Raw genomic sequence first — 144,179 nt, 5'->3', positions numbered from 1 at the left:
TGTGATATCTCAAAGAATTAAAAAATATTTTTAAAAGATTTATTCAATTACCCTACATAAAACTACTCAGTCTGTCTATATGTTAATAAAATACATTTTTAAACAAGCATAACAGAAATTTCATAATAGGAAAAGGAAACTAAAATTTCATGCTGAACTCCTCCCTGCTGTAATTGTAAGGGCCTAAAGCCATTTCTGTATACCTGTTTTGATCACAAATACTTTTAAATCTCTTCATTATTTTGCAGTGATGGGCATTTGATACCAGGAGACCTCTTTCTACTTAAAAGTGTTTCTTTTGGTCGAGGGAGAATGACATCACTTCTCATTCCTTAGATATTTTCTCATGTTTCTTCTTTTCCTTATGAACTAGGCTGTCCTAGGCTTTCAGTATTTTTCTTTTTTTATTCTCCTACTGAAAGAGAAAAAGAAAGTTTTTTTTTTCCTTTTATTTCCAGGATGAAAGACAAGAGAAAAATAGAGTATATTTAAATTGATCCATCAAGAGACTAGAAAATATTTTTTTAAGATTATTTATTTATTTATTTATTTGAGACAGAGAGAGAATGTGAGTGCACACGAGGTGGGAGGAAGGGGCAGAGGCAGAGGAGAAATAGACTCCCAGCTGAGCAGGGAGCTCCATGTGGGGTTCGATCCCAGGACCCTGAGATCATGACCTAAGCCGAAGGCAGATGCTCAACTGACTGAGCCACCCAGGTGCCCCAGACTAGAAAATGTTATGTGATGGCAGATTAGTGTCAGCAGTGCCAGGAAGGAAGAAAAGAGTACTTTTGGTGTTGTTGGGAACATCGAAGGAATACATGAATCTTGAAGATATTCAACATTTGATTTGAACATTTTTTGCCTTAGATTTAAATGACTCACAATGACATTTTGATCTCCCAAAGACATCTGGTAACTTTCCCTACCTTAGACATTTATTTTCAAAATATCTAACTGAATTCTGGGGATTTGTCCACCCAGATTCCCATGCAATCCCATAATTGGTGGTCCTTCTCTATTCTGGCAGCTACTACACTTGACGAGCATGGCTGACCACAGTGGAGACCAGATGGCAAAAAAGGACACAGAGTACAGAAGTGTCTCCAAAAAGAAGAGGGCAGGTTGTAGCAGATGGGAACTGGGGAATCACTGAGCTGCACTCAGCACCGAGAAAGAAATGGTTGAAAATATTGAGGGAATTTGTGCATGATTCCGGAAACTATCTCAACTCAACTGTTGGAGAAACATGTGGTTGTGTTGCGGGGAAGAGGCTGTGAAAAGTTGTACAGCTTAGAAGCTAACAGCAAAAGGCCTGCAGACAGGTGGCTTGGTTGCAGATTCCAGTTCAGCACCTATTAACTGTGTACCTTGAGCAAATCACTTACACCTGCGTGCTTCAATTTGTACAGTGGAAGCAGAGGTACTACCTGTCTCATATGCTGTGACAAATATTAAATATGATATATTAAGTTAAGGCGTGTTAGTATTTGTCAACTAATAAATACAAAGGACTGTAGCAATTCAGCGTCAGTGAAGCTTTGTTCTTAGTCTTTGCAACCCCTCAACCTTTTGGCTGAGCATTACACAAAATAAAGCATTCTCCCTGTTATTTCAAAGTGATTTCTGAGGAGACCTATCAACAGGAAGAGGAAAGACACATGGGCATCTGAGAATCTCCTACACGGATAGGAAGGCAACAGCCACACCTGCCTGCCTTGCAACTTGGAAGGAGAGTTTCAAACAGGGTTCTGCACACAGGACATTTCTCCCAAGTCAGCATCAACCACGCCCAAACATCACCATGTCAATGCCTGGAGTTTTCAAAATTATTTGGGTAAAAAATATCTCCATGAAAAACAGGCCACCTTGATACAGAACCAAAAGGGGTCATTCATTCTGTCACTGTTTAAGCCACTACCTCCTTGTTTTATGCTCGTAAAAACCATGACATGCTATGTAGACAAAGCAAGGTTTTTTCTTGAGGTTTATTTACTTATTTTAGAGATGGGGGAGGGGCAGAGGGAGGGAGAGAGAGAGAGAGAATCCCAAGCATATTCCCTGCTGCAGGAGCCCTCCCCCCTTCCCCCCCCCACAGGGCTCAATCTCACTACTCTGAGATCATGACCTGAGCAGGAAAACTAAGAGTCAGATCCTTAACCAACTGCGCCTCCTGGTGCCCCTGACAAACAAAGCAAGTTTTACTTGAAAACTATTCAGATATATCAGAATAGAAAATAGGAAAATTTCCTGTTGAGGGAAAAACATTCAGGTACGGTTAAAAATAAAAGGTGGTTGGGCTGTGGGGGAAGCAATTCAGCAATTAAGGCTGCACTGTCTAAAAAAAAAAAAAAAAGGCTGCACTGTCTGTAAACAAGTTTGTTAAAAAGTCACATTAATAGCAATTAAAAGTTGGACTTTTTTATCATCGCAGTGCACTGGCAATTTTAAACTAGGCCGGTGATAAAATAGACTTCTTCCACAAAAGTCTTGTGTTGGTCTAAATTCTAAATACTTTAATGCACACACACAATCAGCTACATGTATTTGCTTTGAGAGCGAACTAATGTTTTGAACCCATTGAACTATTTTTGGCTGTGGCTTCTTTCTCCAATCCCTGTGCCATTAAACATTCCTGTATTTAAATAGTAGGTTTGAAATAAATAATAGCACCGTGATCCTAAAGAAGAAGAAACAGAACTTCACTTCAATTCTGGCGGTCTTTGTGCAAAAAATTCTCTGAACCATACAGAATTCTCTTTTTCTGGAAGCATTTTTGCATGTACCTCTCCCTCCTTCTTTTCAAAATACACATTAACGTGGTAATTAATTTGCTGTTTTCTAAATTTTTTTTAAAAAAAAATGTTGTCTACTGAAATACATACACACATTTCTTTTTTTTAGCAAATATTGTTTTATTTATTTATTATTGTTTTAAATAATAAATTTATTTTTATTGGTGTTCAATTTGCCAACATGCAGAATAACACCCAGTGCTCATCCCCTCAAGTGCCCCCCTCAGTGCCCGCCACCCAGTCACCCCCACCTCCCGCCCTCCTCCCCTTCCACCACCCCTAGTTCGTTTCCCAGATTTAGGAGTCTTCCATGTTCTGTCTCCCTTTCTGATATTTCCTACCCATTTCTTCTCCCTTCCCCTCTATTCCCTTTCACTATTATTTCCAAGTAAGAAAACTTTCTCTCTGCATTTCTTTTCTGAGTAAAATTATGATTATTTCATGATAGCTTGCTAGGTTGCCATTATAAAATGCTATAGACAATGTGGCTTAAACAATAGATTTTTTTCTCCTAGTTTTGGATGCTGGAAGTCCAAGTTCAATGTATCAACAGATTTGGTTTCTCTTAAGGACTCTCTCTTTGGCTTGCAGACAGCTGCCTCCTCACTGTGTCCTCACTCAGCCACCCCTCATTCTGTGTGTCAGTTGCAAAATATGGTTTTTTTTTTAAATAAACTTAGTCAGAATTGATTTTCCTCAAAGGCAGCACTCATTCTTGTAGTTAGTCTGCTCTTAATATTGTGCCATGACTATGCAAAATTGAGTTTACCTCACTGGGGAGTTGGTGCAGGGGAACTCCAGGCTGCTTAAGCTAGTGAATGCTATCTTCACAAGTAAAGTCCTGTAAGTGCTGAGATTTTGGAATCCGGTAGCCTCTTCCCAGTTGTACAACCCTGGGTAAATGAGCCAGCCTTTCTCGACCTCAGCTTTCTCAAAAGGAAGAGTCAACAAAACCTAATGACAATCGAATATATTGCCAGGCACTGTTCTAGATGCTGGGATTCATCAAGGTACTAGAGAGAGCTTTGCTCCAATGGGATATCAGAATGTTGGTGAGTGCTAGGGCAAAAAGAAAAAGAAAAACAAAGTGCAGGGAATGGACTGGGAGAGTGGCAACTCTAAATATTAAGTGACCAGGAGAAGCATCATTTCAGAGAGTGAAGTTAGTGAATGGATGAGTAAAAGGTACTTAAAATGTGAGCCAAGTGACATAGTGGTCTGCCCAGCTCTACCATAAAATAATAAGCCATGCATATCCTCTATGTTTTAGTTTTTGTTTTTTCATGCTCCAAATTATTCCAATGGTGGAGAGCATGTGCCAGTGATTATTAGTTAATTAATTGTATGGTCATATCAAAGAAGTCCTGGAACCAAATGTGACCAAACAGTTGGAGAATTACAAGCCTACCTATAGGTTATTGTTAGTTATATTTTCTAAAACGTTTTGTTTACTACATTTAGGCATATGTAGAAGTGAAATAAAAGAGGGCAAGTGAGTTACTGCAGGAAGCACACATTTGCATGTGCTTATATTTCTTTATAAAGTGCATCTGTTCATGTATTCAGGTGAGGAAAGCGTGCTAGCTGAGAGAGAATGTGCACGTATTCCAGAGACTATAGATGTGTATGCAAAATATCAAGTATTTTTAGTTCTGGAAGTTTGTGATTAGAAACAGATGAGAAAGGTGCTAAATTGTTTTTGGACTAATTCTTAGGTTCACTGAACTAAAGAGAAAAATATCACTTTGAACCAACAAATCTGTGAATTTTTAAAATAAATCTCTGCCTTTTGATATGAATTATACATTGCCTGGAGGACTTCATTTGATATGTTATGCCTTTGTTCCTTCTGGACATTTTCCTAAGACCTTATCCAAATGAAAGATTGTGGGCTTTTCAAAGAAGAAAGTGAATAAGACATAATCTACTAAATATTTCACAAAAGAAGGAGGTTAAGCATAAAGTATATTAGTTATGAGAAATCATATATTGTATTTTGAACTCTGAGTTTTTTATCCAGTAAGACTCTGAAATGGTTTTTATCACATAGTTTGTGTAAGTGTACCCAATCTTCAGAGATACGTATGACACATTTAATCAGTAAAAGAACTCTTTTTATTATGATTCTATGGGCTATATTCCCCATAACATACTTTTCTTCCTTGTGACTTAGTTATTTTATAACTGGAAGTTTGTTCCTCTTAATCCCCTTCACTTATTTCTCCTGGTCCCCAACCCCTCTCCTCTCTGGCAATTACCAGTTTGCTTTCTGTATTTGGGTCCATTTCGGTTGTTACAATTATTATTGGTTGAAGTTTTTTTTTTATTGTTCCTTTATCTTGTTTTTTTTATATTCCACATATAAGTGAAATCATATAATATTTGTCTTTCTCTGTCTAACTTATTTCACTTAGCAAAATGCCATCCATGTTGCTGTGAATAGCAAGATTTCATTCTTTAAAAAAAAAAGATTTTATTTATTTATTCATGACAGATACAGAGAGAAAGAGAGAGAGAGGCGGAGACACAAGCAGAGGAAGAAAGAGGCTCCATTCAGGGAGCCCGACGTGGGACTCAATCCCAGATCCCCAAGATCAGGCCCTGGGCTGAAGGCAGCGCTAAACCACTGAGCCACCCGGGCTGCCCCAATTTCATTCTTTTTATGGCTGAATAATATTCCACTGTTTATAAACACCACATCTTCTTTAACCATTAATCTGTCGAGGGACACTTAGATTACTTTCGGAATTTGGCTATTGTAAGTAATCCTTCAATAAACATAGGGGTGCTTATATACATATATATTTTTTTCAAACTACTGTTTTTATTTTCTTTGAGTAATTACCCAGAAGTGGAATTACTGGATTGTATTGTATTTCCATTTTTAGTTTTTGGAGGAACTCCTATACTATTTTCTATAGTGGTTGTATCAATTTACATTCCTACCAACAGTGCATGAGGGTTCCTATTTCTCTACATCCTCTCCAAGACTTGGGTCTTATCTTTTTGTCACTAGCCATTGTGACAGATGTGAGGTGACATCCCATTGTGGTTTTAATTTGCATTTCCCTGATGATTAATGATGTTGAGCCTCTTTTCATGTGGCCGGTGCCATCTGTATGTATTCTTTGGAAAAATGTCTATTCAGGTCCCCAGCACATTTTTAATCAGATTATTTGAGGTTTTATTGGTGTTGAGTTGTAGGAGTTATTTATATATTTTGCATATTAATCTCCTATCAAATATATAATTTGCAAATATCTTCTTCCATTCAGTAGCTTGCCTTTTCATTTAATTGATGTTGAAAAGGTTTATAGTTTGGTGTAGTCCCAATTATTTATTTTTGCTTTTGTTTTCCTTGCCTGGGGAGACATAGATAGAAAAATATTTTTAGGGCCCATATCCATGAGTTTACTGTCTCTTTTCTTTTAGGAGCTTTATGGTTTCAGGTCTTTATTTTGAGGTCTTTAATGCATTTTGAGTTAATTTTTGTGTATGGTGTGAAACAGTGGTCAAGTTTCTTTGTTTTGCATGTAGCTGTTCACTTTTCCAAACACCGTTTATTGAATAAACCGTCTTTTCCCCATTGCATATTCTTGGCTCCTTTGTCACAGATTAATTGACCATATAAATGTGGATTTATTTCTGGGCTCTCTATTTTGTTCCATTGATCTATGTGTGTATTGTTGTGCCAGTACCATACTGTTTTGATTACCACAGCTAAGATAACTCTTACTGTTTTCTGTCAGCGGCAAATAATTGTGAAGTAAAAATGATAATGATGATAACTCAAAGTTTTTATTAATCACATAAGTAGTGTTTCTAAGTATTCTGGTATCTTATTGAATTTTATTTATAAAATGTAAATTATTTGGAGTGTCTAATAATTCTTGAAACTATGTAAGACAACATTGTGTGAGTATATTTTAGATATGTTTAAATTATCTTTAAATTCATATTGTATATCACATTTTTCTGGAATATTCTTTTCTTCTGACTTTCTTGTTTCCATCCTGTATCCCTTGCTGTCAGGACCATTAATGTATGTATTAGGTGGAAGAAACATCTTTGATTAAATTAATGGAAGTGTATATTTTTAAGTCAACTGTCCTAAATATTCATGTTTGTCCTTTTTCTTAGTAGTGTGAAAATCTCATTTTCACAAAATCTGGAACATTAATGAAACCATACAGATAGGCTCACACATGATAAATGGCTGTTTCATTGAGAAACATAGAGGAGCTAATCAAATGGTGATGTGTTCTGCTTGTTAATAGATTTGAAGGCCATGTGAAAGGGACTCTGGAACTATAAACTTGCAAAAGACAGGATTTTCCCTTATTAGCTGTACGCTGTAGGCTCAAGCTCGGTGAGAGAGATCCAGTTTCTATCTCTAAAAGATTAGCTACTGCCTTTCATTAAGGAATATCTCTATACCAAGACAGTGCAAGGAATGGCTTGAATGCTGGTCTGCTAGACCAGAAAAGGGCCAGAAAAAGATTGACCAGAAGGAGATCATGAATGTGAATGATCAGAATTATGACTGGAAACATGCTAAAATCAGCTTGTTTTTTGCCTTCTTAAGAAAGTACCCGGTAGTACTTATTAACAACTGCAACTGAAAGTTTCTTTCTGGGGCCCCTGGATGGCTCAGTGGTTGAGCATCTGCACTGGGCTCAGGTCATGATCCTGGAATCCTGAGATGGAGTCCAAAATTGGGCTCCCTGCAGGGAGCCTGCTTCTCCCTCTGCCTGTGTCTCTGTTCCTCTCATGAATGAATAAATATAATCTTTAAAAAAAAAGTTTCTCCCCAGACTAAATACTCAAAACTCTGAAAATACCAAAATACTGAAATAATGAGGATTTGAATTTATCTTCTACACTCACCCTACAATAATATACCATAGTCAAGTGCGTCACCTATTGTGCCAAAAATTATTCATAAATATAGATATTATCTAATTTGTTTGTACTAGATGAATCTTGACATATTTAAAAGAAAACTCTTCCCTTAGAGATTGTTTTAATGGATATCCTCAAGAAGTAATTATGGTTATTTATCTTTATCTCTGTAAAGATATAATTTTAATTTTCTATGTGTGTGCTTACAGATGTAAGTGTATATAAGTATGCAAGTATATAGCATGTGTGTGTGTGTGTATACATGTGTATCCAGAAGAAGCTGCCTGTTATCAAACAAACAAACAAACAAACAAACATCAATGACTCTGAAGCAAAAGACACTGAGAAGTAGCATCGTGTCATAGCTAAGTGTGAAGTATTAGAATAAAATAGAATTTGGTTTAATTCCAGCTCTACATTTTGCTAATATTGTACCTTGAGGATGTCTCCTAGCCTGAATTTCATTTGACTCTTGTGGTTACTGAGAATAATAATATGTGCCTCACAGGGCTGTCATGAGGATTCAATTAATTAATGTGTATAAAGCTGTTTTGTATTCCCTTTTATCTTCAATCTTTCCTAAGGTTTTCTTTTTTTCCATAAAGTTCTTACATCCTCTTATTTCTGTGAAGTGAGAATTCTGTACTCAACACCAGCACAGACAGGCATCATAAATGTGTGGCTACAGTCCAGAAGGAAGCATTCAAAGCTGTGTTTTATAATTACCTTTCAAAGGACCATCATGACACCTAACATGGATGGGGGATGAATACAAAAGTTTGGTGCAGATGTGGGTTCATATTGTACCTCCCATATTTGATTTTATTCTAGAAAAAGCATCCATTCATATATTATTTGGTCAATTTTAAATTAAGATTTGGGACAAAAATAAGATTAACTTAAAAATTACTTAAACTAAAAAAAAATTACTTGACCTATTTTTTTAAACAATGTGTATAGGGAAAAGTGTCACTAACAGAAAAATAAGAAAATATTCTGCATATATTTTTTTCAAATTAGGTATAACATTCTGTTTTCTGGCACACACACACACACACACACACACATATAAAATACATATACATGTAGTCTTCTTATTCAGTCATTAAGATGATTGGGTGGAAAGAGTAAAACTACTTGTGGTTGTAGCAATCCTTCTGTGGTGAGTGAGATTTGCATTAATGCCTGAGGGGTCTTTTTAGGGAGTGCGGTTAGTAGAGAACACTTCAGCAGATGAAGGGGGATCACAAAAGGAAAGTGATGCACCCCCGTCTGTGTGTAGCAGTAATAGGCTAGCAGGGCTGAAGCATACCATATATGTTAAGGAATGTTGAGATGTATGTTTTAAAATGTGGTTTGTAACCAAATGACCCGAGAACTCTTTTCAGAAACATGTTTTTAAGTGTATTGTTATTAAGTGTATAGTTTAGTAGAATGCTATGCTGGAAGTTAAGAACAAGCTAATTTAGTAATGGTCTTCGATCAATGGCTCTGTTGTTTTACTCAAATTACATTAGGCTCCTAAAATTGGATGCTTAAACTTACTTTCCAAATTGACACTTAGGAAAGCCCTGAATTAGACATTATTTAGTGTCATGGCTAGAATCATTTACTCTAACTTTTCCTTACATTTTGACGTTTGCTTATTACATTCTTACCTCAAAAATTTAGAGACACTGAAGAGATTGTAGAGATTATCAATTTCGGATCATTAATTTTACATGTATGATAAGTGGATTTAAAGGAGAGAAAATAAACTGCCCAAAATAACAGAGCTGATTAATAAAAGAGGCAACAAAACAACAAACAGGTCTCCAGAGTTCCCGTTTAGCACTCCCTTCCAGATGGATGTTATGAAAAAAATAAGAGAATGATGAACAAACCTGCAATTCTTGGCTTTAGACAAACTTTGGACAAATAAATATTTGAAGACAACGTGAAGCAGGGAATAGACTATGAGTGGTGATACTGTGATGCATCTCTTGCTTATTCCATGGAGCTTTCTGATCTAATGAGGTTCTTAATTATATCTTTTGAAACAAATGACTAAAAGGGGAACCCTGGCAGTCAATTTGTTCTCTGAGAAGGGTTATTGATGGTCTTTCTGGACACTTAGATCCCAGGGCCAATGCCCAGCTTGTGAGACTAAGTCTACATTTGGTCCTGAAACTGGGAGAATTGATGTAGTTGGTGGGCTGGTGTCTCCACTTACTTCTCTGAAATTGACTTCACAGTGTGTACTTTAATCTTCAATTTGGTTGGCCCCTATGGGTAGATAGAGAGAATTTGTTGTCTATAAACTATTTTCTTTATTTAGATGTACAAGCCAATTTTGGAAAGCCATCTACAAGTTCTCTGAACCTTATATGTCTTCATATATTATACCTATGTTTTTATGTGTATTTTAAGGTCTTTTGATTATTAAGAGTGCTAATTCACATAAAAGGATTTGGACATTAGGAAAAAAATCACAGATATAAAAAGATTTTATATCTACTTCAAGTACTATATAACACTAAAAATTAAGAGTTATTATACTTTTCTACTTTTTAAAACATGTAAAACGGTATGCTTTTGCCTATTAAACATACTTCTAATAATTGATAAACTTACACGAAAGGGGTCCATGAGGACCAATTTAAAGTATTTATTATAAAAATCTGGAATTCACTGTGAGATTTCCGAAGCTCATTGGGAATAATAGTTCATTAAATAGATAAATAAATAATAAATAAATAAATAAATAAATAAATAAATAAATAAATTTACTACTTAAATTTACATATCTTAACCTCACATGCCCAGAGTGACACTTTGCTAGGCACCATAATGTTTATAGATAGCTGGGAACCGGGTGCATTTCTTCAGGAAGCATTTGGAGGCAGAAGAACCAGTACATAGTGGCTTTGCCCGAAGCACCTTCAATATGCTTGAAAGATCAAGCAAGGGAGAACATATTTTCAAAAAGAGTAATTCAGTAAACTGTGGCATTTGAGATATGGTCTAAAGAACAAGCAGACTTGTATAGAAAGCTAGGAATTCAGTGAGATTAGAAATAAAGGTAATCTTCAAATGCAGCTGATTAAGCAAAGACCTTTTCTTACCATTGTCCTTCACAATGAATCTCCATTCAGCCTTTCTGTAATAATTCTTCTGTAATACACTCTTCTTTTTCCCAATCATACATTGCTTCTCAGCTAAGCCAGCTGCTTGTAAAGGCACAGCTTAAATATAGACTCTTCAGTACTAAATATTGCCTACTTTAGTGGCATTACATTAGACAGATTTCAGAAAAAGGGTGTTATACTTTTAAATACATTCTTTTGCTTAAATTGAATTTTCCTTTTAGCAAATCAATGGGATAGCTTTAGTGGCAAAATTTCTTTTCTACTATCAGCCATAGAAGGTTTAAAGATAAACTATTATTTAATAGGTGCTATTTGAGAACAGTTGGTAATTGACATAAAACAGCAACACTAACCTCTATATATTCTCTTACTTTGTTGTAAGAGTGCAGCATTTTTCCATATTAAATTTGATTTGGGTATTAATGTGATATATTATTTAGATGGTATAATTACCCAAAATAAAGCATGGAGATAATTCTTTTAGAGTATTTGAAAGGGTTGCTTCTATAAAAATTATTTCTTTGTCAGGAAGTTCTATCTTTCTAAAGAAGTGACATAGAACATGTGGTAGATGGTGATTCCCAAAACGATTCCTTTCTTTGGCAGAAGAAATTATGGTAACATTCTGCCTCTTTGAAATGATTACATCATCTTTTTAGTAAACTTATCTGAATGAAGAAAATGAAAGTATTCTGTAGCTGTATTTTGATTGGCTTACCACAAAGCACTAATCTATTAAAGTAAAACCTTCATTTGTGTAAGTGGCTGATAAATTGTCAGTGGGGGGTATTGTTATAAACTCCTGCTGCACTGTACAGGAATCTGGAGACTTACCCTTGTTACCTCCCCACCCCCTCACCCTCACCCCCACTCCTACTTAGTGGCATCTACAGGAGCTTAACTTCTATGCATATTGCCATGAAACAAACAAAAAATACAGAAAGAAAAAAAAAAAAAGAAATCCAAAAAAGACTTGAAAACAAATAAAGAGACCTTAATCTCCTATTTGTGATTTAAGAAAATAGTAAACATGTCAATCAAAGCCAGAAATCCCATGTAGAATATGACTTTCTTCTATAGAATACTTATCATCCAGATAATAAAGTACTCTTTCTTCTTGTTACCATCAGAAAGATAGCAGTTCTTTCTAATGGTGGTGATTTTTTTTTTTTTTTAAGCCATGCCTAATTTCTTGTCAGTGTGCCAAAGTCCCAGAAGCACAATGTCTGGCCAAGGTTAATAACCAGTTTACAATCTCTGGGAGGATATTTCATGTAGGCCCTATAATCATAGGCATTTTCTATAACCTTATCTGCTTGAAACACTATCAAAGACTCTCAGAAAGTACAATTTATTTCAATCTACCTACCAGGTTCTGGGTACTTCTAATGCAGAGGGGAAAGGTACAGATATAAAGAAAAGATAAAAGAAGAAAGCAACTGCAGACAGACAGAAGTGGGGTGAGCTCCATGATTGGTAAGAAAAATAAAGGCAGCTGATATCTCAGGAGTAAAACTGGGCCTAAAAGTACAAAGTGTTTTATGACTGCTGTTCATATGTAAATGGGTCTTCACTGAACTTGAATTGTGTGGAATTGACTCAAAACTCCAAATCCAAATGACTAGAGAAAGTCCAACCTCTCAAAATTGTCTATTTATTCCTGGGGCTTAAGTTCTGGTGGCCCCTAGTGTTGTCTCATTTTTATTTTGTATTTTCTAGGAAAGAAGGTAGGAAGGCAGAAGAAAGGTGAGAAGAAAGGGGAGTGGGGGGGGGAGGAAGGGTCTAAGCAAATGGCAGAATGGAGTTGTTTTATGCTGAGATGCCAAAAGCCAAGAGACAACTTACTTTATAAGGGAGGGGGTATCAAACCAATAAATTGACTTTATATATCTCTCATTTGAAATTAAAAAAAATTCATAGATATTAGATATTCATTGGTATTGTAAGAAGTTTATGTCTTGAGTTTTAGGTAGAAGTTCAGGCTGTTGATTTATTTTTAGTCCTCAGAAATAGATGGAATATAAAATCATGGACATAAGAGATGGTGTTTAGGATGATTTTACTAAGGTAGAGATCAAAGACTAAGCCCCGGTCTTCTCTGATGTATAAAGTTGAAGAAAATGAGGCTAACAAGGTAAAGAGGAGAGTTCAGATGGAGTGATATTCTAGAGGAAATATGAAGAAAGTGTTAAACAAATAAAGTGTAATAAACTGTTAAATGCTGCTTAATATATAGAGAGTAGGGAGGATAAAAATTCCATCACATTTGGTAATAGATAGACGGATGACCATGCATAAGAAAACTATCAGTGGAGGTGAAGTATTATTGCATTTCATTAGAGAATAAAAGGAAGTAAAAAGAAGACAGGAAACCTCAACAATTCTTAAAAGACATTTTTCTGTAAATGGAATAATGAAATTAGGCAATGCCTTGAGAAGTCATCTATGGTAATGGATGGATATTAAAGATGCGGATACAGCATACTTGAATAATGACCGAAATGATAGAATTAAAGAGTGAAAAAAAAAAAAAAGGTGTGGAGAGTGTCAAAAGACAAGGCAAATGTGATAAAATTGAATGTAGTACTCTTGGACCCCTTGAAGGTAACAGTAGTGAAAAATTTAGATCTATCCGCAGGGGTGTGTACATTTTTTCAAACATGTCAGAATATAGCATAGAGGAAGGCTTGTAATTGAATCACAGAATTTGCAATAGGTTTGTTTACTCTCTTATTTATGGACATGGAGGAATGGTCCCGGGGGAAAAATGTCTTAAAAATTTAGATTTTCTTTGTTTACTGGAATTTTCTGAAGCTTGTAAAATAGCAAGAATTCTCAGGGGCAAATGTGAAAGGATACTGCTATGACCAGAAATTAACATTCCACCTACAGACAGGTTTATTCTTAGTGTTATGTGCCCTTTACCCTCTGCCTGTCTTTGGAAGTTATTTTATGTTGGAGGGAGGATGATACTGACAACAAAATGAGAACATTTGGCTAATTAATATTTTAGTAAAATCTGCACTTTGAGTAAAGCTTGAATCAAGATATTGTTTGACATCCGTGGTAAAATTGTATATATAAAGTCTCCTGAAATTTTGCTGGCAAAGGTCTTAGTCCCCATGATAGAGTCTATGACTATGGAGAGAATTACTTCACACATTTCAGAATTGTTGACTTAAGGAGATTTTTATGTTTATAAACTCAACATTTTTGCTTGAATACTAGAAGATTGTGATTCCAATACACTTCTCGGAAATAATTTACTTAGCATACCTGTTGTTTCCCAGCTCAGATATTTTATCTTGACCCATTTACTCTTAAACTTTATTTTTTCCACTGCGAGCTTTCCGGTTCATATGGCATGCCTATTCTAATGTATTCCTCATTTTAAAAGAGGAAAATCCCCATGACTAACCATGTCTAATATGGCAAATCTAGAAGTAAGTAATCTTCTTTGTCTTTTCTTCATGTTCATGGCAGACAGAACCCACTTACACTCATATATGCAGAAATAATGCCACGGGGCCAAATGATTCACTGCTTTCCCTCAGTTCAAATCCCCCAAAATACCACTTTCTATCACTTCCTACTCCTCATCACTACCTACCCTTTCCAGAATGCTTGGCCATCTGGAGTTTCCAGCTCATGGAGAACACAACAGCCTGTTACCTTCAGGATGATACTTTCTGAGGGAGTGTTTTCTTTTATAATTCACTCAAAATTTGCATTTTCTTCATATCTGCATCTTTACAATATTACAGATCTTTCATAATTTATGGAATCATTTAAATACAAACCTTGGGATAATTTAAATTCCTAATAAAAAATCCCAGTTTTTCTGTAGAATATGAAGATTTGAAGGAGGAAATGTCTATTCACAAACAGAATCTAATCCCTTTGAATGGTGGCTAAAAGCAGGTAGCAAGTTCAACAGGAACACTGATTTACAAAAAAATGGGATGTGTCAATGATTGTTCTTTGAATTCTTGATTCTCTGTCATCTATTCATTCAGGTTTTGATTCTTGATGTGGTACCACTGATCTCTATTACTTTTGGAGGATGCATTTTAAAGTTTTGAATAGGTCATAAACACAAATTTCACACATCAAACACTATTAAAGAGTGTACAGTGACAATTCCCTTCCAGTAATGGAAAAATTGTGTCCCCCAGAATCCATATGTTAAGGTCCTAATCCCCAATATGGTGGTGTTTGGAATTGGAGCATTTGGGGCATTATTGGGTTTAGATGAGGTAATGGAGGTAGAGCCCCCCGTCATGGTACTGGTGCCTTTATAAGGGGAAAAAGAAACCAGAGCTTTCCAGAACTATGAGAAATAAGTGGTTGTTTTTTAAGCCACCAGTCTGTGATATGTTGATATTTTGATATTTGGTATTTTGTTATAACAACCCTAATTGACACCTTTCCCACCTTGATCCCAATTTGCTTGGCTAGCACCTCCAGTCAACAGGTCAACCAGTATTATTTACCTCTTCCTTTCTGTCCATGAGTGACTTTTCTATGTGTATGTATGTATGAGCCAGTACAGATTATATATTCTCCTTCCCCTTTTTTTACATAAATGGTAGCATACTACATTCACTTTTTTTTTTTGCTTTTTTTTCTCACTTAATAACATATAGGGACATCTTTTCCTCTATCAAGAAAAAGAGAAGTTTCTACTCCTTTATATTTGTAGCTGATTAGTATGTCTTCGTAGGAAATCTGATATATTACTTAAATAACATTTACCTTTTGCTATTAGAAATAATGCTACAATAAAAAACTTGTACATAAGCTGTTTTGCAAATTCTCTAGTATGTATGAACAAGGAAGTCCAGAAGAATTGCTAGTACAAAGACGCATGCATATTGCATCTTTCTGGAAACTGTAAAGTTGCCTTCTGTAGTTGTGCACCACTTTACACTTCCATAATAACGTATGAGAATGCCAATCCCCACTCCCATAGCCACTCCAGCCCTCAAAGACCTTCCTGTTGCACAACTGGAGTTATATAGTAAACAATCATTCACATGGGCTATAATATCAGTCAACATCTTGCAGCAGGGCAGTCCATTGGCTCTGCACATAATGTTGCCATACTGTGGATTATTGAGCTTTCAGGTTTTTGTCAGTCTGATAAGGATTAAAAATGGAATAGTATTATAATTTCAGTTTTTATTTCTCTTACAAATGAGATTTTGTATCTTTTCTTGTGCTAAGGAGCACATTTCTTTTCCTTTTCTGTGACTGGCCTCTTACTTTGCCTATGCTATTTTATTAGCTTTCTTACTTCCATGTAAGTTTAAGTTTTCTTTATATGTTTTGGAGTACTTCAATGTGATATTGGTCATGATATTTTCCCCTTATTCTCTTAGTACATACATTAGTACAATGTCAAATAATAGAAGAAATAGGTTTATTTCTTGTTTCTGACTGTGGAAATAATGTTACAAATGTATTACTATTCAGTACAATACTAGTCCTAGTAAGATGTTTTTAATCACATTTAGTTTCTATCATCCTCTAAAATTGAATATTTTAAAATCAAGAATGAATGTCAAATTTTTAAATTAACAAATTTTTGAAGAAATGATATTTTCCCTAAACTTATTATAAATATTTTGTGTTTCACTTACTTATGATCCCATTCATTTACCTAGTTAGGAACTAACTATTTTGAAAATCTCCTTAATTTATAGCTGTCTTATTTTAAAACCTCTTATCTTTTGTTTCCCTTTTGAGGAAGACAAATTAAAAGCATGGTTAGAGAGTAATGCCATAATGGGAATGAAAGATAAGTACTTCTGAGTATGTATATGATTTTATTTATGTGTTTCTTTGTTTATTAATCTTGCTTCAAGCTCTGGTAAGTATGTGCTGGATTCTATCTTGCTTTTCTACCTTCTACCCCTACATCCTCACCTCATTTTTAAGAACTTAATTACTTCACAAGTTCTCACTAAATACTCACTGACTAGAATTGGACTGAATAAACCTTACCTGCAGATACTAAGGCTGTTACTAGAGATGCCTTTTTGTTTGTCTCTTTGTCAAGTTTGGCGGGAAATAGATGACACACTCTAATATAGATACTTTGAGAATAATTTAACAAATTAACTATATATAAAGATATAAGTAGGGCATAAGGAAACCACAAAGGATATTATATGCCCATGGTACTAGGAACAGCGGAGCAGTTGCCGCTCAGGGTGAAAATGACAACAGCGAAGAGTGGTCATCACACTTTGAAAGACCGAATCCCACAGAAAGGCCCAATTGAAATGAAGCAACCCCATTTGATTAACACAACTGCCTGTGTATGATGGGACCTAGAGAATAAGTGCCCCAAATCACTCTGCGACTTAAGTCTCCAGCTAGGCCATGCCATTGGCTAAATGCACCTAGAATTATCAGGGAGGTCAAAAGAGCCCCTCTTTTGGTCCACAGATCAGCTCCAAAGGCAGAGAGGACAGTGGGGGAACAGTGGAAAATAGATCTGAGAGGTAAACAGAACATATCCTGCACATCCTATGTACCTTAACTTTGTTCTCACACTAGGTAAATAAACTAAGAATATAACTTGAAAAACTTAAACATAAGAGGAAAAAAGGCACAGTACAATTATCAACAAAATGTTCTTTTTTGGAAGACAAAAACAGAAAATTATTATAGTGCCCTGAGTTATATGTAATCTTATTTAGTATTTGTAAAGAAGTTGTTGGTAAAATAAAGCATGTTACTTTTAAGAATGTATTTTCTCTTATTTTGTTCAAATGTGAAAAGTTGCTTTATAACTTCTTCATGTTTTAGAAAAGATCTATGAATTAGTTATGATAATGTGATTTAAGATGTTTGAGTAACTGTAAATGAAATATTCAGAAGTTGTCTACTGTTAAAGGTTTCATTGCAGAGTTTGTTTTCTTTTTTTAATTTTATTTATTCATGAAAGACACAGAGAAGGGGGCAGAGACATAAGCAGAGGGAGAGTAGGCTCCCTGCAGGGAGCCTGATGCAGGACTTGATTTCAGGACCCCGGGATCATGACCTGAGCTGCAGGCAGATGCTCAACCACTGAGCCACCCAGGTGCCCCACAGTGTTTGTTTGTTTTCTTAAAGTTTTATTCTTTCCTATAAAATCACTGGTTCACATCAGACTTTTACTAGTCTGAACATGCAGCCACAAATAGAAAAATTAAACTCTTTGTACCACCCCCAACTCTATTTCCACACATACAATGCAGCCAGAATGTGTAATTGAAAATAAACTCTGAAAAACATTGTCCTCAGCATTTTTTCATACCTGGTATTAGAAGTAATTCCTCCAATTGCTAGCAAGTACCATATACCTTAAGAGGAAAAATAGAGAGATAAACTAATGATATGTTTGGTTATCCTTTTGGATATTGTGATACACAAAAAAGATTTAAATTTCTCCTTTGAAGTTTGTTTCTAGTCCCTCCAAAAATGTTATGTAAATGGAACCAGTTTTAAATGTCAACTTTGTGCTCTTACAGTATTTAAATGTGCTTCCTGGGGAAAAATAAAAACCAGAAATATCTTTTAAAAGTATTCAAAGTATTCAAATTGTTCAAGCATAGAAAAGTATTCAAATTGTTCAAGCATAGAAAATAATAATTCGAAAAATACTCTGTACTTATTTACAAAATTTCATAGAAAGGGAGGGAAGTCCTAGAGAAACATAGAACCATTAGAGTTGAAGTTCTTTTCCCACTTGGATATACTCCGGGAACCAAGAGAAGATGTGTTCACACAGTTCATTGGTTGCTCTTCTCCAGCAACACACTTGACTGGGTTCCTTTAAGTGAGTCCATTTGAACATCTCAGTGGGGTCTCCAAAACTGCTCCAGATTGATTTTCAAAAAGGTAAAATTATAAGTGTTATTCAAATATAAAATGACAACTTGTCAGAGGTTTTGTTTAACTCATTAATTAGTGAGGAACTCAATCAGATGTCAAAACCAGTTCTAGTGAGAATTTGAGTTATAGGAGTTTATATGCTCTGCCAAATTTCATTTGCATTGCCAAGAACAGGAATCATTTGCCTTGCTGTGGACAGGTAGCATTTGCATTGTAATCAGTTTTCTACAACTTGAATTCTTTCTCTCCAAAATCGTTAAATAGCATGGTCATGCCAAGACGTTCAAAAGTGTCAGCCTGGAGGATTAGCAAATTCCCTTCAGGCCCATTAGACGCTCACAACATTCTACTGACAGGCTATCTGATAACTTTTTTTTTTCTCCACACATTTTCAAGTCATGGGTGAGTTTTCCTGCAAAGGCAATATGATGGGGTCAAATCCATCTAAGACTCAATTGTCGAGTCAAATTCATATTCTTTAGAATAAAAATGATTTTTCCCCATATCCTGGTATCATTAAAATATTTCAGGGGCTTCTGCAACTTTACACTTCTAAAACCATTGACCCCATCTCCTGTAGCTTGTATCAATATGAGTCTTGAAAATTTATGCAAATAGAAAGTTCTATATTCTTTTATTTTAGATAGTGTTTGCTGGCAGCAACCAAAAGAGAAGGGGAAGTTTCACATCACAGTGTGGTCTGGAGTTCCATGGCTCAGAGTCTAGATGCTTATTCAATACCCACTGTCTTCTTTTTCAATGAGGTAACTTCTGCATTTATTCAAGTGGAATCCTCAGAGCTAATAAACTGCCCACACCCTCTGCCCCCTTTTTTCAACTATTTGGAGATTAGGTTGGCCAGAAAAATGGAAATAAGAAATGATTGCCAGGAACCTCAAGAAAATTTCATAAACCTTGGTCTGATAAACTGAGAAAGCTTTCTGCTATTAAATATTCCTCCTTCTTCCTGCTGTGTGTGGACTTGATGGTTGGGTCAGAAAGATCAAGGAGTTTGGGACTTTAATAATAATATGGAGAAACCATACCATCTTTAGCCTGTCCACCTTTGAATTTCATGAGAGAAAAATAAATCGTTGTATTATTTCAGGCAACGATATTTTGGCCTTTTGTTAGTATCAGCTAATATAATTACTAACTAATCCAGGCCACCATTTCTACAAGCTACTCTAAGTCATCCACACTGAGTCACTTTATAATCATGTATCAACCACTTTTTACAGTAGGAAAAAGTGCCTTATTCTAATGTGAAGAATACTGGATGTAAAAACTAAACAGATGGATAGGGTAAATGACAGATATTTGGAACTGATGCTGAATACAACTTGGCTATGTTACATTTGTAAATAAGTCTTTTCACCCCCTCACAGGCATGTTGGCCAGTTTTCTTTTTGTTGTTGATTCCACCCTCAGTCCAAAATAAAATTATATGTTCTATAGAGACATCAAGCAAAATGTTGACCGTTTCTTCAATAAGTTCCTATCTATAGGGTCCCCAGCTTGACTTAATTTCTTCCTATTCTCTCTCTCTCTTTTTTTAAAGATTTTATTTATTCATTTGAGAGAGACAATAAGCATGAGAGAGAAAGATCACAAACAGGGCAGAGGGGTAGAAGGAGAAGCAGACTCCCCGCTGAGCAGGGAGCCCAAGGCAAGACTTGCTCCCTGGGCGGATGGCAAACGCTTAGCCAACTGAGCCAACCAAGTGCCCTATTCTCTTTTTTTAAACTTTGAATTGTAGAAAATTTCAAATGGAGAAAATAATATAAAAAAATCATCAAGTAAATGTAATTATCCCACCCCAACAAGCATCAATATTGCTTTATTAATGCCTCTTTCCTTTTTATCTCTTCCCTGAGTCATTTTGAAGCAAATAGAAGACATCATCTTCTTTTATCCATGCATATTTTAGCATGTATCTTCAAAACAATACAAAAACAAAAAAATTCTCTTTTTTTAACACAGCCAGTTTCATGTTCCCATCCTGTATTACACCCTAGTTGTTTTAGAGTAGATTCTTTTTCTACAGTTTTCCATACTCTCAATATCACTGATTGAGTTCAGTTGGTGTGGCTTCAAATGTTTCAAATGTTCCTTTTCTAACAGGCTTTTCTTGTAAGTTGGCAGTTATATTTAGAATTTTGATCAAATTTAAGGTTGTTGTTGTTGTTGTTGTTTTGTAAAACTACAACATAGATAATACTTTACATTCTATTGGAAAGCTCAAATGTCTGGTTGCCTCTTTTCCATAGTGTTAGCCCTGACTCATTATTTTATTAGAAGTAGAAAAATGGTGACATTTTGATTTTATTCATTTTTATTTGTAAGCTAGAATACATCTCTAAAGCATATATCCCCTCACCAACATTTGCTGAGTTTGAGTTGCTATTTAGAAATGAAAGGCAGAAAAAATAATTCTTTCCTCTTATTTATTAGTCTTCAAAATAATGACTTGACTACTTGCAAAATGGATCTACAAACCTACCTTGCAAAGGACCAGATAGTAAATATTTTAGGCTTTGCAATCTGTATGTTTTCTGTCACAAGTACTCAATTCTGCTGTTATAAAGAGAATGTAGCCCTGGACAATATGTAAACAAATGAGTGCTGTTTCAATATGATTTTATTTACAAAATTAGACTTTGGTACAGTTTAGATCCAGGGGTCATGGTTCTCAACTTCTGACTTAAAGTTCTGTGAAAATGACCAATTTTGGTTTTTTAGTTTCCTTTTATGTTTAGTATGTTAATGATTCATAGATTTAATCTGCTTTATTCCACTGCAGTTACTATTTTTTTAAAAGTTTTTCTTAGTGAGTAGTTTTATATTCATAGGAAAATTAACAGGACGGGACACATATTTCCCATATACCCTTAGCTGCTACGTGTGCATAGCCACTCCCATTGTCAACCACAATAGTAGTACATTTGTTACAATTGATGAACTGATGCTGACATGACATTATCATCTAGAGTCCCTAGTTCACAGCAGAGCTCACTGTTGGTGTTATATATTGTAGACATTTGGACAAATGTATAATACCTGTATTCACCATTATTCTACCAAATACAGTATTTTCACTGCCCTAAGTATCTTCTGTATTCCTCCTATTTGATTTTTAAATTGTAAAATTTTACTTAACTTTATCCAATGAGAGGCTTTTCAGTTAACTAATAAGTCTTTTTGAAACATCCTCAGTAATCTTTTTGTAGTTTCCTATGACAACTGATCCCAGGGTCATCTTGTGTATTTGCTGCCCTAGACCTACAATCAGGTGCTTCTTGTAGAACCTCTGGTTTCCTTTTGTGTATAACGATAATTAGATACCATGATCTGAGGACTAAAATGCTTATTATTATTGAATGGTCTTTATTTCTAGACTTTTTCAGTGAACAATTAGGATATCTGTATTTTTTCAAGATAAAACCATCATGAGTTCATGTACACCCTGTACCTGTATTTCCCATTCAAATTCGGTCCTACCAGGTTATTACATAATGTCAGCTGTCTTATACCTATTTCTCTTTTTCTCCACCACAAAAACCCCAGTTGCCTGACATATTAATATTACCATCAACAATATTATCATAGAAAACAATTCATAGTTCTTTTCACACTTTAGTATCTTACAGATACACAGACTACTGTCTAACATTCTTTAGTTTTAATTCTGGTGTAAACTTACAGTGACAGAAATGTTAAACATTCAATAAATACCTTGTCCTTTCTCTTAACTAATAGAACCTCAGTTTTGTTCAATATCCACGTTATGTTTCTGAGTGTAATTAAGACCCAAATAAAATTGAGTTTCTAATAGTAAAAAAGAACATATTCTTTCTTAATAGGTATTGGGTAAATGGATATTGGGTAGTTAATAACTATGATATTGGATAGGTAATAACTAGGTTCAGCCACACTTACTATGAATTATAGCTCTGCCTGTTTCTCCAGCCTAGCAAATAGTTAGCATCATCAATGACTGTCCTCTGGCTTCCCATTTAAACTATTAATTAATTCTTATTCTTCTCTTTTGCTTTAGTAAATATGTTGTTCTGTTATAAACCACAAACCTTTCATTTATTCCTCCTCCTACCAACACACTCACATGCATCTATGCATAAAATTTGCTGTTAATCATTATTACATTGAAATATCCCCAATTTATAATCATTGTCTATGGTAGAAATGGAAACAAATGAGTAGACTTCTAAAAGTTTCTTTCATTATACATTCTTTTAGAGACAAATATTTCCACTTCTATCCATTTTATCTGAATTATATTTTCTTTTACTTGACTATTGCAAATGAGAGAAAAAAATGAGAAGCTATAGGGCAAATACTTAAACATCATGAAGCAAGGATCCAATATAATTGCCTTCTCAAAAGATCTGCAATAAAGTGTTGGAAATGGACAAGATTTAGAGCTTATTCTATGTGCAACCATTTAAAAGAAAAACATTCTAAGATTATAGGAACCCATAAAGCATTGAATTTTGAAGTGTCAAAACGAAGCTAGAGCCTCTGGTTTTAACACTGTATCTATCACTTTCTCGGCATGTTACCTGGGTTGAATTATAGCTTTAAAGTGAGTATAATAATTTTATGTATATGGATACATATATATGTACATATACAGCTGTTAAGAGGATTAAATATATATATTATACATACATATAACGTGTATGATATATACATAATGTCGCTTTCATATTTGATATATGTCGTTTCCTTAGTTATCAAAACACAAGTTTACTAATATTTATTGAGTATTTCCAATATGCCAGGTGTTTTTTTCTAGTGATATAATTGGATAGGCATATTAGAAAAATAGTCACAAACATTGAGTTTATTAATAATTTAAGAAAATGATGTATATCAATTATGAGTAATATTGATTTTTTTGTGATTATGAAACTAATGAAATAAAGTGAACATTTCCTTCTACATATTAGACTAGAACTTAAAATATGTCAGATTCTTCCAACACCACTAATTACTAATAATGCCTTTTTAAATCTATGAATTATTTATTATTGAGAGTGCATAGATTTTAGTCATCTAACTAACAAAGTATCTTGCATGGGTTAAGTCTATAAGTTACATTTCAAGGAACTATTTTTTGCAGGAACAATAAACTTGTAATATTCTTTATCACATGTAAGTAACATATAATCTATTAAAGTCTGAAAAAATGTTTTATGGTCAGACTGTAGAAGTAATAATATTAGCAAACACTCTAATATCCCTCTTCCCTTTTAAAAGTAAACTTTATGTCCAATGTGGGACTTGAACTCACAATGGATTGCATACTCTACTAACTGAGCCAAACAGTCGCCCCTCTAACAGCCCTATTACCTGATCCCTTTGGTGCTATATCATGCATGGTAAACTAGTTTCATTTGTTCTCTGATATCTTAGAAATTCCTATCAATTATATATAACACACCGTATATTACAAGTATTCACTCCCTACTAGTAACAACACCAATCCTAGCATATAATGGCTAGCTTTTGAACCATATTCTACAAACTTGGTTGAAAATATCCAATTTAGAAATAGAAATTTGACCACCATAGAATCATCATATTGCTCTGTTAGAAATTTAAATTGGGATTAGGAAAAACTGAGCTGATAACTGAATAAAAAATTAAATAGACTCTGGGCTAAGTATTGTTAAGTAAGCTTAATAATAATGCAAGGAGACACGCAGGGAGAAGACATATCTCTATTTGTTAGCAACTATTGCATTCTTACTTTACACGTGTAGCATATTTTGTTGATCGACCTAATCAACACTATCTGAACACCACTTACTTATTTGTCTTTTTCTCTCATAGAAACTATGAATCTAAAATATTTATTACCCAGCCTCTGTGTGCTAAACTATACACTTCAATCTGTTCTTACTGATGAAATATAGACTTCTGTCCCTTATAGATTTCTCTTTGTTGCTTGGCTTTCTCTATTCATTCAGTGTATAAAGCAAAATATGAACACATGCATATCCATGAGAAATGTTCATGTTACAATAATAATAACAGAAGTCACATGCAAAGAATGGTGGAGCAAAAAAGTTAAAAGAAGAATGGTGCTTTGATAGCATCATTATCTGCTTCTAGCTAATTATTGAGCAAAAATAAATCAATCAGGTTTTCTATTACCTTTAATTTTAGTTTATATGGATCTAAGTGCTATGAGTTTATATTTTAATTTATATGGATCTGTGTGAATTCTATGAACTTATTGAATCCTTCCAACTAGCATTACTTGATGGAATAGTTTCCTCCATTTGACAGATATAGAAATCTGTATGTAGATTCCATATTAATATATGTAATACTTACATTACTGTATTAAAGTTACAATTCTAATATGTAGAAAGACAACGTTTGAAATTCATTTAATCTTATTCTAGAGCATCCAATTTAACCTTTGTAACATGCTTCCATTTACCATGAAAATCAAGAAGAATAGAGAAATTATGGGATATCTAGGAACTTCTGTGATCCAAAACAGTAGAGTTAATTTTGTATTTCATGAAGCACTTTGGAGTTTGCTTGTTTTGGTGTGTATGGTCTATGATGTAAATACCTCAAGTCATTAAATACATTTTATTAATCTACAAAGTAGAGATATGAATAGATACAACCCACTTTGTTAAATGAGATAACATGTATAATAGCTAAAATAGTATGTGTCAAATACAATGTAGTCCAGTGGAATTCCATTTTATTCCCAATGGAATTGGAATTCTTTTTTTTTTTTAATTTTATTTATTTATTCATGTGACACAGAGAGAGAAAGAGAGAGAGAGAGAGAGAGAGAGAGAGGCAGAGACACAGGCAGAGGGAGAAGCAGGCCCCACGCAGGGAGCCCGATGTGGGACTTGATCCTGGGTCTCCAGGATCAGGCCCTGGGCTGAAGGCGGCGCTAAACAGCTGAGCCACCCAGGCTGCCCTGGAATTGGAATTCTTATGATAAATTATAAAACAGACTATTTTTGCTCTATTAAATCTTTGCTAGTTTCATAGTATTAGGGATCACAAATTTGGATATCACTGTTATATAACTACCAGCCATATTAAGACACTTTAAATCTCTGGTTTATCCTCTAACCCAGACTTTAAATGAGAAGATTCACTATATTAGTCTTGAGTTAGTATTTTACAACCTAAAGTCCTAACAAATATCATCCTAACTAAAGGAATATGATTTTTTAACTTGTCTCTCGGCCAGCCAGTTCAGAGCATGATGAAGTGACTTAAGCTATGTTGGTGTAAACAGAGATGACCAAAATATTTTAGAGACATTGACAGTCTCTGATGTGAAGAATTTTAAAGAATTATTTGCTTACCTGGTGTGGGTTGATTGAGAGCAGCAATCAAGTAATTTTTCAGTGGTGTATGTGCTGTTTTGTTCTCTTGAGTGGGAGTCTGCCATTTTGAAATCTCTTCAGCAAGTTGTAAAGTAGACCAACTTACTAATTTATGACACTCATATAGCACATATAAATAAGTCTGAGAGTTAGGTCCCTGAACAAAATCTGACAAAATTTATAGCTTATACTCTTGCCTTAAATTTTCCATTATAGAATATTCATCACTGACTAAGGATGCACATAATACAAAGAACTCATCAACATACAATGAATGGGCCTTATGTTGACTTTCTGGACTAATAGGACTACTTCAAATTGACTATGATATTAAATAAAAAGCCTATGCATAAGTTATGATTCCTCAATTTGGGGGGTTCATAATTGTTTGTAAGTGATGATCTTAAGAGTAAAATGTAATATAAAATAGAAAGTATATTATCTTCAAATTAAAGTATAATGCTCAATAGTAATTCAGTAATATTATGATATAGTTCTTAATGTCTTATATAATTCTTAGTAATATGTTTACCACATAATAGCTAAGTCATAAAGGTAGCAGTCCCTTGTAAAAGATATTTTCCAAAGGAATCAACAATAAAGGCTAGCATTTAATAAGCAGATGTTCAAAGCACTGATATCTGTGATGTTAACAACCCCAATGGCTAAGCCTGATTTATAAATTGAATGCTTCTCACACCTGGTTGCCTGCCCTTATTCCCTGTAGAACTATATTGCAAGCACTTTCCACATGGAAAGCACATCGCTTTTTGAATATCAATTTCTTATTATTGTTACCAAAAATCCAAGATTATTGACTCCAGAGTCTATAAGTAAATGCTACAGCTATAACAATTATACAATTATTTTTAGAGATCCTATATACTAAGAAATATTCTTTTTTATTTTTTTTTAATTTATTTATTATAGTCACAGAGAGAGAGAGAGAGGCAGAGACATAGGCAGAGGGAGAGAAGCAGGCTCCATGCACCGGGAGCCCGACGTGGGATTCGATCCCGGGTCTCCAGGATCGCGCCCTGGGCCAAAGGCAGGTGCCAAACCGCTGCGCCACCCAGAGATCCCACTAAGAAATATTCTATGTGTAATAAATAATAGGTAAAAAGTCTTAGTTATTATGATGCCTTCTGCCTATGACTTCTAAAGTTGGGGACTTTCAAAAAAATCAGAGCCTGACAATAGCTAAACTGGTGTCTATAGGTTTTATACAGGAGCTTTTGCAGTAGGAGAGAAAAGATAAAACTGGGCTCAATTCTAAATGTATCATGAACAAGTGGAAGTTTATAGCCAGGGAGCAGGGTGGGAGTCAATGGATGGAGAGTTACTAAGAGGAAATTTTGAGGAGTAAGGAAGATTTTGGCTAACCTGACTTGATAGGATTCTTGCTGAAAGCAGTTCGGAGAGATTATATTCCAAGCATGGTACCTTGGGAAATGAGGAATTTCATTAGATGTCAAAGAGTGGTGAGATATAGAGGATGGGAGAACACTCACTGAACTGACTTAGTAGGACTTTTGCTAAAGTTGAGTGATGTAAAGAGAAACAAAGAAGTAAAAAGGTCAAGGCCTAATTGGGAAGAGGGTTCAGAGGAGTCTGACTAAAATTTGGTCAAGGAGAGAGTATGTCAGGATAGATAGATGATAGATGATAGGTAGATAGATAGATAGATAGATAGATAGATAGATAGATGATAGATAGATGATAGAAAATATAACTAGATGAACCTAGATAAAAATATATAACTATATATATAAAACTAGATAAATATATATGTAACTACATATATATCTAGATAAACTAGATATATATGTGTAACTAGATATATGTGTATAACTAGATAAAAACAGATAACTAGATATATAACTAGATAAAAGACTGAACTAGAGAATATGACTACACATTTTAGCTCCTCGCACTCCATGGTAATCTCTGAGATCCATATGTAGAATTCTAGAGGCACACCTATATGAGAAGTTTGACATATTGATAATGCTGGTTTTGGAGTTAGTCAGATTTAGTTTTGAATTGCTTCATCAGCTCTTACTAGATGTCGACTTAAAATTATTTATAGTCCAAAGCCTCAATTTCCTCATCTGTAAAATATGAATAATAAAACTTAACTACATATGATTTGTAACATTCTCAAATCTGACAATTCATCAACATATTGACATATGTTCAATATGATAATTCCAGTGAATGAATTTTCTATTGATACAATAACTTTTAAATATTAAGGAAGGAATCGATTGTAAATATGGGCCAACAATTTACTGTATGGAATGCTTATTTTGCCCTTTAAGCTTGAATATATAAAGAAGAAAATTAGTTTGAGAATTGTGGTAAGAGAATGAATACAGTTAGTGTTTGAAAGCCAATGAGTAAAATACAAGGGATGAAGAAAGAAGCCGAATGGAGGTAATGGGACTGAACCAGGATCTTGTACTACAGTGAGATTTTTTACCTGTTTATTTTAAACTATTTTTCTGATAGGAATCTGAAATGCAGTATGTTTTTAAGGAGTGTAGAATCAAATGTGGGAAACATTTGAAAAAGAAATAGAAGGAAATAACAGACTACAGAAACAACAAGCAAAGGTATTGGGATATAGAATACTGTGGACTATGCAAAAAAAAATATATATATATTAATATTATGGCATTAACTGCAACACAGAGAGGATGACTAGAAAATGGGGTAGCTAGACAGAAGCTACAATGTAGATGGTCTTTACTGCAAAACCAAAATATATTGTTTCATGACTGATGAAAATGTTCTCCTTAAGAATAGGTGGCATATGAAAAGTCTCTAAATGCATCATCCTAAGATTAGAAAAAATATTTTCCCCATCCTTTAATCTATTTTTCACACACTTTTCTTAAAGATATTTTCTACTTCCTTATAATTGATATATTCTTATGTAAGTTCTTAAAATATGTATTGTGATTCATTTTTTAAGGCAATTTAGAGTTCATTTGCCTTTAATAGATTCCTGCTTTCATTTACTATTTAAGCTCTGAGTTGAATTTTTTTGCAGGTAGAAGAAAGCATGCGATACCTTTTTAGTAGATATTGCCAATAGATTTTTCAGAATATATTTTCTGAAATAAGAGGTAATTTAAAACATAATTAAGGGAAAAGGGGCCTAACAATGAAGTTTTGAAAATAAACTAAATTGAACCTGTAGAAATGAAGAGTGTATTAATTAAAATAAAACATTTCACATCCAGCTAAGAGGTAGTAGGTATCAGCAGATATTTTTCTCGGTGCAAAAACTGGAAAACATAGATCTACTACAAAAATAAGTTGAAGAAGCCACAAAGACTAGATGAATTAAAGTTATAAAAAGTAAAGAAACCTGAGATAAGTTGACAATTGCTAACTACTTCTCTGAAGACATTTACTTATGCTGTTTTCAAGTTAAAAACCAAGATTGGCAGCCACAAAGATGGTCTTCAGTCAACTGCAACACCTGGTATTCATGACTTTCTGCAGTTACCTCTCCCTAAGTGTGGGCTGGATTCATTGATTTACTTCTTTATAGAAGTTCCGTTTTATAACAGAACATGTTAGAGTAATGAGATGTGCCTTCTGTGATTAGAATTAAAAAAAAAAAAAACAGTTGTTTATGTTTCAGATTCTTGCTTGCTCATCCATGGGGAGATCAGAGGCTCCCTCATGAGTAATTTCCATGGAAAGGCTAATCTAATAAGTGGTCAAGGACTGTCAGTAAGCTTGGAAGTGGATCCCCCTCCATTGCCAAGCCTTCACATGAGATCATTGCCATAATTATATTAAGGTTTGGCTAAAAATGCATGAGAGACCTTGAGGCAGAAGCACCCAATTAAAATATGCCTAGATTTCTAACATACTTATGAGATAATTAACTTTTGATTTTTTAAGCTGCTAAATTCTGGAATTATTTGTTATGCAGCAGCAAGCAATAATACAGGGATCAATTCATTGAGGGACATAATTCTATGATTTATACAATTTATAGCAGTGTCAAAATAAATGAAGCAAATGTTATAGAACTGAAAAAATAGACAAAGGCACAATTATAATCTGAGATTTCAACACCCTGCTTTTAGTAGTTTAATAGCAACTATTTAGAAATTCAGTAATGATATAAAAGATTTGACACATCTAATCAAACAAACTTGGCTTGATTGACATTTACGGAATGATCTACTCCAAAACAGAAGAATGCACATCCTTTTAAAATGAAGAAAAATATTTAACAAGATAGACCATAGCTTGGCCATAAGACAACTTTAAAGGATTCAAATTGTATAAAGAATCTTTTCTGGTCGAAATAATTGATATAAAATTAACAGAAAGATAATTTAAAAATTCAAATATTTAGAAACTCAAAAACTTCTACATGACCTATATAGGTCAAAGAAAATTTAAAAGTGGGACACCTGGGTGATTTAGTGGTTGAGCATCTGCCTTTGGCTCATGGCACGATCTCAGGTCTGGGGATGGAGTCCCACATCGGGCTCCCTGCATGGAGCCTGCTTCTCCCTCTGCTTATGTCTCTGCCTCTCTCTCTCTCTCATGAATAAATAAATAAATCTTTAAAAAAAAGAAAATTTAAAGGAAAATTTAGATAGTATTTTGAATGGAATAAAAATGAAAACACAATAAAGCAAAATTTGTGCTATGCAGTTAAAATACTTATCAGAGGGAAGTTTAGAGCACCAAAGGATTGTAATAGAAAACAAAAAAAGAAAGATCTAGAATCCGTGAATGAACTTACCCCTTTAGAACCTAAGAAACAATGAACAAATTATACATTATATAAGCAGAAGAAAGGATGTAATAAATGCATGAATAGAATTCATGAACTATGAAATCAATTGGTAAGACATATACAAAATATTGCCTGCAGCAATTTAAGAATACCCATTCTTTTTAAGCTGAGAGTTTCTTCTAGATGGATTTAATAACATTTAGTAAATCCAACCAAATTTCCAGACTAATATCCTTCAGACGATGTATACTGGCAATAATAATTAAACTGATTAAGTAATAAAAGAGAGTGAAAGCAAATCACACTTAATTTTAAAAATAAAATGCACTAGGAAATAGTTTCTTATTCAATTTAAAATCATAATAGAAGGGTGCCTCAGAGCCTCAAGGCATGATCTCAGGGTGGTGAAATCTAGCTCTGTGTCAGTAAGGAATCTGCTTGTCCTTCTCCCTCTGCTCCTCCTCCTGTTCTATCTCTGTCTTTCCCTCAAATAAATAAATAAATACTAATCAGTAATAAAAAATAAAATAAAATCATAATGGATATTAGGACATATGGAGAGCTGACAAATAGCAGAAGTACTTCACATCAATATTTGTGAGATGCAGCTAAGGCAATGCTAAAAGGAAATATGTAAGTTTAATATGAAAGGGCAAAAGATGAAGATTGATGATAAAACTAGGAAAATAAAAGGAAAGAAAAATGAAAGTGCAGAAAATAATAGATTATGAAACAAACATTTAATAATCAGACTATTAACCAAAGTTTATTCTTTTTTTAAAAAAGATGGATTGATTGATTGATCAGAGAGTAAGCACAAGCAGGGGGAGCAGCAGAAGGAGACAGAGGAGGAGGTTCCATTCACTCAGCAGCAGGAGAAGTAGGCTCCCTCCCCACAAGATCATGACCTAAGCTGAAAGCAAATGCTTAACTGACTGAGCTACCCAGACACCCCATCAAAGTTTATTGTCAAATGTAAAATAAAATAAACTGGATCAACATCTAGCAGGGTTCACCAAGGGAAAATAGTGATAGTATAAATAAACTCCATTAGAAATGAAAAAAAAAAGACATAATGCCAGATGCTGCAGAGTTAAATGTGATAGGATGGTATTATTAACCTGATATCAATGCATTTTGAAATTTAGGTAAAATGTACAATTCCATTACCAAAATTAACTGAGACGAAATATGAAGCCTAAAGTAGATAAAAATTAGAATAATTGATTCACTAGTTTAAAAATGTTCGCACAAATGAAAAACAACCCATAATGGTGTACCAGTGGATTCTAAAGACATTCAAAGAATAAATCAATTGTGATAACATACACATTTTCAAAGAGAAAAGTGAACAATCTGCCTATTTTATGAAACTATTATAACATTGATATCGAAATAAGTAAAAAAGATTGAGATAAAAGCACCAAAGATGAAGCTAAATCATAAACACGAGTGGAAAAATCATAACATTAAATAACAAACACCACAATTCATTGAAAAATAATAATATGTCATGGCCAAGTTAAGTTTAATTACAGAATGAACTTCCTATTAAAATATTTGAAAATAAATTATCATTTGGGGAACCATGGCCCATTATGGCAAGAAGCTTCCTTCAGAGATAATAGGATATGCATTTTCCTTTGAAATGAAAGAGAGGTTTTCTGAATTTCACATCTATAAGTACTTCCTTTAAATTTAATTAGCTGGAAAAATCTTAAGGTAGTTTTAACGTCTTTTACTCAAAGTGTTATGTTGATATTTAACCCTCTTACTTCGGTTTCTCCAAGTTTTACAAACACAGAAACTGCAGAGAAATTGGCATGATTGTTATAACTAGCTGAAGCCAGAGCTAAGAGTTAGATTTCTTTCTTTCTTTTCTTTCTTTTTCTTTCTTCTTTCTTTTTTTTTTTTAATAATCCTTTTTTTTTTTTTTTTTTTTAATTTATGATAGTCACACAGAGAGAGAGAGAGAGGCAGAGACACAGGCAGAGGGAGAAGCAGGCTCCATGCACCGGGAGCCCGATGTGGGAATTCGATCCCGGGTCTCCAGGATCACACCCTGGGCCGAAGGCAGGCGCTAAACCACTGCACCACCCAGGGATCCCCTTTCTTTCTTTCTTTCTTTCTTTCTTTCTTTCTTTCTTTCTTTCTTTCTTTCTTCTTTCTTTCTTTCTTTCTTTCTTTCTTTCTTTCTTTTCTTTTGTTCTTTTTCTTTCTTCTTTCTTTCTTTCTTTCTTTCTTTCTTTCTTTCTTTCTTTCTCTTTCTTTTGATTTTATTTACTTATTAGAGAGAGAGAGAGAAAGAGAGAGAGAGAGCATGAGCAAGGGAAGGGGCAGAGGGAGAGGGAAAAACAAACTCCCCACTCATCAGGGAGCCCCACTCTAGGCTCCATCCCAGGACCCTGAGGTCATGACAGAGCCCAAGGCAGGTGCTTAACTGACTGAGCCACCCAGATGCCCAAGAGTGAGATTTCCTGATCTCAAGTTAAGAATTCAGTTCATAACACCATGCGGATGTAAATGACTTGATGGGAAAAAATAATAGTAATTTTCTGATTTACAGCTATTTTGGGCTTCTACATTGTTCAAATATTTCAGTTAAACTATTGTTGATTTTCTACTTATTTTCTTTATTCTTAAATAAGTAATAATTGGCTGCTTAAAAATCAGTTTTTTGAGGAAGTATTTGTCATTGTTTGGTGTTCATAGTTAACATGATATTCAAAAATTGAGAATATAAGTGGGATATTACCTATTAATGTGCATTTTTGGAAATTTTTATTTTAAATTCTCACAACTTAGATTTTTATTTTGAGAAGATTTTATGGCTTATAATTTTAATATTTTTACTTTGCTTTGTTTTTGTGTTTTATAATTTTTGTCAATTCCTTCAATATAATTTCCAAATATTTATTATTATTTTTATCCAACAAATGTCTCTTATAAACAGTATGTATATATATATTTTGAAGCCATTATATTTATTTTCTTTCAAGAAGATCAGTTACTTGATATCTTATTTTTGATACTTCCTTTCATTTGTTTTTATTTCTGACATAATCATTCAGTTTTCAATGATTTTTTTATTTTATAGGTTTCTTAATATTTTTGAACTTTTAAAAAGATTTCTTTATTTATACTAATCTAGAATTAAACAATTTATCAAACACTTTATTAATTCTCAATTTTCATTTTTAATATCTGATAAAGTTCCAACAATATGCCTTTTTTCTTAGGAGAGAGACTATCCCTGCTTTTGAAATTCCTTTTTCATTGGTTCACACCACTGTCTTACTCTCACTCTAGTTCATGTTCTAATTTCTCTCTTTCAGAGATAATTATCTCTATATTCAAAGTTGTTCTCCTTAAGTAGAATTCCACATATTTTTTTTTATCTGATTAAAGACTTAAAAGAGCTTCTGATTACTTCTGGGATAAAGTATAGTCTTCATTTCAGAGTTCAAAGGTACTTGTGATCTGGGCATAAATTAATTTTTCAAAGATCTATCATTTAACTTCTCTTCATGTATCTTATATCCAATTAGAGAAAAACACATTATTATACACAATATCCCTCAAAATTTCTGATTTCACCTTCGCTCATGCTCTTCTTGAACTGGAAATTCCCTCTTTTTTTCCCATTCTCCATATTTAATTTTCACTCTTTCAAAATCAGTTCAAATGATAACGTCTCCATAAACTTTAAGAGGTGAAAGAACATGGCATTTGAAATGTGACAACTATTTTGGAGTTCCACATATCCTATTTATTGTCTAAGAAAACTAGGACTAAGAACTGCTTTTAAAAAATACCGGGATCCCTGGGTGGCGCAGCGGTTTGGCGCCTGCCTTTGGCCCGGGGCGCGATCCTGGAGACCCGGGATCGAATCCCACGTCGGGCTCCCGGTGCATGGAGCCTGCTTCTCCCTCTGCCTATGTCTCTGCTTCTCTCTCTCTCACTGTGTGCCTATCATAAATAAATAAAATTAAAAAAAATATCTTATCAACAAAATAGGTCTACCATCTACATTTCCTTACAAAATGCTCTTATATTAAATAAGAAGGTGTATGTTTAACATATCTTTGGAATACCATAGGTATATAATATGTATGACTCCTGTCCTCTGAATTCTTTAGCTGGAAGAGCATCCTTCTCCAGATGACATCCATAGGAAATAATACCTCCTGTTTAGCACATATACAGATAATCTCTTTATTTTAATATATAATATATGTATTTTATGTCCTCTACAAAACTGAGTTCAATGCTCTTTATTATCAGGCCTTTCATATTCCAAACAGTACTCAAAATAATGCCCTACAAATAATAGGTGCTCAATAAATGTGCTGAATGGAAGTATATTGATCTTTACTATGGTTATTAAAGAAAAATTTTATTCAAAATATAAGTTAATTTAGCTAGCTTTTATTTATTTTAAATATATTTATATTTAATTTATTATATGCTATAAAAACAATATTAAGAAATAATTGGTTTTGGGTAAAATAATTTAGCCAGAGTAATAGGAAGATATAAGTTATATATACCAAATAGAAATGAAAAGACTAGCTTATATCTCTTAAAATTGTTTTAATATAAACTTGTTTAGTTAAAGTTGTATCTAGCAGTTAGAAATAAGTTTACTGTTCTATAAAGGTCATCTAAACATATAAAATAATATATATATGAAAATGTAAGAACAGTAGCATTGCATAGATTTATTGATGAGAAAAGGTCAAAGCTATCTGTTAAAATTTATGTTGTGTTTCTTTACAGAGGTCTGATTTCTTCGCTAACATAAAACGTGAATTGGGAACGGTGCAGTTTGAGCTATAGAGTTTCTCATCCCTCTCCTTTCTTTACTATTCCCTATATTTTCTGAGCTTAGACTGTAGATTCTAGGCATGCCCATCATCTCTCATCTTCCTAAACTCTTGGCAGTGGTTTTATTTTTAGAGAAATAATTGACAGAAAGAAGGGGCTTTCCTTTGATTTGTAATATTTCCAACTGGCAAACATTTTAATTTTTATATATTTTAATAAACATTCAAATTTATTACTTTAAAATTTAATAAGTGTTCAAATTTACTCATGTATTTTAAATTAGAGTTAACTTTGACACATTTCTTAATGTTATATATATACAATGCAGAGAATGTTCACTCCTCTTTTAAATGTTTCTATTTAGACCTCAGTACTGCAGCCAAATATTTATATGCATTCTTTCATTTTCCTTTAGAAATAATGTACCAGAAACTGTTCTTGATTTGGCTCAACCATTACCAAAAATCATTCCAAAATATCTAGAAATATTTTCAGGTTTGTATTTCAATAGAAAAGACTTAGTTTGACTTCTATGAAATATTTTTGTCATATTATTTTATATGGAAATCCTGTTTACCTTAAATCTGTCCATTTATTGAAGTAGTGATTTTTGAGCGATTGCCAAATGCTAAGGTTTCTGTTGTTGTTGTTATAAGTACTTAGGATACATCAGTAAACAGTAAGAAAAACAAAACAAAAACTGTTCTTAAGGCTTATGTTCTAAGGAGAGAAGAAGAAGAAGCTAACCAATAGCATAAATGCAATAAATAAGTAGTGTGTTACAAGGTCATATATACTTTGGAAAATAAAATATCCAATGAAGAAAAAAGGGAATCAGGAGTACTGGTTAGGAGTAGGAGGTACAATTTTAATAAGGATTGTTAGGTTAAGCCTCAGTGATACTGTGATATTTAAACAAACTCTTTAGAACCATTAGGGAGGTGGCCATGCAGGATCTGTGGGAAGAACAACCAGGTAAAGAGAACAGCTATTGCACAGACTCATATGGGAGAAGATGCAATATGTTCCACAAACAGCAAGAAGGCCAATGCACACAAGAATATTAGGCAACATAAGGACTATTAATAAATTAAGTAATTAAGGGGAAAATGGTGTAGGGTACTGTAGGTCATGCTAAGAGCTGTGTTGTTTACTCAAAGGAACTTATCACAGAGCTTTGAAGAGGAGAGATATGATCCTGACTTAGATTTGAAATCCTCCAGCTATAGAGTAGTGAGGTGGCTCTAGGAGATGAGGGTGAAAACAAAGAGATGATTTAAGAAATAGTTGTATTAATTCAGGCAAATTATTTTGGAGACTGGAATTAAGCTGGAGAACTTCAGGTGACAAATTTAGTGGGAAGGAGATGAGGAGTTCCAGGGATTGCAGGTTGAGTTTGGGATGACTTTCAAACATCTGCCAGTTATAAATACAAATCTAACAGAGCATGGTGCTAAGTGGGCCTCATTAACGAAAAGATATTAGTTAAAGCCATGAGCTTTGATGAGATCTTGAGGCCTTGGTTATTTCAACATTAAGAGGAAGGGGAGAATGAAGAGATTATCAAATATCAATGGAAAGAAATTTCTGGTTAGGTAGTATTAGAAGTCAGCAGCATTTTCCTTTTTTTTTTTTTTCTTACATTGCTTACAAACAATGTAAAAAAGTTATAGCACAGAAAAGGAAGTGATTAACCCAAATTGATGATCAATAAGATATAATTTGTCATTCAAACACTGACAGTGAAAGGTAGGTCAGACAACACTTTTGGTGGAGGAAAAAGAACAAAAGTCTGAAGTGAGTTGGAGAGGAAATAAAAGAGGAAGAATTAGGGAGAGTTAAGTATAGGTGCATTTATTTTCAAGGTTGTGTTTAGTTAGTTTTGTTGGTAAAGGGGACAGGAGGCAGGAGAAGTTGGTTCAAGAGAAACAACAAAACTAAATATGGGAGAAATTATAGCAAGTTTGTGGAGCTTGTCCAGGATGGTGAGGTTAATTTATGATGTAGGAATGATAGGAGAAATTTGATGCAGCATTGATCATGTAAGATCATTATAAGAGGGGATGGAGGAGTAGATAATTTTTTATGTTCTAGGACCCAACTTCCAACATGTGGGAAAGAGGACCCCCACCCCCACCCCCAATTGCAACAAGCAATTCTCTGTACACTGGCTAAGTGTCCTACAATTTGACACAATCCAACTCCATTCTGATACTATCTACCCAGAGATAGCATCAGATTCCCATAGGTAAAGGGTTCAATTATACAAGAACCGCTGCCCACCTTTTCATCCCTACTTCACCTGTCACTTGTGCTCTTGACTAACAGGCTACAGATTAAAGCTTCCCATGACCTCTTCTCAGGTTACATTAATTAGCTAGAGCAATTCACAGAACTCAAACTTTACGTAGTGGATTACCAGTTTATTAGAAAATAATATAATTCAAGATGGACAGATGAAGAGATGCATAGGGCGAATAATGTGTCAACTCCATGCCTTTCCAGGCATACCACTCGCTCAGCATCTCCACAAGTTCACCAACCTGGGAGCTCTCTGAGTTAATTTCTTTCTCTCTCTCTTCCGTCTTCCCTCTCTCTCTCTTTTGCTATACCTTATATGCCTATGACTTAACTTGTGGCTTTTCGTGGAGGCTTCATTATATATTTAAACTTTTAGGATTTTATGGAGGGTTCATTACATGGCATGATTGATTTACTCATTGGCCATAGGCAGTTGATCCAACCTTCCGCCCCTCTTCCCTTTTTGGAGTTGGTGAGGATGGGGGTTGAAGTTCTAACCCTTTAATTATATGACTGGTTCTCTCAGCAGCCAGTTCCCATCTTTTGGTGTTTCCAAAAGTCACCTCAATCACATAACAAGAGAAACATTTATTGTCCTCATCATTTATTGTCCTCAACTTAGGAAACTTTAAGCTCTGGGCCAGACGCAGGGATGAAGACTAAATATATATTTCATATAAATCACAATATTACAATTATGTATAGTTGGGGAAATAAAGTGTGAAGGCAGTATATAGACAGACAGATACAGATTTGGAAGTTTATAGAAGTTCTCTTCCGACTGCTTCAATTTTCTCAGATTTGGAAGTTTATAGAAGTTCTCTTCTGACTGCTTCAATTTTCTCAGATTTGGAAGTTTATAGAAGTTCTCTTCTGACTGCTTCAATTTTCTCAGTGAAATAGAAAGCAAGATAATTTATTTGAGAATGAGGATAGAAAGGAGGTGTTAGAGGTTTGAGGGAACAGGAATAGATGTGAACTGGACATCTGATTATGAAGGTAAATGGGTTAAGGAAATGTAGTGTGGTTATTATCCATCATTAAGAGAAATCACCATGTTAGGATCATGATTTCAAAATGAGGAGAGTAAGCATGACTATGTTTCTCCTAATATGCACTCAGATATAGCAGGAACTAGATGGAAATTAGGATTTATATTTGAGATTTTTGCCAAGAAAATATTAACAAATGAAGAGAAGGTCAGGATATTTGAGGATGAATACAAAAGACTGACTTGAATTATTGGTAATAGATTTAAGCTAAGTAAGCAGGAAAGAAGAGGTGAATTGAATGAGTGACATGCAAGATAATAAAATCTGTAGGTTGGATGCTTTGGTGGGTGCTCTACTGGAATTGATATATAATACTGAATGAGATGTGTGGACTCAGGTTTGTGAAATTGAGATTATGAAGTATTGAAGTTATTAGTCTTGACTAGTAATGGTTGGTAATAGGAAGGAATGATAATGTGAAGGGCAGAAGAATACACTGGACAAAGAATGAGGCTTTTTGAAACATCATCTACAGGGTGTTGAAATCTCCAAGATTCTTGAGGGAGTGACAGAGAGCCAGAAGCCCAAAAATTATGAAGAAAATGAGGATCAGCAGATGAGTGCAACCAAAGGGGGGAAAAAGTATTATTTTAGGATAATAAACTCTGGTGAATGACGTAAGCTTCAAAGCTGAGGCAGTGCTTAATGGTGAAAGAAAAAAACGATAGTCTGGAAGTGACTATGAAGGCTATAGGAGAAAAAAAATAGCAGTCAAGAAGACAGAAGGGGAAGCAATATCTTGAAGGGAACCCATGTTCTTATTAGAATAAGTCAGCGAAAGGGACAATCAGGGTAGAGCTGGAACCTAAGAGCTTTTACTGATGATGGAACATGAATTCTCTACAGCATCATGAATAATTTCAGCAGCTGGGAGTTCAGTAGAAAGAAACCACATAGGCAATGTTCAGAGTCTTAAGGAACTCAGGAACATAAGGTCCACAGTGAGCTGGGTGTTGAGTATTCTTTGAGTGACTAACATAAAAAGACCCATGAAGGGCATAATGATTTTGGTCCTGGTTGACTCAAGGAGGATGGGGATGGCTATGATGTGTGGTTGAGGGGTAGGGTGGATGCGTGTCTGGGACTCTCTTTTGATCCTGCTGATGAATGAGGAAGCAAAGGAGATATCATTTTAGTCTCAGTGCTTGGAACTTTCTTTTGATCACTCTTAAGGGGAGGGAGGCCTTACTCTGTGAGATGGCGCTTGACACCTGTCGAGGAAGGTGATAAGGTATCTGGGGTAGCCCAGTACTCCAAAATGTACTTTAGTACTTGTTCTTCCTCCTGTGTTATCAACTAGGATTGTTATCTTTATCATCAACTCATTTTCACACTCCTCTCTCATCCACAATTGGAATATGATAATGGCTGGATTGACAGCCCCAGTAATTCCTGGTGCATCACTTTCCCCCCTACTTCCAAACCCTCATCCTTCATTGGAATTTTGCAGCCACCTCTTGACTGTGATGCTAGTCCAGTCTTCCAAATGCTCTCTTCAAGTTCTTCCAAATGCTCTCTGAAATATTTTTCTAAAAAACCGCCTCTCTCTCCTCTTCGGTTATCTTTACTGGCTCCCCATTTGCCATGAAAAAAAGCCCTCAATAAGTTACGTAAAGTCCATTCTTTGTCTTTAGTCACTTCTTCAAACGAAATCCAAACATACCTTGTGAACAAATTACAAAAAAACCTTACATTTCTTTTCAAAACATAGTATCATTTATATCCCTATACATTAACCATGCTTTTCCTTCTGCCTAGAATGTCCTGTTGATAGCCTCAATTTCTACCCATCTGTCAAGATCCAAGATATCTATCTTGGATCTATCTTGGATCCAAGATGTCTATCACCTTTTCTAAGAAATCTTCCATGATTATTTTTCCTAGCTGGTGCTTGTGCTGGGCTGGAGCATTTATAATTGTATACCACTCATGCGATAGTATACTATTTGTGTCATCTGTCCTTTGAACAATGAACTCTTCAAGGATAGGGAAACTGATTATTGAATCTTTGTTTTCTTCATGGTGAAGAAGGAGAGCAGTGAATATTATGTCTCTAATTCAAAATACCCTTGAAAAATGAGAATATGAAAATGATACATTTATAAGTCATAAGTATCATTTATAGTCCAATACTGAATTACATAGATTTAAATTAAAATAGATATCAAATTAGTAAGTTTGTGTCTTCTAATATTTATAAAATAGCAAACTGACATTATTTTATCATATCAACTTCCCAAATACATTAGATTTTCAAAAAATATACTAATATATTGATATACTTGATTGTACTTTTACAAGGAAAGGATTCTTAAAATGGGGAGATCCTTTGAATCGTTAAACAGCAAGTCTGATGTGTAATAATAGGTATTTGGATATAGTGAAGAGAAATTTAAAAAGATTTTAAAATATTTTATGAAGAAAAGGGCACAGAGTGACTGTTAATACCTTTTAAAGGTTACTAACATTTTAGCTATGCAGGGATATAATGTAGTGTTTAGAAAAAGCTCACTTATTAAATGCTATTTGATAACCTTATAAAATAATGACATCCTCTTAAAATGAGTTTAGTGCATTTTCATCAGTTGATGAAATCTCTAGCTTCATTGGCTGTTAATTTTTCTTATTATACCACATTTCTAGCTATCCCTCCATAGGATTAAGTCCACATTTTAGAAGTCAAAGAATGGGTTAAGCTTTAAGGAGGGAGAACCTATTGATTCTCCACAGTTTACATGTTTACATTTCCCTACTGAGGTTGTAGACATTTATCTTTGACTGAAAGTAAAGAAGGTGGGAGGAAGGTTCCAATGGCAGGGTGAGACTGGTACCGACCAGGAAGTGTAAAAGGAGCTAGGAGATGACTGTGGGAAGAAATAGGACATGTGATTTTGGGGGAGAGCTGGTCATGCATGAAAAGAGGAAAGGGATGTGGGCCAGGGATGTCTGGAGAAAGACAAAGGGAACGTAGCAAAGGAAAGGAATTCTTAACTCTTAGGTCCCGCCTCTTGCTTCCAGGCTTGTTATTTATGTCTCACTCTGCTAGCAACATTTTTAGTAACCTACATTAGAGTACAAGTTGACCTAGAATCTAAGTTATTCTGCTTCTTCTTCTTCTTCTTCTTCTTTTTTTTTTTTAATAGAAATACGATTCCTCTCTTTCTACCAGGGGGGCCCTACAGTGTTCCATGCATTGCTGGTTCTTAAGGCACAGAATTTCACTAGAGAAATCACCAGTTCCTTTAAAAAAATCAAAGGAGATGGGATGGAAAGCATTCACATCTGAATTTTAGGATGTCTGCAGCTGAAGACAGATCAGTCCCTTCGCCCATTATTTAGATGTATTGTTGTTATGATATCTGATATTTATGTTATATTGGACATTAAATAGTCTCTTCTCATTCCCAATATCCTCACATCATTCATGTCTTCTTCTTTCCCTTATATGGATTTTACTATCTTCACTTTCCCTTTGAAAAACTGACAAAAGAGCCCAAATAAAAGTGTTTTAATTGAGAAACAATGTACTATGATATTAATTCTGATATTAGCAGAATTTTCTAATTTACATTATAAAATACTTGTAATAATTTAATATAATATATGGAGCCCTTAGAAGTTAAGCTTTATTCATCTGAATTCTCTAAGGTAAACTACTTACAGGCTTTTTTTCCTTTTGGATACCTGCAAACTTGATGGTAATGAGATAAGGATTATTAAATATTTAAATATAGGGACACTTGGCAACTGTAACCCAGGACTTGGTAATTATCACAACTAGATTCCAAAAGGCTACCAGAACTATGCAATTTTATACCCATACACAATTGAGATAATAATGTTCAGTCTTCTCTATTAAGGAACTGTAATAACTCTTACTCCCTAGAAATACAAGATCATCTGTGCAGGACCTTGGCCTTGTATTAGCTCTTTGCTTATACATTTTTTAAGATATTATAAAGAGTTGTTAGAAAAAAAGGGGAGAAAAGCACTGCTTCTTATTAATGTCTCTGCAAGTGCTGGGTGTACATTCTGTTATTTGCTTTTCCATGTCCCTTGACTGAGGACTTTTTTTATTTTCTTTTTTCCGCCTCTGGCTATCTATTGCTTTTAGACTTGTCACTCTTCTGAATGATTTCTCTACATCTGGTGTTCATAAGAGGTATTTTAAAGACTCGTTGGTGGATAGCTTCTCCAGATATAGATATAGATATAGATATAGATATAGATATAGATAGATTGTATTTATTCATGAGAGACATAGAGACACAGAGAGAGAAAGAGAGAGAGGCAGAGACACAGGCAGAGGGAGAAGCAAGCCCCATGCAGGAAGCCCGATGTGGGCCTCAATCCTGGGACTCCGGGATCACGCCCTGGGCCGAAGGCAGGTGCTCAACCACTGAACCACCCAGGCGTCCCGGCTTCTACAATATTTAAAGACTGAGAAAAAGAAAAATCTGAAAAGTAGTTTGCAACAACAACTTGCAAAGTTTATATTATTAAGAGCACTTCTTATATCTTTTATTATGATTACCTATTTTAGAGAATTGAAGGGAAAAGCATCAATCCAGTTTAAGGCTTTTTATGTAAATCTTCCTTTGCAGATAACAATTTTCATGCCCCATCTACTGAACTTGACCTCTACAACTCCATCCCTAGCACACCGTGGGGTGGAAATATATTCCAATGGCACACTTCAATAATGGCTCTAGCTCAAAATATATCATAAGCAAGGAAAAGACATGTTTTGAAGTTAATCCTATTCATCTGAAAGGATAATCTGTTTCATTAAATATGTTTTCCCAAATAGGAAAGTCTCCCATCCAGTATATGGTAGAGCACTTCCACTCGTGTGTGGGGAAGGAGCCAATGAGGCACACCCTACACTCCTTCCCCTCCTGTTTTCTATATAACTGCTCTGAGGGTGATGACAATGCTGATCACAGGAGCTGGTGGAAGCAATGTTCCTATTACATGCAGTTGTATGTTCTATGTTGACTTCATTCACTGTTGTTGAATTTATCTTGAAAATAAATCCTTCTCCATCAATTATCTTTGGGCCGGAAATAATGGGTACCAATACTGTCCAGCCATGACCTAGAAGGAGCCATTAACTTGTTGTTGTCAATAGCCCATATGAATTCAGAAGGGAAGCAACCTTGGGTTCAGGTACCTTTCTGTCTATGGGCCCAGTGCCTCTAAATTAAAATATGCATATAAATCACTTTAAATCTTATTGAAATGCAGAATCAGCAAGTCTAAGATGGCTTCATTTTTTGTGCTTCTAACAAGCCTCCAGGTGTTGCCAGCACCAATAGTTTCCTGACTGTAACAGAAATAATAAGGTTCTCAGTGAAGTCAAGGAGTTATTTTCTTTTTATTTCTCCAATAAATGAGCTTCATTTCCTTAAGTGACAGGAGGTAAAAAATATTTCATTTGCCTTATACATGCAGGTGTCTAACTTATTGTCTAAACTGAGGCATTTTGAGAACAAAAGAGAGCACTTTAAATAATTATTCTGGGACAGTTAACCCGGGAAATGTAGATACATTCACCCTTCTTAGAGTGACAACATGCCAAAGAGCTCTGGGTAATTTATTTCAGCCTTACCAAGGAAAAGATTAACTTTAAAAAATGACCCATGTAACTGCTATGCTTTCCTAGTATTATGGGCTTATAAACATTACTGCTTTCTGTCCTCATGTATTTAAAATTATCTTTATATAGGTAGGAATTTTTAAAAAATACATCTTTCTATAATCCCATCTTTGTGAAAACATATGAAATACAATTTGACTAAGGCTTCCATGGAGATAGTTCCATTTTTTTCTTATAGATAGTTGATTGAAATGGTCATGTTCCTAAAGTTTTGGGCTGAATAGTCCTGTATTTTCTAAGAAAAAAATATGAATATTTTTCTCCATGTTCAAGTTAAAACATGATGTGTTTTGATGCACCTTTGGCAGGTGTTGTTCTGCCTCAATCCTGATGATAATTGTCTCACAATGATAATGAATTGCTGTTGTCTTTTTAACACACAGGTAGATGTCCTGGTTATGTGTTGAGCATTACTTATTGTTTAATATAGTTTGTGGTCTGTCATGGAGTTGTTATACACAGGAAGCTTGCCACACGTAGGGGATATCTCTTAATTCCACAATAAATATTGATTTACATTCCACCAAGTTTAAGAGCTTGGTCTTATAGACAAACTTTATAGCTCATATTTTGCCCTGTGCACCTTGGCTTTTACCATTAAGTCCATGGTTCTTCAACAAGATTTGTTTAAAAATCATCTTTATTTTATCTTAAGTGATTTACTTTTAAATCCCCTGACTGAATTTTATGTGTATGAAATTGCATTGCATCAACTTTAATACCACACTATAATGCACAGTTTTAACATCCTCTAAATCTTAACAGAAACAGTGGAAGCTAAACTCAATTACCTGCAGGTGGGTTGTCAGTATAAATGAGACAAAGGCAGTTGTTTTCCAGTATAATTAAGTAGCTTTGAGCTGGCATACAGTAGTTTGTCAGCTAGAGATAACCCTTTATTAACACTTTTTAAAATATAGATTTAAAATATAGATTTAAAATACTTTGCTCCTTAAATTAGTAGTTGAATTTTTGTGTGTGTTTTAGAACTATTTGGTTTTCTTAAATTCACAATTACTACTTTAAATAAAGCTTCCTAGAGCACAGATGCTCCAAAGACAATATTCCTTCTCATCTTTTTTTTTTTAAGATTTATTTATTTATTTATTTATTCATGAGAGACAGAGAGAGAGGCAGAGACACAGGCAAAGAGAGAAGCAGACTCCATGCAGAGAGCCTGAGGTGGGACTCCATCCCAGGACCCTGGGATCACGACCTGGGCCCGAAGGTAGGCGCTCAACCATTGAGCTCAACCAACCACACGTCCCTATTCCTTCTCATCCTTATCTTGTTTCTTATATAGGCAAGTGAGTAATTAAAACCTTTTATCATGCCCACAAACTATCCATTCTTTCCTCATAAATTACCAAAGGAATGAACAACAACAACAAAACCCACTGAAGTTATAGTTTGGTAAGAATGGAAGGTTTTGTCTTTTACAAAGCAAAAGTATTATTTATGTGGATAAAATTCAATCATATATAAATGTGTTTTTTAAATAATAATATAAAATAAGTAGATAAAAACAGATGATCTAAACTCCTACTGGTTAATTACCTGACAAAAAAAATCAGTATTTTTTTTTTTAATTTTTATTTATTTATGATAGTCAAAGAGAGAGAGAGAGAGGCAGAGACACAGGCAGAGGTAGAAGCAGGCTCCATGCACCGGGAGCCCGACGTGGGATTCGATCCCGGGTCTCCAGGATCGCGCCCTGGGCCAAAGGCAGGCGCCAAACCGCTGCGCCACCCAGGGATCCCAAAAAAATCAGTCTTTATTCGAAGGTCCTTAAAATGTCTTATCAGTTTTATTCATTGTTTGTCTTAAGTGAATTACTTTGATACCTCTTGACAGGATGTTATGCTTATGTTGTGATTGCACTCTATAGAATAATACACTCCCATTCTTAATTTTTTTTCTCTTGACATATAACTCTCAAATAAAAATAGGTTCTTTATCAAATCAGCATTTACGTTTACTGCATAGTAAAGTTGTTCGATTTCTTAGTTTATTTAAAACAAATACCTTGCCCATATCCCAAAATTAATTTATAATTTTTATGAGTTCACTTTTAAAAATTGAATTTTTTTCTTAAATTCATTTTTCTTTATGTTTTTAGTGTTTCACTTTTTGGTTTGAAATGCAAACAGTCCCAGTAGATTCACAAAAAAAAATTACAAAGAATCTCCATGTACCTGCCACTCGGCTTCCTCCAATGTTAACATCTTCCATAATATAATTTGGTTCTCAAAACCAGTAAATTCACAATGACATAACTCTGTAGAGTTCTAGTTCCACAAAGTTTATTTCAAATTCATGAATCATCCTTTTAATGTTTTCTTGCTAGATCAGAATGTAATCCAGGATAACAGTGCATTTAGTTAGGCCACCTTTTAATGTAGCAGTTTCTTTGTCTTTGTCTTTCAAGGCTTAGTGTTTTTAAGTTCTGAGCTGTTATTTGGTAGAGTATCCATCAATTTTCTTGTTTGATGTTTCATCAGGACCAAATTCAGGTCATGTACTTTTGAAAAGAAAGCAGTAAGCAATGGCTTACCTTTCTCAGTTCATCCATCCACATGATGTTGATTTGTTTCATTTTGGGTGTTAACTTTAAACACTTTGTAAATGGGGTGTGGTTCAATTTTCTCTGCTATAAAGTCGCACTATCCCCTTTGCAATTAGTAAGGATGTACTGGGGAAATATTTGAGACTAAGTAAATACCCTGTCTTTCTTCCTACTCAACCCAACACTCTGTCTGTTGATGATTCTTGCCTGAAACAATTATTGTGGTGTTAGTTAAATAGTAATTTTTTAAATCATCCAAAGTTATTTGTACAGTGTGTTGCAAAATAGTCTCATTTATTAAAATATTTTTCCTTTCAAAAAAAAATTCCCTTTCAATGGTTATTTCTCTTTTGACATCTCTCATTTTTGCGCTTGTACTTTCTCTTTTCTCCCCTTGATTAAATTACACAGTAATTTGCTTAATTGATTAACTGAACAAAACAAAACAAAACCCCAAGAAGGATTTTAATGTAGTAATTAGGTCTATCATTTTTCTATTCTCTATTTCATTAGTTATTTTTTATTGTTTTTAAGATTTTATTTATATTTTCATGAGAGACAGACAGAGAGAGAGAGAGAGAGAGAGAGGCAGAGACCCAGGCAGAGGGAGAAGCAGGCTCCACGCAGGGAGCCCAACGTGGGACTCGATTCCAGGTCTCCAGGATCATACCCTGGGCTGAAGGCGGCACTAAACCGCTGAGCCACCCGGGCTGCCAGTTATTGCTTTTATTATTAGTATTTCCTCCATTTTTTTAAATTTACTTCCTCATTTTTTGTTTGAGCTCACAATTATATTAAATTTGTTGAAAAATAAAATTTTAATTTAAAAATTTATTAGCAAAATAAAATATTAAGTTTATTTTAATGACTTAATTTTAACTAAAAAAAAAATGTTGAGTGCCATGAATATCTTCTGATCATTGCCTTGATGTATACAATAAATCCAGGTAATTCCATTTATTTTTCTTTTACCTTGGCTGGTTAATATTAGACTCTTTAACTTTCTTTTTGTTTTTGTTTTTGACTTGTTTAATGACATTTAGTTTTGCTAATAATTTCTAGTTTCATTGCTTTGTGATGAGAGATTGTTATTTTAGTAATCCTACTTTATGGAACTTAGTGATATTTCATGTAGATGATGAATGTGACATAAGGGTACTTGAAAAGAAGGTATCTTCACTATCAGGTGTAAAGTTTGGTAGACATTCATAAAATTCACCGCAATGATGAATAAGTATGTTGCTTATGTCTCCAACGTCCTCACTTATTTTTGCCCTGTTCTTATTTTGAAAGTACTATTTGAAAATTCCAATTACTAAATGTGTTTTTATCCATTTCCTTACATCTCCTGTACTTTTTGTGTCATACCTTTGTGAATGGTGACTTTTAATGTATTTATAATATGCTTTTCTTTGTGATGTTTAATATGTATTTTGGCTTGATTTCTAGTAAGGATGAAAATACCTGCTTTCTTGTTGTCTCCATTTTGTCTATATACCAATGTTCTCTTTATATTTAGTCTTTTAAAATTCACGTAAGTTTACTTCTAGTGTGTAGCATAATGGTGGTACATTGTGAGCTAAATTGAAATCCTTTTTCTTTTTGTAGGTTAGTTAATACGTTCTCAACTCTGTCAAAATATTTTATGTGTGTTATATTTGCTGTTTCTTTCGCTATATGTATTTTATTTTTTACTTACCTAATTTTTGATATTTAAGCACATTTGTATTTTGTTGTATTTAGATGACTTTTACTAGTGTAGATGGGCCCCAAATTGTGGTTTGTACTTTGATTTTTCAGTTTTAAGATATGTAAAAGCTATATGCATTCAGTAAAAACCATAGTTTGAATTTTGAACTTTGGTCTTTTCTCAGTCTAGCAATACGCGGTAAGATGTTCCCATGATGCTGGGCAGTGAGCCACAGCTCCTGGCCATCCATGTGATCATGAGGGCAAATAACTTATATACTTATAGCCATTCTCTTTCCGTGCTATGAACCTGTTTTTCACTTTCAGTACAGTATTCAATAAATAACATATTTAACACTTTATATAAAATAGGTTGTGTGTTAGATGATTTTGCTCAATCGTGGGCTTATGTAAGTGTTCTGAGCATATTTAAGATAGGCAAGAGTAAGCGATGAGGTAGCACAGTTAAGTGTATTAAATGCTTTTTTGATTGAAAGATATTTTAAAGTTACAATGGATTTATTGCAACATAACCTCGTTGTGAGCCCTATAAGACCTGTAAGACCAATAGACTTTTATTTTTACTGTAGTATTCACATAATTTTTAATCTCTTCATCTCCTATTTTATTAGTTTTACAATTTAATCAGTTTTAATCTCTGCATCTCCTATTTTATTAACGTTTTACAATTTAATCAGTTTTTAATCCTTTAATTCATGCTTATTGCCTATACAAAAGCAATAAAAAATATTCTTATTCTATGTTCCTCCTCTCTTTTTCCATTCTTAGTTGTTAATATTTCTATATTGTCACCACATAAAATATTTATATGTTAATATTCACCCCTATTCCCATATATATTTTAGTCTTATAATTATATTCACACACATATACACACACACACACACACACACACACACTCATGTATGCTTGGAAGCATTGAAAGTCTATTCTTCATTGTTGAAGTCAGGTAATAGTTCCTGAATATGTGTCAGAATAGTTTTGAATTAATGTATGTGTTTTTTCAGGGGATCCCTTCAGTAGTTATACTCAGGCCTTCTTTTTTATTACTGAAAAGTTTTCTTTGGATTATAATTTTAAATGTTAAATTGTTTTGTTCTTCTCCATAGACTGCTGTTATGCAAATATTATTCTTTCTTCATTTGTCCTGTTTTTCCATCATTTTTTCTCTGACCCTCACTTAGTCCTTCCTTTATCTCAATTTCATTCTCTTGGGTGTGTTATTGCCTTTCTTTAATGATCTTATTAAATTTTTGAATCTAGTATCCTTTGGTTACTATATATTTAATAATTATTTCTGATATAATTTTATCTCTTTATTCTATTTCATTGTTTTTCATAAGTTGATTTCTATCCAAGTTTTTATTTTTTTCATTTTTGGCTCAAGTTCTGTTTTGTTCTTATTTCAAGCTTAAAGTGTTTACTTGATTGTATTTAATTCAGTTTGGAGAGTCCTGTAGTCTTTTAGGTTTTGTTGTTGTTTATTCTACTTTATGGTTGTTTTCTTGGGAGCAAGGAAGCCGGATTCCTTAATCAAGAAATGTTGAGTATCGTTTTTTGTAAGTGCTATACCTTTGCAGAGATTTTTTTTCTGTTTGTTTTATTGAACTTGGGGTCATTTCCAAGGCTCCCCATTCAATGAAGCCTCTTCTGTTAGTGTGGCAAAGTAAACTTCTGTAGTTCAATTTTTTTGTTGGTAATGATGGGTGTTTTATCCAATTTTTTATTCTCTTTTTTCTTATTGAACCCTAAATTTTAATCATTTATTTATTTTTGCTTCACTACCCACTTGTCCCAAGTGCCTTACTTCTTCTCTTCCTTTTTTTTTTTTTTCACTCTGCAAAGCTATACTGTTAAAACAATGATGTTTTAAATTGAATATACCTTTCACTTCTTCTGTGCCTGCCCTAATGGAATTTTTTTATGTGTTTTCACACTTCAGGTCAACTTTCTATCTGTGGTGTTATATCAACTCTCAGTCTATTTTTAGCTTCCTCTTCTTCTCTGCAATTTTTCTTACTCTGTTCTTGTTCTATGAAAAATGTGAGTGGGCAGATAAGTATGTGAGAGGTTGCTTGATGGAATTTGGTATTATTAGTTTTGGTTCTTTTATCAGTTTTTTAAGTCTGTGCATTCTTTGTGTTTACATTATCTGATGGCATGCTGTGTGTGTGTTACTTGTTCTTTATTTATTGTTGTTCTGTTTTGATTTTGAAGAAAACATCAGGTGTTGTGGACCTAAGTAACTGTCGTTGTCCTCAGCTACCTGGATGTTCAATATATCTTGATTTCTAATTTTAATGTATCATAGTTAGAAGCATTGAAAACTAATTAATGACTTCAATGCAGTGTTTGGAACAACATTTTTTTCCCATGAAGAATAGTGACAATACAATAAATACTAATAAAGTTTCTATTCTCTGATGTACCACCCTGGGAAATCTCAGCAGTTACACTTGAAGGTCATTTAGTGCCCAATGACTTCAGAACATATTTAGCTCTGGAGTCAAAGTCACTGAATTTGTATCAAATACTTAGAACTGCATTGCCTTGGGCTAGTTCTTCATTTTTTATCATTTTCATTCGCTTCATAAAATGAGAATAGTAATGTTCCCACTTCATGGGGTTGTTAATAAGGATTAAAGAAGATAATGCAAATAAAGCAATTAAAACACTACCTGACATAAAACCATTGCTCACAAAGGTTAACTCTTCTTAGTGATGTTGGAAGCATATTAAAGAATTTATCTCCATTTTTGTATCAATATAATTTTTCTTGCTAAGAAGCCAGTTATTTCAAAATTTGAAAATACTGGTACTTAATATGATTTTATTTCTTGTAGCCTTAGAACTTAATCTTACTCCTCTAATTATTCTGATTAGCCAGGACTATTAAATACGTTTTACAAATTTTTATTAACTCAAGGCTTAAAAACTTAAAAGTTATTACTATTTGTGGAGGGTAATGGGTAGCATTGATTTAAAATATAAAAGATTGCAGAACTACTTATGATTATGCTAAGTGCAAACTATTTTTTGTTCTTTCAATAAACTCCTATAGAATACTTAGTTAAGAATTATTCTACAGAATGAAGTGATTAACCAAATGTATTTGAAATATATTTCTTTATGAAAATTTAGGCTGGAAGATGGAGCCGTAAGAAGCATCCATAAAGATTCCCAAAGAACTTTACTTATTGGTTACTATCTGCCTGAGCAATAGTTTCTAGTGGTATCTTAAGGAATAAAGGTTTTAGTTTTTTTGTGTGTTTCCAGAAATGTATAGATAACAATTCCAAAAGAATAGATTTTGCCCACAATCAAATTTTAAAAATAGTAATTTGAATTGTATAAATTATAATATTTTCTATCACTACAATCTTTTTTCCCTTTCAATAGCATTATTTTTATTTTGTATGCTTTGTAGTATAATGAATACATGGTAGATGTGGAGAAATTTTTTTTTTCATTCACTTGAATTTGTATTTACCTATTTAATATAGACTATTAATCATAAACAATGTGCAAAGAATGCTGTTAAGTGTTATGGGACAACACAGTAATAGCTGTGGTTATTTTGAACTTATCCTAAGAAAAATATTTTGGGTTGAATACTATTATCAACATCAGCCAGAATTGCCAATACATGGTATATTAAAAAGTAGGCTGATTTCTGTTGAATTTATTGTGTTTTTTATTTTTATTATATTTTTTGAAGATTTTATTTGTTTATTCATGGGAGACACAGAGAGAGAGGCAGAGACAGAGGCAGAGGGGGAAGCAGGCTCCACGCAGGGAGCCTGATGTGGGACTTGATCCTGGGACTCCAGGACCATGCCCTGGGCCCCCGAGGACAGGCGCTAAACTGCTGAGCCACCCAGGGATCCCTATTGTGTTTTTAAAATCATCTATAGACAGTTTCTCTCCTTATGGCCTGCACTCTTAGTAGACCAGTTCATATCACTTCACCATATTATCTCCCCACTGGTCTGACCAAAAATAGTTTCTTATTTATGAGGGATACAAGTTTTTTGGAATACAACAGGGGAATGTATGTACTCGGTTTCCAAGATAGAGAGAGATTGAATTGTAAAGGACCTTGACTGTCCTACATCTCACAAGTTAACTACTTGAAAATCACAAACAATTTCAGGAACCTTAATAAATGTACAGTTTAAGAGAATACATGAATAAATTTTTCCTGATTATCATTTAGGTGACATAAACATTCATGTTAGTTCATTTCACTGTAAAATTGAAGTGGATATTCAGAGCCTTGTTAACAAAGAATGCTGATTTCCTTGCTACAGGTATTGAAGAGACAATCTGCATAGAGACAATTGGAATATTCATCATGTTGGTAATATAGCATGTAGAGTAGGATCAAAATATTCAGTGGATGATAGTGTAAAAGAATAAAACATCCCAGCATGAAAAATTATGCCATGCCTGATAGCAGGGTATAACAGAATGTGCTTCTAATCAGTTAGCATTTCATCCAAATAACCTTTAATCATGATGCTTTTCTGTCCTTTCAGAACTACTCTTTATTTAATATAATAAAGTATTAATATAAGATTTTAAAATATGACTAGTTTTGTGAACTAATAATTGAGTTGATATTTACTCTCCTAACTTTATATTTACTAAAGAACTTTTAATGCTTAGCAAAAGAGTACAAAACAAAACATAACAAAAAAACTCTACTAACCTGGGGAGCCTGGGTGCCATAGTCAGATAAAACTCTGACTCTTGGTTTCGGCTTAGGTTCTGATTTCAGAATGATGATCTTAAGGTCATGATCTCAGGGTTGTGAGATAGATCCATCATCGGGTTCCAACTCAGTGTGGGGTCTGCGTAAGATGCTTTCTCCATCTCCCTGAGCCTCTTCCCCCATAAATAAATAAATCTTAAAAAAAAAAAACCTCCACTGTTCCAATGTTAGTTAGCTTAGCTTGTTTATGATAGTCAGTTGAAATTGATTTAGGCCTTAGTACCAAAATTTCAGTATTTCGTTGTAAATAGTGACTTTCTCCCTGAAACAACTGAGATTTTAAATATAAACTTTAAATATATATTATATAAAATATAAATATAAACATTTATTTGGATGGCATCAAGAAAACCAGCTTCTCAGAAGTCCCTTACTCAAGAAATGTTTGAATGCCTTTGCTAATGAGTCTACAATTGGTCCTCATTACTTTTATATTAATATTTATTTACTATTCTATAAAATTAATACAGATAGGTGCTTTCCATGTCTGTATTGGCAAGTACTTTACCCCATAAAATTATTCCATAAATACTTGTGGAATAAAATTGATGAATCTGTCAATTTATATTAGTATCTATTCAGGCAGTGGTAATACACTGGGACTACCAAAATTACTTCAGAGAACCTAACATTATAAATAATATTGATAGGTAATAATTTAAGCTCTTGTCATGCACCAGACACATGTTTTACATTGTTGACTCATTTAATTTACCACAATCTTAGGAGCTGGGTCCTAATGTTTATCTCCTTTTATACAAGAGAAAATTGAGACACAAAAAGGTCAAGTAATTGGCTATAAGTACAAGTTTTCCTCAAGGTCAGTTTGCTGATCCAGAAAAGATGATTGAGAGGCTGAACAACACTTTTCACAGCATCCCTTAGTTTAAAAAAAAAAAAAAAAGCCAGTTAAGGTCCAGATTCGACCCAGAGTGAAGCTGTGGTAATAGTCCCAGAATATAGATTGGAAAGCTAGAGAACTTCACTTTAGAATAAAAGGTAAACTAGAACTCCACTATCCTTTGCCAGATAGTAGTCAAAATTTGAATCATCTGAATCCTCAAGGCTAATCGTGGATTAAAATGATGCCAGATTTATAGTCTCTTTAAAAAACTGGGAGAAACAAATATAAATCTTCCAAAGAAAGATGACATTATTCTAGGCCTTGATTACTTTTAAAAAATAATAATTTTTAATGCAAAGTCTAGAACACAATCAGAAAGGAAAAAGAACATATACAATTTTTTGAATTTAAAAGATCAGAGTAGAAATAATAGAACTGGAAATTATAAAAATAAATATGTATTATATATATATTTAAGATTTTATTTATTTATTCATGAGAGACAGAGAGAGTGAGAGAGGCAGAGACACAGGCAGAAGGAAAAGCAGACTCCACACAAGGAGCCTGACGTGGGACTTGATCCCGGAACTCCAAATCATACCCTGAGCCCAAGGCAGATGCTCAACTGCTGAGCCACACAGGCTTCCCAATATTATGTATTATATTGATTGTTTAAGAGCATATTAGACACAACTAGAAAGAAAGAAAGTAAGTGAACTAGAAGAAACTACCTAAAGTCATGCATGAAAGATCATATTAATAAAACTTAGAAGGTGGGAGAGATTAATAGAGAACATAATCAGAATTTCTAATATGTGTTTAATTGAGTCCCAGAGGGAGAAGATAGAAAACTTGTGATGAACAAAATTTGAAGAGATAATATCAGGGAGTTACACAAAACTGATGAGAAACACCAAGCCATGGAATTGGCAAGCTAACAAATTCTGAGAGAATAAAAAAAGGAAATCTAAACCTAGCTATATTAGAAAAACTCTGCAGGAGACCAAAGACAAAGAGAAAAACTTCAAAAGCAATCAGAATAAATATAGAGATTCACTCCTAGAAAGCATAATTATTTCAATATGACATCATATTTCAATGGTGTATTTTTTATAGTCTAAAAGAAAATAAGTATTTATTAGACTTCTATTCCCTGAAAAATATTTTTCAAGGATAATTTCAATAAATTTAATGTAGCAAAAACTGAGGGAATTGACAACCAGGAGAACCAAACTAAAGAACTAAAAGATACTTTTATAAGGCAAAAAGAAAATCATTCAGGACTAAAGAATAGAAATAAGTGAGGAAATGAAGCAATAAAAAGACTCAAGGAGAAAATATGTGGGTAAATAGAAATGGATATTGACTGTATAAAATATCTCGTGAAGTTAGTATAAAAATACCTTATGGGGGCGCCTGGGTGACTCAGTCTGTTAAGCATCCAACTCTTGATTTTGGCTCAGGTCTTGATCTCAGGGTAGTGAGAGCAGGCTCTGTGCTCAGCAGGGAGTCTGCTGGAGAGTCTCTCCCTCTCTCTTTGTGCTGCCCTCTGTTATCTCCCTCTCTCTCTCTCTCTCAAATAAATAAATCTTTAAAAAAATACCTTATAAATATACTACATAGAAAAAGGAGAAGACTAAATGGTGTTAAAGTGTTCTAAAGTCATTACCTCAGTAAAAGTACCAATTAACATTACATTTTAATAAGTCAAGGAGGCATTTTATAATTTTAGGACAATCATTAACATATTGGAAAATATTAGCAAATATGTTAATCTTTTGCAAATGAAAAATAATAGATTACAGAGGAATATTAAAAATAAAATGATAAAATAATAACCCAAAGAAGACAATGAAAAGGGCTAGGAATACATAAAATATGTAGGTAAAGTTAAAGCACAGAATGAGGTATAGATGTGAGCCTCAAAAACTAACATATTAAATATTCACAAACTACATTATTTAAAGACAAAAACTGTTAGATTGTATAAAAAAGAACTGTTGGCTATTAGGAGACATCAAAAACATGAGTTTACAAAAAGCTTAAAGTGAAAGATTAGATAAAATCATACCATTTAACCACAATCAGAAGGAAAGTATATCACCAGATTCTTATACAAAATAGACGTCAAGGGGATCCCTGGGTGGCGCAGCGGTTTGGCGCCTGCCTTTGGCCCAGGGCGCGATCCTGGAGACCCGGGATCGAATTCCACGTCGGGCTCCCGGTGCATGGAGCCTGCTTCTCCCTCTGCCTGTGTCTCTGCCTCTCTCTCTCTCTCTCTCTGTGACTATCATAAATAAATAAAAAAAAATTAAAAAAAAAATAGACGTCAAGGCAAAACAAAAACATGAGTATCAATTTTTATAAGACCATTGGGAATTATAAAAGGGTAATTTCATGTGGATAAAACATGTTTATTTAGCAAAAGATACAAGAGTTCTAAGTGTATTTGCAATTAATATCAAGGCTTCACAATATATAAAATGAACTTTGCCAAAATTATAAGAAAAGATAGATAAACCTACAATATTTGTAAGATATTTGATGTAACAGGTAAAAAATCAGTGACAATAGTTTACTCAAATGGTCACTGTACCAAATGACAACTGTAGGCAAAAACCGTAGCTAATAAACTTTCAAGCAAAAGAAAATATTAAAAACACTGATTTCAAGAACTAAGTAAATACATGTCACTATTGCCTACTATTTTAGACAGTGCAGCTCTAAAACTCACATAAGATTCTTCATGTTTTATTTTAATATTCTATGTTAGTTAACTCCTTTACCCTATTGTAAATTTTTGAAGGGCATGGATGCATATGTATACTTGTAACTAAAGATGGTAAAGATTATAATTCTATTTGGAGTATTTTTTTTCAAGTAGGATTCTATGAAACAATGCTTTTTATGACACTCTTGGTTTATGATTTTTATATGAATAGACGGTTTTGAATATCTAAACATTTTAAACACCTCTTCTGTAAAAATATAGCCAAAACTGTTTACTAAAATATCCATCAGAAATTGAAAACCAGGATTAAAATAGTCAATTAATCAGTTTTACTGGAGGAATTAGTCCCTTTTGCATCCATGGCAAGTTAACCTTGGGTCTATAATAATAATGGTGTCAAATATGACACCATTAGGGGCTGTATAACTAGCAAAATACATAAACATTGTGGCTTCCATGATTATTTGAGGGATTGTCATACAGTTCTATTTTTAGAAATAAAGTCAAGAGTATTCACCGCATAGTTTACGATGGAATGGCAATAATTCAACTATGTATACTGTTTTTAAGTAGAGAGGTCCTATACAAAGAAAACAAGTTCTTAGAGGATGGGGTTGACTTTTCCCAAAATTCTTCAATTTGCGATGCTTTAAAAGCATTTAACACATCTGAATTCTGTTATGTATATTTTCTGTTTTATTTTAGCTTCGGTATTTTTTTTTTTACTAACTTGTCCATGAGTTCACTAACTATATTTCATGGAGTCCAGGGAGCTATGAAATAGACTCAGTTCTTATTTTCAGATATTGTATTATGCAGTCCTAGAATGTTGATTGTTTTTATTGACTTCACTTTTCTTTTGAATTATTTTGCATTCTAATCTATTTTTTAATTATCTACTTCTTTAACTATTTAGGAATCTTTGATTGCTAACTCTCATATCTGGATCTTCGGGTCTGCCTCTGTTGATTCACTTATCATCCAACTACAAGTCATCTTTTCTCACTTCTTGGCATGTTTAATCATTTTTTTTCTATAATACTTAATATTGTAGATAAAGGACTTGAGGGCCTGGATTAAGAAGTCTTCTTTAATAGAGGACGTGTTGTTACATTGCGTAGCTCTACTGAGTCTCATTGTTAGGCCTCCTTAAACCATATCTTATTTTACTTGTGCAGATTAGTCTTTTCTACTACAGCACAGCTGCAACTCTTAGGGAGTAGTCTTTCAGGGGTCTCATTTGGACTAGAGATATATCCTGGCTATGCCTAAAGTCCAAAATTTTCTTGGTATCTCTGCTTCTATATTTTTTTTTGAGCTAAATATTTTAGAATCTTGTTGTGTATAAGTACAAGGTAGGAGCTGCACAAGGACTTGGGGAAAATTTCTGAATATAGTTTTGTGGTTACTTTATAGCTCTTTTCTCACTGGCTTCATGTTCCTGAATTTCAGCTACCTTGGAACCCTCACACTCTGCTTCTTCGTTCTTCTACTGAGTGAGGCTATCAATCTCATTCCATGTGCCATTGTTTGGAAAGAGCCATCAGGGATAGTTTGTGTAAATACAAGGTTCATCTTGTTTTCTTTTCTTAAGTTTCATGTTGTTCACTTTCCAAAAGCTACTCATGTTGGCTTTTAAGCCTTGTCCAGCTTTTAAATAGTTCCTTTAAATGGAAAAGTAAAACTGAGACACCTGGGTGTCTCAATGGTTGAGTGTCTGCCTTTGGCTCAGGGAGTGATCCCTGGTCCAGGGATCAATTCCCACAAAGGGCTCCCTGCAGGGAGCCTGCTTCTCCTTCTGCCTGTGTCTCTGCCTCTCTCTGTGTGTCTCTCATGAATAAATAAATAAAATCTTAAACAAAAAACAAAAAGGGAAAACTGATTCAGTTACTCTGTCATGGCTATAGCCAAAGATCTTTGCCATGTTTATGTCATACTGATTTTAATAGAATCTTTACCATGTTTTTAATAAATTTCATTTGGAAAATTTTGTTATGTGAAAAGACAATGCAGATTCATAGTTGTATATATTTTTATGTTTCCTATAGCTAATATAGTACTTATTACAGTATATCTATATGTGTTTGGAGAGTATGGGTAGGTTTATAAATGTATCATATAACTATACTTATATTTTTCTACTCAAACAAAATGATTTGAAAAATTAAATATTAGCACAAAATTATTAAAGAGATTAAGAAAATATTTCACCCTACCTTTGACTTTTGTATGGATATTTATTTTATGCAATCACTTGTAAAATACTCCACAGATCTTCTGCAGGTCATCTGTAGTATCAAGGTCAAATTTCTAGCCAACATTAATATGTAGCCTTTTTGTTGTTATTGTTAAGATTTTATTTATTCATTCATGAGAGACACAGAGAGAGGGGCAGAGACATAGGCAGAGGGAGAAGCAGACTCCCTGCCAGGAGACTGATGTGGGACTTGATCCCAGGACCCCGGGATCACATCCTGAGCCAAAGGCAGACGCTCAACCACTAAACCACCCAGGTGTCCCTCTATACAACATTAAATGTCAGTTTCCCAGATATGCTTCACTTCGCATTGAAATTGCAGATTTGACTTTAAAAAACTGTATTTTGAATAAAAAAAAGTAATGAAGGAATGATTTGCCATCATAATCAAATTTAGTTATCTCTCTTTGAGACCAATTTCTTTTTGCCTGGTGCCATTCTTTGGTCACTGTCATTGGTGACAATGCAATACCGTGTTTTCAGAGTAGACTTTCTCAGACTTTTGGATACATTTGGGTACCAATTCGGGAAACACTGTCAGGATTAAAAGAAGCAACTTTCCATACCTCATCTCAAAACCTTACATTTTGACAGTGAAAGGAATGACTTAAGAATATAATTTCCTTGAAGACAGGGCCCTTGCTTTATTAGTTGTGAATACTAAACAGCTGCCCTTCCGTAAGTGTTTTTGAATGTTGAAGAAATTAGCTGGGAAAAAAAAAAAACTTGAGTGTTTAAATTTTTATATGTCTAGAGGAAAATTATAATAATTTTCTAATATTTTATATGACACTTTTAGAATACAAAAGTTATAGTTAAAGAGTGATTGTTCAGACATTCTGCTTAGTAACAATTTTTTCACTGCAGTGCACCAGATGTCAAAATTAATTTAGTTCACGTTGTCACTTTCATAATTTTAATGAGTGACTTCCGTGACAGTTATAAACACTGTCAGTGTTTCCCAGGGATTGAAGTCCCTTCCACATTTTCTGTTAATCCTGGAGCCTTTTAAAATGATTACCTTTACTTTTTCTTATCTAAAAAAATCTTTACTAACTCAAAACAAGTAACTGACATTAAGCTTCATTATTCTATATTGTTATCCAAAGTGCAGAATTTGTGAATTGTTCATTTGACCTATTTGAGCACTGTAGTTAATGTTTTATTAGTATTCCAATCAAGTGTTTTAGTTTGCCTTCCTATTTTTGAGAGGGCCAGATTTCTGTATGAATAACTTATAAGAATTAACTGGAAAAAAATGTGGCCTCTTATAGTTAATGCTTTAGTACATAAAAACTGGCACTTATCCCTAGAGATAATTCATTGGGGGAAGATAAATTACCCAATCTACCCATCATGGGCAGCATCTAAGATAGCAGCCGTTTAGGGCAGGAGAAATGGGAGAGAGATGAAACAGAACAAGTGGTGGAAACTGGAACCCAGAGAGGACCGAAGTTATTGTGACACTTGTTTCTTCCCTCAGGGCTAGTTCTGGAAACTGAGAACTGCCAACTTGAAACACATCTGTCTGAACAGGAGATCTTGTGTAACTTGGTAAGGTGGTGAATTCTCCTTGGATGAAATCACAAATTTTGCTCTATTTCAGGGTAACAGATCTCTGTCTTCTAGTTTCGTTTCTCCAAAGTAATTATTCTATCCTGGTCAACTTGGGAAAAGCCTGCCTCCCTCTCCCTCAAAATACATTTAATTAAAAAAAATAATAAATAAGACCATAAATGTAAAGCACTTAGCACAAGTTCTAGTCCATATTTATTATTTAATAAAAATATATATTACTTCTTCTGTTGGCTGTTCCCCAAATCCACTTGGAGCAGTGGGAGCGGTAGAGAAAGGGAAGAGGCAGTAAGTCATTCTGGCTATGCTCCTCCTTGCCTGTGCTTGAAAACTAGCTTTTAAAGGTCTTCTCATCTGCCTGCTTGCTGCTGGCCAAGGCCATTTCCTCCAAATATTCAGATCTGACTTGATTTTCAGTTCACTTTTGAAAGGACTCTTTTCAAAATCCATCCCCCACCCTTCCCCACAGCCAAGCTCAGTGGTGTCTTTCCTTGACCCTCTTTGTTTTCCTGGGTCATGGCACCCTACATTCTCAGAAAGTAGACCCCAACTACAAAAGTAGTCTTCTCTAGCCTGACCACAACCGACATTCCCCAGGAGCCCCCAGCAGAGTTCCTGGAGAAACCTGTCGCCTCCTGCCTTACCTGGCCAAGACTCCACCCCGCACCCCCCCCATCTCCAATCTCCCATGAGGGCAGCTGCAGCCCTCTCATATCCTTAAACAAACAAACCCTTTAAGGCCCAACCAGAGAGAAACTCTAGCTGACATCTATCTCTGTTGGTGCCTGGCCCCTCTTCCCTTGGAAAGTGAGTAAACACTGTCCTGCTTGTTGCTCTACTCTTTGTGCAATTCTTTGCCACCCATGTCACCCATGGCCCACACTAACAACTGCTCTATGGGAAATAGTAACTCTAGAATAGATTAGATTAAATATATTATTTGTGTCAAGTCTAACATTAGTATCCTCATAAAATTATCCAGCCAGTAAATATTTTCCCCATATAGGTGCTAAAGGGAATAGTTTTAGTCAGTGAACAATAATTCTGGAAGCACTGATCAGATACAAGACCATGCAGTTTTTATTCATCACAAAAATTTTTATTTATTTTTTTATTTTTAATTATTTTTAATTTAGTAGAGTTGGCACATAATGTTACATTAGTTTAAGGAAAAATACCTTTAATATGAAATGCACAGTGTCCTCTTAGCCAGCCTCTGCAGCCACTACTTCTATTGCAGATTGATTTTTTGAAAATAGTCATTCTTACAGGGATGAGGTAATATCTCATTGTAATCTTAATGTGCATTTCCCTGATGACTGATGATGTTGAACACCTCTTCATACACCTGGTGGCCATCTGTATGTCGTCTTTTGAGAAATGTCTGTTGAGGTTTTCTCCCTGTTTTTTAATTAGGTTATTGAATTGTATAAGTTCCTTGCATATTTTGGATATTTATCCTTCATCAGATATGTGGTTTGCAAGCATTTTCTCCTATTCCATAGGTTGCTTTTTTACTCTTTTGATAGCTTCCTTTGCTGTATAGAAGATGGTTAGTTTGGTGCAATCCTACTTCTATGTATATTTCTACTTTCGTTGTGTGTATTTTATGTTACATTAAAAAAAATCATTGTCAAGACCAATGTCAAGGAAGGAATTTTTAATATGTTTTCTTATGGTAGTTTTACAGTGTCAATTCTTACATTTAAATTGTTTATCCATTTTTTAGTTGATTTAGAGTATGAGATAAGGGTCCAATTTCACTGCTCTGTATTTAGATATCCAATTTTCCCAACATTATTTATTTAAGAGATTATCTTTTTCCCATTGTATGTTCTTGGAAGATTATTTAACTATAAATGTATAGTTCTTGGACAGTATCTGCACTCCCTTATTCATTGCAGCAGCTCATGATAGCCAAGATAATGGAGATAATCTAAATGTCTTGTCAATAGATGAATGGATAAAGAGAATAGATATAAAATTGAATATTAATATTACTTGACCTTCAAAAAGAAAGGAGCTCTGCCATTTATAACAACATGGATGAAACCGGAAAGCATTCTGCTAAGTGAAATAAGCCAGAAACCAGGCATTGAGATGCAAATACAACATGATCTCACTATTATGTGGAATCTAATATAGTCAAACTCATGGAAGCATACAGTGGAATGGTGGCTGTTAGTGGTGGTGGGGAGGTGCAAATGGAGAGATGTTGGTCAAAACGTACAAACTTTTAGTATGTAAGATAAATAAATTCTGAAGATCTAATACGCAGCATGACTAAAGTTAATACTGTATTGTATACTTGAAATCTGCTAAGAGAGTTGATCTTGAATTCACAGAAAACACAATATAAGAAAGAATATTGTAAAAAAAAAATTGTAACTATGTGAGGTGATGGATATATTAATTTGCTTGATTGTGATCATTATACAATGTATATGCATAACAAAACAACGAATTGTGTACCTTAAATATATATAATTCCTATTTTTCAATTATACCTCAATTTAAAAAGTAGCTCACTTAGCATCCATGTAGTACAAAGTACTCTCTTTCTTGAATCAAATCAGAGTTTTACAATTAGGAGAAAACTATACACATTAGCCTTCTGATAATATTTAGTGAAAAAATAGAAAATTGTCATCTTATATAATTAATGCATTTGTTTTAAAGGTAAATTACCAAAAGAACTTTGCAAGATACATATTTTACATGAATGTATTTTATGTAAAATTTTGATTTGATTGGAGGCTTTGAAATCCTCTCATTCTTGTCCATATGGCTTAGTTTGTATGTCCTGACAGCACAATGTCTATCTCAAAGCTTCGGTTTTATCACTCATACTAGCTACAACTTGGAGCTCACTATTGATTGCCAAATGTCTTGAAGATTGTGGTGGTAGAGCAAGAGCCATGATCTTTGCTAAAATGAATGTAATTTTATTATGTTTAATATTAACTGGGTATAGTTATTTGTGTCACCAGTTAGGCTTATATGTAAATGATGATTGTCTTTCTCATCCTCCATTACTTTAAAGCATTTCTAAACATCTTAAGACACAAAAGTCATAAAAAAAATGCACAGAATTTAAAGGTTATCTGTGTATCAGCAAAGTTACCATGTTAAAGCAAAACCAAAAAAACAACAACCAAAGAAAACCTGTTCATTTATGTAATGAAACATTGGAATTGAAAGGTCCAGAAAACTGAAAAACTCTTAATAGTCTACTTATTGCTACTCAAAGGGTGATCTGTGGACCTGCAGCACTGATATCACTTGAGTTTATTAGAATTGCAGAATCACATGTACACTTCAGGCTTAGTGAATCAGAATCTGCATTATAACAATATACTGAGGTGGTTTAAATGTACATTATGTTTTGAGAATACGGTAAAATCATACCTTTAGGCATGTCCAAGTGTGTCTGACCTTTGTTGTGCAGCCATGAAATATGAGTTGGTACCAAGTATAGATTCTAGAAACTATGAGCAAACTGTGTTTAGGTTGGCCTTCACCAACTGTTAGATATTAACATTATATGGAGAAAAGCTCTTTAATATTATAGGAGGTGAAGAAAACATAAATGAAATAAGTTTTCACATTATATCACATATTATGTGATTATATAAATTATTATGTCAATTATTGTATGCAATAACAATAATACTCAAACCCAGGAGGTACCAAGGATACATTTTTAAAGTAACTTAAGCAGCTAAGGGTGTGAGTGGCTCAGTTGTTTAAATCTGACTCTTGATTTTTGTCTCAGGTAATGATCTCAGGGCTCTGGGTTGGAGCCCTGTATTGGGCTCTGTGCTCAGAGGGGAGTCTACTTGAGATTCTCTCTTTCCATCTTCCCCTGTCTCCATGCTCTCTCTTTCTCACTCTAAAAATAAAGGTAAATCTCCAAAAAAGTAACCTATACAGCTGTATACATATACGCACAAACATATTGTATACATATATCTAAGTTGAAAGTATTGCTTTAGCACTGAGAAGTCATTGGAAATCTTTTAACATTTTTTTTCACTTTCACTTTTCCTTTTTTTTTTTTTTTGAAGATTTTATTTATTTATTCACAAGAGACACAGAGAGAGAGGCAGAGACAGAGAGAGAGGGAGAAGCAGGCTCCATGCAGGGAGCTCAATGCAGGACTCGATCCCCAGACCCCAGGATTTTACCATATTTTCATGTCCTGAGCTGAAGGCAGATGCTCAACTGCTGAGCCACCCACTCATCCCTCTTTTCACTTTTCCAGTTGTCTCTGACCTTTGGTCCCAGTTACACCTTTGTCTTTCAACTTTAGAAGATTTTTCTGGTCTACCTTTAGAAAATTATATTTTTGACAATATAAACTGGATTATTATAATTCGTTTGTTAATATGTACATCATCCACCCAAGTTTTTGAGACATGTTAAAAATTAAATAATCTTCAGCTGTGCAATTGAGTATGGAAGACATAGGAAAACTTGATATTGACCAATAAATGAGCAGATTCCAAATGCAAAGGAAAGTCAAGCTACTAAAATAGCTACATGGGTTTTATTCCTTAAAACATTCAAGCTTTATTTTACAAACAGTAATAACATGAGCTTTAAAATCTCCAAGATAGAAGAATTTATACTAATAACAATATTTTCAAAATACTGACATGGAAAAGTATCTCTTTTAAAATAGGTACAGTATAGTTAATGATATTGTATTGCATATTTGAAAGTTGCTAAGAGCATAAATCTTAAAAGTTTTTATCATAAGAAAAAAATTTTATAACTATGTATGGTGACAGATATTAACTAGAGTCACTATGCTGATCTTTTTTCAATATTTACAAATGTTGAGTATCATGTACACCTGAAACTAATATAACATTGTATGTCGATTGGATCTTTATAAAAAATGATAAAATGTATTTAAAAATAGATTAAAATCCAGGTCTATGGATCCAATATCTTTCATATCTCAGGGATTGAAAATAACATGGCTCGGGATCCCTGGGTGGCGTAGCGGTTTGGCGCCTGCCTTTGGCCCAGGGCGCGATCCTGGAGACCCAGGATCGAACCCCACGTCGGGCTCCCGGTGCATGGAGCCTGCTTCTCCCTCTGCCTGTGTCTCTGCCTCTCTCTCTCTCTCTGTATGACTATCAAAAATAAATAATTAAAAAAAAAAAAAAAAAGTAATACGTTAAAAAAAAAAAAAAAAGAAAATAACATGGCTCTGTTGAATTAAATATTTTTATGATATAAAATATTGTTATAACATAAACATAATTAATAATCCAGCTGACCTTCCTGACTTTGACACTTATCAACCATGAAATTATGCATAAGCAACTCCACCGTCACCTGTACTATCCTCGCTTTAATTAATGGAGAGGATATAATCAACTGTAATATTTTCAGTGACTGTTCAAATGTAGACTTAAATTTAAATAATAAGCAGGACTAAAAAGGAGCACATATTTGAACCTGGAAAATACCAGTAAAAAGTTTCAGTGACTGGGGGCATAATTGGGAATTTTGGATGCATATAGCACACTCAAGAGAAGAAATTTTTACATAAATTTTCAAATTTATTATTCACCCAGAACTTTTTTTTACCATGACCCAAATGGAAGTTAGGGCATTTGAGGACTGACATCTTAACAACCTAATTCTGTAGCTAAATAAAACCCTGAAGGCACAGTTGTGTTCCACTCATCTAGGTTACCTGATGGAAACAAAAAATAACTTCCATGATTATAGGGTAATAAAGTCACATAAAATTATTGGAAAATTAATTAATAACATCTAAAACTTCACGTACTTTTAAATATGCATTAGTTAGAGACACTTAAAAGTATACCACCAAGGATGGGGATTTAGACTTTGGTTACAAGTCTAGAGGATTTTAGATTTTGTTTACAGATATTCTTATGAACTGATTACTGAAAATATGTTTTTCTAGACCAGGGTTCTCAATCAAGGTCTTTCATCTAGACCTTTTAAAAATATATTTATATGTATGGGCACCACCTTTCAGGGATTCTGATTATTAAAATAGTAGGTTCTGAGCATTTTTTTTTAAGTTCCCAAGAGGTCCTAATGTGCTCCCAAGCTTAAAAATCACTGGTCTAGACATGGTGGAGGGTCTCTCTCTCTCTCTCTCTCTCTCTCTCTCAAAAAAGACAAGGCTAATTCCAGTGTGTTTATATCAATCGATATTCCTAATTATTCATTTATCAAACACTTATTGAACCTCTACAATATGAAAAATGTGGAAATATTGGGTTTCAGAGAAAATGGTCAAGAAGGAATTCTTTAGATGTCTTTGATGCAAAAAGGTGGTTTTATTAAAGCAGGGGGATAGGATCCATGGACAGAAAGAGCTGCACTGGGCTTGTGACAGGATGACTGATTATATACTTTCAAGTTGGGAGGGGGTTAGAGATAGTGTAAATCTCTAAGGAATTTTGGAATCAAGATTTCCAGGACCTTAAGGGGGCTAGCTATTGTTAGGAAAAGGTCATTTATTACCGTCTAAAGAAAACTTAGTCATGAGACCCTTCAGGTATATATTGGTGAGCCATATGCTTAGAGGGTGATGGCTCACATATATGTTGAGTGAGAGGGTAGAGATAGAGGAAGTTTCCAAAGGAAGTTTTATATGTTAAAGTAGACTTACAGGATCTTGGGGGGTCAGGATAATGTTAAGCTAAGATTGCCTTTTGCCCTTCTCCCAAGTGTCAACATGCAGGCAGCTGAGTTCCTAGAGGAAGCTGACTCTACCTGTTTCAAGGACTTATCAATGAACTGTAGTCAGTCAGGAAATTTGTTTTTTTTCTTTTGCTCTTGTTACCCACATCATGAAGTTATTGGGCAAGGTTCAGGGGGCACGAAGTAAAAATGAAATAAAATCCATGCCCTCAAGCTTTTTTGTTCTAGTAGAAGAGAGAGCCTATCAAAGAGATGACTTCAATATAGTGCTAAGATAAGGGTAAGAAAGTGATAAGGTTAAGATAAGGTTGAAGAAAGTGCTCATCTGTGGAATTTAAGAAACAAAACAGATGAACATATGGGAAGGAAAAGAAAGAGAGAGAGGGAAGCAAATCATAAGAGACTCTTAACGATAAAAGACAAACTGAGGGTTGTTGGAGGGGAGATGGGTGGGAATGGGCTAAATGGGTGATGGGGGTTAATATGGAGGACACTTGTGATGAGTGTTGCATGTTATGTGTAAGTGAATCACTAAACCCTACTCCTGAAATGAATATGGCATTATATGTTCACTAAATAGAATTTATATAAAAATCTGAAGCAATAAATAAATGAAAACACACAAGTGCACTAATTAATTAATTGAAAAGAAAGTGAAGTGCTACAGGGGCCCCCCATGGAGTTAGGTGAAGAGGAGTAAGAGTAAGAATGGCAAACAAAGGGCATCAAGGACAGAAAGATGAACAAAGACCTGGATAAAGAAAGATTGTGACTGGGTCAATTGAGAATTGCAAGTTGCAGCAAGATCATGACACTCTTTGCAGATGGACATACTCACCAGTAGAACCTTTATTTGGGAAGCAATGGGGTAACTCTGAGTGACTTTAAGAAGAGCAAGGAAATAAAATACAATAAAAATTCAGACAATGTTACTCAGAGGTCTATTTTACTACTCTGTGGTTAATAAGAGTGATCATTTACATAATTTTAATAATAATAAGTTTGCCTTTAGGGAGTGCAAACATTCTTCAAAACAAGTTTCCCAGGTTAGCTCATTTACTATTCTCCCATTCTTACAGTTGAGAAATGAGGCATAGAGATATTATGCAACCCCTAAAGGTCACACAAGTGGCAGAGCCAGGATGCAAACTGGAATTTGACTCCAGAGTCTGGATTTAATCACCATGGTAATAACGGCATAATTAATTTTTAAGATTTTATTTATTTGAGAGAGAGAAAGAGAGCACAAGTGAGTACAAGCCGTGGGGAGGGAGAGGGACAACAGACTGCACTGAGCATGGAACCTGATGCTAGGCTCCCTCTCAGGACCCTGAGATCCTGACCTGAGCTGAAATCAAGAGTTGAGCATGTAACTGACTGAGCCACCCAGGTGACCCAATAATTGAGTTAGGGACAAATGGGGCTAGGCAGGGCTAGGTAGAGGGCTAAGGAAGCAGGCTTACAAAAATCCCAAAAAATGTAGAGATGAAAGTAAACCAGAGATAAATAAACCAGACCATCCTGTCTCAGGTGCCAGAGGTGGGGTATATCAGCTACATGTGACCAACAATTACCGGATCCAGCAAGGAAGCAAACCAATAAAGATGTTATTACTAGTCCTTATTCAATGGTGATATCAATAGATAATATTAAAAGGATTTCGGTTCCCAGCTTGGCTTTCAATAAAAGACCAACCCTATAAGCCCCCCAGTGGCAATCCTGTTAAGACCCTTCTCACTCTTGAGAGCTTTTTCTATATCTTTGCTTAATGAACTTCTATCCCTTTACTCACTCTCCTGTGTCTGTGAGATTCATTCTTCGTTTCCGTGAGACAATAAAGAACCTAGCTCTCCTGTATCATAATGACACATCTTTTAAAACTCCATTTTGTGGGATCCCTGGGTGGCACAGCAGTTTAGCGCCTGCCTTTGGCCCAGGGTGCGATCCTGGAGATGCGGGATCGAATCCCACGTTGGGCTCCCTGTGCATGGAGCCTGCTTCTCCCTCTGCCTATGTCTCTGCCTCTCTCTCTCTCTGTGTGTGACTATCATAAATAAATAAATAAATAAATAAATAAATAAATAAATAAATAAATAAAATAAAATAAAATTTCATTTTGTGATTCTTTCCAAAGCACTTTAATTATAATTTTATTTATTGATATCTGGATATTAATATATAATAATACATCAACTATTATTTATAATTTACATATTAAGAAATGGAAACTAACACATTAGCTTTGATATTCTCATTTCGTTGAAATATTTATTTCAAATTTATTTATCATAACATGTAAATCTTCTTTCTTCACAGTGAACGGACAGAAATTATGTTTCTATTATCCAGAATCCTATTAACATTACTTTTTTTTTCCCCTAGAAAAATAGCTTGTAGACTTTGATTGTAAAATTGTGTTTTTTTTCTTGCCTCATATTTGTCATGGATTAATTTTATTTAATATCCATTTATAAAACATGAAGAATTAATAAGATGGGTCTCTTAGTTGCTACAAAAGGATCCTATAATCCAATAGTGGAGCTTTGCAGGAAAAGAAACTATATCTTTGCACTGCCATCCTTCCCATTCATGGGAGATTGCACAAGACACTGTGTCTGCTTTGATTCGATTTCTTCCCTCCGGAAACAATTCCACTGGAGATAGTGTAATGACATGGGATGGGAAAATAGACTAGCTTTTCTTTCTTTTATGCCCAGAAGGGTGCCTTGCACATGAAGAATCCTTTTTAAGTGTTTTCATCAGAGCAACAAACCCAAAATCTGAGTGATAAGATTGCTTCAAAAGTCTAAAAAAGCAACTCTTCCTGGAAGTTCACTTCAAGCATCTCACTTTCTAAGCTTCTCAGAGCAGAGATTCTATTTGATATTTATCGGGGCCCAGCAATTAGAGTGTAGTTAATTAATTTAAAATATCTGAACAGACTTTAATATGCAATTGATAGTGAGAATACAGTGATCTGCAACAGCAGAGTATTGGGATTAGGAATGAGAGCATGTGCAAATATCCTGCAGGTGGGAAGCATGAATACATGGAATAGATGTGGCACCAAAATGGTGTGTAAATTAAAGAGAACACTGTCAAGCATAGTTCTCCTACTTAGTTTCCTTCATTGATGTGGGAAGCTCCAGTTCTCACTTTTTTTTTTTTTATCTGTGTTATGCAAAGTTTTACAATGTATGCATACCTAGTTCTCAGTGAGTTGAGCCATTGCCTTTGGGAATAAAAAAAAATTACTGAAGGGTAATCACAGTATTTCTTGTGTCTGTTAATGGTTTTTTCTTTTCTTTTTTACCCCTCTCAAAATATGAATATAACATTTACTCTATTAAAAGAGTAGTTGACAGATTTCCTGGCCAGCCAAATTACAGACTATTACAGTTAATGATAAAACAGTTTACTATCCCTCAAATAAACCTTTTCACTATTCTGCAAATAAACCTTACTTTTTCATATTATTTCAAAAGTATTTGCCTTCACTACAAATTTAATCACTCTTGCCATCAGCTTACTCATTCTTATATTTTACTCATTAGCTAGCAAATTTACATTTTAAAACTTTTCTAAACAACCCATGAGAATGCATAGACACACACAATGATGCTCATATTTGTCTGTATATGTGAATATCGCCTGGGGCTTGAGCATAAATGTTCTGGTAAGGAAACAATTCTAAATATAAATGCTAACTTTAAAATAGTATAAGCGTATGGAAAATGTGGGTAACTCATGATTTTAAGCGTTTTTTCTCAATACCTGTCATGTTTTCAGAATTAGTGACATTATAAATAATTATTGGGAAGAAAAATAGTTTATTGGAAGTCTTAAAGCTGTTCAATGAATTAGCTTCTGTTGCAATTAATCCCTCAACAGATAGGGGAAAAAAAATCTTAAGGGAGCATTTTGGTTAGAATTTATTGTCCCCAACTCTGATCTTCTGAGCTCCCTCCCACCACAGCCTTTCATGGGAAAGTCTTTAAATAGTCTGGGAAGTATAGACACTGAGCTAAGGCCACTTAGTCACTGTCGCAGATGATCATGGATATTTGTTAACATGTGAGAACAACACCCATTACTTATTCCTATAAGGTTTCACCTTTCACCTTTCAGGTGGAGAAATTAACAAAATGACCTTGTGAGGTTCATTCCTTTTAGCGGAGCAAATCTCTCATTCCTCTAACAAAGGACACAAAGGCACTCTAGTGCTAAGGATGGAAGAGCAGACATGAGTTCTTGTCCTAATCATCCTATTTTACCCTGAATATAATTATGCCTTAAATTTGCATCCATAACAGAAAACCTGTGACAGGGTCTACTTCCATATTTGAATTAAAAAAAAAAAAAAAACACCTCTGTACAGTACTTGGCAAAAGAGTGCTTAATGTACTATTTATTTATAGACGTGTGCTACTTCCACTTATTATATGTAAAAACAACCAGCCAGCCATCTGCTGTACAAAACAGACAGTGCAGATAAAGAGTTTGGCATATCATATCTAGCTTGCAGGGTTCCAGAAATGGTGGTACTGGCTCAGATGAACTGCAGAAAGCATGAAATCAACCTGCCCAGCCGCTGTCCTTGGCACCTGCCTTTATCATATGCACACGTAGCTCAGATTCACCCTGCTGGCTCATGGGTTCCCTCACTGGACATATGCTAACTGTCAATCATTATAAACTCTGCAGTATTCAGCAATGTAAAAGTTTTTTTTTTTTAATTTTATCGATTTATTCATGAGAGAGAGAGAGAGAGAGAGAGAGATAGGCAGAGGGAGAAGCAGGCTTCATGCAGGGAGTCTGATGTGGGACTCGATCCTGGGACCCTGGGATCACAACCTGAGCCAAATGCAGATGCTCAACTGCTGAGCCACCAGGTGCCCCAGCAAAGTAAAAGTTAACTGAGAATAAAGAATGGTCAATAATATAGATAGAATTCTAATTTGCACAACCTAAACACGGCTCTGTGAAACAGGCAGAAGTGTCTCCAGCAGGACTTGGGAAGGGGTGGACTAAACAACTGTTTGCTGTGAGATGGCCAAGGAAAGAATCCTGAGTGAATTTATGGGAACTTGGAAGTAAAACAAACAAAAAAACAAAAACAAAAAAACATCACTGTGGTATCGTGAGTTTTGGTTAAGCAAATCAGCTGTAGTAAAGCAGATCTTTTTACCTAATTATTTTGTCCTCATAGTTTTGCTTCTTGGAATGTTTGTACAATGTCTACATTGTAGACAAAATTTATTATAGCAAGAAATATTGGCTGTAGAATACTATCTTGGTAACATTGAAAAAATGAATAGTTGCTCAGTATAATGAAATGTAAAGTCCTGGAGAGCTTGCTGTTTTTTGTTTTTTGTTTTTTGTTTTTTGTTTTTTTTAACAGATTCTAATCTTTAGTAGCCATTCAATGTTGAATAGATGAATGAATGGTTGTGGTTAGTTCTTCCACTTTACAGAAGTCAGGGTTCATTTGATAATTAATGAATAACAAACCACCGGTCATGAACAGGGAAGTAATGAAGATCAATTTGTGGAAACATTACTATAATGATTCATTCTGGTCATGAACGTGCCTGTGGGTCCATGGATGCTTGATGCATACTGAATAGCATGTGTAGAGGAACATCTTTGAAATTCATCAAGATAATGTCCACCATCATTCATTTTTACTTGTGCTTATATTGATCCCAAAAAGTTGGAACAAGGCATATTTATTAATCCTTATATTCTTTCCATGATTTAATAGATTCTATTTGATTGTAGTTTTGGAATATGTGAGGTTTGGTGGGGTGAGGTCCAGAGCCAACGACCAAAAAAGAATTCTTGAGACATCTTTGGTGCAAAATGGTGGTTTTATTAAAGCACGGGGACAGGACCCAGGGGCCAAAAGAGCCCCTGGGTTGTGAGGGGTGACTCATTATATACCTGGGAGTTGGGGCAGGTAAGGCAAAGGGGATTTCAAAAGGACTTTCATGTGTTAAAGAAGACTCCCAGGATACTGGAGGTTGTTGTTCCCTCTAGCAAGGCACTAACAGTAAGAGTTGGGAGCTTCTGGAGGAACAGAGGACTCTGCCCACTTCACGTATCTGTCAACAGGCTGCGGGTTATAAGGACATTCAATTGTATCTACATTTCCTTCTGGAAGCTAGGTTTTTGTTAGAAATGCTTTGTTCCTTTAAGCTACTAAAACATTTGTAAATTGAGGGAGACTCCTGTCTTGCAGGATTGTGATCTCTTTAAGTTAGCTATTTGTTTTCCCTTTCCTTAGCTTTGGGGCAGCCAGGAGTGCCTGAGGAAAGTCGCAGGTATCCCTTGGGGGGTCGGAGGGGCAGTTGCTTGTGAGGTGTCAGCTTGTGCTTTGTCCTCACCAGCCTTCTGTTCCCTCATTATACCTATTAAAATCTCCATTTGGTTAGACTAGGGAAAATGAACTATTTAACATATATGCAATAATTGTGTAAAAACTATAGAAGAGATATGTAAAATTATTAGGTCAATGTAAGAAAAATAAAAAGTACTCAGTAAATTTTAGCTCTGACTTATTTTAATGTTATTATCATTAATCTGCAATTAGTATATTTTTAAGAGTTCTTACTCAGACATTGTTTTTTGTTATTAACGTTATTTCTTTTTTCCATTATATCTCAGACTTCAAAAGATTGTCTATATACATGTAGATGTTTATATGTAAGATATAATTCATAAATTAAATATAATGATTAATGTTAAACATTCATGTTTCTACCCTCAGCTAACAAAAATACAATATTATGTCTTTCCTTCTGTTTATATGTTTACTGGTGATCTATATGGTCTCTTCAGCAGAATGCCCAGTCATATCCTTTAGTTATTTTTTTTAATTGAATTGTCATTTTCTTATTGATTTGCCAGTGTTCTTCATATATTCTAAATACTAATATTTTAATGTATATTTAATGCAAATATCTTCGCCCAGTTCATAGCTTATGTTTTTACACTTCTTAATGGTGTCTTTTGATGAACAGAAATTTTTACTTTAAATTATCAAAGTTTATCAATCAGTTCCTAAATGGTTTCTTAGTAGACACAAGTGTTTCATGAAATCTTCCCTTACTGTGATTTCATATAGTCTCGTATTTATTCAAATAATTTATTGAGCACCAATTACATGCCAGGCATTTTCTAGGACTTTAAGAATATAACTAAATAAAATTCCTGATTTTTTTTTCTTTTTCCTTATAGAAGTGTTTAACTTAACTGAAATTGAATTTTTGTTTATGGTGTAAATATGGATCTACTATGTTTAATTTTTGAAAGTATAATCAGTGACCAAAGCACTATTTAAAGAAAATTATGTCCTTTTCTCACTGACCTGCAATGCCACATCTGTAACAATGGTGCATTCATACATATTCTCAAATATTTCTATGCCCACTGCTATATCTCTTTTTTTATCCTTATATCAATAGCATATTCTCTGAGTTATTATAGCATTATAATAAGGCTCCACATCTCCTAAGCAAGTCTCTCCAATATGCCATTTTCATAAATATTTTATATATTCTGAGCCTTTTGCTTTGCCATATAAATATTAGATCAGCCTTATCAAGTCCCACGCAAATAATGTTAGAATTTTAGTAAGATTACATTTTACTCATATATAAATGTAAAAATAAGCTAGCTTATTTATTACAGCCATGAACATGGTGTGTTTCTCTCTATTCTGCATAGGTCTTTAAAAATAGTTTTCAGCATAGTTGTATAACTATCTTTAAAAATATCTTGTCATGGGATCCCTGGGTGGCTCAGCGGTTGAGCGTCTGTCTGCCTTCCTCTCAGGGTGTGATCCCAGAGTTCCCAGATCGAGTCCTGCATCTGGCTCCCTGTGAGGAGTCTGCTTCTCCCTCTGCCTATGTCTCTGCCTTCTCTCTGTGTCTCTAATGAATAAATAAATAAAATTAATAAAAATACATCTTAAATTGTTTCTGAGCATCATTCCTAGGTGATTTCACAAGATTATGTTATTTACGTTGATGTTTCTTTTAAATATGCTCTCTTTCTTCTGGCCTATAGAATGCAGTCAATTTTTATATCACTTGTCTCATTGTAAGCTGATACTTCATTTGTAGAGTATTTAGGATTTTCTATGTAAGCAACCATATCACTGCAAATGATGAGAATTATACTTTTTCCTCTCCCAAACTCAGATATCTTATTTTTCTTTCTTTGACTTTTGTGATAGCTAAGAACTCTAATTAACAAGAAATATATGCATATATAACTATATATTACATAATAAGCATACTTATCTTGTTCCCAGTGTTAAATAGAACATTTCTAAGTTTACTATTACTTTTTTCTAACATTTTTTTATGTTTTATTTATTTATTTATTCATGAGAGACACACAGAAAGAGAGGCAGAGACATAGGCAGAGGCAGAGGGAGAAGCAGGCTCCACGCAGGAAGCCCAACGTGGGACTCGAACTCAGGTCTCCAGGATCACACCCTGGGCTGAAGGCAGACGCTTAACCGCTGAGCCACCCGGGCGGTCCCTTTTTCTAACATTTTTTTGATAGATTTCCTTAGTTAGGGTAAAAATGCTTCTTTTTATTTTATTGCCATTTTTTTCCTATCATGGGTGTTAATTTTATTGTGTGTGTGTGTGTATATATATATATATATATATAATTGAATTCTTCCTTTGAATATTCGCCTCAAATTGTTAATGTGGTGAATTACTAAATTAGTCAGCATAGGTCAGATTAAACTGCAATAAGAAATAATCACAATCACAACTCGGTAACTTAATACACGAAAGCTTATTTCTGATGCTGCTAAGTGTCTGTCACAGATTTGCTGTAATTCTATCCCATGTTGTTTTCAATCCAAATCTATACTGGTGGAACAGCTTTCATGTTGAAAATTGTCTGTTTTATGAAAGAAAGAAAAACAATCAAGGGAAAGCCCAAGCTGCCTATTGAAGTTTTTGTCTGTTACTTAGTTTACATTTCACCATCCAAAGCAAACTACATGCCTTGGGCTGACATAGATAAGCATGGGAAATTCTTTCCCAAGTTGTGGCAATGAATATACAGGAAAAATAATACTGTCTGATAAAAGATCTTAAGACATTTTATATCATTGGACCAACTTTGCAGTCTTATAATAAATTCAATTTATGGTACCTTTTAATAAATTCCTGGATATGTGCTGTTTTCCAGGTGATTTTTTATCTTTATTTGTTCCTAAATGAAACTGTCCTCTATCTTAGATTTTTTTTGTGTTATCTTTTTTTGGTTGAGCATCAGTACGAAAACTAGCCTACTAAAATTGACTGAAATGTTCCTGTTTCTGCAGAGGTTTCTATAAAATTTGAATGGTTACCTCCTTGACAGTATAACTGAGGCCAGTGTTTTATTTGGTAAAGATTTTTGTTATTTATCCTTTCCATGCTTATGGGATGTTTATATTTTCTGGGTTTTTTGTGTGTAGTCATTTTAAACTTATATTTGTCTAGGTATTTATTTACATTTTTAAACGTTAAGACAAAGTATTTTATAGCAGTATCTTATTGTTTTTGTACTTTAAAAAATTATTTTGTTGTATCACACTTTAATTCATACTCTTGTTCATATGCACATTTTATGACTCTACTTGAGTATTGTTAGAACATTTAAAATTTTATTAAACTTAAAAATATATTTCTTGTTCTGGTTGATTTTTGCTTATTATTTGCCTTCTGTTAATTTCTGCTATTATAATAATTGTCTAAGAGTTCCTGGGTAGCTCAGTGGTTGACCATCAGGTCATGATCCCCGGATCCTGGGATCCTGGGATCCTGAGATCCTGGGATCCTGAGATGGAGTCCCACATAAGGTTCCCCACAGGGAGCCTGCATCTTCCTCTGCCTATGTCTCTGCCTCTCTCTCTGTTCTCCCATCAATAAATAAATCAAATCTTAAAAAAAAAAAAAAAATCATTGTCTCCTTCCTACTTTTCTTGTATGCCCATTCAGTTGAAGATTTGGCTCAATTTGATTTTAACATTTATTCTTTTTTTTTAATATTTGAGTTATTTATTCATGAGAGACACAGAGAGAGAGAGAGATTGAGAGAGGCAGAGACACAGGCAGAGGGAGAAGCAGGCTCCGTGCAGGGAGCTCAATGCAGGACTTGATCCTAGGTTTGCTTTTTTTTTTTTTTTTTTTGAAATTAAAGTGTTTTTTATTTAACCCAGTATGTCCAAAATATTGTCATTTCAACATGTAACCAATATAAAGTAACTAATGATATACTTTACATTCTTTTTTCATACTAACTTCAAATTCTAGTGTGTATTTGACACTTAAAGCACATCTCAATTCAAACCAGCCATATTTCAAGTGTTCAACAGCCAAACTGTCCAGTGGCTGCCATATTGGACAGCACAGGTCTAGATTTAAGAAGAAATCAGCAGAGAAAATAATGCGGATTAAATTTAATAGTGCTGATGTTAAGAGATTTCAATCCAATTAACACAGTTTGCTCTAACGTTGAGAAATCAGTAGGCCATGTACCAGATTTAATGACAGACTTATTGGGAAGAAAGTAGGGTAGTAGGCTGAAGAGTGACCCCCAAAGATTTCAGATCCTAACCCTTGGAACTGGTACATTTTTTCACCTTGGATGTGATTATTTTTGATCATCCAGGTGGGCCCTAAATCCAATCACTAGTGTCCTAATGAGGGACAGGCAGAAGGGGACTTGGTATGAAACAGAAGAGGCAGCCATGTGGCCATGGAGGCAGAAACCAGAGTTAGAGGGCTGAAGACAGCGGTAAACCACTGAGTCACCCGGGGTGCCCCATTTATTCTCTTCTGACATTTAAAGCCATATATTTTCCTTCAATTGCTAATTTTTTTCTTCATCACAAAAGATGTGATTTGTTGCATATTCATCATTGTGGGTAGCTGAAGGTCATTTTTAATTTTCGTATTATTTTTCATTTGGCCCATGTATTATTGTGTATTTATAGTGTTAAATGCATTAAAATATTAGTTCTGCTGTTACTGTTATTGATGTGAACCTTAATTGTGTTTGATCCTAGTCTATGGTCTTTGTTATGTTAATTCTTCAGAATTAATCTACCCCTTGGTTCATACAAATTTGAAAAAAAATTTTCGTGAATGCTATAGAAAAGACATATAATGGCAAAACATTTTCACCTATGACTTAGTAATGATACTTATTATACTACAAGTATACTAATAAGTAATGATACTTATTAGTTAGTGTGTATCAATTTATATATATTGTTTAGTATTTTAATTTTTAGTTGCTTGACATATTTACTAAACAATTTACTAAAACAATTGTGCTTGAATATTCCCCATAATGGAAAATGTGCCCGTTTATCCTTTAGTTTTACTACTTATTTGTTCTTGCTTAAATTTATTTGTAAGATGCATATAAATTGAGCCAATTGGTTTTCATCATACTTCAGTGTACAGTAAAGCACACTGACAATAACAATAAACTGACAACAACAACAACAAAAAGACAGTAGTAAAATTTAAGAAGGTTGCTTTTTTTTTTTTTAAATCTCGCAGCTCAAAGCAAATTACTCATTTTAATATGGATATTTGTCTTGTTTAATAGTATAAGAAATTTTGCTTGCTCCTAGTATAAATTCCAAAATCTCCAGTTAAGAACTAAGATTTAAAAAAATAATTCTTATTTTTCAGAGCCTACTTATATTAGTTCAGATAAAATTATTGTAGAATTTATGTGATATCTCTTGATGTGCTTAGCCAAATCCATTTTTGCAGCTGAACATTGACATTTTTACCTGTACCAAGTACCATACTGATCTCTGGCCCACTAGTTTTTGTTTTTGTTTTTTTTGTTTTTATGTATGATCTATCATATTTCCAATGGGGTATAAAATTACTTACAATATGCATTTGGTATAGCAAAATAATTTGTTAATAGTGAGATAGAAATGGAAAATAAATGTAGAAATGAAAAATATAATCATATAAGCCTGGGATTTGTCTTAAAGTCTAAAAACTTTTTTTTTTTAAAGATTGTATTTATTTATTCATGAGAGACACAGAGAGAGAGGTAGACACAGGCAGAGGGAGAAGCAGGATCCATGCAGGGAGCTGGATGTGGATCTCTATCCTGGGGCCCTGGGATCACGCCCTGAGCCAAGGCAGAGGCTCAACCGCTGAACCACCCAGCGTCCCAAAAGTCTAAGAACTTATTAATGATGATAATATTAATAGCCAACAACTTTATAAAGCTTTTGTTCCTGTAACTATTAAGTGCTTAATATATGCAGATATAAATAAATATATATGAAAATAAAAATATATGTGTTAATATTTACAACAATCTGACAACACAGATACTGTTTTCTCATTTTTCAAATGAGAAATATAAGAGGAATGTCAACCTATTCCTGATATCACAGCCATTAAGAGCTATTAAAAGTCTACAGAAGCCCCCCACCAAAATTTTTGGTCTCCAGAACCCATATTCTTAACATTTCATAATTCAATATAGATATTGTGCTATGGATTCTTACATAAATAAAAACTGCCAAGAACTATTTAGCATAAATATACAAATGTATGAAAATATATATTAAAAGCTTCAAAATACTTTTACAAATTATATTTGATTTTTATAAACCTTACTGTTTCAATTTCAAATGCTCTACATGTATGTGCTATTTAAAAAAAAAAAAACCAACTATATTTGTTTATTCATGAAAGACACACACAGAGAGAGGCAGAGACACAGGCAGAGGGAGAAGCAGTCTCTATGCAGGGAGCCCGACATGGGACTTGATCCCAGGTCTCCAGGATCATGCCCTGGGCTGAAGGCGGTGCTAAACCGCTGAGCCACCCAGGCTGCCCTGTATGTGCTAAATCTTAAGGAAACTAAAACTTATGACTAGTAGGATAACTACATACACTTAAAGGTATGTTTTTCAATGAGTAAAGAGAAAATCTGATTAATTATAAACCTGATTTCTCATTTATTTTCCAACCATGCAGAAAGCCCCAAGCAAGTGTTTGTCATGAATAAATACATAAAGATTGCTAAAATTGAGAGACAGAATAAATAAGTTGATAACAATAAGGAGCTGAGAGCCATTTATACACATTTTAAAAGCAAAGCTATAAAAAAAGTCAACATATTTACACAAATTCAATATTCTGGTAAATTCTGGCCTTAACCAGCTGTGTAACTTCCTATTGGTTACATGTGCTATGTGGAACGCAGATTTCCTCATGTGTAACACAGGAGGATAGAATAAATCATCTTTTCTCGATTTCATTTATTTCTCAATGATTTTCTGGACTAAAAGTATTGATAACAGGCTAACCTACATTGGGGAGGAGAGTCCAGAAAGCCACATTTCCAGCTGGACCTTCGTGCCTTTGTGACTCATTTTGCAATCAAAGTAATTGGAAAAGTGAACGCTAGTTTCCTGCCTTTTGTTAGGTACCCTTGCTCTATACTTGTTATTTTCTGTCATTTTTTTTAATACTTCTGTCATTCTTGAAGATTTTTTTAGGTGTATAGCCATATGAACTCCAGGGTTGGTCAATTAAGGTATTCTTATCTAGACTGCATAAAGCTGGAAATTGAGGTAGCAGAATAAAACAGGCCTGTAGAATTTTCCCCTTCCTTCGCCCACATTCTAATTGGCTATAATATCTTAGAGCAAGTCACCTTGTATTTCTAAATACAAAGTCACAAAGAAGAAAATGTCTACTCCTGGAGGCAAATACATGAAATCCCGATTTCTGGCAATGTGACTATGGCTAGGACTTTGCATAGTTCTGGCTCACTGAATAACAGATACTCCTTTGTAGACAGGATTTTTATTCTCAGAAAACAGTCTTCTGGGTCAGTTGTTATTTTTGAACCAAATTACTCCCTAGAGAATGCCTCTTTATTCTGACTCTTATTCCTGTGTTAGAAAGGGAAGTTTCTGCAGGTTTATAGGGATATTAAGATCTACATCATATCTTTTCACATGACATCAAGCCAACTTCCTTTTATCCTGCATTTCTCTAATTTGCCTTCCACTGTCTCCAATTTTGGTATAAAAATATGTAGATATAGCAAGGCCTAGATATATGCTTTTAGACAATGTGAATGATCATTAAATCTGAATTTTCAGAAAAAAAAGAAAAAAATAAATAAATCTGAATTTTCAGATTTAATTATGTATAGAGTAGAGCTCAAAAAAAAAAAAAAAAAAAAAAAAAAAAAGAAAGAGAAAAAAAAAACTGGCCTAGCTTTGCAGATTTTGCTCCTAAATTTTGAGTGATCTGTCATGCAAAGAATGACTTTATGTGCTTTACTTAGTTCTATGTTAATCTTAATTATTATCTGGAATTATTAGGAGACCAAACTATGATTCTAAATTCTTTGAAAGGTAAGCACATGCTCTGTATAACTTTCTTCATGTAATGCAGTGACTTATTTTTCTTTGTGTGTGTGTTTATTCAGGGAGTTCAATCTAGTCTCTGGCCCTAAGTTGTAAGCATTAGCAATTAGCACTGTTTTTCCAACCCAAAAGGGAGTGCAGTTATCTTTCTACTGAGTATGTTTTATCTCTAGTAAGCACTCTTTAATTGGATTTTTATTTGGAATACTTCAGTTTATTCTCATTTGAATTGATCTTTTACTTTTTAATTTTTCCCATTAGCATTACACACCAGCGCTGACATCTGTTTGCCTTCACATTCACCGTGACGTTTTCATTTCCTTTAACACTAACATTATTACCTGAGTGTGGCTTTACAAGCCCACTGGGTAGACCCAACTCTGTTAGCCCGAGCTACCTTTCTTCAGTGCACCCTTAGTATGTGATCATTTCTACTTTAGTGCTCAGGGTTCTTCAGAGAAGGTGACAATAAAAAACTAGAGCATTGAAATGAGCTTACAACATAATCATAATTGTCCCTGAGCATTGGTTTAATAATATAAAACTTCAGAAATACATTACTCCATTGCACTTGGAGATATTATGAAGAACACTTTTCTTTTAAATTGTTGCCATTAAAAGTATTATTGAGGTAGAAGATTTAGAAATAGAAAAACAAATTAAAATAATGCATGCATCTTATAAATTTTAAAATCTATCTACTGGCCAATAAACATTAATTAATGTCAAATACATAACTGAGTTTCATAACAAATAAAGTGTTACACAGAAAGTGCTGCTGAGTTGTACAACAAGGAATGCACTTTCAGTTTAGAATCCAATCAGAAGGGGTTCTTTCTGACAGAGAGTGGAATATAACCTCTGATCACTACAGCAGAGAAAAATGCTGATGTGGCCAAAGGTGTTTAGATACAGAATCAGATTCTCAGTTAGAGAAAAAGGTACTATAGTGCCACAAAAACTGACAATGTGGTTCTTAATGTTAGCACATCAAGCAAAACCCTGCATCTTATGAAGAATCCAGAAAATTAAACACACATATATATGTATATATCTTGGCGGATTAAAAAACTTGGTTCTTGAAGTGAATTTTGAAAAATCAGTTCAATGCAAAATATGAAAAGGCTACAAACACTAAGAGATGCCAGAAAAAAATCTTGCTATCGTTTTTGAAACCAGAACAAAGTAAGCCAGGGATGAAGATTAACCTGCAGCATATAGAAGAGATGACTCCGTAGCCACTCTGAATATAGAGTTCCATAAATATAAAGAGAGCCTAAAAACTGACATGAATGAAAAAAAAAATGAGTATGAAGAGAGCCTAAAAACTGAACACAATGAATTAAGGTGATACTTAAAAAACACACACCTTTCCTTATTAAAATGTTAGTGGTTGGTAAAATATGTCCAATGAATCTTGGTTCTCAATGTATGTATGTTCAAGCATTTTCAACAAATATTTTTGTAATTTCCATTAAGTTCTGTACTGAAGACTCCTAGTTTCTGCTACATTATGACTATATTACAGAATGATATAGTAACTAGACTTTTCTGTGTGTTTGTGCTGCAATTAAAAGAACATTATCTTTTTTGCATCCATTTTTTAGTCATTCATCATAAGCGTGATCTTACCCCTATTCTTTCTTACTTACCATTGAGGACAATGCCTCTACTTCTATAAAATTTTACTACTGAAATACCATTTTAGTCTTGAGAGAACCCCTTCACCTTATCTTGAAATGTATATTTCCATTGTCTTCTTAGACAACATACACTCACTTCTGTTATGACCCCATTCTATGGCAAAAATAAGTTCTCAGAAACACTCTTGCTTTTCAGATTGTTCAGAAAATTCTTTACATCTACAATATACTTACTTATTTAGTTATTAATTTGTGTAACAAAGACATCTACATTTTTGAGATAACACAAAAATACCACAGAAATCAGTCAAGGTAGAAAAATATGAATTTGGCAGCCGAAAGATCTTGTAATCATTCCTTTTGGACTTAACTGGTTATATGCCTTCTTCATCTCCATGATCCACAGCTTGCTCATATGGACAAAAAAAAGGATGATAACACCAGGCTTATAGATGTATTTAATATCTTATAATAAACATAAAACAGTAAACTGAAGTAAAGATTTGATGGTCTTGTCAATAAATGGTACAAGTAGGATATACATATAAACAAAAATGAACCAAGACCCTTACCTCTTACCACATTAATTTTAAATATATCACAGATCTAAATGTGATAGGTAAAACAATAAGGTTTCTAGAAAAAAATAAAAACACGTATCTCTTTATGACATTGGATTAAGCATTTTTTTTTCTTAGAGAAAGAAAGCACAAGCAGGAGGGATAGAGAAAATCATAAGTAGGCTCCACACACAGGGCAGAGCCCAACACAACCAGTGCCTCCTTCTCCTGACTCTGAGGTCATGACTTTAGTCAAAACCAAGAGTTGGCCACTTAACCAACTGAGCCACCCTGGTGCCATGGCATACCTTTTGAAAAAGACCTAAAATAAAAGATTCTGGGCCTGATTCTCAGCTCAAACTGCCCTGTAACTAGATTGGAAGAAAACCATTTTAAAACTCTCCATACAGTCCCTCTGCCTTTTGGAGAATCCACTGAGTTGCCTATTAGCAGTACAAAAATGGAGGTTGAGACTGCCTTCAGATTCATCTTGACGGGACTAAGCAGGCTAGGCCTTTATATCTCTAAGTCAGTTATTGGATACAGACCAATCTTTGGGAAAAGCCATGATTTCTATCTAATTTCAGAAACTAAGATGAGGGAAGACCTGTGTGGTCCCATGTTTCAGATTCTTCTCTTAATACCCCTTCCAACTCCATGTTTCATCTTTTCTTATGCTGGCTCTGGTTTCAGAGCCTCAGAGGTGTAATATCTCTAGAAAACAAGCCTCTCTTCTGTGTGACTATATCATTTACCTGGCCATATGCATCTTCTGTCTGAACTGGAGAATAAAAAAGAAGTAGAATGTTAGATGCTAAGGAAATTCTCTAAATCACTACACAAATACAAATACTTTAAGAGACATTTCTAATCATTATAGTGGATATCCTTCATTATATAATGTCACAACACCATAAGGTGTTTTTAGCTGACAGCAATTGGGTATCATGAAATAAATGTTTATTTGCTCAATTTTTTTTTCCATCTAGCAGGAGTATATGGTCAGGAAAATGAGGAATGAATGTTATTTTTCCAAATGTTTCAAAATTTTTATTTATTCTAAATGTAATTGCTTACTCTTAGAAATACACACACACACACACACACACACACACACACACACACTCCTCCCTACTTCCACTAAAATGCATCTTAGCCTCAATCTTAACTGGTTGGTATCTCTAGTTGAAAGAAGTTATTCAAAAAAAAGAAAAAAGAAAAAGAAACAAACTCAAAACAAAAAACAAACACCTCAATGTTAGAAGAATTGTGATAATAAAATGGAATCTCACTTTCTTCATGTAAAGGTTATATGGTGACTTCCATTGTTATTACAATATTTCTCAAGTGGTTGATTTAACACAGTAATGAAAAGGCAGTTTGCTAAAACCCTGGGTGAGAATTTGTATCTCAAAAACCACAGGACATCCAGAGCAATAGCATATCGCTGATTTCTGGAATATTAGCACAGTTACTTTTGTGAAGGAAGAAATATATCAGTATTTTATAAATGCAGGCTCAAGTAGACATTAATATTTCAGAGAAGCAATTTCATTTACACACAAAATCTTTTGACTTCATAGATTGTAAAATGTCCTAAGTACCATTAATTTGTCCAGAGATCTCATTATTTTTGACTTATGTAATGGAAGAGATGTTTTCAGTTGCACCTTTGGGAACATAAAGGATTAGTTTTTAAAAAATCTATTGATTTAAAAACTAGCTACTCAGAGTTTTTTAATTCATTTTTATTTATATGGTTTCTCATTTCAAATAAAATGTCCAGACATGATTTTCTAATGTGCAAATAATTAGTGTGTTTGGGAAATTATTTCAAGTTTATGAGGAATACAGATAAAAGAAACTATATCTGAATTCTTTAGTAGGTATCTTATGTTTGGCTGCTATAACGAAATACTATCTTATGTTTGGCTGCTATAACGAAATACTTAGTTGCTTAAATAATAGAAATCTTTCTCACAGTTGTAGAAGGTGGAAATTCCAAGATCAGGATGTCAGCATGGTCAGTTTCTGGTGAGGACCCTTTTCTTGGCTTCAGGTGGCTGCCTTTTTGATATGTCCTCCCATGGCAGAAAGAGTGAGCTCTTCTTATAAGGGCATTAATCCATCATGAAGAACCCACCCTCATGACCTCATCTAACCCTATTTGTCTCTCAAAGGCCCACCTCCTAATATCATCCCACTGAGGTAGGAGTTAAACATGAATTGTGAAGGAACACAAACACTCAATCCATAACAGTAGGACAACAGGCAAATAATTTAAGAATATAATTTTGAAACTGGTATAAACTTTCCCAAGGGCTGTTTTATTTACCAATCTATACTGAGAATGGTAAAATTTTGCATACTATGCTGCTGTTATCGGTTATGCTGAGCTCCACTGGTGCAACAGCGATGCAGTCATCTCGGATTCATCATCGACCACAACTCACCTAATTAGCAAGAGGGGCCTGTGGCCAGAGCTAACAGATTCTGGTAAATGTTTTAGGAGACATACATACTCCATTTGACTTAATCCATTTTAAAGACTTATTGATTTATTTGCTAGAGAGAGAGAGAGAGAGAGAGAGAACACGAGTCAGGTGAAGGGCAGAGAGAGAGGAAGAAGCAGGCTCCTTGCTGAGCAGGGAGCCAACATAGGGCTTCATCTCAGGACTCTGGGATCATGATCCAAAACAAAGGCAGATACTAGAGAGCCACCCAGTGCCCCACACTTAAGTTATTTTATAAGACTATGGTCTTATGCTTGTACAGAAAGATCACCTTTATATGTTGTTGCATTGTAATACCCAAGTATTTTCAAAGATTCATGACTTACAGTTTTACAGATGACAAAATAAAACTTCTGAAAAGTTACTGGCTTACTCATAGTGAAAAAACTAGTAAATGGCAGAAAGGAGACAACAGGTATTTTCACTCTTTTTTGTTTGTTTGTTTGTTTTGTGTATTTCTTTTAATTTATTTTTAATTTTAATTTTATTTTTTAAGATTTTATTTATTAAAAAAAGATTTTATTTATTTATTCATGAGAGACACAGGGAAAGAGGCAAAGACACAGGCCGAGGGAGAAGCAGAAGCAGGCTCTCTAGGGGGGAGCCTAATGTGGGACTCGATCCCAGGACCCTGGGATCACACCCTGAGCCAAAGGCAGATGCTCAACCACTGAGCCACTCAGGCATCCCTGTGTGTTTGTTTTTAACATACATATGATGTTAGAAATCATGAATTCACATTGATATTTCCAATTCCAATCCAAAATTTTCAGCATTGTTCCTTAACTCCATTCTTTCTTCTTATTTTCTTTTTTTTATAGTGAAATCTCTGGTTTCCAACAGTATCAATACATTATTTATTGCTTAATCTCATAATATACATAAAATAGTTTCAGAACTGCCATTTTCATATCACTCTGTAAAACTAGTCCATGCGAAAGAGTTCATGATTTGTTTATAGTTGTTTTACTTTTTCCCTTGATTTAGAATTTTTTTTTTAATTTTTATTTATTTATGATAGTCACAGAGAGAGAGAGAGAGGCACAGACACAGGAGGAGGAAGAAGCAGGCTCCATGCACCGGGAGCCTGACGTGGGACTCGATCCGGGGTCTCCAGGATCGCGCCCTGGGCCAAAGGCAGGCGCCAAACCGCTGCGCCACCCAGGGATCCCTTGATTTAGAATTTATAGCAAAATGTTATGTTTAGGTATTAGTTGCATGGGTGATTTATGTTCCTTTAGCCTGTGAAATACTGTTTCATTTGTGTGTGTTGGCATTCAGTCTTCATTATTTTTCCATATCTTTTATTTTTTGAATATGTAGAATATGAACATGCTTTCAAGCATCAAAAAGCTAAAGTAAAAAGCTATAAACTAAAAAATTTTATAATATTGAAATTATTTTTATGATAGTAAAAATACCTACCATTTTTTTAATGATAAGGTATAGCCAAAGCGGTGTACTTCTTCTCACATACCTTGACTCTACTGTGCCTGGGACCCTGTGAAAGTAAGCAATTATATTGTTTGGAGATTTATCTTCCTGATACTTCCTAAATGTAGACCCATGTTAGTTTGTTTTCATTTCTCCTTCTTCACATGAAATGCAACATACTACATATATAACCTTTTGCACTTCATTATTGTTATTCTACAAATAATGCCTCAATCTGTTTTATGGCTGCCAAGCATTCTAATGTGTGATGTGACTATGACTCACGTTTGTCACACCTTGAATTTTCACCTTCACTGATTCAAAGTGACTATTTTCCCAGAGCCTTCTATTTCTCATTGGTTATTACATGGAAGCTATTAACTTCTGCATGTTAATTTCATATCCTGCTACATTATTAAAAATCTTGGGAAGCCCGGGTGGCTCAGTGGTTTAGCACCACCCAGGGCGTGATCCTGGAGTTCCAAGATCGAGTCCCACATCAGACTCCCTGCATGGAGCTGCTTCTCCCTCTGCCTGTGTCTCTGCCTCTCTCCCTCTCTCTCTCTGTTTGTGTCTCTCATGAATAAATAAATAAAATCTTTAAAAAAATATTTCATTGTTTCACTTTTTAAATCGCTGATTCTGTATATATTTCCTTGTTATTATGTCATCTTCAAATAGAGTTAGCTTTTCTACAGATTCAGATGACCGCTGAAGCATCAGATTTCAAGGGAGAAATCTTTCATATACAGTTATTAATAAAGATAGCTACCGTAATTTGTAATCCAAACAGTTATTTCTGTGATACATATTTATTTATAAATAATTTCTCTACCGTAAAAAAATCAGATATCATCATTTCTATTTTGAAGATGCAATTGTAAATCTCTGTATAATGGGAACACTTTTTTTTTCCTCCATGTATTTCTGGGCACTTAAAAATATATTCTTATGGTAAAAATGTAATATCTACTCTCTCAAATTTGGAATTGTACTAGACATACTGTTAACTCTAAGGACAATGTTGTACAGGAGATTCACCAGGACTTATTCATCTGTATAATTGACAGCAGCTCCATTTCCCTCTCTCTGAGCCCCCAGCAACCACCATCCTACTCTGGTTCCCTGGGTTTGACTTAAATAACTCATATAAGTAGAATCATGCATTATTTGTCTTTCTGTGATTTATTTCACTTAGAATAATGTCCTCGTGTACTCTCTCTCTCCTCTCTCTCTCTTTCTCTTTCTCTCTCTCTTTCTCTCACTGTCTCAAATAAATAAAATCTCTTTTTTTTTTTAAAGAAAATCAATTTGGCAATTTTTAACGTATTTTTTAAAAAGGTGTCTATGGTACCCTTTCTCAAAACTAAAGCATATTTTGAAATCCAATATGTAAAAAAAAATGCATTCTTAGCTGCTGTGGTTCAGAGGAAGCAGCAGGATTACAAGACATAAACGGGACATGTGCAAATCACATAGCTGGTGTAAGGATAGTGTGTTTCCAACTGACCTGGCTGCCTCCCAGTGCCCTGTGTGTGGCAGGTGCCCACATGGCAGCTCCCTTGTAGTACCTGATAGGAGTTCTTTTGGAGGGAACTCTAAGTGGCCTCTTCATAGCACAATTCTTTAATGGGAGAAATTCACTCTAGCTGAGATTCTTTGCCTTTTCCCAGCTCCTGCCTTTGGCAGCCTACCACACAATCTCTTGCAGCTTGGTGCTCTTAGGCAGAGTACCAGCAAGGCATCTCACTGCTTAGTTCTCATAAGCTTAACCCACAGGGAACTAACAATCCTCAGCCCCCCAAACAGTGGGCAGGCAGACGGCTTTGCCTTGCTGTCTCCCCCTCTCTGTAACTTTCAGTCTCGTAGGCAAGAGAAATGAACCACAGCATGTGGAATGAGCACATAGCCAAAGGGAAATGCAGTTTCGTTGCATATTTTCTTTTTATTTTGAGACATTTTGAATTGAACTTCTAGAGATGATTAAGTCTTTTGCTTTTAACAAAGGAGAAAAAAGCTGTGTTATTCCCTTCCTGATTCTGGTGATTGCTTATGCACACTAGTGAGAGGGAGTCTGGGACATTGGTGGGGTGTTGTAAAGACGATTTGGTGGCTTCTTCCTAAGTTGTTTCTTCTTCTTTTCCTCCTCCTTGCTGCCCTCCTCCTTTTTCTCATCAAGAATCCCTTTATTAAAAGCCATTAAATTAGCCCAAATTCCCATGAGTTATGATATTGCAAATACAACATTTCCTGTGCAAAGGACTGTGTTATAGATTTAAAATGTCATCTGGTCTTTGTCCTCAGTTTCAGATTGACAGTGTTGTCTTTGTTATTATGCTAACGAAGTCTTGAGGAGGTGTCGACTCCCTAAATTTGGGTACTTGACACCTTTCCTTCCTCTTATTTTAGTACTTGCCCTTTTAACTCAATATATTCAGAAAATACTTTAGGAAAATTATGTTTTATATTTCTGAATAAGGTTACCTTCCTGATAACCAACAATATAGAAATTTCTGTTTATATTCTTTTTGGTTGAGCCAAGTAAGGACTTCGAGAGAATAGATGGCATTTTCTTTGGAATGGGTTGATGTGTGTATGTGTGTGGGGGGGAGGTATATGAATGTTTTTATTTAAGAATTGTGTTTCTTATAAGACCAATATTTAATTTGAAGATCATTCTTGAAAGTAAATATTAATTGCATGTCTGTAGGGAAATAAAACATAATTATTGATAGTCTTTTTAATAATGCACTTAGTTTTTATAAATATTACACACTGTTTTATGGTTCATCTGCTTTCTACATAGGTACAAAGGTACATATTTTCAATTAAATTTATGTATGCTCCTACACAATGAATGAAATAGCTGTAGGTTTTCCATCATGTTTTTGCATCACTATGCAGTCTCTTTTTAACCAATTATTCTTAATTAACTGAGAATACAGGCATCACTACACAATTACCTAGGATCAATAAGGGTGAGCTCTTTAATGTAAGCCTATTCACTAAGTCATATTTGAAAAAAAAATTAACACTCTGGGAAATTTATCTTATTATACATCTGTTCAGGATATAAGCCTATTTTTCTTAGAGCATAATGAAATATAATGGTAAGTGGTAAAGCAAAGGGCATTTTATTAAGTAATTTATGCAGCAGAAAATGGAGATAGTCACCTAAAAGAATGAAGTGAATCAGAAACAAGTCATTATTTCTTTTAAGTGACTCTAGTGGCCCCAGACAAGGGAAATAATGCAAAGTGGAGCAAGGCTAAGTGGTCAACATGAATAAGTATAATTAAAGCAAAACAAAACAAAACAAAATAGATATTTAGTGCAACTATTACATGGAAGGATTTTATAGAGAACTCATGCTTTTTGTTTGTTTGTTTTGAGAGAGAGGTAGGAGATGGGCAGAAAGAGAGGGAGGGAGAATCTTAAGCAATCTCCAAGCTCAGCATGGAGCCAACATGGGGCTTGATCTCACAACCCTGAGATCACAACCAGAACCAAAATGGAGTTGGATGCTTAACCGAAGGGGCCACTCTAATGCCCCAAAACTCTTTTACTTTTAACATTTCTCTTGTTAAAATAAATGTCAGAATATATTGAGACTATGTGCTAGAAAATTTAGGGTAAGGAAGAGAATTCTCACTGACGTTCATTTAAAAAAGAGAACTTTTTCACAAACAGGATGTACAGTACCTAACTAGTAATTTTCTGTCCTCCGCTTTCTATTTTTGCCAGCATCTATATAGAAATAAAAGCTGTCTCCCCCACAATCCTCCTTTCCTTTCACACTCAGCCAGAAGCAAAGCATAATAAAGCAGGCACTTCACTGGTTGACACTGGTAAACTACAAAATCAAAAATGTTCTATTAAGATGTCGTAAAAAATACAGGGGAATTTCAAGAATATGCAGCTTATTCAGTATATAGTTTATTCACTTGTTATTTTCATAATATTATTTCATTTAGTTTATGAGTTTGATTTTATAGAACTAGAGTTTGATTCCATTACTGGACTTATTATTGAGTTTAACTTCATTATTTTCTTGGTGCTCAGAGAAATTGATTTTTTTGTTTTGTTTTGTTTTTTTTTACTTTTAAAGCCTTTATGATGGAATACGTTTGAATCTCAGTTGTTATATTTTATAAATGAGGAACAGGCTTTTACTGTTGATAGAGCTTCCACCCCAGTGTTTGGATCACAATATTAAATTCCTCTATGATAGCAAAGTGTGTCCTCATAGGAAATGACCCACCTAAACTTTTCATGGAAAAAAGCATAAAGGAAATAAAACTTTAAATCTCACAATACTTTGTCCAGTGGGTATTATACTCAACCAGTCAATCACTAACTGTATTGTGAACCAAATACGAATGAGAAGAATTTGGCTTAATCCTCAACAATGACCAGAGACAGGTCACTTAAACATTCCAGACCTCAGGTTGTTTGTCTAAACAATGGACAATAGCCAGTACAGTGGAAGAAGAATAACATGGTCAGATTAACATATAAAAATGTTTACTTGACTTGTGGAGATTAGAAAGGTGGAAAAAGTTAGTATCAGTCTAGTGATTAAGATGAATAGGTAGAAAATTGAACTTCAGCAGTAACAATCGCTGTGAGAAGTGTTAAGACTGACAGATATTTAAGCTATAAAATACTAGGGTCTTAGAGATGAATTGGATTATTCTTTATGTTATAATTCTATAAATTATAAAATTCCCAGGTTCATGCACACTTCCCATTCTTCTCTTCTTCCTTTCTCTAGCTACACTGGATCTTCACCCAAGACTGAAGGTGAGAGCCCCACCACACCAGCAATTTGAAGCTTTAGTTCTATGTCTGAGAAAGGTGTACACTGGTGGGGAAGGCTTTGTGCCTTCCTGTGACAGCAGCCATTTCTCTCTGGTTCACATACATCACTGAGCAAAGCTCTCTCTAATGTTCCTTACCTCATCCCCAACCTTCTGCATGGTTGCCTCATCTCAGGGTAGCCCACACCAGGTTTTTAGCAAGACTTTCACTTTGGGTTGATTTATTTTTAGTCAATTGATGGAGGTTGGTAGGACAGGCACCTCCGGGAGGAGTGGTATGCATATGCCCAGATCAGCTCACTTGTGGTGGAGAATAGAAGCAAAAGGTACCAACCTCCAGAGAGTAACCTTCCTAGGATCACTGATTACAGGACTAACAACTACTAGGGTTATTCCATTTTATCCACAAGGATGCCATCTGCTTCTGTCAAGAAAACTACAATGCTGCTAAAATCCATTTCCCAATGTTTTGTTGATTTATTTTTAAACCACAGTCCACTATGAAAACCAAAGCTAGTTTAAAATGTCTTGCTTTAAGACTAATAATACAGTTCTTTTCTCAATCTTTCCTCCATTGTGAGGTAATGGGGACGATAGCCTACATTTGCTTCTGGAAGTAATCCAATGTAGATAATTAATCTCCTGTAAACTGATGTTTGGAAGTTAGTATACACACACCCCTACAAAAACACACAAAAACTCATACATCTACACCATTCTCATTAATGCAAAAACAATTTGATAATACTCATAATAAAGTTATAAAAATATAGACGAGGGGGAAAAAAACCTACTTTTCAGAGACACAGTTTTGATTAAAGATTACATATTTTATTTGAACAAAAATTTAAAATTTTAATCAGAGGTTTTCCATTTGGACTTTTCACTTAACTTTCCTTATATTTGACTTATAGTTAAATTTAAAGGACTACTGAAGTAGCTTATACCATACTCACTTCCCATCATCTGGTAAAAATAGTCTTCTGCTTCACAGTCAAATCTGAATTTCCAAATTAAAGGGGATAGTTATGCAGTTTAAGAATCAACAAAATGCTAGGCCTACCCTCAAAGAGAACTGTATTACATTTCTGACAAAGGTTAAAACTGAAATAATTTATTTTGATTTACTCTTTATAAGATGAAATAGTATTTGGAAAGTTTTCAGGCTATAGTAAAAAAAAAAAAAAAGAGTTCTATAGAGTCTATTTTTCTCCAAAATTACATTGTGTTTGGCACTTCTGAGTTGTAATAACCTTTGTCATCTTCTCACATTGGCACTTGTAAAAATCAAGCCATAACTTCTGTTCTCACACCTTGCATTACAAATTAGAGCTAAAAAAGTTCTATCATGTTTGGAATTCTCATATTGAGGTAAACTTTGACATTTCACAGCCTGAAGAGAGGACACTTTCAAAATCTCCTGTCAAGATTTGATAAAAATTGTTTCTCAGGAGACAGAAAAGCAGAACTATTTTGTATTTCAGGTTTATACCATTATATGTATGTTGACTTTGGGTAGCAATTAAATAACTACTTTTCAGACGAGATCGGGAGCATTCAGGGTGGTATGGCTGTAGACAAATAACTAATTTTCAAATAATTTTATAATAATGTGGACTTAATAATATATCTATAAATATAAAGTTTTGAGCAAAACACTATAACATATAATTTATATGTTTTAATTATGGAGTATTTTGAGCACAGAGGAAAAGTACAGGAGATGATATACCGGAACTTTGCATTTGCTGGAGAAACTTAAAAGATGCTAATATTTTTCAATGTTTGTATCACATCTTTTTTTCTTAACTTTTAAGAACATAAAATTGTAACGAAACAGTGCCAGCATAGCTTTCTTACCAACCTTTATATAAATACTATCTTGAAGTTGGTGTCTAAATAATCTTATGTTTATATGTATCCGTTGCATGTCTAGGTATGCATAGAAGTGTACATACTTTTTTAGGATTAAATGTATTAATGGCAGCGTACAGTTCTTATCTTTTGGCAAATTTTTTAAGACTCAAAATTATAGGTTTTTTTTAATAGATTGTATTTATTTGAGAGAGAGTGAGAGAGAGATCATGAGTGGAGGAAGTAGAGGCACAAGAAGGGGTGGGGGAAGAATCTCAAGTAGACTCCCTGCTGAGTGCAGAGCCTTCCATGGGGTTTGATCTCATGACCCTGAGATCACAACCTGAAATGAAACCAATAGGCTGATGCTTAACCAACTGAGCCACCCAGGCACCCTTTAGTATTGTTCCTAAGATTCATTCATGTTGAGACAAGTACCTCTTTTTTTTTTTTAATTCATCTTAACCATAGTAGAGTATTACAGATATGAAAAACAAGACAGTTTATCCATTCATCTGCTAAAGGATAGTTGCATTTGGTCTATTTTTTCCTGTGATAATCTGTGGTAAAATAAAAAAGTCTTATGAGTATCTCAAGCACAGGAGAGAGAGTGTCTAAAAGGTAAAAATTGTAAAGTAAAAGTACTAGGGTATGCACATTTTAAAGTATATTACCCTACAAAGGAAATGTGTTTTATCTAATCAGCTGAAGGCTTTAGAAGCAAACAATGAGATGGCCAGAAGAAGGAAGAATTCTGCTGCTGGAGTGAAACAGAGAGAGTCCACCTACGTCTCCATGCTTTAGATATCAGACTACAACTCTTGCGTGAATATCCAGCCTACCAGCCTGCCCTACAGGTATCAGACTTGCCAGCCCCCACAATGTCATAAGCCAATCCCTTAAAATATATAATATACAAGATATAAATACACATGCCATCTAATTAATTAATATATATTCACAGTTCTGTTTCTCTTGAAAATCCTAACTAATACAGTTTTTTTTTTTCCCCTTAAGAGGAATGGATTTTGATTTAACAGCTAGATATGCTTTACCTAGTATCTACCTCATGGCTTTCTATTTTAAACTTTCTTTCTCTCCTTGGGTTTTTATTGTATTACTTTATTCTTTCTTTTTCTCTTAGCACATTAAATTGAAAAATTAATTTGTCTATTTTCATTCATTCACTTTTATTGATATAGATGTTTACAGCTATGAATCTTCCTTTGCTTCATTGCTGTAATTACAGCCTACAGCCTCTAATATGTACTTTTGTGCCTATTATCAGAGATTCTATAATTTCAATTTGTATTCTCCTCTTCACCAAGAGTTGTTTAATGAAAGCTTTTGTAACTTTCAGATAGATAGAAGGCCTTTTTGCAGTTTGTGAATTTCTATTTAGACTGCACTGTGGTTGGAGATACTGTCTGTGATATTTCTATACCTGATATATAATCAATATGATATTTCAAGTGGATGGGAGAAAAGTTGTATTGTTGATTATTAGGGTGTTAAATTTCTGCATTTATCCAAAAGATCTATTTTTCTTATCTCATTGTGTAGATCATCTGTGTTCATACTTAGCTTTCAATCTGCTAAACATTTTTTACTGAGAGTGGTACACTAAAATCACCTGTATTTTTTGCATCTCTTAATCCCACTTACAGTGTTAACATTTGTGTGCACTTAAATATGTGCAGAAATTTGTGCTTCGTAGATATTGTTATCAGTTATGCTGCTCATATTATCTATTGTATATTTTCTTAGATTTTACCTTAAAATTGTTAGCTGCAAACAACCTCAAAAATGTTATATATTCTTATTAAACTTTCTCTTTTATATAATCATCCTTTTTATTTCTATTAACCCTATTTGCCTTAAAGTCAACTTTGATTGCTTAATATTAAAACATTCATATAAGCTTTATTTTATGGATTTTTTCATCTATCTATTCCATTGTTTTTAGTATTTCTGAAGTCTATATCATGTTTTAAGGGCATATTTACATTGTGTTTTTCAACATTGCTAATAAAGATTTTATTTGATATTTCTTCTATTAATATTTCATTATAACTTTGACTAGTAATCCTTTATTTCAAGTTTATCTCAATTATTTTTCCATATTCTAGTATAGAAATTCTTTTTACAGCATTTATTAAATAATCTGTCTTTTCTTCAAATTTTGCTCTTCTCCTTTTATATGTTATCTAGCATCCATACATACAAGGGTCTTTTTCATTCATATAAATACATGGGTCTGATTCAGGCACTTCATTTATGTACTTAACTTATTCTTCTCTGTCCTACATCATTGTCATTTCTCTGTCTTTATAATACATCTTAATATTTTGTAGGGTAAATCTCTCATCATTGTTTCACTTTTTAAAGCACAGACTTCACTATTTTTAACTTATTATTTTACTTTGTTCAGCTCTAAGAGGTGGCTGCACATTAAAAGTCCTAAGATTCTTTTATCTGACAGCCTTGCCATCATTAGACATCTACAATATTATTCATTCCTTTATATAATTATCTTAGGATTTCCTGAACTAAGATGAAAAAAAAACTTTTTAAAACTTAATAGCTACCACAGAAAATCAGTGTTTCAAGGAACATGTCTTTGGAAACAGCACTATCTATCCACGTTAGGTATAGACGCATAAATCCTAAATAAAATGTTATCAAATGAAATCCATTTGTGTCATTAAAACTAATATGCCATGACCAAATTTGGTTTAGTTTAGTATGCAAGAGTGACTTCATATTAGGAAATCCATTTATGTAATTGATTATAATAATTACTTAAAGAGAAAAATATATAATTATCTCAATAGAATCCAAATTGTCTTTTTTTTCCCTAAAGACTTTATTTATTTATTTATTAATGAGAGACACAGAAAGAGAGGCAAAGACACAGGCAGAGGGGGAAGGAGGCTCCCCACAGGGAGCAGGATGCGGGACTTGATCCCAGGACTCCAGGATCATGCGCTGAGCCAAAGACAGATGCTCAACCACTGAGCCACCCAGGTGCCCCACCAAAATGTCTTTTGATAACATTCAAAATCCACAAATGATAGAAAAAATTTACTACCCCCAAACAAACAAAACACTACTTTATTAGTATGCGATAATAGAAAACCTTTTATACAAAAACCATCATATTGACCATTAAATTAATAGAAAAATTTACAGTAAAACAATATTATTTATATTAGTGTCAAAAGTATATTAATATCTTAAGGGTATATGCTATCAAACATTTTGTGAAGCATCTTATTTGTGCAACATCATAAGAGACAGAATTAGATAATATATTATTATTTACAAAAAACATATTTGTCTACACGGTAAATTCAAGAAATCAAAACAATAAAAAATATAGCATAAATGACAGAGTTCAGTAATATAGACTAATTTAAAATTAATGTGGATATTCAGTCATCAAAATGGTTCTAAAAGATGTTTGAAGGATAAATGAATAGAACAAATGCAGATTCTGGAAGCAGAATTTAATATCTGTTAAATGAGATGTTTCAAATTGGTGGCCAAGAAATAATCAACAAATTTCATTATGCCAATACATCAATATTTTCAAAAAAGCTAAGTCTCTATTTTGAAAAATACAAAAATTTACATCTGTATAAATAATGGATTAAAATGCAAAATAATAATATACAATGTATGGATATTACATTTTATATTATAATGTGAAAAAAGACAACACGATGCTATATTCATAAGCCATAAGTGAAAAAACAATTGATGGCTACATGAAAACACAGAGCTTTTTATTTAGTACCAACAAAGTAGAAATAAAAATGATGTATGAGAAAAAGATTTACCATTTTAAGATCAATAGACGAGATTCCTGGGTGGCTCAGCAGTTGAGCGTCTGCCTTTGGTTCAGGGCATGACCTGGGGTCCTAGGATGGGATGAAGTCCCACTCTGGCTTCCTGCAGGGAGCCGGCTTCTCCCTCTGTCTCTGTCTCTGCCTCTCTTTCTATGTCTCTCATGAATAAATAAATAAAATATTTTTTTAAAAAAAAAAGACCAGTAGATGCCTAAATGCATTATTATAGCAAGAATATTTATAAATACCAAAAAGATTATCAACATATTTTTTATAATGGGAGTATCTCAGTCCTCATTGTGATTTTTTTAAAAAAATCTTATTCTTAACCTACTAAAAAAGAGAAAAAAATTGAAAATTTCCCCAATTCAAATGAGACTCTCCATTCTTTTGTATATAAAAGCAGGTCTTGTTTTCAAAATCCTCCCCTGCATATGTGAGTATGTGAGAGTGCTTGTACGGGAACATTGTCATGGGCAGGCATGGGTCTGAGGAGCGTGTGCTGATAATTTGTTTGGGTGTTTAGACTCAGCCCACCCGGTGACTGTAGGACCTGATGCTTACCTCCCCTTTCTAAGCCATTGCGCCAACTCACTCTCTGTCTGAGTGGAGACTCCAACTTCAGAGGTTGGGCTTGTAGGAAGTTCGTTTTGGGGCAAATTCCCAGAATCTACTGCTCTTGAAATTTAATTAATTTTCTCCTTTCTAATCTGTTTGCATCTCTTACAAGTACCAACTGTGTGGCTAGAGTTTACCTGAGCAGATTGTTTTATTTAGAAAGTTATTCTCAGGTCTGTAGCCTTGGAGAAAGTGCTCCTGCTTGCACACCTCTTATACTATTTTACTATTTGCAAAGGAATGTCCTAATGAACTCGGATATTCAGAATGTAGTTTTTCAGTTAGTTGCTCTGATAATTGCAGCTCTTTTTCTTGAAATTTTTTCTTTGTACTTGACATTCTTCTGAGATACTGTGGTTGAAAATTTCTTACTTCAGCATTGGATTTATATATTTCCATTGTCTTTAATAAAGCTTGCACTGTTCTGAATTCTTCTTCAGTCTTACCTCACTTTTCCTATATTTTGGAAATTCTTCACCATTTCTAATCTACCAATAGAACATTATCTCATTATCTCATAGTATTGTTCTGGAAATATGTATTTCTCTGAGGAAAACATGTATTTATTATGATACCACATATATTCTTGAATATATACATATGCATATATTTGTCAAATTAAATACAATTTGACGCTAAAGAGAAAACCAGTATTTTTTTCTTAGCCACTGTGTACCAGCTGACCAGAGATATTTTATCAATTTTATTAAACACCACAAAGTGTACATCCTTTTGAAGAGTGTAAGAGAAAACTTTTTGTCCTATTTTCCATCCTCTGACTAGCTTTTTGCTTTTTGATAAGGACCGACTTCTCTCCATTTTAACAACACTGTGATAGACTATGTCACAATTATCCCCACTCAAGAATATTGCCATAGACATCTAACTTAAGTCCCTGCTTGCTGCAGCCTACCTCTTCCCAAATCTAATCCTCCCAAGGCAGCCTGAATATAAATAATATCCTAAGTTTTATGTCCTAATAAAAACCCTCTCACATCCTCCTCTCATACATATAAAAATCTCCAAATCCTTTGCCCCAGTCTATTAACCCTACATGCCCAGCCCCAGAATTCATATATCAGTTACATTTACATATACTGTTGATCCCATTTTAGAATATTTGAACTAGCTTTTTCCTAAATTTGAAATTCTTTTTCCTCTAATAATTGCATGGCTGGCTCCAAGGTGTCCTCCTGACTTTAGCTTATATGTTTTGTCTTCAGAAAAGTCCACCATGACCACTTAAACTAGATTACTCCTCTAATCAGGCTAACTCATCACTATAATTTACTTTTCTGATAACTTCTTCTTCTTTTTTTTTAAACATTTTATTTATTTATTCATGAGAGACACAGAGAGAGGGGCAGAGACAAAGGCAGAGGAAGAAGCAGGCTCCCTGCAGGGAGCCTGATGTGGGACTCGATCCCAGGACCCTGGAATCACAATCTGAGTCAAAGGCAGACACTCAACCACTGAGCCACCCAGGCATCCCTGATAACTTTCTTCTGACCACATTTCTGATGACTACTATGTCTCTTTCTTTATTATCTATACTATGCAGTAAAGTTTATGAGAGCAGGGACCTAGTCTGTCTGGTTCACCACTGTATCTCTTGTGCTCACAACTGTGCCAGGCCCACACACAGTACTCAATACATATTAATTGCCAAAATGTATAGCCAGATGGATGGTGAGATTGGGAGAAAAGCACAGGTATTCATGGCTCGGGTCAGGTTTCTTGGCTAGCTTTCTCTGTTGCTGCTTCCTGTGCTCTGATAAGGACTGGAGCTCTCTTCTCTGCCTCCTAGCTCTTGGGGGATAGGCAGTCTCCTCACACTGCACCCCGAAGCCTCCATGTGTGGTACCTATGACTAGATGGGCAAGTTTAATTCAGGGAAGACTGAGTAGAAAGTCTCTCACTAGGTTTCACGTGCATTCACAAATCCATCTTTCTTATTAATAGAGCACATATAGTGATCTCTATTTAGCCCTGTGTGTAAGTTATATAAGAATTTGGAATAGGAAAAAAAAATCCCTGAACGTGATAGACCCAGGAAGAGGAAAGTCCTTTAGACAGCTTATTGATCTAGGAGATTGCATACATGTAAATAAAGAGAAAGAAGGGGACCAATCATATTGTTGAGATAAAGTATGAGCAGAATTACCAAAGTACAAACAAAAGGTAACTTAAGACTGAAGACTTCATTTTTGACGGGAATAGAAAACCTTATATCATCATTTGCTATTCTAGAATATTTCCTTCAATGCCTCCATCTTTCTAGCTCATGTATATTAAGCATTATAGTAAAAAAAATTACATAATACTGTTTCCATTTCACTAGCACTTACAAGTTTTGCTCCACTTTTATTATCATCTAAACTAATCATCCTGACATAACTATTAAACAATTTTATGTGAGCATTTGTGATAAAGGCAAAATTCAGAAACAATTTCTGTCTTCCTATAGCTCTGTCCATGCTAATTAAAATTGAAAAGACAATTACATTAAAAATTACCTAAACAAAGTGGCTTGATCCGTTACAATCAGTCTATTAAACTGACATATTACTTATTTAGTCTAATGGCTAAAAGCTCTGCTGAGAATTATCTGATGTACTTGTATTTTTGATTATAACATCTGTGCCAAAAATCCTGGTTTCTGCACTAAATGAGAATGATTGTGCTCACTGAAATAAAGCAATATACCACCACAATTTGGACATTAATTTTGGATGAAAGGGAGATCCTGAAAGCAGAGCAACCTACCCAGATACGCAGCCTGGGTTCTGCTCTCTGGGTTTCATTCTACTTCAACACAGGTATGATGGCCATAGAAATATGCTAGCTCCTTCCTCTCTCCGAGAAAATATAAATAAAACCATGTATTAAATTATAAACAGAACAGTTTTCGAAAAATTCTCTCAACAAAATTGAGACCATTTGACATATTCAAGATTATCTTTTTAAAACTCAAAGGTCAAAGGGCCATCGTTATAGAATATACAAACCCCCCCAATTAAAGAAAGCTTATTTTCTTCCTTTCTTTTTCTTTTTTATTATTCTTTATTTTTTCATTTTTTTGGTATACATTTTATTGGAGTTCAATTTGCCAACATATAGCATAACACCCAGTGCTCATCCCATCAAGTGCCCACCTCAGGGCCCATCACCCAGTCACCCCCACCCCCTGCCCACCTCCCACCACCCCTTGTTCGTTTCCCAGAGTTAGGAGTCTCTCATGTTCTGTCTCCCTCATTGGTATTTTCACTCATTTTCTCTCTTTTCCCCCTTTATTCCCTGTCACTATTTTTTATATTCCCCAAATGAATGAGACCACATAATGTTTGTCCTTCTCCGACTGACTTACTTCACTCAGCAAAATACCCTCCAGTTCCATCCACATTGAAGCAAATGGTGGGTATTTGTCGTTTCCGATGGCTGAGGAATATTCCATTGTATACATAGACCACAGCTTCTTTATCCATCATCTGTCGATGGACACCGAGGCTCCATCCGGTGTTTGGCTGTTGTGGACATTGCTGCTATGAACATTGGGGTTCAGGTGTCCCCGCATTTCACTGCAACTGTATCTTTGGGGTAAATCCCCAGGGACACAATTGCTGGGTCATAGGGCAGATCTATTTTTAACTCTTTGAGGAACCTCCACACAGTTTTCCAGAGTGGCTGCACCAGTTCACATTCCCACCAACAGCGCAGGAGGGTTCCCCTTTCTCCACATCCTCTCCAACATTTGTGGTTTCCTGCCTTGTTAATGTTCCCCATTCTCACTGGTGTGAGGTGGGATCTCATTGTGGTTTTGATTTGTATTTCCCTGATGGTCATTGCCGTGAAGCATTTTCTCCTGTGCTTGTTGGCCATGTCTATGTGTTCCTCTCTGAAATCTCTGTTCATGTCTCCTGCCCATTTCATAATTGGATTGTTTGTTTCTTTGGTGTTGAGTTTAATAAGTTCTTTAGATAGATCTTGGATACTAGCCCTTGATCTGATATGTCATTTGCAAATATCCTCTCCCATTCTGTAGGTTGTCTTTTAGTTTTGTTGACTGTTTCTTTTGCTGCGCAGAAGCTTTTTATCTTGAAAGCCGATTTTCTAAAGAATAGGATTCTAATCCTAAGGATTCTGGCAAAACTGAAATATTTGCTATCAAGCTATTTGCCTTTGTCATACACAATAACTTAAAGAAACAGGGCTTGGGCATTGCAGCTTGCCCTCCTGGGACACTGCTGCCATGTGAAGTCTCTAAAGCTAGCTCTGGGTCACAAGACCCAGCTGACAACCAGCACCAACTACCAGAGAGATGGGTGGGGTCATTTTAAACAAAGCAACCTCCTCAAACCACCCGATGAATGTAACCACCTCTGTGTCCAAGTAAGATCAGTTTAAGTTGCGAAGTACAAAATCACTGCCAGAGAAAAATGTGGCTAATAGCTTTCATTTTGAGAGATTTGGGGCTGGTTTGTCTTATAGCAGTAGATAGCTAATATACTTATGGAATTTTTATAAATATTAAATGAGTTAATACTCCTACAGTGTTTATAACAGTAGCCAGCACATTGTAGACACTCACCCATATTACCTCTTATATTTTTTTTTTCCTCCTGGCTTTACACTATATCTCAAGGATGGTAAGTATGAATCTAATAGCACATCCTTTATCCATGAATTGGGGCAATAAACATAAGGGATGGTGTAAATACAAGGAATTGAGATCCAATATATAAAACTAGCTTTGTGCTTATTTGCACTATAATCTTGGGAAATCATTGCTCATCTCTGGTTCCTAACTTCCTTGTCCATAAAATGAGAGTGGCACTAAAGTATCCAAGCTTCTTCCGTTTGTATATTTGTGAGTCTACATTGGGTAGATAACTGATGGTTACCTTATAAGGCACTAAAGCTTTTTCTTTTTTTATTGTAAAAAAAAATCTATGGATATTTTTATTAAAATATGTTATGTTCCCAACCTTCATGGACATGAGACAAGCACCTTGGGAACAATCCCCTAGGCACCTGTGACACTCCCCAGTGGCTCTTATTACTTTCTTTCAGAGCAAAGCACCACCAAGAAGCAAGCCTAGACCAGTTCCAACTGGTCAGAGATAAGATTGCCACCAAATGTGACCCTTCACTGACTTTTTCCTTCATCATAATACTAAAAAACACACCCAGTGGTGGACACTTAGCATGTAAGTATGATGTATGAAGAAGCACATTTTATCAACTGCGCTCCCAATGCCCTGGACTTCCCTGCCTCTACATGCTTAAACATCACTCCTTTCCCACCTCAGGCCCTTTCAAACATTCCCTGGCTAGTGTTCCAGGACCCACTCTGACACCTTTCTCGTGACTGCTGTCCATTCAGCTGCAGCTTGTACTTCTAAATTTTGGGTCCGGGCTCATTCTACTGTTGCTGGATCCAAGGACTTGAATTTGGTAACATTATGATCAAAATCATGGAACCAATACTAAACAACCCCAGATCACTATAGGATATTTTTGCAGATATAAGGACTGGTTTCTTATGGAAGGAAATATTGAAAGTCATCAAGCTTTTTGTGTCTACACAACATACTCTCAGACTGTTGTCCCACATGAATACTTATATCTGCTCAATTTTTCTAACGTGTACTTTCAAAAATGACCATCCGGCATCTATGCTGGGCATTAAAACAAAAACAAAAACAAAAACAAAAAACAGGGTTTATTTTTGTTGTAGGCTGTGATGGAAAAAAAATGAAGAACTTTAAAACTATGAAAAAAAAATAAAAGTGAATAAACACCAATCTATGGCCTGGAGGTCTCTTTCTTAAAAATAAGCAAGCAAAGCCAGTGAAATTTACATACAGATAAATGCATGCAATTTATTTAGACACAGAAAAATCATCGTAATGAATAATAACAAAGTTAATGCTCAATGTATTTACAATTTAGGAAATAAAACAATGTTCGTAGCTTAAAAAGACTATTAGTGCCCTTGCTAATCACCCAACTCTTTCTCTATGCATATGCAAGTATATACGTACTGGTTCTTCATTTGTGTTGGATTTGGAATTTAATGTTTGGAATAAAGCCTATAGAAAACAAAGAAACAAATGCATATAGACATCTATTCTGGAAGACCAATGGAAGCTACAAATGCTATGATATTAAGATCTAACCAATATTAATTACAAGATGGTGCTTATTGGTAGGAAGGAAAATGTTGTAGGACTTAGAAAAATGAGTTGAGCGAGTGTAGTAACTGGCATCCTCTCTCTGAAAGATACTCCCAGGGCACACCCACACTAAATTTCAGGATACTGAAGTCCTCTGGGTTTTGCTTTTTAAAGATTAGCTGTGGGAACAGAGGAATGGAAACAATAATTAGTTCTTAAGCTAAGGAAGATTGGAGGTCCTTTATGAAGGAGCAGTGCTACCCTAGATACACAAATTTGCAATCACACATCTTTTTTTAGAATTTTAATTAATCCAAGGAAGACAGCATAACTATGACAAACTATTTTCCACTCAAATCCTGAGTTAATGCTGCAAGCTTTCGTCTCTTCTTCCCTTTCAGTATTATAAGAACCTTAAAGTCAACCTTTGTAATCTTTCTTTACATACATATACTTCTAGATAGGCAGGACCTGGAAGTCGCTGCATGGGACAAGCATTGTACATGCTTTGTCTAATGTCCCACTCTCAACTTTTTGTGCTTTTATCACTCTTCTAAACCTAACCACACACAGTAGCCTAGTAAAAAATAGACATTTCTCAAAACGTAAATAAAAATCACCTTACACATGCATACATACCTATATAATATATGTAATACAGGTACACACATATACATATAAACATATACTTAGGAAATATCATTCTCTTACTATTTCAGTTTTACTCCATATACCCCCTCCCCACATACATACTTATGCATGTGTGGTTTTGTCTGTTTTTGAACTCTACGTAAATGGAAATATATTACACTATTCTTCTATGATTTGCTTCTTTCTTATCAATGTTGTTTGTGAATTCATTCACATGCTTGCAGATAGCTGTTTTCATGCATACTTTTTAAAAGATTTTATTTATTTATTCATGAGAGACACAGAGAGAGAGAGAAACACAGAACCATAGGCAGGGGGAGAAGCAGGCTCCTTGCAGGGAGCCTGATGTGGGATTCGATCCTGAGACTCCAGGATCACTCCCTGAGCCAAAGGCAGACACTTAAATGTAAGCCACCCAGGTGTCCCTCATTCATGCTTATTGAGCTACAGTATTCCATTTGTGCTTTGATGGTACTTTTATTTGCTCTAACCTTTACAGAAATTTGGCCTATTCCAAATTCGGGCTTTTTTTTTTTTTAAGATTTTATTTACTTATTCATGAGAGACACAGAGAGAGAGAGGTAGAGACACAGGCAGAGGGAGAAGCAGGCTCCATGCAGGGAGTCTGACATGGGACTCTATCCCAGGTGTCCCAGGACTCGATCAGGCTCTGGGCTGAAGGTGGCGCTAAACTGCTGAACCACCTGGGCTGCCCAACTTGGGGCTTTAATACACAATGATGTTATGAATATTATATGCAATTGCTTTACTCGGCTCAGGCTGCTATGGCAAAAATACCATATATTAGTTGGCTTAAATGACCAAAATTTATTTTTCACAGTTCAAGAAGCTGGAAGTCTGAGATTAAGATGTCAGCATAGTCAGGTTCTAGTAATGCTCTGTTCCTGATTTGCAGATAGCCATCTTATCCCTATATCTTCATATGGCAAAGAGAACTCTAGTCTTCTCCCTTTCTTATAGGGGCACTAATCTCACTCATGAGAACTCCATTCTCATGACTTGATTACTTTCCAAACACACCACCTGTAAATACCATCACATTGGAGATTATAGTTTCAATATGTGCACATATATGCCAATGATATATATATATGATATATACACACACACAAACACACACACGTTTTGGAGGAACACAAACATTCAGTCTATAGTAGCAAAAATTCCCCTAAACTTAAAATCTAGGAGTAACATTGTTGAGTTTTAAAATATGAGCATATGCAGTTTCACTATATAATGCCAAACTGGTTTCTCAACATGATTGTACCAATTTTCTCTTATCAATAGTGTATGAGAATTCCAGAAACTTTCCAACTCTTGCTATAAAAACTCCCCAAGTATTGGTAGTGTCTGATTTGAAATGTGGTGTCCATTTTTGCAGGTGTGTAATAGTATCCCACTGCGTTTATGATTTGTAATTTTGTTGATCATTAATGAAATTGAGAATTTTATCTCATACTTATTGACCATATGAGTACTCTTTTGTGCAAAAACTCTCAATTTTGCTTCATTCATCTATTTGTCTCTTTTCCATACTATACTGTCTTTATAAGGCACATATTTCCAACTTATTCTACTTCTTCAGGAATGATAGGCCTATTCTCAGAATTTTGTGCTTTCTAATGCATTGTTGAATCAACTTGCCAACTTCCACAGTGGAAACAAAAAGGCCTACTAGAATCTACTTAGACTGTTTTAAATTTGTAAGTGAATTTAGACAGAGCTGATGTTATTATAATATGGGACTTCTAAACCACGAGCAAGATATATATCTCAATTTATTAAGAACTATATAACATATCTCAAAATAATTTTATAATTCTGATTTTTGAATTGCAAAATTTTACAGGGAGTGATTTTAGGTGCTTTATAACTCACATATTAATTTTGTATGAAATACAATTATTACATTATAAATTCTAATACTCTGTATTTTTATCCGCTTTTAAGTAAATAATCATACCACCTTAGCACAAAAGACTTGAGCTTTCCTATGTAGGCTTTCTGTTTCTTTTTGTTTCCTTTTATTCTAAGACCAGTATATAATTAGATACAAATGCCAATAAATGGCATCTTTGTCTTGTTTTAGATTCAAAGGGATAGATATTTATTATAAATTGTTTTGGCTGTTTTTCTTTATCAAAGAAAGGAAATTGCCTTTCCTTTTTAGTTTAATAGTTTTACCATTTATGGATATTTAACATTACCAAAAGCTTTTCCTGTCTCCAGTAAGATCATCTTAAATTTTGCTTTGTTCTTTAATCAGTTAATATGTTGGATACTAGTGACTGATTTCCTAATAATAAACCATCTCACATTAGTTGGATAAAATAAAATTGGTCATTAAAAGATGTTTTAAGATTGTATGTATTTAAGGATTCAGTTTTCTGATATATTGTTTAAGCTATTTACATATGTGTTTACCACCAAGAATAATCTGTAATTTTCTGTGCTTACATAGGTACTGTCAGATTTCATTGTCATAGAAAAGCCTGCTATATCCATTAGGGAATATTTTTCACTGCTGTTTGATGATTTTTTAATTAAAATTATTTATTTTTGAAATTTTTATTAGAACTCATAAATTACATTAAGGAATATTTTTCACTGTTGTTTGATGAATTTTTAATTGAAATTGTTTATTTTTGAAATTTTTGTTAGAACTCCCACTGAACAAAAAAATGGGCAGTACGTTCTCATGATAACAAGATGTTGGTTACTGAGTTAATATTTTAATAATGAGACTATTAAAACTTGCTGTTTTTATGAGTCACCTTAGTATTATTTTTTCTTTTATCTACTTAAATTATCAAATATGTTGAGATAATTCTTATAACATCTTAATTAGTTTTAATGTCACAGCTTCTAAAACTTAAGGATCTTACCATGAATCCCAGAAATGGTTAGTTGTATTTTTATTACCTTTTTCTTGATGTCCCAGAACTGATGTGCCTAATTTGGGATCTCTTTTCCTTGAGACAAAAATATATTCTGATACTTGTTTATCTTAAACTTTCCCTGACTTTCTGTTACTAAAACACTATTCTCTAAAACTTTTCTGTCATTTACCTATACAGTAATTATTGATTTATAAATATCCAAACTGCATAGTGTTTGGATGAGTGATTATTTCTTATAATGTCCCTACTGGATGCTATGGCTTTGAGAGAATTGCCTCTTTTAATACTCATATTGAGGAAGATTGGCCTTCACAGAGATTATGTTACCAAAGGTTGAATAATCAAGTAATACAAGCAGGATTCATAGCCAAGCTTGCCTGAAACTAACCGTATGCATATTCACAATTACACTGAATTGTTTTAAGAAATGCACAGTGTAATTGTAATCCCCAATGGTCCAAAAAGAGCTATTAAACTACTAGATTAAATAATTAAGACAGAACAAAACCCAAAAGTAAATTATGAGTTTTTTCAAAAGCAATAGATACAAAATATAAAATAATTCATATCTTACATGTTATACCCTATAGTTAAGTTTTTGTCTAAATACTGTGAAGAATGGCCCTGTATGATTTAGTGAATCTTCCATATTTAATGTAACAGTATTCAGTTTTAGAAAAAATTATAGTAATATATAATCTGTTTAATAGCTTCATGATCATTACACTGTGGATAATTAAATATATAGTGTGTCAATTCATAATTTATAAATGTAGATAATTTCAGTGTCATTTAGTGAAATTATTTGTGTGCTAAATGTTTAATCAGAAAAAAAAATCTCTAGATGCTTTTATATAATGTTAGGCATGGCTATTAATTCTTGCTTTCCATTGTTGTATAGTCCTAGGATTTGGTAGACAAGAATCATAAAAGGAAGTAAGTAAGATTAAGGGAATGAAAGAATCACTGCATTTAATGAGCACACATGGTGCCCTGTCATAACAAATTACCCCATGATGCTTGTGATTAACTAGGCTGCCACTTGTTCTGTGAGCTTACAGTACCATGAGCCAAGTAAGCATAATAGAAAACAGTCTACAAAATTAGAAAACTGCTTTAACTTCATATTTATCACCATCTTGTCATTTGTGATAACACTTCATCATATACGTGCTTTTGCCTGAAGTGTTCAAAATTAAAATTTACTTAAATAGAAGTATTGTAGTTCAGTGGAGAACCAATGAGGCTATGCGACAAATAATAAGGTATACAAATTAGAATGAATTTGTTCCAGTTTGAAGATAACAGTATCACAAGAATCTCGAAGGGTTCCCTTGCTTCAATGCTAGCATATATTTCCATTACAGGGAGATACATATCACTAAGTCTATTGGTAGTGATGTACAAATAATAAACTTTTTGGCACATTGTACTTTTTCATCATGGGTTTTCAGTGTAGTCTGAGTCTAGAAAAGAGCCCTAGGTAAACGTCTCTTTGCAAAGGTGTTGTGAAGACTGAATATTTACTGTCAAGCCACATGCAGTAAAAATGCAAGTAAATAATGTGGAAACATGATCAATCATATCATAGCAGTGTATCAAATTCAGAGCCAAGAGGAGATTACAAAATAGATATAAACTGTGCTTTCACTTCGTGTTCCTGATAAACATAGCTCTTTATTTTGAAACCATCTTTGACCAGGAATTAAAGCTTCATTCCATTGCAATCAGGCAGGGGTTGTCCGTGTCTCCAGAATAATCAACTACAGTGTTCTCTGATCATTAGCTGTGATCCATAATTTCTGCCCCTCTGTCTATGCTACCTTTTTCTGTCACCTCTATAAAACTATATAAAATTGCTTCAGCTCCAACTGCCTCAATTTTCCCTGCATTCTTATTACATTCATAACCCTTCAATCTTCTTTTTGCTTCACACATACTTGCTTTTATTTCACCCAATAATAAGGTCTTGGGGTCAGGGAATATTATATACTTTATTTTCTCTCCACAGCATCTAAGACGGTGATGAATATATCATAAATCTTCATATATTCTCATTGAATTTATTTTTTTTACACTTCTAAAATTTTAAGAAGCTTCACTTTTCTACTCAAGTTCTGAACCAATTGAGGAATGAAAGAACTTGTATTCAGAACAAAATCTAATCTTTATTGCTGGTGAAGCAGAAATCTGAGATTGTGGCTTGAATATTGAGACAAAATAAATTTCCTAATTCTGATTGTACTCCATCACTAGACTGATTAGTCATGGGTAAGTCAACCCCTTCCTATCTTTTTCTTCTTGGGACTCTGCACTCAAGAAGTCTATTTTCTGCACTCTCTCTCTCTTTTTTTAAATAAACCATAAAGCATAGAGAAGCAGTACAGAAAGATACTCCTATGCATACTACTAAGATGCAAAAAGACAAAGAGATTTTAGCTACTCATAACCAATTCCTCTCTTAAGCTTCACCAGTTAGTTAATAGATGAAAGATTGAGAAGGTTGAGAGGGGCCAGGAATTTTATTTTAATAAATAACCTTCCACATGGAAGGACTGTTGAATAAGAGCTCTTCCCTAACACTGTTACCAAAGCAAACAGAATAATGTATTTATACTAACTGTAAAGATTTCAGATTGTTGTGAAACAGTTTGGAGATTTTTGAATTCAAGGAAATATTCTGAGTAGATTTCAGTAATCAAATATATTTGGCTCTTAGACAATTTGAAAGCACAAATATGAAATCTGTAGGAATCCCAGTTTGGTTTGTTAACCCCACACAGAGCATGTGATATGTGTGTGTGAATAATAGTATTATGTATGTAATTAGCAATGCATGTAATGGGAGCAAAGCCTCTAATGGGATCTATATCAACAAGAAAATGGTTACATTGATATTGGTGATGGATAAAAGTAGTCAAATAACATATTCATATTCTTCTGTAATTCAGTAATATAAAGTTTGAATGTGTGAAAAAAAAAACTGTCAGTGGAGAAAAATTTTCGTTCAAACTATACTAGGAAAGTTGGTTGAATTATTCAATAATTATCTTTGTCATTTAGGGTATAAATTATTGTTTTATTTACAGACACACAAAGAATTAAAAGTTACTAAATGATAATAGCTACTAAAAAAAATTCTGCAAGTCTAAAAAAATGGTAGCATATTAGTTCCCTCTGTCATAATAGAAGTTCAAATATTTTCTGAGAGTCTACCACTGGCATGATATTTATGAGTGTGTAACATTTTTAAGAGTTCACGTGTAACCTTGAGAACTATCCCTGTTTTGGGAAGTGCTCTTTGCTTGTGAATACCTCATCAATTGGTCTTCTATAACATGAAACAGTCTTAGTTTCCTTTTGAATTGCACTAGCCTTTGTGTTAATGTACATGGATTCACGGAGTCCCTCTGCTCCCCAAATGATGATTATACAGGATATAGCCTCAGAAAAGAATTATACTCTTTGTTCTGAAAACAAAGAAAAATGGAAATATATTTTTGCACCATATGATTTTCTATTAGGATTTCTGAATAATTGTGCATTTCAGTTAGGTTATTACAGTACTTATGTGTGTCACAGATAAGTGAATGATTAAATTAATTAATGAATGTATAAATGGACTTCTCTCGTGTTTTGCAAATCATCCTTTTAATGACAGACCTTAGTGAGAACATCTGGAGGTGCCACATATATCATTTCCTTGTAGCCATCATCAATCAAGGCATATTTTGACCTCATCACTGTTTTTATATAATGCTAGTTTTCTAGACTCACCAATGGAAATAAATTCTGGCTTTCTTTTGCTATTTATACTAGTAATTCCCAAATCTACATTTACAACTATGTTCTCTTTTCTGAACTGCAGATGTATACTTCAACCATCGAATGAAAATGTATACTTATATTCTTCTATCTATATTGTATAGATAAAATATCTATAATTGTATATACTAAGAATATTTCGTACAGGGAATAGCTATCCTTAATTTTTTCCCAGCCTAATCTTCTTCCCATATTCCCTATCTCATGAATGGCATTATCCACCCAGGTAAACAAACAAGAAAACTAACACGACTTTAATCCTTCTCTTTCTCCATAACCTATGTCAAATTAATTTCTTCTCTCCTAATATAGTGAAGTAAATGAACTTTAGAATCAGACAGCCTGGATCTAAATCCTTATTTCTTAATAAGGATTCTTATTCTTGTTCTTAATGTTGTGTGACCTTGAGTTTCTTTGAGCCTTAGATTCTTTATTTTCAAATTTCTTTAAGACATAATTTTAAAATAAAATTTCTCACTTAAAAATATCTACCTCAACCAAAGAAGAATTGAGTAAATAGAGAGATATTCTACAGTCATGGAGAGCAAGACTCAATATTGTCAAAATGTCAGACCTTCCCTATTTAATCTATAGATTCAATGCAACCCAATCAAAACCCCTGTGAGTTATGTGGATATTGACAAACATTTTAAAGTTTCACTGAAGAGGCAAAAGACCCAGACTAGCTAATGCAGTATGTTTCAAAAAGATTTAGCAGCTAACTGAAGAACCTCCCATTGGAAAAGAAAAGAAAATTTTATAATTTAAAAATTAAATGCGAGGAACACAGAAGATATTTAGGGCAGTGAAAATACTCTGTATGATACTATAGTGGTAGATACATGACATACATTTATCCAAACCCATGGAATGTACAAAGCTAAGAATGAACGTTGATGTAAATTTTGGACTTTGGGTGATAATGATGAAACAATGCAGGCTCATCAATTATGGTAAATATACCACTATGGTGGGGAATGTTGATACTGGGAATGGTTTTGCATGTGGGAACAGGAAGTAATCTTTGTATCTTCCCCTCAAATTTGCTGTGAATCTTAAGCTCTTCTTTAAAAAAATGTCTTAATAAAAAAATCTAATTCATAGACATTGAGGAGGAATAAATGCCATAATGCATGAAAAGCATTTACTAAAAGCATTTACATAAAAGCATTTACTGTCTAACAGGCAGTGCTCAATAATGGTTAGATTTTCTTCTATTATTAGTATGATTAAATGTGTTTCAAACCCACCTATTCTTCTGTTTTTCTACCTTTCCCATAGTATCACAACTCATGTTTCTACTGGAACACTACATTTACTCAGTACTCTGCTCCTGTTTTCAGTCTTGAGTGCCCCCATCTATTACACTCTGTAATTTCCCTTACCTTCAGGGCTTTAAATATAATTTTCTCTTCTCTGTTTTAATCTATCTTCTCTTCTCACCCTGATCTTTCTAGCACCTACTTATATTTTGGTTTGTAAATTAGATGTCAGTTTCTCTGAAAATGCTTCTCTGACTCATAACCTCCTCCAATAGAAGCTATTTCATAAAATTTATCATTAAATATATTCTACAAAATTTATCTTCCTACCTTCTTTTCTATGCTCTCCATCAGAGGGCAAGATTCTTGAGTTCTGGAATCATATTTGCCAGGTTGACTATTATATTCTCAGTGCTTAACCTGATGATCATTATATAGGTACTTAATAAATAGTTTCTGAATAAATGAATAAAGGAATTCCTAATCTATCCATTTTTGATAAACAATTAGTAAGTGACAATAGATTCTGGCCATAGCTTCCAGAATATTCAGGCATCTTGATTCTGCTCCTGCTCCTTAAAAGCTGCTAGAAAAAAAAAAAATAGAAGTTTTTTCTTTGCTTGTGTATTTTGTTTTTAATAACAGAATCCCATAATAATCAACTAAAGACCTTTGTATTGTTTTCCAATTCTATTCTATTTGTTACATTGTTATTGTTCTTTATAAATATTAAAATTTACCAATACTTTCCCAATAACTGGTATTAATATCTATAGAAATTCCTTTAGTTTTTGGGAAAATATCTTTGCTGAAATATGCTCCCATTTGTGCTTTAGAGAGGTTTAGTAGGTGATACAGAATGTAATAAAGAAAATAAATAATTTTAGATGACCACATCCTGAGATTGCAAGACTTCAGTACTACTTAAGAGATCACATTTTCCTAAAATATACACTAAATGAGAGAATTCAATACTTATGACTTCCATCTGGCAGACATGACGAACAAAGGTCATCAATCTGTTCTCAAAAATAGCCGATGCTTAGACTCAAACTTTGTGAAAATATTTCTTATTTGTAGTGATTTAATATGACTCTGAAACTTCCCATCATTCAAGATATTAAGGTTAAGGAAATGAATCTGCATCTGTTGGTTGGAAAGATACGTGAGGAAGGCAATCAGGAACAGTTACAAAATACCTCCTCTTTACTATTTTCACTTAAATGAAAGGGTATAGATGTCTTTCAGTTCAAGTTGATTCCACTCCTAACACCTGATTTTTTCTCCCTCTGTAGGTATATTTCACTTTATTTAATGATTACTTCCTTGAAAGCAACCACTGTTAGATTCATCCTTCCCATTTCCCCTTTTATTGATCTCATACTTTCAGACCTGCTTTTATATTTACTTTCATGGATGGCTAACTCTAGGGCAACTACTCCTATGGGTAATTTTTGTGTTAAAAGCTAAATTTTAATATTTTCTATTACGAGGAATTCAACTTGCAAAAGAGCACTATGTTTCTCCAAGAACCCTGTCTATTCAACTTGCAAAAGAGCACTATGTTTCTCCAAGAACCCTGTCTTTATTTTGCTTCCTCAGGATGTACATAAAAATGTTCATTATATGTTCTCAAAAGTGTTTCTCTTGATGTAGCCCCTGTGATGTTAATATTGTCAAATACATTTAGTAAATACATTTTTTAAGTTACATATCTCTTTATTGTAAGACTTCTCAGAGGTTTTAATAAGCTAATGTGAATTGTGACTAAGACAAGATAATGTGTGCAACGTTTCTCAAATGTATTTGCTACTTTGGTTCAGATATTTTCTCTGAACAGTTTGTGGAACATTTAATAGAAGAGATTACACTAAATATTGTGTCCTCCATACAATAACTATTAATTATTACTCAGTTTTAAATTAAATCAGGCAAAACTGTTAGTAGGTAACTATACTGGTAGTGAGTGCCACAGGCTTTCTTCAATTGAAGCCAGTTCATTTTCCATTTGAATTTTACAAAATTATATTAAAACTTGATACATAGAAATGAGTTTCCTGATTTTACTTATCATTACATGTTGCTCCAATAACTGAAGAGTGACTCCTATGTCAAAAGTGAAAACAAAACAAAACAAACAAATAATTTTTCCACACTGTCCATAAGATTTATTGCCTTTGATCAGAAAAGGAAGAAGATCTACATTTAATTTTACTTATCTTTAATTCATGAATTCAGCCAATTCAACAGTAACCATTATATTACAATTAGTTCAATAGAAGTTGTATGTACAATGATGAAAGGAGAGACTGTTCTCATGGAAATTTGGGCCAGGGAAAACACAGGACTGTCTTCTTTTTTTTTTTTTTTTCCAGGACTGTCTTCTTAGACAAGGCCAGGATTGAGATAATACCTGAAGAACAAGTAGTCAGATGAGAGATAGAGAACTTTCAGGACATTACATCTAGGGGACTACAAATAGCGGTGCTCTTCTGAAAGGAACAGTGTGAGGAAAAGAACACCTCCTGGACATTCTTAGCACATGCTTCCTATTGTTCGCTGTGGCTTTAGCCTCTTTCAAATACAGTGTCTTAACTTGATCTCATCATGATCTCGTGATTTCTTTTTTACAAAGGGTAAGAATGCTTACTGGATTGATTCTTCAGTACAGTAATGACTCTCTGAGAAGACTACGTAATGTATATACTCACATTATAGAGGGGAGCTATGTGAGGGGATGAACAACATCTTTATTTGTGTGATACTAAATATGAAGAAAAATGGAACACAACATTTGGAAGAAAGAAAATTAGAAGAGTAGTAAAAGCAGATGGATAGGAGAGATAATATGTTTTTAGAAAAGTTCAATATGTCTAATGTATTTCACCACATGCCATAAAAAGTATGAACTCTTAATACTCAGTGAAAACTGGGAAACACATCTTTGCTGTACTCTGAGTACTACCTTGGGCAAAAATAAAGATACATCAATAGAATTATTAAGTATAAAACATTTCTTCAGTTTGAAAGCAAAAGATAAAGGCAAGTACTGAAATCAAAGTAATGCCAGAACTCACAGAGCAAGTGCATATTCTTCCCATCTGGAAATCTTTCCTGTCATTTCTTTATAGCACTTGTTTAAGATTTTCTCTTTTCTCTAACATAAGCAATGCTCCATTGAAGTTTTCCAAACCTAGAAAAGGAAAAAAAAAAAAAAAAAGGATTCAAACAATTTTGAAAACAACTTACTAAACCAAGTGGCAAGATTTTCTGAACTTCTTGAAAGGTGTATCACTGAAATTTAATTTCATCCCCTCATCAGAAGGATAATCTGAGACTTTCAAAAGAAAAAGAAAAAAGAACGCATTAAAAGAATTGTGTTTCTGAAAAGCTCTATGGCTGTGAACAGGAATAGGATGGAAATAATTGCTAACTTATACAGCTATTTCTATGAGCCAAATAGTGTTCTCGGTACTGCATATATTCAATGCTTTAATCTTCCAAATGACTCTAAGAGAGAAATTCTATTATTGTCCTCACTTTAACAATAATGTATTCAGACACAGCAGTGTTAATGCCTTGCTCCAGGTGTCATAGCCAGTAAGTGACACAGAACAATTTAAATCTCTGGATTCAGCCCCCAGAATCTACAATCTTAATACTGATGCTAAATATATTATAAACACTAAGTGATACTATTTTCATATGTTGAATACATTTTATAAAATTGGATACTTATTATTTATCTCAAGAAAGAACTTAAGTGTGTAAAGATAATTTCTTAGCCAAAACATTTCAGTTATCTAAGTTGTCATAACTCATATTCAAGGCCATGCCTGAAAGTATTAGTCTATTAGCTGGTTATTATAATGACTCTATAAGAAGTAGATCAGGGGATCCCTGGGTGGCTCAGTGGTTTAGTGTCGCCTTTGGCCCAGGGCATTATCCTGGAGACCCAGGATCGAGTCCCACATCTGGCTCCTTGCATGGAGCCTGCTTCTCCCTCTGCCTGTGTCTCTGCCTCTCTCTGTGTGTCTCTCATGAATAAATAAACAAATAAATTTAAAAAAAAAAGAAGTAGATCAAGCTGCATTTTTATTCCTTACGATGGATAGACGAGTGTATCTATATGGATTTATTCATTCTAAACCTCATATTTAAAACCCTAACTGTAATCCAAGATTAAAATAAATAGTATATAAAGCAGAGAAAAATTAAAATCAACGTTCAAAACGTAAAATGAAATCAATATCAAGTTAATGCATAATATGCAAGCCATAAAAATCCTATGTACTTGTGAGCCTATAAATGTTGTTTCAAGATTCCCATCTGTCTACACACATGCATGGAAATAGTAAAGTTGTCAGAAGAATCATTGGTAGCACAGAAAAAAGAAATGCTTCTCCTCTGCATTCTTACAGAGTTGTAACTATGGTCCGAGTACTCAAGGAATATAGTAACTAGCACTTCCTTTATTAAATAACAGAGTCCATGTAGTATTGTTATTGTTTTCTAATGCCCTTTGTTGTAAACAGACAAAACTATTCCAAAGCAGAAAGATGCAATAAAAATAATTTCTATATGCTACCAGAATAATAGAGTCCAGGCACATTATTTAGTGATGTTATATACTAAAAAATGTGTTTCCATAAAAGGACAGCTTTGTAGAAGTGAACCACATCTACCTTAATTTCTTTTAACAGAAAAACAGGCTATCTCTGTATATTTTTCCACGGATTCATAATTAACAAGTGTTGAAATTGGCAAAAATTTTTTTAACTTAATGAAACGGGAACAATCTTAAAGTCTACAAAAAAAGTGCAACTATTTGAAATGTTCAATGCTGAATATTTTGAAACTATTTTATGAATTTTATGCTTTTATACTTACATCTTAAAGCACCAGATAATGACTGACTCAACTGAGATATCATATGTAACTCTGATAAATTCTATCATTACTGTCTTCATCCCCTCATCTTTCACCTCCATAACTCAGCACTAAAAGTAAATGATTTATTGTTGATATGATACACTATGAAAATGCTAGAAATACATGTTAAATAAATACAGAATGGTTAATACAGAAATGGTTAGAATACAACTTTGTAAGGGATTTGAAATAACCCTTTGATGGAGCTAGAAAAATCACTGTTTACAAAAAGACTATGACACTCACACATTTCTTTCTCTTATAGATAGAAACTATGGCACTCCATCTTATAAGTAAGAATTTATTATTTACAGGAAAGAACACTGTAATAAAAATACTCCTTTTTTCCTGGTGAAATTGTAAAACTAATGAAAGTTGTTTATCATTTTCTCATGCATAAATATCAAAGCTAATGCCTGAATATAAAATTTGTAAAAGCAATATTTTAAATTATATTGGTAACTCCAAAGTTCCCTCAACATTTTTAGAAGAATCTAAATGGATGTTTACTTACTTTTTACTGTGCTTACAACTCCTCATTTTTTTCATGCCTTTCCAATGTTTTGCATTTCTTAAGAATATCTAAATCAAAAGGAAAGATATGCCTTTAAAATGGATTTGCTCAAAAGTCTAGTTTTCTTTTGATTTTTGAAAATGCCATCAGCCCTTTGAAGTTTAGAAATTAATCTCTAACAGTTATGAGCATATAGTCACCTGCTGATTATTTATTCTGATTAATCAATTTACTTTATCTAATTATGATCTATCTAAAAGCCTCTAGCCTTATGTATTTCCACTTAAAATTAGTTATTACTTTATCCCTATCTGAAGTAGGCATAGGTCGAACCAAAATGTATTTGCCTCCAAAATAGAAAAAATTTACTATTTCTAAATGTAACTTTAATGGGTTTGCATCCATATGTATGTACTGACTACTAAATTAGGTAAATAATACCATAAAAGTTGCCCTGAGTAATAAGGAGAGTGTTTATATACAATGGGTACCCTTTCTGTTATGCAGATGGAAATGATTCTGTTCTCATTTGTTATTTACTAAATCTTTAAGAAACTGTGTATTTTTCACATTTATTTAGGAGGTTTTCAAAAGACCAGTCAGTGAATAGAGTAAAAATTGCTGCTGAAAATGAATTAGCACCATCCCTGAAAGAGTCAGACCTCACATAGGTGCCAAATAAAAGGCGTGATGACCCTCATAAACACCTTGTGTGAGTTAATAAGAGTGAAGGTTCATTTCTGTAATGACTCCACATTTGCATCTGTTGCATACCACTTGGGGTGCCCCATAATATAGGCTGTGCATGGTACAGGTTTGCAAGTCAACTATGAATCAGCCAGGCTGTGATACTCATCACTTTGGTAATAAAAATGACCATGCAGACTTTGCATCTGGCCCACTGCCTAAGTAACAGCCATTACATTGGCTTAACAACCACACAGCCTTTGAAGCACACCATCTGCTAGTCAGCTTTGTCTACTTCCTCCTCCTTGTTAGTACATAAACATTAATAAATATACCACCAAGTATATACTTCCAGAAGACCCACCAAGGACAAGGTGAAAAAGCAGATTCTCTCACTGATTTCTACTTCTGTTACCAATACCCTCTGAGCCAAAGGAATAAAATAACATGGAACAAGTTTGATTATGCAGAATAGAAAAGACAAACGATAAAAATGTGGGAAGAAATGAATTTTTGAAGGGTCTACTAACCTCAAAAATAGAGATTGAAGCCTAGAAATCCAGTGGTCTTATTCTTCAAACACAACCGCAGACTCAAAGCATGAAGATGAAGAGAAAAGCTCCATTTATTAGATATTGCTATACCAAGAAATTCTCCTTTTAACCATTGCCAAAGCCCAAAGTATTTCATTTCACATTAAGGGAAAAAAAAGGTATGCATGTGATTTTTCCCTCCAGGTTTCCGATTATAAGAGGAATGTATGCAAGACTATTTAACAAAAGAAGAAAATTTAAGTCAATGGAAACAAATAAACATATAACCGACATTTACATATTCATAAAAGGACTAAGTCATAGAATATCAATATGTGTCTGATAATGTAAAAATACTTTTAGAATTGAAAGCAAACTGCCTAACTCCGTCTTTGGTTTGACAAATACTACTTTTTACTCTGAAAGACACTAAAGTGATGAAATGAGAAAAATGAAAAAAAGAAAAAGTTGATAGCTTTCATCTCTGCCTAAGAGAAACTATGTCAACTCAACAAATGTGAAACTGAAGATGGTGCGAGGGACGGATATCCAGAAGTGGATGAAATGGAGAAAGTCGTGGATGGAAATAATCATAATCAATAATGCTCTGGTACATATTTCTTGAAAGCCTGATACAGAAAGGGACCCATTAACCATTAGGCAGATTGAATGATCTCTCTCAAGTCCTTACACTTTCTTATTCAGAGACCTCATTTGATTTTATGACTTTAACTTCTATACCTGATGATGCTCATATCTGTAAGCTCAGCTCTGTTCTCCCATTCAAGCTCAAACTATTATTTTTAATTATCTCCTAGACTCTTTTACTCACATAGCTTCTTGCAAATTTTCTTTGAAATCTCTTTCTCCTGTCCTGTTGTTTAAAATTTTAATGCCACTAGTGTTGTACTCTACTTTTTCAAGCCTCAATTCCTAAAAAAAAATCAATTTGATAGTCCCTCAAATTCTAAATTCTCTCTACCTTTATTCAATGCTCTATCAGACTAAATTACCTCAAATATTGTTTCCTGATTTGCAGGCTTTAGGAAAAGCAAATTTCCAACCATACTAAATGCATTTTTTCTTTGCTTGGCTTCATTTAAGTTTTAGGTGGTATTTATTGAGGGCAGACACTGAGCTAACTACTTGATGATGATTGTCTCATTTATCACCCAGAATGTGGCAAGTATTCTAATATTTCTACTTTAATAATATGGAAACTGAGTTTTACAGGGTAAATAACTTATCCTATAGCTGGTCAGTCATATAGTAAGAGTAAGGTAAGAATTTAACCCTATATAAGAAAGAAGTAATTATGTGATGGGAAGAGGTATTAGTTAATGCTACAGTGGTTATCATATATATGTGTGTATATATATATATATATATATATATATATGTATGTATATATATACATCAGATCAACATGTACACCTTAAACAACATTATATGGCAATTATTTTTTAATTTTAAAAATTAAAAAACAAATATCCAAAAAAGTCCCTATCAATCAGATTCAAAGTTGATGCTCTTTAATAACTCTATGATATTGCTTCCACATTTCTTAGTTTTACTTCTTCCTAATGTCAACACATTTTCCTTTCATTTAGAGTCTCTCTCCTCTCTCTATCTCTCTCTACACACACACACACACACAATTATACCATTTTCCTTACATAGAACACCTTCCTTACCCTTCAGTTCTATGTTTAAACATGATAAGACAAAGTTCAAGTCATTTGCAAGTTACCTTTCATGGAGCCTTTCATAAATACTTATCATTATTAATTTCCCAATGCTTTTAACTCTTAAGGAACCCAAGGTTTATCATGGAAATTTTTATACAGTTTGCCTGTATCATTCATTACTTTTTCTTGCATTCTTATCTGTACAACTCATTTAGATCTTCTTCAAGGCAAAAACTTGTAGTTCTCTATAATTTACTATATAAATGTAAGCTATCATTATTATTTTTGTTATTAGACCTCTGTATACTTTGCTCATACTAGCATACTGACATATAATGGGTACTCATGGGATTCGTGTTAACATATTAATGGCATAGTTGGAACTGAAACATAGATTTTAGATATCCCAATTCAGTTCAGATTTCCCAAAACAGAATGAAACTATTACTGGCAACCAACTGTAAGTCTTTGGAACTAGAATCCTGGTAAAGGGAAGCTTTGTATCCTCTAGAATTTGAAGGACAGAACATTCAGTCCTGTTTAAATGCAAAAAGGAACAGCTGGATTTGTTATAATTAGCAATGAAATAATTCAAAATGTCTATCCACTGAAAAAAATTAATATTGCTGTTCAGTGGATAAAGTGACTTGTATTCACAGGAAAATGATGAAGATATAAACACTAACTAAAATTACTCAATTTCAAACTTCTTCAAAAAAATAAATAAAACATTATTACAAAGACAATACTGAGTGGAAAAAAGGAGGATATTTCGGTTTAAACTAAGAAGTTTGGAGTTGTCAGAAATATAATAGTGGGGAAACTTTACCAATACTTGGTGCTTAGCCATCAGACATGTAATAAGGCAGATTCCTGTCTGAGAAGGAGCACAAATTAATAAATTCTAAGCCCATTCCCAGATGTTTTATTTTTGACTCTAGATTTATGCTCTTGGGTGTCTGAAAATGTACATGGTGAAACCAGGGTTGTAACTAAGCAGAGATTCTCAACCCTGGCTACATGTTAGATTGTCTTAGAGAGTTTTTTGAAATATCAATGCATAAGCACAATGATAAACTAATTAAATCAGAATCTCTAAGGATAGAGTCTGGTGATCATATTATTTTAAATGCTGCCCAGGTGTCTCCAGTCTGCATCTAGGATTAGGACAAGTCCTTAGACGTTGCCTGGGATTTAAGAGGTTGACAATTACTAATTGGTTGTATAAATCATGTAGAAACTGTCAAATAGTTCCAATAACAAATGTGAACTTGATCAGAGCCATATCATAACAATGAACATAGGTGAATATAAATTATATAAAATAAGTGAAAGTCAAAAAGATTGTGTTTTAGTTCTCACTTTTCTATAAACATTTTGTGGGGCTCTGACCAATAAGTTCACTTATTATTTCTGAGCCTCATTTATTAGTTTATTCACACTTATAACACTATAGACTGACCAATGGGACTGAAATTCCCCTTAAATAGCCTTACAGCTGCTAAATATTGCATCAAAAATGTCTCATTTATGTGTCTCTAACACAGAATCTGTTAATGTCAAATTTTCCAGTTTCTGGGAAATACTGGGTATTATCAATCATAATTATGGCCAGAGCCACAGACACACATTCCAGGATTAAAACAACATTAAACCAGAATACAGTAGCAGAAAGTAGAGGTAGAGATAAAAATTATTGACTGTGAACAAATTTCTACCTTTATGCATGTTTTATAAGCAGCTCAGAGATTGCTGTTCTTAATACATTAAACTCAAATGAGGGTATTAGAAGCCCAATTTGATAAAAATTAAAATTTAAAAGGTAAAAAAATATTAAAGAATATCTGTTGCAAGTGACTAAAACACGCACACAAATACATAATAAATAATATTATGTGACTTTAGTAATAAAGATTAAACTGAAAATATTTGAAGTTCTGGCCTAAATCTGTAATATTTTAAACTGCAAAGTGAAAGCAAATTAATAAAGCTTTGCAATGACCTAAAAGAATAGAGATAGACACTAGCTGGTGTGAATTCACAAAACAAAATGTCAGCTTTTAAATGATTTACAATTGTATAGAAACTCTTTGTTTAGAAAACTTTTTAAACAGGTATGATGTGATCTAGCTAAAGTATAAAATGTACTTCTCAGTGCTATTGAGAAAACTGTCATATCCAAAACAAGAAAAGAAAAACTATTAGGCTAAATCCCATGTTAATATATAACATTCAGTTTCCAAAGCAGCCTTGGTGATTATCCAAAAGCTTGAATCTTCTTCTTTTACCCATCGATGGACAACATAATTTTCTGTATGAGATTTGCTTTTGGATGAGCCAACTTAAAGGTTGTAGCTCATCCTCCTGATCAGAAGAGACAAGAGTGACTTCATACTCTGTTCCTGGGAATGTGTGAGAAAAGTAGACTCTATGTCTTTGTGGCAAAGAGTCACAAAGCAAAACCCTAAAACCATGCTTTGTCAATAATTTGGAAAAGAATGTTGGGGATTCATCTTCAATTAATTCAATTAAAGATTTCAATCAAGAGCAGCACTGAATTCATAATTATTTAGTTTTACTTATTGGACTAACTTCAAAACACACAAGGCATTCTCATGAGGAGGTCTGGCTTTATTAGTAGTAAGTTATAGTTTATTTTATCCACTGTATCAGATGAGCTGTCTTATTTAACCAATGGCAGTTGAGTGAATGAGTAAATTTACTTTGGCAATTTTATCCGGTTAAAAAAATTGATTCAAATTGATGTCTTGTTTTGTTTTGTTTTGCTGAGAGCCAGTGTTCCTTTTGTATGACTCCCAGATTTTACTGATTAGCAACAAATTCACAATAAAAGGTTATCTTATTTTCTTAACTGTCTTATCACTTGTTCCAAGATCATTTCAGTGTTGTTTGTAGAATACCCTGGAGAGTTTCTGATTGATCCTCTATTCCATTTCTACCTTTGTAGGGTAAGGAAGGACAGAGAGTAGTAGAGATGTCAGCTTATTTTGTAATAAAAGCAAACATCATCCATCTCTTTCACTGCAATAAGAATCTCAAAGTTACAATGAAGTTACCTAAAAAAGAAGCCATTTGACCTACTTTCTTCTTTGCTTGGTAAAAATATTTGGGAAAAAAGTTGATTTTTGATTAAAAATGAGTGAGGAACAGCAAAAATAATTGAAGGAAAAGGAAACTACCCCCAAAAACCTTTTCAATAAAATTTAATGTAATTAAAAGATAATCTAGTTTGAGGTGGCTAACAGAGTGAACAAAAATAGACCTATACTGAAGAATATCACATAAAAGTTTGGGAAATGAAAAAACAAGATAAGTTTCATTAAGTTTCAGAAATTAAGGAGGTAGAGTACATAATACTCATGCTTATGTGCAAAGGATCAACATTCAGAATGGCAAAATGGCTTCAGACTTCCATGAAACTATAAGATTCTAAAGGGAAGCTTCCAAATACTGAAGTAATATTATTTCAATCTTGAATTTCATTGTCAATCAAACTATAAATAAAATATAAAGATAGAATAAAAACATTTTTAGACAAGCAAAGTCTCAACAAAGTTAACTTTTCCAAGTACTCACCTGAAAGAAGGTATTGGTGAACTTACTCTCAAAGTGAATTGTATAGCCAAAGTCACAAGGATGTGACCAACTAAGTAGGGACTTCAACATATAAAGCACATAATGAAAATATGATGATGGCATTTAAGGGACATTCTAGGATAACAAGTATGAACCAGGTTATAGGAGAATTGTTTTCTGCTGGTCTCAGTCTATGGATTGTGATGCTCTTAGCTAGAAATACCAGCTGTGCCCACCAGTAGACCACAGATATTTTTCCTTTCTGAGCCAATGTTGTGGCTGGACCAGTCCTTGTGGTTCCTATTGTGATTGCAAGATGCACCTCAACAACAACCATCAAGGGACTCAAAAAAAGAAAAGAAAAGAAAAGAAAAAATCCTTATTAGTTACAAAGCCTGGAGGGTACACAGCACTAGTGCCCACACAGCAAGGTTTAAGGGAGAGGGAGAGATGGAGAGAAGGAGAGAAGATAGGAAGAAAGAATAACAAGAAAAAGAACATGTGGACCTGGGTTCTACTTTCATTGGAGAGTTAGGATAGGGTGATTAGGGTTTCATGGGTTCATTCTTTAGTGGTGAATTTAAAACATAAGAGGGAAAATTAAAACTCAGGATAGAGAAAACAAGCTGTGGAAATTGTTTAAGTCAATCAGAAATCTCTAAAACAAAGGAAACTCCAGGGGTGGAGTGGCCATTTTCTCTAGATGTATACGTGTTTTTGGAGAGAGCTGCCTTCGAAGTGAAGCCCTCAGCAATCTAAAGCTTACTGTCAGGACTTGCATTGTAATAAAAAAAGGCCCACTCTCATGTTCTTACACAGCAGAGGATGCAAAGAAGATGGCAAAATATTGGGCACATGTGATAGGTAAGGTATGAAATAATTCAAATATATTAGTATATAAAAGAAACTAAAAATGAAAATGACAAGAACCATCCAAGTGAATCTTTTAATTATACAATTGGAATGATTTATTATAAAATTGTGTGTGGTCATAAGAGAAGTGCATTTATTGTTCAAATGAGAATTTCAGGGAAATTAGGAGTGCCTGGATGGCTCACTTAGTTAAGCATCTGACTCTTGATCTCAGCTCGGTCTTGAGTTCAAGTTTCACATTTGGCTCCGTGCTAGGTGTGGAGCCTACTTTAAAAAGGGAGAGAGAAAGGGAGAAAGAGAGAGAGAGAGAGAAGAATATCAGGGAATTTGAGTTTTGAACTGATCAGCAAAGTATCAGATCATCACATCACCATTATTGGTCATTGTTTCCCCACATAAAACTAATCAATAATTACAAACAGATGTTTGGTTTCTTTGTCCTGTTTCAGTCAAACATACATTTTCCTTTGTCTACAGATACATCTTCTTTACTTTCTATTAAATTTTTATCCCCTTCCCATTAAATCTTCCACATCTGCTGCTTGACTAAACTGTCTAAGAACATAAATAAACTCACCGATACTAAGTTTAATAGACAGTGTTTTAAAAAGATTTATTTATTTTAGGGAGAGAAAGTGAGGGGGAAGGGCAAAAGAGAGGCAGAGAGAGAATCTCAATCAGACTCCACCTGAGTGTGGAGCCCAACCTCGGGCTCAGTCTCAGGACCTTCAAATCATGACAAGAGCTGATATCAAGTCAGTTGCCCAACCAACTGAGCCACCCAGATGTCCCCTGACACTTTTTAAACCCCACCTGACCTGATATTTCAGAAATAAGTGGCTGACAATTTACCACATATTCTCTTACTGATACATCCTCTGTCTTTCTTAGTCTATGTGGAATTGAATTGGGAAACACTTAGTTCTACGGACAGAATTTTGATTTAGTGACCAAACAGGAGACAAGTCCTTTTCTATGGACTTAGAGAAAGGAGAATGTAAACCTAGGGAATGGATCAAATAATAAAGGGCAAAAGTTTAAAAAGACCTTTGTGAAAGGATTTCAATCTAGTATGGAACCAGAGGATATGAAATGGAGAATCTCATGCATGTGGTTTCAAAATAAAATAACTTAAGAACTGAAAGACTAATTTTTCATAAATATCTGATTTACAGAAGAATGAGACTTATCCCCTTGGTAGTAGACATTCATCAAGAATCTCTCCACATCTCTCCTCAATCCTTCTCCAAAAAACTTATTGCTTGGGCTCTCATTCTTGCCTGTTTCTCCTGGAGCATTCTATCTCTCAGCAAATGTTAATTCCTTAGAATTTTTTTAACTATCCCTTAGATCAAAGCCAAAAAATCAATATTGACACCTGCCTTCCTCCTACCCTAAATCCAATCAATTGCTAAGGGCTTATCAATTCTTCCTCTATTTGTATATACAGTTAGTTCTCTATATCTCTACTGTTGTCCAGATCACCATTGTCTTTTATAACTGTACTTCATTCCTCCAATTCTGACCCTATCCCTATCTCATATATTTTCACAGAGAGGACAGAATGATTTCAAAAATGAAAATCAGATATATTACTCCTTTGTTTGAAAGCTGTCAATCTCTTTTCATTTTCCTTAGAATGTAGACCCAAATCTTTACTTGGATCTATACCAACATTCCAATCAATTCTTTGCCTACCTGAGAGGTTCTGGCAGGCCATCACATTCCATCTGCAAGTTTCTTCCTGGCCTCATCATATTTAATCATATCCCATGACTTTCTCTTTAATATCATAGAGTAATTTGTAAATTTCCAATATTTTCACAAAGATTGAGCTTAATGGGGCTCAAAACGTGCTTTCAAATGAATGAATGACATTTATATAACAACTCCTTCCTGCTTATTATAGCAAATGAAAATGGACAGGAAATAATTACTATGCTTGTTATCCATTTGTACTTGGAGATGGTTACTTTTATGTGTCAACTTGACTGAGCCAACTGGTGCCCAGATATTTGGTCAAATAGTATTCTGGGTGTTTCTGTAAAAGTGTTTTTGAATCAGATTAACATTTAAATCGGTAGACTGAGTAAAGCAGATTTTTCTCTACTCTTTACAATGAGACCCGATTGGATAAGCTTTATCCAATGCATTGGAAGCCTGAATAGGACAAAAAGTCTGACCTTCCTTTGAATAAGAGAGAATTCTTTCTGTCTGATTGCCTTCAAATGAATATATTGGCTTTTTATCCACCTTAATCTCAAACTAAGACAATAGTTCTTAGGTCTTGAGCTTGCAAGCCTTCTAATGGGAACTACACGATTGGCTTTGCTCGGTCTCAGGCCTTTGGATCTGGACTGGAACTAAACCATTGGCTCTCTTGGATCTCTACTTGCTGACAGATCTTGGAATACCGCTATAATCACATGAGCCAATTCTTTGTAATAAATCAGTAGATAGATAGGTAGAGAGAGAGAGAGATTGAGAGAAAGACAGGGACAGACAGAGACACAGAAAGAGAGAGATCTCCCTATTGGTTCTGTTTCTCTGGAGAATCCTAATACAGAGGCATTGTAAAAATATAGCTAAAGTGACTTTTGGATTAAATAGTGAAACTTAGTCATAACATTGTTTTAGTATCTGAGTGTTCTGAATTAGCATAATCCATCCCCAAAACGCAGTTGTACTCTCTGCCATAGTATGCACAGTGCCTGGTATAATAGGCATCTGAACAAACGTAATCCAAGTAAATATTTAAAAAGGCTTACTCTATTAAATGCATAATATTTTCTGTGCATATTTAAGCTTAATTGTATAAATAAGTAGTTCTATGAATTATTTAATAGTTTGCTCAAACAACTGTTTATCTATATGAGAAAAAAAATACGTCCAAATAGAAAACGTATACAAAAATCAATTCCAGGTCAATCATAGATTTAAAATAAAAAAGCAAATTAAAAAAATTACCATAAAAAATACTAAAATGCCTTTTACTACATAGATTACATTTCCTTAGGAAGATAAAAAAATATCTGAAAGGAAAATAAATAAATTTCCCCAAAATACATGTAAAAACACAAAGAATTTATACACAAAGGATTTTCTTCAATTCAAGTATGATAAAATAGCTGGTATCAGAATAACTTTCTTGGCAAAAATAATTATCAAAGGACAAAATAAAAGAAAATCATCTGAAGGAAATGGAAAAATAAAGTATCAAAAAGACTACTATCTTTGAAAAAAGAGAAGGAGCACAGCTGGTGAAATCTGCTTAACCCTATCTTTTCTGAGGCCATTCCCAGGTTCTTCCTGCAGGAGTCTAGAACCCAAGATGACTATGATCTCACTTGGAAGGGAAGACAGAAGTCAGACTTTGGGAGGCAAAGCAGATGAAAAGTGAAGGACACAGTAATGAACGTACTGCATAGGGGACTGTGGAAGGAAACCCCCAAATCTGCATACTAGCACACTGTAAGTCATTGTGTAATTCTTAACCAGTCATATCAATAAGAACTACCACTACATGCAACAATGACTGAATCGCATAATCAGAAACTTGAGTGCAGGAGGCTAGACACAGAGTAGTATATACTGCGAGATTTCAGTTCTGTGAAGTTCAAGGACAGAGAATGGTAATATATGGTGACACTATTTTGAACTTTATTTTGTAAAAATATTTTTTATTTATTCATGATAGAAACAGAGAGAGAGAGGCAGAAACATAGGCAGAGGGAGAAGCAGGCTCCAGATAGGGAGCCTGCTATGGGACTCGATTCCAGTTCCCAGGATCACACCCTGAGCCAAAGGCAGACGCTCAACTGCTGAGCCACCCAGGGGTCCCTATTTTGAACTTTAAATGAATGATATGGAATGGTATATATCAAAAGTACTTAGGGGAAAAATGTATAAAGAAAACAAAGCAAATTGCTAAAAGAAGATATGTATTATGGCAGCATTCAGTTAAAAATCTCAAAAGGACACTTTATTGAGTTTATGAATACATACACATGAAATTTGAAGTTAATATTTGACAAAGTTTGGTAGAAGATACATTATATTGTTCTGTACACTGAAAAAAGATATATTAACAATAAGGTCTGTGTGCTTGTCTTTAAACACTCTTATCCTGAAAATTATGTTTCATTTGAAAAGTTGCTGCAATGGACACATAACCTCTGGTCAAAAGAACTGTGTGCTTTTGACAGGATTATTGCTTTAAAAATAAATTTGTCAGAAGAATGGTTTATTATGTGTGGTTTAGATTTATTTTAAAAATATATCATCTGAAAAAGGATGTCTTATAGGTTAAAACATCATTCATATTCTATTTCATACTAGGAATATGCTAATGAAAATTCTTAAGTATTTATAATTTAAGAATGTATATACCTTTCTAATAAAAAAGTAGTTTTTTCTATGACATAATCACTTCCTCAAGAAGTATACAGTTTAATAAGAAAAAGAGAATAATTTTGGCACCAGAGCTCCTTGTACTTCCAAATTTGTATTTCCCAATTGACCTGAGAAAAGAATCAAATACTTTACCATACAAAAATATGTGGGCACTTAGAAAGTTTTTGTGCTTTTCATCTATTTTGGGCCCAACTCAATGATAGTATGTCAGATGTAGTATATATCATTGTTTGTATTTTCATTGTTTACTATTTGACATACATTTAAGCCTCAACAGAGAACTTTTCTCCAAAGGAACATACATATTTTTTTAAAAATAAAAAACTTAAATTATTTAATTCATATATTTATATGCCCTTAACTTGGTTACCTTGAACAAGTCCATCCAGGAACCAACAAAGTAAAATCCACAATGTCTCACATTTAATGAATTATCAGGCATATAAAAAGTAGGCATAATGTTCTTAATGAGGAGTAAAAAGCAATCAATGAAAACAGAGTCAGAAACAATGTATATATAGTATGCCTAGAAGATAATGAAGCTAAAAAAAGCTATTGTAAATCTACTCCATATGATCAAGAAGGTAGAAGAAAAAATTAGGATAATAAGGAAGGACATGAAAGATAATTTTCTTAAAAGACTCAACTGAACAACTAATGATAAAAAATAAAATATCTAAAGTAAAAATATTTGAGATGAGATTAACAGAAAATTGGACACCACCAATGAAAAGATTAATCACTTTAAAGTAGAAGACTTCCTAAAACTCTCCTTCCCCCATGAACACCCATAAGCCTTACTATGGCTCCCAATGCTTAAAAACTAACCACTATTCTCATGATAGCCTCAAAAACCTGCATGGTACATTCCTCACCTATTTCTAAATCTCACCATGCATCCTGGTCTCAATCTCAGCAGGTTTTAGCTGCCTTGCCCTTTTTCTTTATGGCCTATAACTGAATGTCAATTGTACATGATGTTTCACCCTCAAAATCTCACCCTCCCCACACCTCCCATTTTTCCCTAAATATCTCCTTTAAATATCACCTGCAGCATTATTTCCTCAGGGAAGCTCTCTATGAATCCACAGATTAGGTTGTTATCTCTCTACCATATACTTTCATAGATCCTGTGTTTATTTTATTTTAAACTTACCAGTTGTAATTTTACATGTTTTGTGTCATATTTTTAGCTCCTACCTTTTTCACTTGTGTGCTGGCAAGAAATATATTTTGTTCACCAGTGAATTCCCAGCTCACTACCTGACACATGTTAAGCAATCAACAATTTTTTTGAAAAAATAATAAGCGAATTTATTGTAAATTAAGATTTTTCTTTGGGCTGTAATGTGTTTGGTTTATGAAGTCTCTACTTCATTAAATATAATTATTCAGGCACAAATTTCATTAGCATTTAAGCCCCAAATCAATTAGTTTTCTGTATTTGAATTTTCTGTATTTGTATTATTCCTAAGTGGTAATTTCTCAGAAATATTAAGTAATTTATCAAGACTAACATACTAAGCTCAAGTACAAAAGGATTCATGTTCTAACAAAAATGTGCCAGAGCATAATAAACAAAATATATTAAAATAAAAATATAACACTATACAGGGACACCTGGGTGGCTTAGTGGTTGAGCATTTGCCTTTGGCTCAGGGTGTGATCCTTGACTCCGAGGTCCTGGGATTGAGTCCTACATCAAGCTCCCTACAGGAAGCCTGCTTCACCCTCTTCCTATGTCTCTGCCTTTTATGTATATATTTCTTATGAATAAATAAATAAAATTTTAAAATGTTATGAAATATAACAGTATATATATATCAAAATGTTAAAAGTCCTTATATTTTATAAAATTGTATTTATAGTGAGAATTTAATGCAGATTAATAGTTAAATCATATAAAATCAGCTAATAATAATCTAATAGCGAAAACATTTTCCTTCTCATTTTTGAATTATATAGTCCATGAATGACAAAATAACAATTTATTCAAATGCTTATACAAAAAAATTTAAGTCTTGATAAAATTTAGCGAGAGGATGCTAGTCAGTATGCCCAGTGAAAGTTCTTCCCAGTGTATGATAATGAATCAAGGTGCATATTGAGTTTAGGGAGTAAGGGTTTCCTCTAACTAGAAGCATCACAGTTAGATTTTAAACTACTTTAGCATTCTATACATTAAAATTTAATAATGACAATAATAATAATACAAAATTATTTTCCTTACCAGTGTAATCATTGGGTGGTTGACAAAAAGGAAATAAAAACCACACTGTAAAAGAGCATAATCTCATCTCAAGTCTAAAATGATTTCTACTAAAGAAGATCCATGGGATCCCTGGGTGGCGCAGTGGTTTAGCGCCTGCCTTTGGCCCAGGGCGCGATCCTGGAGACCCTGGATCGAATCCCACATCGGGCTCCCAGTGCATGGAGCCTGCTTCTCCCTCGGCCTGAGTCTCTGCCTCTCTCTCTCTCTCTCTCTCTCTCTCTCTCTCTCTGTGTGACTATCATAAATAAAAAAAAAAAAAAAGAAGATCCATGACTAAGAGTTTACATTTCAAAATTACAAAATGTACAAGGTTTTACAACAAAGGAGTGTCAATAGATACAATAAAGAACAGACTGAAATGCTCCAGAAAGCTTCAGAAAATAGTTGACCGTCTGAAAGACATTATACAATGGTATATCCAAAATTATTAAAAGTCTAAAAGAAGGAACATAAAACGAGACAAAATATATTAGAAAAGATAACTTGGAGGAAGAGCAAAAAACCCATTTCTAACATTAAAAAGAAAGTGAAAAGTGAATACAAGAAAAAGTGTGGATTGTCTAATAGCACAGAATTAATAAATTCCAAGAAAGAATTGGATAAATTACATGCATCACATGAGACAAATGGATATCTATGAAAAACGAGACTGAGAGACTTGAAAGGCAAAGTAAGAAGGTACTTGTATTACTGCTGTCACTCAAGGAATCAGAACTAATATGAGTGCTATGGAATAAGAAATGTATTATAATAACTGGACCTTACACAGTTATGGAGGAAGCCAAAAAACATAAAGTCAAATGACCAAAGAAAAAATCACTATTAAGGAACCTCAAAGAGGAGCTGATGAAGAAGAGGATGAGAAGATTATTATTGCCTTCAAATTTGGTGGTTGCCTGAAGTTGCTATATGTCAATAGGATAGTAGTTGATAAGAATAACAGGACACCCAAGCAAAGGAAAGCAAGGACAAACAGTAACCAAAAAGTAAAATGTTCAAAGATAACCTGAAATTCATAAAAACTAGCTGGACTCAAAGGTCAAAAACTATATATATAATGTATGTGTATGTGTGAAAAAATATAATGGGAAAAACCTAAGGGAATGCTGCATCAGTTTTGCCATTCAGTTAGAAGAAAATGTATTTGTCTTACTTGGTTTACAACACCAAAGAAACAAACAATCCAATCATGAAATGGGCAAAAGACATGAAGAGAAATCTCACAGAGGAAGACATGGACATGGCCAACATGCACATGAGAAAATGCTCTTCATCACATTTTTAATATTATTTAAACATATGTGCTGGACATATTTGGAGAATTAAAATTTTAAATTTTATAAATTAAATTTATAAAAAACAAAATGTTATTAATCAGTGTTTATGTCTTCATTCCTTCTAGCAATTTTCCTCCAGAGAAAAGACTAGACCTATTCTTCTTTTTTTTTTTTTACTTATTCATGAGAGACAGAGAGTGGCAGAGACATACGCAGAGGGAGAAGCAGGCTCCATGTAAGAACCCCGATGTGCGACTCCATCCTGAATCGTGCCCTGAGCCAAAGGCAGATGCTCAACCGCTGAACCAACCAGGCATCCCAAGACTAGACCTATTATGATCCAATGACATGATTGGTCCCTCACTTTAAATAGATGCTCTGATGTGATGCATAGAAGTAATGTGTTCCAATCCCAGGAATTGGGATTGTAGGAAAAGATTTCTTTAGCACATAGTAATGGAAATGAAGTTGGTCTTTTAATAACTGCAGTAGCTGTTGAAATAGAGGAAATACTGAATAGTTTATGTGAAAATAATCCAGGATGCTTATTTTCCTTATTTAAAAAAATATTTAATTCAATTATGTATTTCCACGGTAAAGCCATATAATTGGCTAAAAATACACTTGAAAATGACGTCTTGTATTTTTCTAGTGCTAACAGAAAATTATCAGGGAATGAAGACAGTCGTGTCTAAATATTCTAGGTTTATTTCTGAATCTCATTAATGGTGTTTGCTTCTTAAACAAGAACATCACATTGCTGACCCCATCCTAGATAAAGCACAGGTGGTCAACACATAACAGGCACATTAAAAATATTTGGTTTTCTAATTCCTCATTTTTTCTCACTTTTGCTGCAGGTACTATCCTATTTTTCCTTAATGCAATTTAACACTTCCTCGGGTTATATATTTCAATTATTACCTTCATAATCATTAGTTTTTATTCAAATCAACTCATCTTTACTTCAACTCTAAGCAAGATGTTGTAAGGATATTTGTGGCTATAAAAAAGAATAAATTACGTATGCTTTTTGCACTCAAGGAATTTATAATTCATTGGGGAACGAATCATCTAATTATAAAAAAATACAAGTTTTTAAGTAAAACTTAATTTTTTAAGTAAAATAATATTCTATTATATATTAAATGGTATAGGAGATAAATATCCAACTACTTAAATATAGTCTCTAGCAATTAACATTCTTCCAAAGGCCCTATTTGTCTATCATTTTACAGCATTATGCAAAATTGAACAGGAAGTAGCAAATATTCTGAATACTTTTTAAAAACAGGCATGTTGGAAATAAAAGGGAAAATATGCAGATTCAGGAGCTGTTATATATGTAAAAATTTTTTAGGAATATACTGGTCTATGGCAAGCCAGGATTTCCCATCTCAGGCAAAAATAACAAGTTGCTACAACTTCTTCCCCTATCAATAAGTCACTAAGTGGTATAGCACTTGCTAGGTGTCTTTGGAGTTTTGAAGCAATACATTTTAAGCTAGAGGAAGATTCTCCAACCTATTGTCAGAGCATTTGAAGTGTTGTCAGTTTTGAGGCCAAGGGCAAGACAAAACTGTGTAGCAGGTCCTAGGCTATAGAGATATCTACCCAGCTATCCAAGTCATATGACCCAGCAGATCTGATGATGTTAGATGTATCTCTGGTGGATAAGGGTGTTGTGCGGAATCTCTGGAAATTATCAAATATTATTGCAGAGGCCTAGGGCTGTGGTGAAGGTCATCATTCTGTGACAGGAGGCCGGCATGCTAATGTCCCTTATCATGAGAGAATAGATAATTCTGTGACTAGTACTGCTCATCTTGAGTCAGCTATTGTCAGATTCACCAAGTCATGTAGTTGAGTGGTGCTATCCATCCATGATACAATGAAAATAGTATGTTCAAGATCATACCTGGGGTCTATAAGATATAAGAAAGGTTAAAGGGCACAAGTAAGTTAGATGATCAAGTGGCCAGTTCTCACATCACATGTCTTTCTTACACTGAAGCAAGCCACTCAGCTCATACTCATGATCTCTTGGGAGAGCCATCCCTACCATTTTCTTATAGAAGAGAGAAAACTTCATTTGAAGATGTATTTACAGCTTCAGGATGTAGAGGTAAATTACAAATGGATTTCTTTTACAGGACAGTGCTACTTATGTGTGGTCCAAAAGAATAACAGAAGTCCTATCATTGGGAAAGCTGCAGGGAGTACATTGATTGGCTGATTTGTTTGGAGAGAGAAGTATCTTAAGACTTGCATACACACAGAATTCTAGACAATGGTAAATGGCTCCAGAGGTAAATATTAGAAGATCAGGAATAAAACAAAAATCTGGGCAAGAGACATATGGATGAACCTATGGAAGATGAAGTATGAAGATTTATATGTCTGATATTGTCCCAGCCATAGAGCATCCAACACAGGGGAAACACATTAGCCGAGTAGATGGGATGACTTAGCCTAAGGTCATCAGTAGCCTATGTCCTCAACAATTCCACTGCATGAGAGAAAGGAACATAAATGGAATGGCCATGGTGGCAGGGATGGTGGTTAAACATGGGATTAACAATATGGGCTCCATCTCACTAGAGTCAATTTAGTGATACTGTCACTGTCATATTGTCACTACCAAATGCTTAACTTGTTAGCCTCAGAGACTGACACTGAACTCTCAATATGGCAAAATCTCTCAGGCCCGTCACTTAGTAGCAAGTGGATGTTGAACTTCTACCACAATGGAAGAGACAGTGATTCATCTTCTAGAACTAATACCTACTAATTTAGATTTCTCTTTTCTGGCTTCAGGAGCACTGCTAGCTCCAGCACCAGAGAATTCTTTATCTATGGATATGTTACTTAGACTGAGGAAATCATTTTATGGAAAAGCAAGAATTACTTGGGTTCTACATCGTACAATATAGTGCATTACCTAGAAAGAGTCAGTCAGCTATAACTTGGTTGATCATTTTAGAGTTCTTTTGCCAGGAGAGCAAAAAGAAGAAGAAAACAGAGTTATTACATTAGAAGGTAGATAATTAACCCTTATTATGATAAGAGCTAGGAATTCTGCTACAGAAGGAGATAGGAAATAGTAGGTCTAGAATTCAGGGATCCACTAAGACATTTTTGATACTCCCATGCCCCATCCTAATAGTAAGTGATGAATTGCAAGTAAATGCAAGATTCCCAATGCCTCAAAACACTTGTGCTGAGGTATGAGTCAACCAAACAGGTAAACATCAGCCCAGCTTATGTGATGTCCAAATGTGAAGAAAATACAGAATGAGAGGTAGTGGAAGAGGAAGTTGGCTATCACAGCAAGGACAATAGCTTGTTCCAATAATAAGCATTAAGTATGAAATTCTTGCCAAGGGACTTATGCATACTGTGAGTGGATCCAAGTGAGGCTAGAATGGACCATATGAATATTACTTTTGTACTGACATATATTCTCTGACTACAACCATGGCTACGGTGAACAATTCCAAGCAGGCTTTAATCTACTTCACACTCGTGGTGACTAAAGTCAAGTATGTACCATACGTACAGGACTATATATATGTATGTTAGGACTTTTCTGTTGCAGAGGCATGGGACACTTGAAAAGGACACTTGACATTCATATACAAATGTCACATGGGTGTGGTGTATCTACACTCTAAGGACCAAATCTCTAAGGACCAAATCTCAAGGCATGGAGCTGATAGAAAAATCCTCTATTTCATTCCTCAGGCAGACCATTACATAGCTCCTCAGAAGGACCTGGTGGAGTCAGGCGTCCAAAGCCCACAATGATCAACATTCAATAATTGACTTTTATTTTTGTTTTCTCTCTTTCTCGTTTCATTCTCCTCATTCTTTATTCTTTCTTTCGAAGTTTGGTTCCTTCATAAACTATGTGCATACAATGTCATCTGATTGTTATAAGGATTACGTGAGGTGTCAATTGTAAACTATTTAGAACAGTGCCCGGCACACAATAAGTATTTTATATGTTGTTAACAATTAAAGAACAAATGATAATAAAGTTTTAAAAGATTAAACAGGATGGTCTCAGATATATAGAGATATATATGAGAGAATATAAATTAGAAATTACTTTTTCCAGAATATATACCTTTCTTATTTGTACTACCTTTAACTTCCAAACTTTTCTCATTTCTATGCCATTAGAATTAATTTGCTTTTGACTCTATTCACATAATGAACTTCTGATGCTAATGTAAAACATGAGACCCTAGATCACTCAACATAATGAAAACTCTCCACTTAGAATAATAATAGAATGCCCAAGATAACAAATTAAAGATACTGCTGATAACAAAATCTGAGCAGTATTTGCAAACTACATCGATATCAAGGCAAAGACTTTAAACATATGGTTTCCAGATTATCATTACAAGTAGATGGATAGATAGATGGATAATAGATAGAAGAAGGTGATAGATGTAGGTAGATGTAGATAGATACATGATAGATAGCTGATAGATGATAGATAGATAGATAGATAGATAGATAGATAGATAGATAGCCTATTTCTTGAAGCTGTGCAGAAAGTGGAGAAAAGAAGGAGATATAGGCATAGTATCTTATGAATCCTAATTCTAAAGGTCCATTTCCTTAAGGGAGTAAAAAGGGAGGAGCACATCTGTGACATTTCCTTAGGCCACTGACAAATATCCTGCATCCATCTTCCTCTTGCAGAAAAATAGTTGATTCAAATGAATATATGCCCATTCAAATAGCCTCTAGTCTTGCACAAGAAAAATAGTCCAAAGAACTAGTGAATTATCCTTTCTTAATGTGCCTTTTCTTCAAATATACCACAAAATTATTCTCGTAAGTGCTCTTTTCCTCGAAAGTATAATGAAATACATTTTTCCATTGTATAGAAAAATATTTCCATGATTAATTATATAAATAGGATATATATAGGTATATATAAATATAATGCTTAGAGTAAAAGAAAGGTTAGTAAAGGTTTCATGTCTGCATGTAAGAAATTGGCTGAAAAGCAGAGTGAAATCTGGAAAACGACAAGAAAATCTTCCAAAGCATTTTCCTTCGGTATTTTGGATACTTAAAAGTATTGTTAAAATATGTTTCCTTTTTCAATCTTCTTCCTGTCATAAATATTATTATCTACCATGGAGACAGCCTTTATATTCAGCTATCACCCACAGACATGAACAGCACTCCATGTATGCATTATAGTATGTTAAAAAAAAATCTAAAGTTGAAATACTTCACACGATGAAGTGTTGCTACAGGGATTTTATCATTAAGTGGATTTGGTAAAGAGTATTAAAGGATTCATCTAAGTTCAAAAAAATCACTTGAGAATCATCCTTGCTTCTTGACTGTCCTCTGTGTAAAATACTGGTCCTCCCCAATCATATTTTTGGAAAGTAAAGTGTTATTCTTAACTACATAGTTATTCTTCAGAGAACAATGTTAAACACATCTGCTCTGGATCTATTATTCAGCCCCTCCTTTCATCACATCAATCTATTGTTATGCAGAGAAGGGCGAGAATGTATAATAGATGAGAAGTTTATTGTCTTATAGCACTTGTCAATCTGACACTTAAAAAATACCTGCATGGAGGTTTGGTTTCAAAGAAATGACTTCTCTTATGGAACCAACATTTCTTAGTAAATCAAAAGAAGATATAGATTGCAAAGAATGCAGTCAAGATATCTAATCATGTCTGAAGGGTAAATACAAGCACCATACCTAGGTGCCATTCCATGCTGGGATATTGACAATTTTCTTTTACCATTTACTTTAAATATTAGAGAGCTTGGCTCATTTGACCTTAAATGATACTGTAAACCAAATATGGAGTGGAATAGTTTCAAAATGCCAAAAGATCCCCCTTTCTAAACTGTCCGTGTTGTTTTTACATATTTAACCCAGATTATTTTGTTTCCATGTAAATCAGATTAATAAATGAAAAAAAATGCTCAATTTACTGACAAGCTTAGTTTCTCTTCTATCTGAGATGAGGTCCTAATAATTCATCTTTCCCAATTGTAAAGAAGAACATATTCTTCTCATTTCTTTATCTTTGCATTCAGTTTTCACCTAGTTTATATCTCATGATACCAAAGTGTATTCTTTACCAGGTGCCCACCAATATCAGAACTACATCCTTTGTGGAATATACTACCAAGGTGCTTAGAAAGGGAGTATGAAATGATTGAATACATCAACAAAAAACTTACAGGCACAATGCTAACTTTTCTTGTTTTTATAACTAGATATGTCTCTGTGGGGTCAGGGGAAGCTACGGAATTCCATCAGAGAAGTTATAAGAGGAATACAAATTTCATTCCTGTCATCACTGAGTTTAAAAACAAAAGGATAGGAAATATACTGAAGCGTAAGAAAGTTGGTGGAAGAAACTCAAGTCATAGAATTATTGCCCCCAATGCCTAATAAAATGAATATGAAGCCACAAATCTTATAAAAGAGAGGAATTCACAGTAGTAACCCAGAAGGAACTGATGCCACCTCATTCCAAAAAGAAATAAAGATTCTGGTACCTTGACTCAGACTCCATACCATGTTCAAAACACACACACACACGCACACACACACACAAGGACTCTCAAAATTAATACCAAGAAAGAATATGACTGACAGGGGGGCACAATTGTGAGAATTCTCATTATTACAGTTGACATTGGAAAGAAGTGAATGAAGATTTGCATGAGACACAGGATTTCTGCAGAAGTAAGAAAAGTGTAAAATTTTGACATTTTCCAGTGTTCCTTGCAGAAATGTGGTAATGGTAAGAAACCCAAAGTTATAAAAATAGATATCTTAAATCTTGTTAGAGAATATTTGCCAGGATCTTAGAAGAAAAGAAGACCAAACTGAAATTCTTCCATGTGCTCAAACTACAAATGCAGAATAAAATACCCTTCTAATGGGAGCTTAGAGGGAAGACAAACAGTCCTGGATAAGTAGGGAGTTACCTGATGTAAGAAAAATTGCTTTAAAGATAGAGAAAATGGGAGAGCTGACCACACTGAATTTGAGCAAATGACAAGTGGTACAGCACGGCAATCTGGTATCTGCCAAGAAAACCATAACTAATAAGAAAAAAATGGGAAAATTGGTGGTAAAGAGAGATAAATAAAGAAAGAAAGAAAGAAAGAAAGAAAGAAAGAAAGAAAGAAAGAAAGAAATGTAGTAAACCAAAAGAAGGAAACAAAATAAGGAGTTCATTTTAAAAGAAAACATAATGAAATGATCAACGGAAAATGTAAACAAGAAAAATAGAACACAAATTCAAAAATCAAAGACCACAAAAATAAGATTAAAAATAGTTATCTGAAAAGGAAGAGCTGAGGAAGTCAAGAATCAAAATAACCAATTGAGAGAACTACATTACAGAACATCTCATTACAGAACAAACACAGATGAAAATCTGGTCATTGGCCCAAAGGAACTAACAGTCATCAGTGGGAACATAAAAGATAAAGACAAAGACTACAGAAATCAGAGTCCATAGCTTTGATTTGGCTTAACAAGAATTTCCATGCCTTTAAGAAAAAGGTAAGAAACCTTGAAAACCTTTGAAAAACCCAAATATGCTCAGATTTCAGAAAATGCATGTCCATTTCCTAAACACAAAGCTCTGTTAACCTCTTTATCTCCTTGTGTCTTTGTCAGAGTCGTGAGAAGGTCTAACTTCTTTCCATTTAACAGATAACTAAACTGAGATGCAGAGAAATTGGACTTGGCCAAGAGCAAATGTCAAGGAAGTTAAAGCGAAAAGTTATTAATTTAGATGTTCTTGACTTAGAGCTGATGCTCTCTCTTTTGTTTCAGAAATGGCCAGTTAAGGTATATAGTAGTGGTATGGGAAATACTAACTGTGAAACTGTGAGGGCAGGATTATAGTACAGGCATTTATCTATCATTTACAAATGTCTTATATCTTTCTTTGAATTGTAAGCAACATAAGATATTATTTCAAATGATATCTCCAGAGAATAACTGAAAATAACTTAAATTGGATGAAATACAGCAGCAGATTCCTATAGGGACCAATTACAAATAAACGGCCTCATTAAAGCTGTAAATGCTTATAAAGTACATCAGAGCAGGAACATCCAACAGTGAAGCACAGGTGTACACAGCTACTACCAATATTTAGCATAATTTAAATTTGGAACATAATTTGAAGTAATTTAAGGGAAAGTGCAGGCATATGAGGATCTCCCAACCAAATGATGATGGAAGAAACTGTGGTACAAGATTGAAATGTCTACTTTGTTCTGTATTGTGTTTGTCCAGTTTACCCTCTCTGTCCCCCTATTTCTCCCTTCATTAGAAACTATCTAGTGCTTTCTATAATTCATTGATGTGCCTCACATTGACCTTTCTCCTTTGAAAATTATTCCACATCTGTTCATACATGCTCCTCATTTAAACAAGTCATTACATTCTTTCTTCCTTCTAGAGTTTTAGAACTAAGTTTCATTAACATGACCAGGAGGATATTTATCAATATATCTCTTAAAGTACAAATGCTTTTCATAAAATGAATTACATAAAGAGAGAAAAATTAGAGGAATAGTTATCTGAAGATGATAGGATGGAAAAAGTATAATTATAAAGAAATGCTTGGAATTATAATTTCCACTTTTGCTTTCTAATAGCAGAAAACTGAATTTAACATGATAGGTTCATTTTTACCACACTCAATACGTTCCATCAATACAAGTCAATGAATTTTGTATTGAGACTAAAATGGAATTAACTAGAAGAATTCCTGTTAATGCCTTCAAATCAGTAGTAGGAAGCTCTATAAATAGAATGATATCTAGGCAGAAGTTACTTTATTCTCAAGTTAACAATTTACCAACTGTGATTTTTACATATACATTAGAGAAAAAAAGTTATCTTAGAATAAATTATT

The sequence above is a fragment of the Vulpes lagopus genome, chromosome 23, assembly GCF_018345385.1.
Source record: "Vulpes lagopus strain Blue_001 chromosome 23, ASM1834538v1, whole genome shotgun sequence".
NCBI classification, from domain to species: domain Eukaryota; kingdom Metazoa; phylum Chordata; class Mammalia; order Carnivora; family Canidae; genus Vulpes; species Vulpes lagopus.
The sequence above is the reverse complement of the archived record's forward strand: the minus strand, read 5'-3'. Positions refer to the sequence as shown.